This window comes from Benincasa hispida, chromosome 10, assembly GCF_027475165.1.
Source record: "Benincasa hispida cultivar pf3 chromosome 10, pf3_genome.v1.1, whole genome shotgun sequence".
NCBI classification, from domain to species: domain Eukaryota; kingdom Viridiplantae; phylum Streptophyta; class Magnoliopsida; order Cucurbitales; family Cucurbitaceae; genus Benincasa; species Benincasa hispida.
Window position 1 is genome coordinate 1209637 of NC_143487.1, and position 144179 is coordinate 1353815.

Here is a 144179-nt window from a genome sequence, read left to right on the forward strand (position 1 = left end):
TCTACTCTGTCCAGAAGAATATCCTTGCTTTCGCAAGTGTCGGCCCTCTTTCCGTTTATAGCGCCTCCCGGCAGTCTTTTGAGCTAACCAGGAGTGATCTCTCGGCGTCTGCTTCTCTTTGTTCGCCTCCGCCTTCTAAGTATATGAATAACTACAGAGTAACGGCTATGTAATTGTATATGATCTATCTTCTATATGTGGCGAACTGTGTCAAACTCCTTTAACGATGGTGGCCTTCGATATTTACAGAGCTTCAAGGTGAAGAAGCTTTTCTCTCTAATGATTGCAATGATGGGAGGTCATTAAATCTTCTGTCTGATGCGCCGATTAATAGTCACCAAAAAGTTGAATGTACTTGCTACAATGTGTCGTTAATGACTTGTCAACTAAATTCGGATTCAACCATCATTAGCTTTCTATCCCATCATGATTTATTAAGCTTTCACCTTGATGCATCATCTTTATGCGGCCACCTGCTTGAGCAAATCCTTGCGAGCGCATACGATCGCATGGCTATGCGGCCACAATCTTTAAATGTGTGCGGTCGCCGAATTCTTTGTATCGCAATTTGCTTTGCGCCAATGCATTTTTCCTGCACAAAATAATTAAACTAACTGCTTTTATGCGATTGGCACATGCGATCGCAATATTCTTAGTTTAACACTCTTAGACATGATTTTATATATTTTTACTATCGCATTCCCTCATTGTTTTACTTATTTGCATTGTAATAACGTACATTTCTGCCCGTTATCAATCATCAACAGTTCAGTAGTTTTTCTAGTATTATATATAGATGATATCTTATTCATAGGGAATGATGTAGGTTTACTGACCAAGGTTAAGAACTGGCTAGTGACCCAATTCCAAATGAAAGATTAGGGAGAGACTTAGTTTTTTCTGGGTATTCAAATCTTTAGAGATCGAAAGAACAAAATGCTAGCTCTATCTTAAGCATCGTCTATTGACAAGATGCTTGTAAAATCTTCTATGCAAAACTTCAAGCGGGGTTTATTGCCTTTCAAGCATGGAGTTACATTGTCTAAGGAACAGTGTCTTAAGACACCTCAAGAGGTTGAGGAAATGAGACAGATCGCCTATGCATCGACTGTAGGCAGCCTGTTGTATGCGATGTTATGTCTAGACTTGACATCTGCTATGCATGAGGATAGTTAGTAGATATCAATTATTGCGTTGAAAATGGAGAATAAATATGTGTGCATCTTATGATATGCGTTTATCTCCATGTGTCGATGGTCATGCGTTGGACTAAGAAATATGCAAGATGCGTTTAAGAATATATGCGATGACCATGTGCTCCTGCCACAAGTTTTCTTGCTCTCTCGCCAAGTATAACGAGAACGCAAGCTTCTCGAGATGATCTGAGGTCGAACTCAGGGACTTGTGACTAAATATTGTTTGTGAAGTAATGCGTTTGAGGCGATGGATAAAAGTAAAAAGATAAAAGTTAAAGAATTATGCACTACTTCTATCTATCTCCGGCGAAAGCTCCAGTCATCACTCAGAATGGTTTGTGGAGGTGAAAAATTCTCAAAGAAAATCTCGCTCATGCTCTCATCTGTGATCGTAAGCATCTGCTTTAAGGCAGAAGCTTGGATGCTTTGAAGTGAAGATCCAAGGTGCTATTTAAAGAGTTTAAATGCCGACAGCATTCATGATTGCATTCTGCTCACTACTGCCTTTGTCGCAATATGGGCAATGTCACATCATCTTATCTTGTTGATGCTCCCAAGGTATGCATTCGAGCTTATTTCTCCTGAATTGCCAATGCATTCCATCTACCTTGCGAGCAGTCTTTTATCACGATTATCACTCTGTAGACCCAACATTCCATGCAGGGAACTAATCTTTGTGATAATCATCTCATGTGATCATCCTTGCGGTGGTCTGTGAGGATTTTTGGTGCTAATTGACGCAAGCTCACTTTTTCACATGAATTCTTAGTATTATCAACGTATATTTTGCTTATTAGCCCTCATAATTCTAAGAAAAAAGCTACAATAGCTTTTATTTCTACGAGCTATCATCAATCCAACCCAGGATTAAATCACTGGACTGCCGTTAAAAACATCCTCAAGTATCTATGGAGAACGAGGGACTACATGCTCATGTATGGTTCTAAGGATTTGATCCTTATGGTATACATGGACTCTGATTTTTAAACTAATAAGGATTCTAGGGAATCCACATCAGGATAAATGTTCACTCTTAACAGAGGGGTAGTAATCTGGCGAAGCACCAAGCAAGGGTGCATCGCTAACTCTACCATAGAGGCTGAGTATGTAGTGGATTGTGAAGCTGCTGAGAAAGTTGTTTGGCTACGGAAATTCAGATATGAAAGTCGTTCCAAACATGATAAAGCCCATCATATCTTATTGTGATAATAGTGGTCCAATGCCTAATTCCCGAGAGCCTAGGAGTCACAAGCGCGGGAAGCATATAGAGCGAAAGTATCATATCATCCAATAGATTGTGCATCGAGGGGACGTGATCATCACGTAGATAACTTCGAAGCACAACATTCTTGATTCGTTTACAAAGGCCCTCATGTCTAAGGTGTTTTAAGGTCACCTACAGAGTATGGGTCTATAGGATAGGTCATGTCTATACTAGGGCAAGTGGGAGATTTGTATTGAGTGTGTGTTATGCCCTAGTTTATTATTTATGTACTTTATATTTTAACTATATTGTACATCCCACTAGGTTTAGGTCAAGTGGGAGATTGTTGGGGTTGATGTCCTAAATCTTGTAAGGTCTTATAGTTTGTAAATGTTTTGAACAAACTCATTGTTTATTTAATACAATATATGATATTCTATTCATATTTTAGGTGCATTAACCACAAACCAATAAACTAACATCCAAGGTTATCTTGTAGCTTAAACATATATGTAGAGACATACGGGTGGATCATGTTTAAGTAATAATCTAAATGGTCTATAATAGATGGATAAGGTTGGGTACCTTTTCCTAGTGACACTACGAGTATGGCCCGCTTTGTAGGTATTACAATTGTTGTAAAGTGCTACAAATGATCTGTCCTGATCATTCAAGTATAAACATGTGAGCGGGGATATTCTATACAAAAGAGTTTGTATAAGACCGAACCACAAAATGTTTAGTCTCATTATATAAAGCCGTTCATAACAGAGACTTACAGTTTACCAGAATGACCACAAGTAACATGACCTAAATCATGAGTGAGTTATGAACTTCGCCCTATGAATGCGGTCCTTTGATTTGTATGGGTAAGAGTGTCCAGATTGCCGACTCAATAAGCCTACCATTTTGGCGATTCGTCTAATTGGGGAGCTGGGAACATAGCTATACAAGAAGGAATTCACTCATTCCCTGATTTGTATGGGTAAGAGTGTCCAGATTGGCGACTCAATAAGCCTACCATTTTGGCGATTCGTCTAATTGGGGAGCTGGGAACACAGCTATACAAGAAGGAATTCACTCATTCCCTGAGGTTGAGGTAAGTAGATAAATTGCTTCCTTAAGGGTTGATTTCTGTAGGAGTATATCAGCATGCAGCGGAAGCAACAAGGATCAATAAGTGTTCTAATACATTAATTTTAGTTGTAAATAAAGCATGTTCATACAATAATAAGAGGGTTTCAAGTAATACCTTTGTAGAATCTTTTGAAACTCGAATTCAGTTGCAAACCTTCTCCAAATCTCATTATGAACCACCTCAAGAACTTCCATACTATTCTCTTGGACCTTTAGATTGAGTTGTGGGACTCAAAATAAACTTGAATAAAGGGAATTTAGAGAAGAAACACGCTACTACACCCACTTGAAGAACACCTTCTTCAACTCAAAATTTTCAGTAAAAACTCAACTGATGCATGCCTGATTTCCACTTCAATCTTCTCTATTTATTGTAGGACTATCATGTAATGGAGAAGGGTGCATAAGGTGCAACTCATGCTTGGAGAATTGAAGCAAGAATCAAGTGAGATTAGTGTGAGCTACTTGGGTTGAAGATAATGGAGAAATCCAACTTTCCATTTTTGTGTTTTATAAATTGATTTCTAAAATCAATTTAGTTTTCAATTTTTCTATTCAAAATGGTTTCTAAAATCAATTTTATTTTCAAAACTAAAAACTTTATTCATTTTACAAAACTAATTTCATAAATTAATTTTCTAATAAAACTAATAATAATTAATTAATTAAACAATTTAACTAATTCTAATTAATTTAATATCAAATATTAAATTAATTTTACACAAATTCAACCTTCATGAATTTAATATTTAAATCATATTTAAACATTAATTAATTCTCCAATTCCGTTTAATTCCAAAATTAAACGCGTAATTATATCTCATATAATTACTAATTCCCTTAATTCTAATTTGAACGTTTCAAATTAACTTATCACGCTACTCAAAGGCTAATCCATTTACGAGCTAGTAGGGAGACCTCGTAGACCTACAGATCATGAGCTACAATGATCCGAGATTAATTGGATAAACTCTTTACATCGAATTAACCCCCATTCATTAACTAGTAGGTTACTCCACTAAAGCCCATAGTTGCACTCCTCCTACTGTAGATATATTATGTCCACTCGATATAACCATGATTAGTAAGTTAACCTTTCACAGGTTGTTCGTAATAACGGTTGGGTCAAATGTCTGTTTTACCCCCGAAATTACCTCTTGTTCTTTAAGTTCCACTGATCCTTTAATGAAGAATTGGTTTGTGATCCGATCAACAAACCGAGTCCTTCTCGGGCCAATGAGAGTGTGGGGCCCCTTGTTCAAGACCCGGAGTTAGCACTTAAGGGAACAACCTCTTTACTATTCCTAAAAGCGGGTAGGAGTGGATTCCATCTTGCATCCTATATTCCCAGCTATCTACCCGGTCTTACCCCTAAAATGGAGGTTTATCGAGCTGGCGTTGTTAAGCCAACCCTCGCCTATGAAAATCTAAGGATAATCCCGAATAAACAGGAGTTCATAGTTAGCTCAGGATTAAGGTCAAGTTACCTTGGTCATCACTTTGAAATAGTCGGTCTTAAACAGTTTACAGTGTTATAAAGTAAAAGTGACTGATTTCATGGTCCGATCTTGTATAAACTCATTGCACAGGACGCTCTCACTCCTCATGTCATAACATGTATGAATTAGGATCACATCGTCTACAGCATTTTACAACTCTTGTAATAACTACAGAGTGGGCTGCATCCAATAGTGTTACCAGAATAAGGCACCCAACCTCATTCATATACTATAGATTATTTTGACTATTTACTTGAACCTGATCCACTTTTATGTCTCCACATAAAGTTCAAGTACTCATGTAATAGTAATGGATCTTTTAATTTATTGTATTTATTTCTAAAACGAAATAAGCAATACATATTTTCAATAACAACTTATTGAATTTTCAGAATAAGTTTTATTGTTTACAAACCACGAGCTTTTGGACATAAAACCCAACAATTCTGAGGCTTGAACAATGTGGCGCCACACCATCTTCTGGCCTAAGAGGGGTTTAGTCATAGTTGGACTATGATCTATTGTTCATTAGAGGGATCAGTGGTACTTAAAGAGTTAGATGTAACTACAAGGGCAAAATGGTAATTTTGGCTCAGTTGTACTTACGAGCAATTTGTGAAAGGTCATTGTGTTGTTGATTGGTTATATACAATGGACACAAAAAAATATTTATAGTGCGAAGAGTGCAATTGTCGGTCTTTAGTGGAGTGCCCGACAGTTAACGGATAGTGAATAATTTAATTAAAGAGTTTGATTAATTATACATATACCGTTGGAGCTTCAAGCTACAGGTCTATGAGGTTTCCTTGATAGCTCAATAGGATTATATGAGAATCAGTTTTTTTTTTTTTTTTTTTTTTTTAAAATAGATGATATTGTTATACAACAACAAAGGGGATCCCACAGCTCGGGATCAAGGCATCAAAGCGACAAAGCACAAGCAAAGACAGGACAACAAAACTAAACAAAGTCAATAGGATAAGACCAGAACAAAACCAACACATTAATGCACACTCACAAACCACCAGTGAGAAAGGCAGAGAAAAGAACCCAAAACCCCACAAACTAAGGGCTACAGCAAAATAGAGAACAACGTGAAGTTCAAAAGAAAAAGAAAAAGAAAAAACATATTAACACACAGTAGATAAGACCAAGAAGGTCAACCTGCCAGGAAGTAGCACGAGCACGGACCGTAGAGACCATAAGGTGAACCAGAGCAGACACCGACCTCGTTCGACCTCCATGCAGCCACCGATTACACTCCTGCTAGATGTAGTATGTGGAAGCACACCAGAAAACACAGAACAACTTACTACGCACCCCCTTACCCGACCCCACTCGACACAACCAACTCAACTCTAAATCCCAACCTGCCACCCAATGCATCAAACCCAACTGATGCAATACACTAGACCACACCTCTCTCTCAAACCCACACTCAAAAAATAAATGATCTCGCGACTCCACACCTCCCCCACACAGAAGACTCCCCCACGAACGCAGTCATAAACTAGAGCTTCGAATCCCATACAGACCTCAGTCGTAACCAATTGTGAAACCCAGATGACCGGCGGCACATTGACCCCGACGGCAGGCTATCAGTCATGAAGACGTACCTCAACTCACTTGTAGAAGATGATCGTATCAATCACGAAGACGGCAGCCACTAGACAAAGACGGCAGTCACTAGACGAAGACAGTAGCCCCCCCCAGCGAAGACGAAGCGGCGAACCCTAAATTCTTTTGGGTTTCATGAGAATCAGTTTTTTGATTAATTTGAATTGTTCAAATTAATAGAGGGATTTAATTGTGTATATTATATAATTAAGTTATTTTAATTATATATGATATAATCGTTAGTGATACATTATAGCATTTGAAAGAGAAAATAAATATTTGAATAAGATTCAAATATTAATTATGTGAATTAGATTCATAATTGTTAAATTTAATATAAATGTGATATATATTAAATGTCATATAAGAGAGAAAAGAAACTATAGGTTATATTGTATATAATACAATATTTAAATTATAGCTTATAAATTATATTTGATATAACATTTAGTTCAATATACATATTATGATAAGTTAGTTATCATGTTTATATATATTAAATGTTTGTTTTATATAAATTAATTTTATTATTTATATATTAAAATTAATTTATTATGGGTATCTGATGCCCTAGTTTATTGTATTTATACTTTTTATTCTCTCATTGTACTCAACTGTCACACCCCGCCCCAGACCACCCTCTGAGCCTGGGAAAGGGCGTGACTGCAGCAGGTATCAACCCTTTTGTTGACACTTACTGCCTAATAACTCTTGCGGAAATAACTTTGATACCAATGAATAAATTCAACAATCAACTGATTAAGTAGGCCCATCTTATATTACAACAATGTAACGTTTATACAACTCAAAGACTTAACAACAAAGTTTACAACAACAATCGTAAAACCCTCGGGGAGTGTAACTGTGGCACGTGGCAGACCTTGACCTTAGCAGCACCCTGGAACTCCTCACCTCCCACTACCTGAGGGGAGGGGGTGTATAAAAAAACATTTGGAAGAGTGTGAGCTACTAAGCCCAGTGAGTGGTTCTTTTAGAATAATAATCACTTTGCAAATCATATTTTTGGGGAATCAATCACATAATTACAATTCTAGTATTACTTATGCATGATCATATGTACATTCATTCAATTATCATCCTCCAGTTCCATGCTATATGTGGCATGCTCATATCATGGACACATTATCAACCATAACAACTTTTTATGGAAACTTTCCTATAACCCACTTCTCCCGCCAATGTGCACACCGACAATTCTTTATCTCGCATAGGTACTTGACTATATTCCCCGCCAATCGTCACCGACTATTATTTCTCATCGATCGAGGCCGACTATATTTTCCTGCCAAGCACCTTTTGTTAAGCATGCTAACTATGTAATCTAGGTATAATCTCAGTTTCCATAGCAATTTCACAAACAATATCATGGCAATCATCATAACATCATAAGCATGTATTTTGCACTTACATATGCATTTATTCACATATCAAAGCATAAAGCTAAGTAAACACTCACCTTGATTGCTTATGAGCTTTTCTAGTAGCTCCCTTTTCTACTTCGGGCTCCCTTTTTACCCCTAGAATCTAGATTCAATTTATAGCTTAGATTACTCATACTTATAAACCTTATTTTAAGATATTTTCTTCTAAAAACATGTTCTAAAATGTCTCAGGAAGCTTAGCATAAAATCTTAGCTCATAACTTCCCGTAGTTTGTCCGAAATCATGAAAAAATTAAGACTGACCTAGCTTATCCGACAGCTCGACCCTTCTGTCTTTTCCTCATTCTCCAGCCCGATTCCTTGGAGCTTCTTCTTCAACAGCCCCACCATGAAAACTAGACTCTTTTATCTTTCAGATGGATTTAGAATCACATCAAATGCACAAGTATTCTGGGAGAACTCCTCGTTCCAAGTTGATGCTGCTTTCCAGACTTCACTGTTCAATGCGTCCTCTTTGAACTTCTATGTCCAACGCATGGATTTTGCTCTAAACGCAAGGTTTTCTCAAATTTCCCACTCTTCTTAAATATATTTTGAGATATGATCTGAAGAATGAAGTCTTTGGTTCTATTTATAGGCGTCCAAGATTACTCCATGGCCGATATCTCCTACTTGGCCGCATGACCAAATGTCTCTTCCTTACACCATCAATGCAATCTTGCATCAGCATAACTTAATGTGTCTTCTTCTCCTTTCACCAACGCATGGCCCTTAACTTTGTATGTCTTCTTATGCTGCCACCTCTTTTACTTAAGGCTTAAGAATTCTTCCTAACAAGCCACATGTTCGGATGACATCCTTCATGAGTTCATCCTTCATATGCATCCACAAACTCTTGGATGTTCAACGCATCACTTCCATTTTCCTTCCTTCAGCAGCATGCCATCACCAACAACCCTTCCAACGCATCAACACAACTTCTTTCAATGCATTGGTCCCTTCCAACGCATCAACACAACTTCTTCCAATGCATTGGTCCCTTCCAATGCCTCAACACAACATTCTATACTTAGCCAAATTTCCAAATTTTTCCTTTGCCCAAGTACTCTTTCCAAGATCTTGTGGCCAATGCATAGTAATGCCTAGTCCAACACTTAGTCAATTTTCAGGGATTTAAGCTTAACTCAAAGCTACTTACATAACAATGCCTAGTCCAACACTTAGTCAATTTTCAGGGATTTAAGCTTAACTCAAAGCTACTCAAGGAAAATCTATTCAACACTTAGAAATTTCCTTTTTCTTCAACATAGGATTTAACTTTCTCCTATTTAATCCCTTAATCACCTGCTTAAGTAGGAAAAATGGAAATCCGGGTTTCACATCAACATTATATATTTGTACATATTTATCCACTGGAGTTTTAGTCCAAGTGGAAGTGTTGTTGGGTTATATGTCCTAAAACTCGCAGTTTGTAAAGTTAAATATATTCTATTATCAATAAAGATGTTATTCGACATTACTTCAATAAAGTTGTTATTGAATCTATAAGTCGCACTTGTAAAGTATAAATCCAATAAACTAAGATCCATGGCTATTATATGAATACTTGAACTTTATGTAGAGACATAAAAATGGATCAGGTTCGAGTAAATAGTCAAAATGATCTATACTATACGAATAAGGTTGGGTGCTTTATTTTCGTAACACTATTGGATGCGGCCCACTCTGTAGTTGTTATAAGTTGTTGTAAAGGTGCTACAAACGAAGTGATCCTGATTCGTTCATGTATTGTCATGAGAAGTGAGGGCGTCTTATGTAATGAGTTTACATAAGATCGGACCAAGAAATAAGTTACTCTTACTTTATAACGTTGTTTACTGTTTAAGACTAACTATTTCGCTTAGATGACCTAGGTAACTCGATCTTAATCCTGAGCTAACTATGAACTTCTATTTATTCGAGATTATCCTTAGATTTGCATAGGTGAGGGTTGGCTCAACAGTGCCGATTCAATAAGCCTCCCATTTTAGAGGTAAGACCGGGTAGATAGCTGGGGACATAGGGTGCAATAAGGAATTCATGCCTACCCAATTTAAGGATAGGAGAAAGATTGTTCTCTTAAGTACTGAATCCAGGTCTTGAACAAGAGGCCCCATCCTCTCATTAGCCCAAGAGGGATCCAGTTTAGTGATTGGATAACAAACCAATTGTTCATTAGAGGATCAATGGAACTTAAGGAGCAAGATGCAATATCAGGGGTAAAACAACATATTGACCAAGCCAGTATTACGAACAATTTATAAAGGGTGGACTTAATGATTATGGTTAAATCAAGTGGACAAATATATATCTACAGTGAGAAGAGTGTAACTATCGAGCTATAGTGGTATGACTTGAAAGTTAACGAATGTTGATTAATTTGGTCTAAAGAGTTTTAGTTAATTAATCTTAAATCTTTAGAGCTCATGATATGTAGGTCCATAAGGTCCTCTACTAGCTCTTAAAACATGAACATCTTGAATTAATAAATTGAGTGAATTTGGAATGATATCAATTTGAAGTGTTCAAATTCAAATTAGGGTTTGTATAATTATATTTGATATAATTAATTAATGTTTAATTCATCGAAATTAAACGAAATTGGAGAGTTAATAATATTTAAATATTGATTTAAATATTAATTACATGAATAAGATTCATATTTTTCAAATTAGTTGTGTGATTAATTTAGTATTTGATATCAAATTATTATTTATTTAGTCAAACTTGTTTAATTAATTAAAATCCAATTTTTTTCATTTTAATTTCAAATTCAGAATTTGAAATGATTATTTAATTCTAGTTAATTGAGAATTAATTAAAATTAAGTAATGAATAAAATGGAAAATAGGTGAGAGTGGGAATTTCCCACTTCGTGATGAAGTATGAGGTGTTCCTCCATGAAACACACACATTTCCCACTTTATTCAACAATTGAAGTGTCAAGGTTGTTGAAGTTGAGGACCTGCATGTGGATAATGTATAAAACACTCCATTTTTGCTGATGAAGGAAAGGCTTGCTGCTAGAAACAAAAAATTCTACAGAAAACTTGTTCATCATCCAAAAAAACCCATTTTTTCCTTCACAAATTCACTCCAATCTGAGTTCCACCACTAATATTCTAGGCTAAGAATAGTAAAGAAGATATCTTGGTGGTTCACTATTGAATTGGAGCTGGAATCACATGAAGAACAGCTTGGAATTGGGAGATTCATCAAAGGTATGTAGTTTAGAAACCCTCTTCTGAAGTTTTTGTTTAAGCATGCTTTTAGAACTTAAATTAAATGTAATTAGAGTGTCTATTGATTCTATTTGCTTCCGTTGCATGTAACTCCCTCCTCTTTTTTCTCTCCACCACGTAAGTGGGTGGTTGAAGTTTAATGGACATTTGATAGGAGAGAGTCTCCTTCATCATTGGAAAAGAAAGGAAGCCAGAGATATATACGTTATTGAACAGAGAAAATAGTTCTCTCTGTAAGTTTATGAAAAATTCCTTTCCCTCCTCTCTTCTCTCAAACCATTCTCTCATTATTCCAAAATATTCAAAGCCCACCACTCTTGGGTTCTTTACCTAAAAATACCAAGGTCGCCATTGTGGTAGTGCCCGTTGTCAGATTGAAGGAATCTTGAAGTTTTGTCTTCAAAGGTAAGGGTTTAAAACCCTAAGTATTTTTTTTAACGAGTATGCTATAATTAATGTAAATGCATAAGTTTTTCTTTCTTTTCTATAAAAATTTTTATTCTTTAAAAAATGGACATTGGGATAATCCCGCTTCCGCTCAAAGTTCTCTTCAATGAGATCTTTCAATCTATAATTTAAATTAAGTTGGAAAGAAACATTTGAATGAGATTCAAATAATTAATTCAAGTTAATTAGATTCACGAAAAAATAATTAATTAATAGAGAGGTATTGCACATAAATACATGTTTATGGTTATTAAATAAATACGTTAATTGGATTTAATATACAAAGGGTTATTTAATTAATGTGATAATTAATTAAATAAATGTTATTTAATTAATTGTGCACAAGGGTAAATTGGGAAAATTTTGGAGAATGTGCTAACCTTCTCCATATAAAGTCTTCCTTATGGCCCTTTTAGGACAAGATTTAGTTTAGTAAATTTTACCCTAACCACCAAAGAAATTCTCTCTACTCTCTCCAAAGAATTCTCTCCTCTTCACCCTCTTCTAAGATACCTTCTATCCTTTTATTGAAATCCTAGAGAATAACAAGGTTTTTCTTGTGCTCGTGTTCAATATTGTTCAAGAAGACTTTCATGTTCAAGACCGTGTTCATTGGAAAAGCGAGAGGATCGTTCTAGGAGCTCGGGAATCTTCAAAGATAAGAATGGTACTTTCTTCTTATTTCCCTTTTTCTCAAGCATGCTTTTAACATGTTCATCTTTCTATATTCTATTTAGAATAATGTTTTCTGTTTCTTTAAAAATAGAATTTCCAGATGTAAGGCATTCACACACTTTCACTTGGGATTTAATCCCGACATGGTGTAGTTTTGCTAATAGATTGAGTGGAAAAAAAAAAGAGAAAATCAAAAGAAAATAGTTTTTAAAGAATATTACTTCTCCTTCCTTTTTATGCTTAGGAAGTGAGTAAGCTTAGGCACTTTGATGGAGACTCTGCTCGTAGTTGGATGTCATTCATGAAACTCATTCGGGCAAGCCAAAACAAAGGTAATGTGTCATGAGAAGTTCTTCTTTCGTCTCAGGAAAAAAATGAAAGAATAAATGGCAATCTAATGATCTTTATGCTACATGAATGATAAAGAAAAATTTAATAAGTTTCCTAAAGTAGAGTGGGAGAAAACTAGAAAAGTTCATTTAAAATCATGACAAATTATTAGGACTAAAATAAAAAGGCTGGCATACACACGTGAAAGATGATGAGATTTGACCTTAAAATTTCGTTAACAAGGTGCTTGAACTATTTCTCCTAATGGATTTAATATATTTATTTTGAATGACAAGGTTTTAGGTTATTTGCATGGTTGTTTGAATTTCCCTATAGTATTGTTCTTTCTTTGCTCGAGACTAAAAGGTTTTAAGTTTGGGGTGGTGAAACACATGCCAAAAGTGCATTTTTGGGCTTAGAATTTAGCTAGTTTTATGTTTAATTCGAGATCATTGATGCTTTTATGTTTAACTGCAGGAAATTGAGAAATTGGATCAGAACAAGAAATTTTGAGGATAAAATGTCCAAAATACCCTCAAGGAAGGTCAAACTTTGACCTAGGGTAAGTAGAAAAGAGGAAGAAATCGTTAAGTGTGAAAAACAGAGCAGCGCAAAGCATAGCATCACTACGTTGCCTCTTATGCTAAAGACTCGAGAGGAAAACATAGGGTAACATTGTAACACTACCTCAGAGCGTTGTGATGCTCTAGAGAATAGCACGTGCATCCGTCAAATTATTTAGACAACGTCACGATGCAACGATAGATTTACAAATAGGAAGCTTTCTGCCAATCAAAAGGGGGCTAATTTTAGGGTTTTATCCATACTTCGCCAAGGCCTCCACTGGGAGCAGATATCTAGGCAGATACGACATTTTGCAGCTTTAAAGGAGTAGAGATTTGAAGAGATCGTTGGAGTGTGATTCCGAATTTGAGGACGATAGTCAAGAATTGGGCTTGCATTTTCTTTCCTTTTTAATTTTCTGTTCTTTGTATTTAGATGTATCATGAATGGTCTAAATTTATGTTATACCCATGAGTGACTGATTTGTAATCCTAGGGTTTATGGTTTTTGTTGTTGGATTTTTTTAAACTAATTGGTTGTTTCTTGGAATTGAGTTATTGCATAATTATTTTAGCATGTCTATTCTTTATGTTTTTTAACATGTGGCCAATGTTTGAATGATGTGCACTTTATGTCTTGATTGAGAGGGGGTATTGGGTTAGATCGAGCATGTTAAATTGTTAAACGAATATGCACAAAAGTGATAAGAGATTGATAAATATAAAAAATAAAAAATTTTAATGTTGCACTTAATGAATCAATTGCATGAAATTGAGTTGATGATTAAGTGTTAGAAAGAGTAGAGCTTGAAAGAGGATACTTGGATTAAAGACTCTTAGGTCTATAATTTGCATAAAATCAATCTAAGGCATAAATAATCAATCTAAGGCATAAACAATCAATCTAATTGTTCCAACAATGAGACCATAATCCTAGGGTGTGCCTTTGCTTGTTCTCACCTCAATGATATTTTTATTTGCTCTCTAGGATTAGATTAGATTAAAATTCATCACAGTTTAGTCCCTTAAATAAAATTAAAAGGATCTTTAAATAGCTAAAAGAATTGAAAACCAATTTCAAATAATTGAAAATCAATTTCTTAAAGAACGATACTCGGTATCCTATACCGTTTTTTACTATATTATAACTCGACGCGTGCGCTTTCATGTTATCACTCAGCCTCGAACATTTAGTGTTCTCATAGCCTCCTAAACATTAGGATGAGTCTGGCAAAGATCTCTAAACCTAATGTGCTTAGGGGTCGGTCTCGACCTCAACTACTTTCTATAGTGCGCATCGTGTTCTTGGATGTATATGGATGGTGAAAATATTTTACCTTGATGCACTTAAGGTCATATTTGACCCTGACTCTTTGCTTCACTTGGTCTCCTTGGCCTCGACCTCTATTTTTCACTCTAACATGGTCTCATTGGCCTACATTGGTTATTTCGACCTTTGCTTTTTGTTTTAACTTGGTTTTCTTGACCATGGCCTCGGTAGATTTGGCCTCTAATTTTCATTTCAACTTGGTCTTTTTGGCCTCAGTTTGACATCTTCGACCTCGGCATGGGTAGTCTCGACCTTGACCTAACATATGCCTCTACCTTGGGTCTTTGCTTCAACTCGACATTAGTAGTCTTGTCCTCGGCCTTGACCTTGGCATTGGTAGCCTTGGCCTCGCCTCAGGTTTGGTTGGTGCCTTGGATTTTCGCTTCAACTTGGTCTCCTTGGCATTGGTCGTCTCGTCCCTAGCCTCAGCTTTAACTCAGCATAAGCCTTGGCATTGGTAGCCTTAACCTTGAATCTTTGCTTTAACTAGGCCTCCTTGGTATTGGTCGCTTTGTCTTCGGCCTCGGCCTCAGCCCTGGCTTCAACTCAATGTCAGCCTTGGCATTGGTAGCCTTGGACTTGAATCTTCATTTCAACTTTTTCTCTTCTCCTAGGCCTCTACTTCTATCTTGGATCTCCGCTTCAACTCGGTCTTCTTGGCATCGGTCACCTCATCCTCGATGTCAGCCTCGGCCTTGTCTTCAACTCGGCGTCAACCTTAGCATTGGTATCCTCGACCTCTATCTTGAATCTTTGCTTCAACTCAGTCTCCTCGACCTAGGCATTGGTAATCCATGCCTTAGCCTTGACATTGGTCTCCTCGGCTTTGACCTTGGTAATCTCTGCCTAAGACATCTTGAACTCAACTTCGACTCATTGGCTTCCTTCCTTTGATTTTGGTTATGGGGATCTAATTCATCAACGACTTCTTGTAAGAGTTAAATAACATGCAACAGAAGTATCAAGGATCCATAAGCATTCTAATTCACTAATTTTGGAAAAACTAAAGCATTCTCTTCATAAAAATGGGTTTTCAAAACATACCTTTGATGAACTCTCCAAGAAAACGTATGTTCAGCTATTGTCTTCACTTGATATCAATGTGAACCACCTCAAAGCCTTCCCTAATATGATCTTGGAGCTTTAGGCAGAGTTGTGGGACTTCAGAATAGCTTGAAGATGTGAAGAAACAAGAAAAGCCCACAAAGCAAATTGAAGAAGACAGTTTCTTCTTCACCATAATTTTTCTCTCAAATTCTGTATTCTTTTTCTTCCTCTCCAACAACTCCAATCTTCTTCATGTATTTAGATGAACATGTAAAGTGATGGAGTGCATGGCTTGCAGCTCATGCTTAGAGAATCAAAATAGAGAAGATAATGATTTTGTGTGAGCATAAAGATAATGATAATGGAGAAAACCCATTTTCCATTTTGTGCAACATGCAAATGAATTTCCATTTTCTTTTTTTAAAAAAATTACTTTTAAATCATTTTAATTAAAAAATTGATTTTCTTAAATTAATTTTAAAATTAATTAATTTAATATCAAATATTAAATTAATTTTTGCACAATTATCATCTTTGTATATTTAAATCATATTTAAATATTTATTCTCTTGTTCCGTTTAATTTGAACGTTTCAAATTAATTTCTCAAGTTATCCTAAAGCTTACCCATTTACAAGCTAGTAGGGGGACCTCGCGGACCTACAGATCATGGGCTCCAACGATCCGAGATGAATCGGCTAAACTCATTAGATCGATCTAACCCCCATTCGTTAACTAATGGGTGATTCCACTAAAGCCCATAGCTGAACTCCCCTCACTGTAGATATATTATGTCCACTCGATATAACCATGATTAGTAAGTTAACCCTTCACAGGTTGCTCGTAATAACGGTTGAGTTGAATATATGTTTTACCCCCGTAATTACCTCTTGTTTCTTAAGTTCCACTGATCCCCTAATGAACAATTGATTTGTGATCCAATCAACAAATTGAATCCCTCTCAGGCCAATGAGAGGGTGAGACCTCTTGTTCAAGACCCAGAATCAACACTTGAAGGGAACAACCTCTCTACTAATCCTAATCGGGTAGGAATGAATTCTTTTTGCACCCTATGTTCCCAACTATTCATCCTGTCTTATCCCTAAAATGGTAAGCTTATTGAGCAGAGGCAATTGGTCTACTTTCACCATTTGTAGATCAAAGGATAATCCCGAACAAACAGAAGTTCATAGTTAGCTCAGGATTAAGGTTAAGTTACCTAGGTCATCGCTTTGAAATAGTCAATCTTAAACAGTAAACAACATTATAAAGTAAGAGTGACAGGTTTCGTGGTCCGATCTTGCACAAAACTCATTTGCACAGAACACCCTCAATTCTCATGTCTCAACATGCACGAATTAGTGATGCGTGAAAAATGGAGTAAATAAGTAGGCGTTCATCATTCGTTCTCCATGCGTCCCTGGTCATGCGTTGGACTAAAGGATATGCAATATGTGTCTAAGACTCTATACGATGACCATGTGTTCCTGCAACAAGTTTTCTTGCTCTCTCGCCAAGTATAATGAGATCGCAAGTTTCTCGGGTGATCTGAGGTTGAACTCAGGGACTTGTAGCTAAATGTTATGAAGTAAAGTGTTTACGGTGAAGAATAAACGAATTTGAAGGTTATGGGCTATGCGCTACTCCTACTCCTAACTAACAGATTAAGCAATGGAAGTATGACTATAAGAGTTAGAGACACGACAACTATTAATACGTAATAAGATGCATGGGAAAATAGATAAAATGGCGGGGATGACTTCACCGCATCAATAAGCTTGATCGCAAGGGTAACCCCAGCAGCGCAAGCTATGCGATTATGCTATACACACTTGACGAAGACACCTGCGATGCATATGCGATAGTGTCAATAGAACTTATGTCTAAGTCTCTATTCTTGCCCACATGCTCCCACACATAAACAAGGTGACTGCATACCATCGTATCCTCCTTCTGGACGCATGTGATGTGATCGCATACTTTCATATCCTAACTATAGGGTGCATACGCTGTGTAATAGCAAACATAACTTATTTCTAAGCTTCTGTTCTTGCTTATGTGTTCCAACCTGACTCTCTCAAGCTTAGATTTGGTTTTTAGACTACTCTCTCAAGTATGCCTAAATGATGAATGATGCGCTCATAAGACAAGGTAATCACATAAAACATGGTTGACATAAGATTATTCTTATCTCTAGAAGCACTGCTTACTTTGCTTAATGCGTTCCACTACTTACCCTCCCGGGCAGTTAGTTACCGTTGATCAACTCATAGTCAAGTGTTACTTCAGCCTCACACTAAATAAATAGGATTTTCTCACAACACTCGCGCAACGCATACCTCTCGATGGTTTGCTACATGCTTCATATGTCTGTGTTGCATGATTAAGTATGCAATATTCTAACAATCTTACTTAGTCGAGCAATGAAAGTAATGGATGATAAGAAGAGGTAATTGAAGATGGAATCGAAGGAAGTAGAGAAATGCATTGATCACAAAACGTATTAATCTCTTAAGCCACAATGTAATACAATATAGAGATAGAAGAGATATAGAGGGCAGATGGGCAATGTCTTGCTTCCATCAGATGTGTGTCAAGGCTGTCGGTGGTGCCATGGATGGCCGACGGAGTAGTCTCTCTCGAGATCTATCTCCGATGGAGCTTCGGTCATCATTCGGAATGGTTGAAGGAATGAAGAACTCTCAAGAATATCTTCTCACGCTTTCGTATGGATTACAAGGATATACCTTAAAGCAGAAGTTCGGATCATTTGAAGTTGTGCTCTAAGGCTTCTATTAATAGAGCTCGATCGCCGACAGCATTAATGGTCTTTCTCTGAATTTCTACTGCTAACGGCGTGATGGACCTGCTCTGAATCTCTGTTGTTAACGGCATGGTAGATGAAATGTTAACATCACCTTTTGATACTCCCGAGGTATGCGTTCATGCTTGGTTCCGGGAGTATCATCGCATTCTACCACCCTTGCGGTCATCCCTCTATTATGGTTATACTCTGTAGCCGCAACCTCTATGCGATGGGTGCATGCGGTTAATGGTCGCAATATCCATGCATCGAACGTATGCGATCGCCTTTGCGATGGAGAGATTCCACGCATGCAATCGATTCCTACGTTAGCTAAAAAAAATAGACATTTGGATGCAAAATAACGCATAATAGTGGGTTAGCCAAGATTTTCATTGCTGACTGACGCAAGCTCACTTTCTCATGAATTCTTAGTATAATCGCCGCATATTCTACTTAATAGCCCTCATAATTATAAATAAAAGACTTATAATAACGTACATTTCTACTCGTCATCAATTAGGATCACTTCGTATGTAGCACTTTACAACACTTTGTAACAACTATAGGGTAGGCCGCATCCAATAGTATTACTAGAATAAGGTACCCAACCTTATTCATATACTATAGATCATTTTGACTATTTACTTAAATCTGATCCACTTATATATCTCCACATAAAGTTCAAGTACTCTTATAATAGTCAAGGGACTTAGGTTTATTGGATTTCTAAAAAACAATATATTCAACAACTTTATTGAATTCTCAGAATAAGTTCTAATGTTTACAAAACTACGAGTTTTACGACATAAAACTCAACACTTCTACCTTTAAAATTTCTTATTTAACATGATTGTGGGAACTAAGCCATCGTGGCCTTTATTTCCTTAATTTTGAAAAGATTCTCAATTTTGTATTGGTAGATCACTCTCGTTCCCTACATACAGCACCAACTATTGATGCATAATTTTGGACATGGAAAAATGCACCCGACCTTCACGTGACATCAACGGTAAATTTGTAATTTAGAGAAGACGGGACCTACAAAACAAAGAAAAAAGGACTTCGATGCCTAAGTCAGTAAGAGAATTATAGAATAGAGAAGAAGTCAAAAGCTCTTAGTTACCTCATATGGAGTCATAAGGGTAGATAGAGTTTACCTTTTCCCTTTATGATAAAGATCATATGGATCTTTTCTAATCCTAATGAGTTGGGATTAATTATGATTAGATAAATCCATTTTATCTATTATTTCTCTTTCCTTATCTTATTAGAGATCCACATCGGGTAGAACACATGCAGGCCTTACTAACATTGAGGTCGACCGAGCCAACATTCTACCTAGGCACGATAAGGTTCTATCCTTTAAGGCCTAACCATGTTGGGCCTTGGGCAATTAAGCCAATCTTGGAGGCTCAGTCAAGGCCGACCGAGCGCAATTCCCTCTTGCCTATTTCCTTGATCTTCCCTTGCTCTCCTTTGACTCTGTTACCCTTGATTTTAGAATCTGTCCATAAAAATCATTAATCCTTAATTCAAACATATCTGCGGTCCAAGTAAAAGAAAGAGTTATATGGTGAGTATTGTTGTGGGTGCCCAACCTACTTGTTGCACAAGCAAGACTTTATTTTAAACTTGTGTTCTGTAAGCCCAATTGGGGCTAATTTTTTAGATTCACCCAAATTGAAAGCCCTAGGTTTTCTTTTATGTGATATGGGGATGACCTAAAGAAAAAGTGAGTGAAAAAAGAGGTAAAAAAATCAGAGAGAAAGGCGACATTCAATTTTTCAACGACAATTTTCACACAATTATCAATTTTTAGAGTTTAAACTGTTGGATCGTGCTGAAATTTGGCCAGTATGTTTGCGACACGTAGGGTCTCATTTTGAACGGTTGGATTGGTGTTTTGAGCTCTGATTTATCTGTAATTGCTGTCGAATAGAATCTGTAAAACTGGGTGATTTTCATTCTTTTTATCTCTCATGTGTTCATATTTTATGTATGAAAGTATTGGTAGGTTTAAACCTTTCTATGACTGATTTGGGTTCTTTTTCCCTCAATTGTATCATAATAAGAGAAGTTGACAATGGTGGTCTCCTTATAAGTCTTGTGGTTTTTACTCTTCACATTGAAGGGGTTTTCTACATGTAATTTGTGTGCTCTTTGCTTTTAATCTTCCATAATGTTTTGGTTTATTGTTGTCCATTGTTGGTTGATTACTTGGTGATTATGTGATGATTTATTTGTGGTATTTTGGAGAAAAATTATTTGGTTGATTGTTTTGGAGGAGATCCTAGTGGGTTGTTGTTATATTGTTTGGATTCTATCAGTTGGTATCAAAGAGGGTTTTAATTTAATCATTGTTATGGAGTCTACTAGTAATGATGGAGGTAGTTCAATGATAAAATTGTCATCGACCAATGATTCCATCTAGAGACCAATGATGGAGGATTTTTTATATCGCAAAGATTTGTTTGATCCAATTGAAACAACCATAAAAGCAGATGGCACAATTTCTATACCTGCAAAACCAGAGAAAATAGAAGAAAAAGATTGAACAAAGCTAAAGAGAAAAACTTTGGCGACTATTAAGCAGTGGGTTGATATTAGCATTTTCAACCATGTGTTTAAGGAGTCTGACCCTATGAGTTGTGGAAGAAATTGAAAATTCTTATGAAAGGAAGACCGCACATAACAAAGCTTATTTAATCAAGCAACTTGTTAATTTGAAATTTAAAGGTGGAAAGTCTGTTTCTGAGCATTTGAATGACTTTTTAGGATATTATTAATAAGCTGACTACTATGAAGATTAATCTTGATGATGAATTGCTGGCTTTAATCTTGTTGAGTTCTTTTCCGAACAGTTGGGAAACCTTGGTTGTGACTATTAATAACTCTACTCCAGAAGGTGTTTTGTCTTCAGATGTTATCAAACAAAGCATGTTCAATGAAGAGATAAGAAGAAAGGAGATGGGAGTTGATAATTCAAATGCTCTTGTTGCTGAGAATCGTGGAAAAAACAAAAGTAGGGGATCTAAAGACGTGGTAACTCAAAAGAAAGGTCCAAGTCTAGAGAAAAAGAGATTAGGACATGTCATTACTGTAACAAGCCTGGCAATATAAAAAAGTTTTTCTATCGTTAGAAGAAAGAACAAAGTAAAAAGCAAAAGAGACCAGCAACTTCTGTTAAGAATCAAATTGTCAAAAACATTTGTAAATATTCAGATATTTAAAGATTGTTGAGACAGATCAGATGCATCTTACTCAAAGAGTTGAGAATACCTCAATGTAGTGGGAGGAAAGTGTGCTTCCTGGCCATTATTGAGATTAAAATGCAATCCTCATATAAGTTATTCAAAAGCCTATTGTATACTAACATGTTTACAATGATTCTCTCGGCTAAAGTGTTTGAGAATTACCTAGTAGGACTAGGAATACCAAATAACTTAGGACAAGTGGGAGAAATATCGAGTATGGGATACCGAATGGTAAAAGATGGGTATGAGATGCTCTAGTTTATTGTATTTCTTTATAAAAACTCAGAAACTCAGTCTTATATATCGGATGTATAAGTTACCACTGGATTTTTAGTCCAAGTGGTAGTTTGTTGGGTTTTATGTCCTAAAACTCGTGGTTTGTAAACAATGGAGCTTATTCTGAAAATTCAGTAAAGGTGTTATTGAATAAATGTTTTGCTTGATAGAAATCCAATAAACCTGAAAGTCCCTTGACTATTGGATGAGTACTTGAACTTTATGTGGAGACATAAAGGTGGATTAGGTTCGAGTAAATAGTCAAAATGATCTATAGTATATAAATAAGGTTGGGTACCTTATTCTGGTAATATTATTGGATGTGGCATGCTCTGTAGTTGTTACAAGAAGTTGTAAAGTGCTACAAACGAAGTGATCCTAATTCATTCATGTTGGATATGAGGAGTGGGGATGTCCTTGTGAAAAAGGGTTTATACAAGATCGGATCAAGAAATCAGTCACTCTTACTTTATAATGTTTTTTACTGTTTAAGGCTGACTATTTCAAAGCGATGACCTAGATAACTTGACCTTAATCCTAAGCTAACTATGAACTCCTATTTATTCGGGATTACCCTTAGATTTGCATAGATGAGGGTTGGCTCAACAGCGCCAGCTCAATAAGACTTCCATTTTAGGGGTAAAATCAGATAGATAGTTGGGGACATAGGGTGCAAGAGGGAATTCACTCTTACTCACTTTTAGGGATAGTAGAGAGGTTGTTCCCTTAATTGTTGATTCTGGGTCTTGAACAAGGGATCCCGCCCTCTCATTGGTTGAGAGGACTCGGTTTTGTTGATTGGATCACAAAATAATTGTTCATTAAGGGATCAGTGAGGACTTAAGAAACAAGAGGTAATTTCGAGGGTAAAACAAAGATTCGACCCAGCCGTTATTACGAATAACCTGTGAAGGGTTGACTTACTAATCATGGTTATATCGAGTGGACATAATATATCTACAGTGAGGGGAGTTCAATTATGAACTTTAGTGGAGTAACCCATTAGCTAACGAATGGGGGTTAGATCGGTCTAATGAGTTTAGCCGATTAATCTTGGATCGTTGGAGTAGCTTAAAAATGGATTAACTCTAGAGTAGCATGATAAATTAATTTGAAATGTTGGAATTAGAATCAAACAGAATTGGAGAACATATATATTTAAATATGATTTAAATATATGAAGATGAATTTGTGTAAAAATTAATTAATATTGGATATTAAATTAATTAGAATTATTTAAATTTTTTAAATAATTATTTATTAATTTTATTAGAAAATTGATTTGTGAAATTAATAAATTTTGATTTTAGAAATAAAATATTTTTTAAAAATCAATTTTAGTTTTTGGAAATATAAAATTACAAAAATAGGAAAAATGGTTTTTCATCTTCATCTTCAACTTGCTCACAATGAAACCCACTTCTTCAACCTTCAATTACTCTAAACATGAGCTGCATCCCATGCAGCAAATCTCTTTACATGATAGTCTGTAATTTATTGAAGAGATTGGAGTAAAGTTGAAATGAGGCAACCGAAAGAATTTTAGTTTAAAATTCTTGAAGAAGAAAGTGTTCTTCATTGGGTTGATTCAGTGAGCATTCTCCAAATTCCCTTTGATTCCAGCTTATTTTGAGTCCACAACTCAATCTAGAGCACCAAGAGAATAGTAGAGAAGATCTTGTGGAGGTTTGCACAAAGATTTGGAGGATTTTGCAGCTGAAAATAGAGATTTCAACAGTTCTTCAAAGGTATGTTCTTGAAACCCATTAAACTTTGTTTAAGCATGTTTCTTTTCTGGAAAAATCAATCAATTAGAGTGCTTATGGATCCTAATCTCTTCCGCTGCGTGCTGGTGCTTCTCTAACATTACGAAGATTTTTTTTTTTTTTTTGTCTCCAAAGGTAAAGGTTTTCTAAAACCCAATTTATTTCTTCTGCCTTTTATGTTTAAATATGTTGTAATAGTTGAATTAAATGCATGATCTTTTTTGTTTCTCTATAAAATTTTTCAATTCTATAAAAATGGGATTTGGGTAGATCCGTTTCCACTCAAGGACCCTTCATTAGGATTCTTTAATGAGAAGCAGAGATGTAGTATTCTTTGAGCACGATAAGGGCGCAGATCTTCTTAGTACACTTCTACTTCAGAGTTGTGTTTTGATACTACTAATGATTCTACTTCTACTCCTTCTGTTGTTAAGTCGACAAATGAGAATGTTAATAATGTATAGGATGACGTTGGTGAGATACAACCTGATGGTAGTGTACCAGATCATGTTAATGATGATGATCTTGATGAGTCTTCATCTAATGAAGAACTTCATGAGGAAGATGCATATGAGGAAATGATTCATGGAGAAGTTCATAAGCAGGGGGACCAACCTATTTCTTAAGTGGAGGATACTCAGGCCCGAAAGTCCACCAGAGTGCGTAAATCTTCAACGAGGTATCCAAGCTCAGAGTTCCTTCTAGTTAGTGAAGATAGAGAGCCAGAGAACTATCAAGAAGTCTTGTCTCATGATGAAAAAGTCCAGTAACTCGATGTATTGAAGGAAGAGATAAATTTTCTGGAAAAGAATGGAACCTATGAGCTAATGAAGCCTCTAAAGGGAAAGAAAGTTAGTGAAAAATATATGAGTCTTCAAGTACAAGAAGGATGGTGAGAAGATAGTGAGGTACAAAGCCAGATTAATGGTTAAGGATACAACCAAAAAAAGGGCATTGCCTTTGATGAGATCTTCTCTTCAGTGGTCAAAATGATATCTATGAAACAGTGTTAGGATTAGCATCAAGTCTTGATCTTGAGCAACTTGATGTAAAAACTTCTTTTTTACATGGTGACTTGCATGAAAGATCTATATGTAGCAACTTGGAGGATTTGAAAAAAAAAAAAAGGAAAGATAAACTTGTTTGCAAGTTGAAGAAGAGTCTTTATGGGCTTAGACAGGCACCAAAGCAATGGTACAAGAAATTTGGTTCGTTTATGATAAGCAATGATTATAAACGAACTACAACTGATTCTTGTGTATATTTTAGAAAGCTCCCTGTAAGCAACTTCATCATTCTTCTTTTATATGTAGATGATATGTCAATAGTTGGACAAGATATAGATATGATTCAAAGTTTGAAGAAAGATTTGTCTAAGTCATTTGACATGAAATATTTGGGTCCTACAAAGCAAATCTTAGGTATGGAGATTGCTCGTGGTAGGAAAACTGGGAAATTGTGGTTATCTCTGGAGAAGTATATTGAGCGGGTGTTGGAAAGGTTCAATATGAAGCATGCTAAGCCTGTTAATACACCGCTAGTAACTCACTTTAAGCTAAGTAAGAGAGCTTGCCCTACAATAGAGAAAGAGAAAGAAGTTATGTCATCTATTCCTTATTCTTCTATTGTTGGTTCTTTGATGTATACTATAGTGTGAACTAGACCTGATATTACACATGCAGTCAGTCTAATGAGTCATTTTTCTATCCAATCCAAGTAAGACTCACTGGGAAGCAGTGAAGTGGACCTTCAGATACTTGCAGGACACCTTCAAATTGAGTTTGTGTTATGAAGGTGGCAAACCTATGCTTGAAGACTATACTGATGCAGACATGGCAGGTGATCTTGACAACGAAAAGTCTACCTCAGGTTATGTGTTTACATTTTTAGGGGGAGTCATCTCATGGCAATTCAAGCTATAAAAATGCATAGCATTATCCACAATTGAGACAGTAGAAGCAAGCAAGGATATGTTATGGCTTAAAAGGTTCCTTCAAGAGTTGGGTTTAAAGCAAGGTAAGTATATAATATTTTGTGATTGCTATGGATTTGAGCAAGAATCCATTGTATCATGCTCGTACTAAACATATTGAAATTAAATATCATTGGCTATGAGATATAATTGAAGAGAATAGATTGAATCTAAAGAAAGTCTACACTGACAAGAACAGTGTTGGGAATGTCCTAAACTCGCGGTTCGTAAATGTTGTTAACATATTCTATTTATCAATAAAAATATTGTTGAGTTTTTTATTCAATAAATTATTATTGATATTGCATCCTTTTATGAAAATAATTTAACTTTATGTGGTGATATAAAAATGGATCAAGTTTTAGGGTGTAGCCAATGGTCTATAAGTATACGAATGAGATTGGGTACCTCATCCTGGTGACACTATTGGATGTGGCCCATTTTGTATACTGATACAAATGATGTGATCCAAAAATCATTCATGTAGAGACATGTGAGTGGGGGCATCCTGTGCAATGAGTTTGCATAAGGCCGGACCTCGAAATAGTCACTTTTCTTTATAACAACTGTTTACTGTTAAAACTGACTATCTCAAACTCAATGACCTAGGGTAAGTCGATCTTAATCATGAGCTAACTAAGAACTCCTGTTTATTCGAGATTATCCTTTAATCTGCATAGGTGAGAGTAGTCCAACAGCACTGCTCAATAAGCCTTCAATTTTAGGGATAAGATTTGATAGATAGCTGGGGATATAGCTTTACAATATGGAACTCACTCCTGCCCAATTTAAGGTTAGCAAATGGGTTGTTCTCTTAAGCGTTGATGTCTTGTCTTGAACAACGGGGCTCCGCCCTCTCATGAAAGAGAGGGTTATGGTTTATAAGTTGGACTATAAATCAATTGTTCAATGGAGGATCAGTGGGAACTTAAGGAGCAAGATGTAATTACAAGGGTAAAACGGTACTCTTTGACCCAGCTGTAAATACGAACAACCTTTGAAGGATTGACTTACTGATTATGGTTAAAATGGACAGAAATATATCTACAGTGAGGAGAGTGCAACTATCGAGCTATAGTGTAATGTTTTCATAGTTAACGAATAGTGATTAATTCGGTTTAAAGAGTTTAACCAATTAATCACAAATCGTTGGAGCTCATGATATGTAGGTCCATAAGGTCCCTCTACTAGCTCGTAATTAGGATTATTAAATTGAGTAATCTTGATGAGATTTGAAATTAGGATTTAGAATTTGAATTGTTCAAATTCAATTAGGGTTTCTATTTATTGTATTCGCTACAATTGAAATGTTTAATTTTATCGAAACTAAACGAAGCTGGAGAATCAATTAATGTTTAAAATATGATCTAAATATTAATTGTATAAAATTAATTTCATTATAATGGAATTGGTCTTTTATTAATTTAATATTAGATATTAAATTAACAAAATTAATTAAGTTTTATTTAAAATTAATTAATTGAATTAATTTTATAAAACTAAATAAATTAGTTTATTTAAAAAATGGTTTTAGAAATCAATTTTTTGGAAAACTAATTTGAAAACAAAAATATTTTGAAAAACTCAAAATGGAGATCCACTATGGTGCAAGGTACTTTATTCACTAAATTCTATTTTCTCCATGAAGTAGGAGTTGGCCTTCATGCAAGCTATGAATTTACATGATGAAAGCTTTATAAATTAAAGTGTTGGGTTGAATAATGTGATTAAGCTCTCAAGAACTCTTTCAAGAACTCTGCAGAAATCGAAACCCTCCATATCCTCTTCATATCTTCATTATATCCAGCTCAATTTAGCGTTTCCACCACACAATCCTTGCAAGAGAATAGTAGAGAAGATCTTCGTGGTGGTCTACTTGTAGATTGAAGCACTTTTATGTGGAACTCAGCTGGTGTTGAAGAGGATTCTTCAAAGGTATTGTGTTCAGTAAACCCTCTTCTGTAATAGTTATTTTGAAGCATGTTTTTAAACTTAAATTAAATATAATTATAGTGCCTATTGATTCTGATTTTCTCGGCTGCATGTTAATATACTCTATCAAACAGTACAGGTATATTAACTAAGGTAGTTCTCGGAAGCAAGATTGAGCTTTGTGGTAAGTTACCAAGACGAGGTCCAAGTGATCATGGATGAAATTGAGTCTTCCCTATGTTGGGCTAGAGGGGGAGATTGTTGTGGGTGTCCAGCCTACTTGTTATACAAGCAAGACTTTATTTTAAACTTGTGTTTGTGAGTCTAATTGGGACTAATTTTTTAATTGACCCATCTTGAAAGTCCTAGATTTTCTTTTATGTGATAATGGGGATGACCTAAGTAAAAAAAAAAGTGAAAAAAGAGGCATATAATCGAAGAAAAAAGCAGCAGTTCAGTTTTTCAACGATAGCTTCTACAAAATTGTTAATTTCAAAAGTTTGAATCGTTGGATCATGCTGAAATTTGGTCGTTATGTTTGAGACACATAGAGTCCCATTTTGAATGGTTGGATCGTTGTTTGGAGATCTAGTTTTTCCATGATCACTGTCAAACAAAATCTGTAAAACTGGGTGATTTTCATTCTTTTTATCTTTCAAGTGTTCATCTTTTATGTATAGAAGTATTGGTGGATAGTGAACCTTTGTATGACTAATTTCGGTTCTTTTTCCCTCAATTTTATCATAATAAAAGAAGTTGATAAGAGTGGACTCCTCGCCCCATAGTTTTTACTCTTCACACCGATGGAGTTTTCCACGTATAATTCGTGTGTGCTCTTTGCTTTTAATCTTCCAAAATTTTGTGGTTTATTGTTGTCTATTGTTGGTTGATTGCTTGGTGATTTATTTGTGGTGTTTTGGAGAACAATTATTTGGTTGATTGTTTTGGAGGAAATTTTAATGGGTTATTGTTATATTGGGTCCTATAAGTGAATATAGGTGTATTCGAGGCAAGGAGGAAGAAACTTCTCATTCGAAGTTTTCAAACTCCCCATCTAGGTTGGAGAACATACAGAATTTTATGTGTTTAGTGTTTACTATATAATTTTGTCTTAAGCTAATGTTTGGGACTTATTTTGGTACAGATATTGTAATTTTTAGCTCAAATTTGTCACATTTGGTGATAACATAAAATTTCTTTCGACACTTAAAAGTGTTTGGTGAGAACTATAAGTGATTTTTGGCTAAGTATTCAATGTGAAAGCACCTTTTTTTACAAAAATTAGAACGAAACATAAAAGTGATTTCTTATTAAGACATTTGACTTGAAGTGCTTGTAATTAAAAGTATTGCCTAACATTGAAATATCCTTTGGCAACTTATTTAAGGTATAGGAATATATATATATATATATAATTAAATAATTTAATTCTCAAGCTGTAAAATAAGAATTCGTCGTCGTCTTGCGTATTTCAATTAAAATAATTTCAAATTCTTGAATATTTAAATCACAAGGAGAGTTTCGTCATCATATTCTAATTAAAATAACAAAGAAGCCTCCTTTCATTTGAATCATTCATATTATTAAATAATAAATATTACATACTATGTAAATATTTAAAAAACGAGAATTAAAAAGTAAAAAAGAAATTGTTTAGTATCTAAACTTTAGTTTGTAGCAACTAATGTAAGTATTTAATCTTTATATCTTAATTTATAATAATTTAGCTTGGGTAACCATTTTGTTTTTTATTTTATTTTTTTAAATTAAATCTATACCATCTACATTTTTTATCATGATTTGCACAAGTCAAATTCAAAAAACAAAAACAACTTTCTAAAAGCTACTTTTTTTAGTTCTCAAAATATGACATAATTTTTTAAACTATTGGTAAAAAGTAGATAACAAAGGTAGAAATTTGGAGATGAAAATAGTGTCTATAGGTTTAATTTCAAAAACAAAAACAAAAAACAAAATAATTATTAAATGAGACCTTAATCTCTTCCACTAAAAGATCAATCAAATTAAGTATTAATCTATATTATGTAACAATTTACAATTGTAATTTATAAATATATTTGGTTTTTAATCATTTTATCATTTATATTTGTACAAAACCTAATTCAATATTTTTTTTATTACAAAAAGATGCATAGACTAAGTTGTTAAACTTGTTAAACTGAAGCCCTCTTTGATAACTACAACTTCCATTTCTTAAAAATGTAAAAAAAAATAAAATAAAATAAAATAAAAAAACATAATTAAATGTTTAAAAGGAAAAAATATATATTTAAATAAATAAAAAATTAAAAACGTTAGTTAGGGGTGTTTGGCTCACCAACATGAGTTGAATTGAGTTGGTATAATATATCAACTCATTGTTTAGCCTATCAACTTTAAATGTTGGTAGAATTGAGCTAGTATATTTTACCAACTCACCCTTCTTCTCATGTTTTCAATGGCTCCACCCATCGGCCACTGTGACATTCTGAAAACTAACTCTGGGCTCCAACAACAACCTATGATGACAACTCTAATCACCAACTTCGGACTCCGACAACCACCTCTGATGGCAACTCTGACGACCAACTCCAGCATCCGAACATTACCTTCGATGATAATTCCGGCGATGAAATCTAGACTCTAACAACCACCTCCGATGACATTTTCGACGACCAACTCTAAGCTCCGACAAACTTCCCGTGACTTACTCCAACAACCACCTCCGGTGACCTAACTCCAATGACCACCTTCACGCTACCAACTCCGACGACTAATTGGCTCCAACAACAAAATTTGATGATCAACTCCAACAAACACCTTCGTAGGCTCCAACAACCACCTCCGACTACAAACTCCAATGAAAATCACCTTTGATGATCACCTTTGAGCAAACAACTCCGACGACCAACTCGAGGCTTCAATAACTACCTTCGATGACAAACTTCGACAAACAACTCTAATACCACCTTCATGCAACTATTTTGGGCTTCGACAGTCACCTCTAACTACAATCTCCAGGGAAAATCATATTCGATGATCAATTCGACGACTACTTTCGTCCAACCAATTCTGAGATTCGAAAACCACCTTCAATGACAAACTTTGACAACTAACTTCAATACACCTTCATGTGACTAACTTCAGGCTCCGACAACCACCTCTGACTACAAACTCCAGCAAAAATCGTATTCGATAATCAACTTTGACAACCATTTCCGATTACTATAAGACTGGTGACTGTTAAAGTATATTGTAAGGTTGTTGATTATATAAAAGATATTATTTTGTCTACATTAAGAGCAATATTTATACATAATGGATTCACATATCAAATTAGTATTAAGAATATTTAGACGAAAAGTATGTATGTAGTTGAAAAGTATGTAACATATAATAAAAAAAAAAACTATAAAATGGAAAGAAAAAAAAATCCTGTAACGTTTTCCAGCAAGAATCAGTGAAAAATAGATATATGTTCTCTGATGATCAAACCGTTGAAGAAATGTGGTGACATGTCATTGGCAATTACGATGGGGAGATCTAATTAAAAAATACATGATATAGTAAAAATATAGAGCAACAATAGCAAGAAGAGGAAAAAAAAAAGATGATAATGAAATTCATGGAGAAAAATTGGCTAGAAAGTTTTGATTTCGCTTTAGTTTCTCATTTTATTTAACCATATTTCTACAAAAAAAAAAAAAATGTAATGGGTCAATTGTTGTTCATTTCCTAAAAAAGAAAGAAAAGTTCTAAAAATTTTTTTTAAAAAATTGCAATCTATATTTTATTCAAACAAAGATGAGTAGAATTATTGAATAAAAAAGTTTCAAAACAAAAAGAGTAATCATAAAGGGAAAATATTTCAAATGGTAAAACTGCTGAAAATATTTACATGATATAGCAAAATTTTAGAACTATCAATAATCGATGCTGATAGTCTAAAATTTTACTATATTTTGTAAATATTTTGATTTATTTTTCTATATTTAAAAACAACCCAATCATAAAAGCATATTATTTAAAATTGCATCATATACCCAAACATATGAAATCAACTCTACATCCCAAACACAGACATATGAACTTAGACTAAATAACTCTGCACTTCAAACACAGATATATAAAGTCGACAGATATATGAACTCCATAGACATATAAACTTCGAACATTCTATCTCAACTCAGCACTTCAAACAACTTTTTATAGTTGAAATTCATTCGACCAAATATTTATTTCCCATTTTTAATTCCAAATACAAACAAACAAAAAGAAATCCATATTCAAAAAAAAAAAAAAAAACAACCAAAACAAAACAAAACAAAAAAAGAAAAAAGAAAAAAAAAATCCAAATAATAAACACATGCGACATGCCGGATTGCCATTTTCTTAATTTGTTTATTTTTAGGAAAAAATGCCGAAGGTGAAGAAAATTCAACACAAACTCTTCCCAAGTTCAGCTTCAATTCTGGTTTTTGTTTCTTTCTCAGGAAAACATTCAACGTTTTCATTTTCTTCATTTTTAAATATCCAACAGCGTTGCTTGGTCATTATTCGCCGAAGAGAAGGTAATATCAAGGTCTAATTTCTGTCTCTTATGATTCTTCTTCTTCTTCTTTTATTCAATTGATTGCTCTCTCAAACTGTCTTTCTTTATAGTCCCATCCAATTACTTTATTTCTATTACCATTTTGATCTGTCACATATCAATGTTGAATTCAACCAATTCATAGACATATATATATATATATATATATATATCAATCCATATTACATCATTCTCCATTGATTTGGTTTATATGTGGAATAGTTTCCGAAGCCTCCATTTGCAATGGTAGTTTTTCCATGGATTACATTGATTTGGTCTTACACATCTTTCTCCAATATACTTGAATAATTCGAATGCTATTACTTTTCCAATGTATTTCGCTTTCTATAAGAACAGACGTTTGTACAATGACTTCTTTAATGACAAAATTTAGGGCTCCCCCACTTATTATATTTCTATCTGGTAACTATCTGTTTATGTTGTGTCATCATATACTCAAGTTCAGTTTTTTCAAAAAAAAATTATAAAATAATGGGAAATTTTTTGTAATATAAGGCTTTCTAAGCATGAAACATTTTCACAGCAATCACTTAAGCATGAGGTTTCCTATGTTTTCTTCCCCATTGATTCCTTTTTTACTTTTTGTTCTTTCAACCTCTGCCACTGCTTTGCAATATAGATTCCCAAGGCTTAATCCTGTTGGTGAAAAGTTTCTACATCATTCTCAAGTTCTGAATCCACTTCCTCTGGATGATTTCAAGACTTATTATTACAATCAAACACTTGATCATTTCAATTATAGGCCTGAAAGCTACACAACATTCCCTCAAAGATATATAATCAATTTTAAGTATTGGGGTGGTGCGAATTCGAGCGCGCCAATTTTTGCTTACTTGGGTGCTGAAGCACCAATAGATGATGATTTAGATTTTATTGGGTTTATGACAGATAATGCCATTCAGTTTAATGCTCTTCTAATTTATATTGAGGTAAAATCTAACTCAAACCAGTCTAGTAGTTTATATTTTATAGTTGCTGAAGACCATTTGTCGTCTTAACAGCATCGGTACTATGGAAAATCAATACCATTTAGATCGAGGGATGAAGCATTGAGAAATGCGAGCACTCTTGGATACTTTAATTCAGCGCAAGCAGTAGCAGATTATGCAGACATTCTTATACATGTAAAAAAGGAGCTTCATGCTAATTATTCTCCTGTGATTGTTATTGGTGGATCATATGGAGGAAGTAAGTGGTTTTACACCAAAAAACCACAAATTCTATTACAATTTAAATCCAATATTTAACAGGTCATTTATCTATTTTCTATTTTCAGTGTTGGCTTCATGGTTCCGTCTTAAATACCCTCATGTAGCACTAGGAGCTCTTGCATCTTCAGCTCCAATCCTTTATTTCGACGATATCACACCGCATGATGGGTACTATACTGTTGTCAACAAGGATTTTAGAGTAAGACTTCGAAATTTTACATCCCTTTCTTTTTATGTCAGTTTCTGTGTTAAAACAAAAATATGTGAATTGTAGGGTGTCAGTGAAACTTGCTACGAAACTATTAAGAAATCCTGGTCTGAGATTGAAATAGTTGCTTCTCAGCCAAACGGTCTGTCCATTCTCGACCAAGAGTTCAAAACATGCCGGTAACACATTGTGCCTCTAGTCCAAAATTCAATGAAGTTACACATCATTGTATTTAACATCTGTTTATCTTGTTATGTCCGTTTTCTTTTTCGTCTTCTCCTCTCCTCCTTTTCTAGTCCTTTAAGAGGATACTCTGAGTTGGAAGACTACTTGTGGTCCATGTATGCTACTGCAGCCCAATATAACCATCCGCCTGGATATCCAGTCACCAGGATCTGTGATGCCATTGATGGAACTTTTTCTGTGAATGGAACACTTAGCAAAATAGCTGCAGGTGTATTTGCTTTCAGAGGGAATATATCCTGTTATGTTAATGAGCCCAGAAATGAGACGGAAACTGATGTAGGATGGAGATGGCAGGTAATTTTTCTTGTGGAGACATCAATATATAAAAATTAACCAAATTAGAACTTGGGCAGTTTGATAACGTTTCCATTTCCTGTTTACTGTTTCTATTTGTTTTTTTTCTTATTTCTAATTTGAGAAATATTCTTAAAAATGAGGCTAAAATTGAGGAAGGTCGTATCTGTTTTATTTAAAATTGTTCCTATTGTCTTAGCATGGAAGCATGTCCATTTCACTCATCAACTCTTTTGTCTTTGGATCAAATCTCACATTGGGACTTTTTTTATTTTATTTTTCGTTCTTTTATATTTCTTTTTTCTCTATATTTTTTTATATTACTTTTATCTATATTTACTTTCTTATTTCTTTTTTTTTATTTCCTTTTTCTCTATATTTTTTTATATTTCTTTTATAATTATTTATTTTCTTTTTTATTTCTTTTATATTTTCTTTTTCTCTATATTTTTTTATATCTAGTTTCTTTTTTTATATTTTTTTCTCTATTTTTTATATTTCTTTTATAATTATTTATTTCTTTTATTTATATTTATTTTCTTTATTATTTTTTAATCTAATTTTGAATTTTGAATTTTCAAATATTTAGGTTTATATATTATTTTGATTTTCAAATTTCAAAATTTCACGGGTTATTTTTAATTATAGGAAAATGTACCAAAATATGTACAAATATAGCCAATTTAATTTTGAATTTTTGAATTTTCAAATGCTTAGATTTATATATTATTTTTATTTTCAAATTTCAAATTTTCAATAAGGTTGTTTTCAAATATAGGAAAATGACCAAGATATTTACAAATATAGCAAATTTAATTTTGAATTTTGAATTTTCAAATATTTTGATTTTCAAATTTCAAATTTTCAATAGGATTGTTTACAAATATAGGAAAATAAACTAGCAAAATTTCACTATCTATCATAATCTATCGCAAATAAACTATGATATTTTACTATTATTTGTACATATTTTCAACAGTTTTGTCATTTAAAATAATTTTTCTTTTCAATATGTATATATTAATATTTTTTGAATTTTGAATTTTAGATTTTGCAAAATGCATTTTATATATTTTTAAATTCATATATTTTTAATTTTTCTGAGATAGAAACCCTTATAATTTTATAATAATATAAATTTTATTTACTAAGATATTTATTTAGGTTCATTTTAATATTTTTACAACCACGACATTTACATAATAATATGATTAAGTTAGATTTGAGACTACGTCATTTAAAATTTAAAAAAAATTATTTGAGTGAGAAATAATATTGTAAATCAAATTTTAGCATCATATGAATGATAGAAACAATTGTATTATCGATATTAATTTTACATTGGGACTTATGTGTATTCGATAGTTTAAATATTTGATAACTATTTTTATACTTTAATGCATGCTATATATCTTTTTATTTTATATAATTAGATTATATTTAAACTATAAAATATGGAGAGAAAAATATAAGGGAAAAAAATACAATAAATGAGAAACAATAAATAGTTATCAAACAAGTTTCTGTTTTTTGTTTCTTTTTTTCCAAGAAATAAGAAACAAGAATATAACCGGAATAGTTATCAAACATATTCATGTTTCTTGTTCTCAAAAAAGAGGAAACTAGAAACAAGGAACGAGAAATAGGAAATAGGAAACAGAAACATTATCAAACGGGCCCTAATTTTACATATATGTTTTCTGATAGTAAATTGATCACCAGAAAAGAAAGGAAACTTTGTCCATTAGACTCAACAGGTGAAAAATTAGCAAAGTTTTTTTGTACCTCCTTGAATTTTCCTAGTTTGGGAAAAAAAAAAAGATAGAAAGAAGTTTGAAGAAAATATCCACTTTCTAAAAGCCAAGCAAGTAAACATGTCAATCAAAACAAAAGAAAGTAAACAATATTGCAAGGTCATGAATTAAGAAGTATGGATACGGATACGATACGACACCGACACAATGGCACATCATATTTCAAAAAATTTAGGACACAGACATGTTTATTAAAACACACATTTCTTAAACTATATATCATTTTTAAACAATAAGAGAATTTTAAAAAAAATAATGAGTTTATTCATTTTTATGCTTAAAAAATTAGTTGATGTATTTCGCTCTCAAATTTTTTTAGTTTTTTCATATATGTGTTGACTTAGTATATGTAAGAAGTGTTTGATGCATGTATACCAAATGTTGGTCCTATTTTGACTTTGTACACCTAGTGTCTAACACATCTATTGCACTAATAAGTGTCTGATACTTGTCCAACGAGTGTTGGAGTGTCCAAGTGTCTGACACATGTTGCTAACCAAACTAAAGGGTCGATGCTTCTTAGGTCATGAATGTTTACATACCCTAAAAAGATAATTGGAGGAATTTTTTTGAAAACTTATTTGGGGATTTGTTCATTCTCCCCTTTCCCCATTGATAGGCGTTTTTTTTGTAGGATTAGGATTCTCTTTTGCAATATTTTAGAGGATCAATAAAATATTCTTTTTCCTATAAAAAAGACTGTTTGTACACTGAAGAGCTTTATCTTGTACTTAGTCATGCAGTGAGATGGTGATGCCAATAAGTTCAGATGATGATATGTTTCCACCATATCCTTTTGATCTTCAAAGCGTCATCAGTTATTGCAATCGACTGTATGGTGTCCCTCCCAGGCCCCATTGGGCTACCACCTACTATGGAGGCCATGTATGCATTTCAGTTGCTCCCCTCTCTTTCTTAATAGGAAATCCTACTAGTTTGTTGTAAACAAAAGCAATTCCTTATCTGCATAGAATGAAGTTTGCTGTCCTTCTAAATTTAAACTGTAGGATATACGACTCGTCCTTCAGAGATTCGGTAGCAATATAATTTTTTCCAATGGACTCAAAGATCCTTATAGTATTGCCGGGTAAACAAAACAGCAACCCACATTTATAAACAGATGAAGATGATAAGTTTTGCTTGGTCTTAATTTTTTGTCTCTCTCTGACTCCAGGGTATTACTCAACATATCAGACAGTCTCCTAGCGGTGTATACGACTAATGGTAATGCTTTCATTTCTCTGCTCCGTAAGCTTTTGTGTCTTGGAGGATTCTAGTTGATTGGTTTTACCATCTGCTTTAGGGTTTTTCTTTCCCATTGTTCACAATTAAAATTTCACTGCCATATCATTACAGAATAACATTAGCAATAATTGTTAATAGTTGTATTACAATGGCATTACTTTTTAGTTTGTTTGGCACCAAAAAACGATTCTAGAAGGAAATTAATGGACGAGTTTTATTATTCTCACTGATACATTTTGATTTCTGTAGGATCTCATTGCTTGGACATCTTAAAGGCGAAGGAAACTGATCCTGAATGGGTAGTGACACAGAGGAAGACTGAGGTTGGTATTATTAAAGGATGGATCAGCGAGTATTATGCAGATTTGGAAAAGTACAAACAAATGAAACAATAGAAAACATACTCAGAAGGTGATGGAAGACATTCTAGTTAGTAAAGAATACCTTTTCTGCTCTTTTTCTGCATCATCCGTGCGTTTGACAATTTGAACTTGTAAAGACCCATCAAAGAATGAGAAATAAAAGATTCTTGCTGTATTTTCTATCCTTCCTGTAAGCTTCTTGCTTCTGATTAATAAAGTTGACGCTTTCATTCTATTAATTTTATGTTTCTTCATTTTCTTTATACGTTTAAAGGCACTATTCTAGAGGTTCTTAAATCAAACATGAGGAAATTGTGGTTTTAGAACAAAGGCAACGTTTGATGAGCTTTGATATATTCAAAAGAAGAAAGAAAATTGATTATCAAAAAAACAAAAGAAACAAAAGAGACAGTTATCTACATTTGATGACCTCCTCCAACATGTGCATTTTCTTTTTCATTGTGTCCAAATTCCAAATACAAACGTATGTCGAAGGCAACTTTTTCCGAAGGTCAGCTTCACTTCTGGTTTCTAGTTTGTTTAACGGGGAAATACAAGTTTTTCATTTTCAGTATTATTCATTAAAACATGCTCAATGTTTCCTTTTTTTTTTTTTTGGTTAAACAATTGTGAGAGTGGTGATCGAACCATCAATCTTTAGGATGGTAACTGGTGCCTATGCCTTTATCCATTGAGTTATACTCAGATTGACAAACAGACATGGTGTTGCTTCATGATATCCAATCGTCTCTGGATAGCAACATATTCATGGAGGAGAAATCAAGGTTAAATTTCTCTCTTATAATTCTTTTTCTTACATTGAGTTCATTACGAGTTCATACAAACTATCTTTATGATGCCATCCAATTCCTGTTGAAAAAAAATAATAATAATAATAACAATAACTGTAGCATTTTGATTAGTCATAATGTTGAACGAGTTTATAGAAGACTATTTAATCCATATTACATCATTCTCTATTTGTTTATATGTATAATAGTTTGTGAAGTTTCCAATTGCAATGGTAAGTTTTATATTGGTTCACAAGGATTTAGTCATACATATTTCTCTAATTTCATAAACTAATACGAGAAAATTAAGCTCTATAAGTAGGCTAATATTATATCCTCGCATTTCACTTTCATCTGGGCTGCCACTGGCCAATGTTGAATAAGAACAGAAATACATAAATTTTTACAAGAACTTTTTCTATGGCTCAAACTTGGTCTCACCTACTAACTATATTAATATCTGATCGTTGCTAAACCTTTTGTTTTATAAAGCTTTCTTTACAACAAGTGATAAAGCTTGAAAAGTTATCATCACAAGCATTCTGGCATGAGGTTTCCAATGCGTTCTTCCCCATGGATTCCCTTTTTACTTTTCTTTCTTTCAAGCTCTGTCACTGCTTTCCAGTTTAGAATGCCAAGGCTTAGTCCTATTGGTGAAAAGTTTCTATATCATTCTAAAGCTCTGGAATTACCTCCTTCTGATGATTTCAAGACATTTTATTACAATCAAACAATTGATCATTTCAACTACAGGCCTGAAAGCTACACAACATTTCCCCAGAGATATATAATCAACTTCAAGCACTGGGGTGGTGCAAATTCGAGCGCTCCAATTCTTGCTTACTTGGGTGCCGAAGCACCAATAGATGCTGCTATGAATGGGATTGGGTTTATGACAGATAATGCCGTCAAATTCAATGCTCTTCTTGTTTATATTGAGGTAAAGTTGAATTCACACCAGTCGTTAGTCCATTTTTGTTGTTTTAGAGTCTTAGTAATGTAGTTATGGTCTAAAATCTAATGCCATCTTACCAGCATCGGTACTATGGAAAATCAATACCATTCGGATCAAGGAAAGAAGCACTAAGAAATGCCAGCACTCTTGGATTTTTTAACTCAGCGCAAGCAATAGCGGATTATGCAGCCATTCTTATTCATGTAAAAAAGGAGTTTAATGCCAAGTATTCACCTGTGATTGTTATTGGTGGATCATATGGAGGAAGTGAGTATTTTCTCATTCAAAGTCCTCCAATTTTTTAATATCGAGTACCTAACAGGACATGTACATGTTTTTTTTTATTAGTGTTGGCTACATGGTTTCGTCTTAAATATCCTCATGTGGCACTAGGAGCTCTTGCATCTTCCGCTCCAATTCTTTACTTCGATGATATCACACCGCAAAATGGATACTATGCCGTTGTCACCAAGGATTTTAGAGTAAGATGCTGAAATCCTTCATCCCTTCATTTTTTTCCTTGGTTAGCTTTTATGTTTTGAAACAAATTATGTAAATTGGCAGGAAGTTAGTCAGACTTGCTATGAAACTATTAGGGAGTCATGGTCTGAAATAGAAGCAGTTGCCTCTCAACCCAATGGCCTTTCCATTCTTGACAAAGAGTTCAAAACATGCAGGTAGTAAAATCGCATCTTGTTTCCAAATTCAATGAAGTACGTCGACTTAACATATTTTCTTTTGTTTTTATTTTCCGTTTTTCCTCTCTTCATTTTCTAGTCCTTTAAGAAGTTCCACACAGCTAGAAAACTACTTGTGGTCCATGTATGCAAGTGCATCCCAATACAACCACCCACCAAGATATCCAGTCACCAGGATATGTGGTGCCATTGATCGAACTTATTCTGGAAATGGAACAGTTAGCAAAATAGCTGCAGGTGTCTTTGCTTATAGAGGAAAACTCTCCTGTTATATTAATGAGCCTAGAAATGCAACTGAAACTGATGTAGGATGGCAATGGCAGGTAAGATTTCTTAATCACATCAGCCAAATGAGAGCCCTCTGATTCAAATAGCTATTTTTCTTATACTGACTTGATCGCTAGAAAAATTTGATAGGTGGAAAACCAGCATATATTGTCACATCCCACCCTAGATTACCCTCTAAACCTGGATAGAATGGTGACTGCAGCAGTTACCAACCCTTTTGCTGGCACTTATCGCCTAACTATCCTGTTAACCTTTACCCAAACCCTGAATACATACATATCATCAATATACCAACATATTAACTCGGAACTTAACACATTTATATTACAGGGTTTCGCAACATTATTCATACATGAATATTACAACTTAGTGAGCCCCATCTAGTATACTAGTCACTAGACAGACACATGTGTACTAACTAACATAGGTCTTTAATTACGCTTCCTTCAACCTGTTTCTTTGAGTGGCAGAGCAGCAAAATAGTCTTTTGGAAACTGACTGCTACATGAAAGAAAACATTTGAAAACTTGAACTAGAAGCCCAGTGAGTGACTTAATAAAAATATAAATCTCATGCTCAAAACCGGAAGCTTGAAACCATAATATTGAAACTAAAGTATACCAAGAAAACTTTAAACTACCATTAAACATCATTATTCCTTAGTTGAGAACGAGCATACATCGCTCTAGCTCCCAACGTCTGTTACGGGCCAAGAGACCCATACTTTAACCTCCTTTTGCTGGTATATAGCCTAGGAGACCCATACTTCGGCCTCTCATTCGGAACTACCTACGGCACCTGGAGTTTTCTATGTACCGTCAATACCTTAGGTACATTTATTCAAATACCTTCCTTACCTTCAGTATCCGGCTTACTTAAGCTATCAAGTTCTCGAATATAGCATAGAAAACTCTTTAGGATATCTTCCCTACCTTCAGTTTCCCTTTTCATTATGTTTAGGAATACCATCGCATGTTCTTTAACAATTTTAGGTATTTAAAACATAGTACATCAAGCTTCATTCAACCTTAGCTTTAACCTTAACGCATGCTTCATACTTTGTAAAATAATTTGACTTAAATCACGTTGAACTAGCTTGTAAAAACTATTAGCATGCGTTAGATATGGAAAACATACTTGGAAAACTCATACATTAGTAACATCATGCGTTGATAAACATTCATAAGCATTAGCAATTCCAAACTATCCTTCTAGCCTAGGAGAAAATATGACTGCCCTTATCCTTAGTTGAGAGTGAACTATTAGATCTAACCCTCAATGTCAACCTTGGTCGGGGAGAACTCTTTTGCTCAATACTTCGACGTTGTATTACCTACGTGCACGTGGTTATAATTGAGTACCGTCATACCTTAGGTACTTGACTAGGATACCTTCTCATTGTTCTTCAGTATCCTTTGGATACCTTCTCATTGTCTTTCAGTATCCGTCATATAACTAGTCATAAACATTTAGTTAAAAGGAAACCTTTTCATTGTCCTTCAGTATCCGTCATATAACTAGTCATAGACATTTAGTTGAACACTAAAGCTTAGTGCTTAAATCATCATACTAGTTCATCCATCATAGGTTCATCATAAAAATGGAGTTACTTAAACATACTGAAAGTATTTGGACAAGATAACATATCTAAATCATGTCAATTCCATGGAAAACATGCTTTACTTAGCATGAGAAACAGTTTCACAAATATGTTGCTTGGAAATTCATTTAAACACTTAGCATGGGAAATATCTTCAAGAAATCTTAGTTTCTAGATCATTAAAACAGTAAATCATCACATGGTCACTCACAGCTCATTGGCCTCTTAATGGGTTATACGCCTCTCCTAGCTCTTCTTGGCCTGAAAGGACATAATTCCCGATTAAACTACTTAGAATTCTTGGCAAAATACCTCAAATAGTTCATTTACTAATGCAACTTTCATCATCAAAGACAGGTTTACTAGCGAGATTCTCCTCATGAGCAAGATCCTCATGAGCAAGATCAGTGAGATCCTCATGAAAAAATTAGCGAGATTCCTTCATTAGCGAGATCCTCTTTCTCCATATGAGCCGTTTGCTTGTTCTTCCCAAGCAGCTGTCTGCTTATGCACAGCTTCTCTGTTACAACTTCAAAAATTCATAACTCAAAATCCAGCCCTTTTTTGAAAAAACTTCCTTCTACAAACATGTTTAGAATTGAGTTAGCCTTAAAATTTCAGCTCAAAATTCCTCGTCGTTTAATCTGGAGATTCAAAACTTCATCATTGGCCTCAATTCAAGCAGTTGCCTGCTTGTTCAACAATTTCCAGTTCAAACTTCAAAATTATATAACTCGATTTCCAGGCCTCATCTTAAAAAGTTTCATTCTATAAGGTTGTTTATAACTGAGTTAACAATATTTCCTCAATTTTTTAGCTCAAAACTCTTTGTAATTCGTCCTGGAGCTTTAATTCTTCACTGATGGCCTAGATTCACCCGAGAAACGAACCCTTCGTATTTATTTTGCCCCTCCAGCCTTATTCCGGCGAGTTTTCCTTCCAGCAGACTAGCCACAGAAAATAGACACACAGAGCTTTCGAATGCCACTGGAATTACACAAATAGCCTATAGTTTGTCCAAACCGACCCAATGAACTCGACCTTCTTGCTTATATTACCGCCCAAAATCCAGTATGAACCCTCCTTGTGCCACCTGGCCCACTATTGGTGATGAAGGGCTAAGATTTAACAAATTTCCTTTTGCTAACTTCACTCACAATATTACTTCAGCACCATACCTCATTAGATGGCATGGTCTCATTCATATGCTTATTATGCATTCCATCATCAAGCATGACCTTCCTTAGCCTAGCCGAGTTTTGTCCTACTTTTACACTTCACTACCCAAGAGCCTATTTCTTCTTGCTTACATCTTCTACCCTTCCTAAGACATGGCTTCATTTAGCTCATTAGAAGACATCACATTACTTACTCTTACTTGAAGTAATTAGGGTTCGGGTTTTACATATATGGAGAGTTGTAATGGACCTCCTTCACCTTTTACATTGACTTGTCTTAATAGAGATGATGCAAAATGTGAAATAGGTTTCCCTGCTGTCCCCATCAAGTTTTTTTATCTCTAATTTTGGAAATTAGTTTTGAAGATGAAAAAAAAAATTATCAAATAGAATCTCTTATTCTTAATCTAGAAATGATAACACAAGATTGGCTTTTTTTTTTTTGACAAAGCCAATCAAATAACATATGTATCAAAATATACAATACTGAAGATTACGATTTGTTTATATACTAAAAAAGCTTCATCTTATACTCAGAGATGCAGTGAGATGGTGATGCCAATAAGCACAGACAATGATACTATGTTTCCACCACACACGTTTGATCTCGAAAGCTTCATCATTTACTGCAATCGATTATATGGTGTTCCTCCTAGGCCTCATTGGGTTACCACCTATTATGGAGGCCATGTATGCATTTCAATCATTTCCCTTTTAACACGACGACCTACTTTTTTTGGTTGAAAACAAAACAATTTCCTTATCTGCAAGAATTACTTCATTCTTTTTTTATTTCTTTCTGAATTCAAATTGTAGGATATACATCTCATCCTTCAGAGATTTGCTAGTAACATTATCTTTTCCAATGGACTCAAAGATCCGTATAGCATTGGCGGGTAAACACAATAGGAACCCCAATTTATAAACAAATTATATGATTACTTTTACTTGGCTTTGATATCTCTTTCTTTGACTTTAGGGTATTACACAATATTTCAGACAGTCTCCCAGCAGTGTATACAACTAATGGTAATGCCTTGACCTATGTGTTATGCAAGTTTGTCATTGTAATGCCTTGACCTCTATGATTTTATTCCATTGGCTTTATTTATGACTTTTGTTTGTTTGCGACAAAAAAGTATACTGAAAAAATCTAGCAGGAAATTTACAGGTGCATCAAATTTTGTTCGAACTAATACATTTTGAATATGCAGGGTCTCATTGCTTAGACATCCTAAGTGCAAATAAAATGGATCCGGAATGGTTGGTTACACAAAGGAAGATGGAGGTTGGTATCATTAAAGAATGGATCAATAAGTATTATGCAGATTTGGCGAACTACAAAAAATAGAAAGCATCATGGCTATTGGAAGGAATTCTAGTTTGTAAACCATAATTTTCTTGTTCTTTTTCATTTTACAGTACCTACACAAAAGAGAATGAAAAGCATGATATGTTTCTATTCCAGCTACCATTACATAATTTGAACTTATAGTGATTCCATCAAAGAATAAGAAATAAAATATTCTTACTGTCCGTTGTGTTGCATTTTCTGTCTTTTCTTTAAGCTTCTAGCACGTGGTTTTTGAATCGACGCTATCAAGATCTTAAGATCTTCTTTAAGGATCTTAAGGTTACAATTTTTCTTTTAGGTTATTTGTCTGAAGACACTATTCTAAAACTAATTGGAACAAACACTGAGAATCTTGAACATGATATGCAAAAGTTTGACAAGGGACCACAGTTTTATTGCATATTTGGAAATGATGCTGTTGATAGTGTCTTTATCTGGCACTTGAAGCTTGTTATGTTATGCAGATGAAAGCTCTACAACTTTCTTGCCTGCAATCAAATCAAGTAAACCATTTCACTGGCTTCAACGTGGTGCTTATGGTCAGTGGATGATTCGTGAATCCAAATTTTAGTGGACGCCAAAGAAAGATGAAATAATTATCTGGTTTCAAACCTTTTTAACTTCCTGCTACCTTAAAATAAGAGCTAATATTTTTAGAGAAATTTAATGGCAAAACTTCATTGTACTCACCAGTTACTATTAGTGACAAGTTGTGAGTTGTAAGCCAAATTGTTTGGATTCTTCAGACTATTTGCTCAAAAGTCAGTTTGAAAATCAGAACAAACTTGGGAAACTTTTTGTTATATAAAGCTCTTTGTTTGAGAAAACCATGTCCAAGCATTACCAAAGCAAACACCCTACCATGAGTTTTCCTATGTTTTCATCCCCATGGCTCCCTTTTATACTTTTCATCCTTTCAACCTGTGTTACTGCCACACAGGATAGACTCCCAAGGCTGAGTCCAATTGGCAGAACTTTTCTGCATAATGCTGAAGCTATATCTTCACCTATTTCAGATGATTTCAAGACATTTTATTATAATCAAACCTTGGATCACTTCAACTATAGGCCTGAAAGCTACACATGCTTCCCTCATAGATACATAATCAATTTTAAGTATTGGGGTGGTGCAAATTCTAGTGCTCTGATTCTTGCCTACTTGGGCGCTGAAGGTCCACTAGAAGGCGATTTAAACGCTATAGGGTTCATGACTGATTATGCTGCTCAATTTGATGCCCTTCTTGTTTATATCGAGGTAAGGACTGATAGACGGTATGCTTTAGAATTTATACATAATTTTCCTATGATCTAAGACATATTGTTTTCTCGTTAGCACCGATATTATGGGAAATCAATACCTTTTGGATCAAGGCAAGAGGCACTTAAGAATGCAAGCACTCTAGGCTATTTCAACTCAGCTCAAGCAATAGCAGATTATGCAACTGTTCTTATACATATAAAAAAGAAGTTTCATGCTAAATATTCTCCTGTAGTTGTCCTTGGTGGATCATATGGAGGAAGTAAGTAACTTCTCATTCAAAATCTTCAAACTCTATTGCACCCTTTATGTATATAACAGAACATATATTATTACGTATACAGTGTTGGCTGCATGGTTCCGCCTAAAATATCCTCATGTGGCACTCGGAGCTCTTGCATCTTCAGCTCCAATTCTTTACTTTGAAAATATCACGCCACATAATGGATACTATTCCACTGCCACCAAGGATTTTAGAGTAAGATCCTAGAATCTTGCATCATCTATTTCATCTTTTAATATTTTGAAAAACAAAAATGTGAATGAGTTCGCAGGAAGTTAGTGAGACTTGCTATGAAACTATTCGGGATTCGTGGTCCAAAATTGAAACAATTGCTTCTAAGCCTAATGGCCTTTCCATTCTTAGCAAAGAGTTCAAAACATGCAGGTATTAGAATGGTTTCCCATATCCAAATCTAATGAAGTTAAAGAAAGTTCTACTTTTCATATAATTTCTTTTGTTCTTTCTTTCCTTGTTATAGTCCTCTGAATAGTTCCTCTCAGCTGGAAGACTATTTGTGGTCTATGTATGCTGGTGCAGCCCAATACAACCACCCACCAAGATATCCAGTCACTAGAATTTGTGGTGGCATTGATGGATCTCCTTCTGGAAGTGGAACTATAAGCAAAATAGCTGCAGGTGTATTTGCTTATAAAGGAAATCTATCCTGCTACAATCTTGAGCCGAGAAACGATACTGAAACCGACGTAGGATGGAGATGGCAGGTAAATCTGTTAATCACTAATTGACCCAAAAGCTTAAACAGATAGGTGAAGGCAAATTTAATATTATATTATCTCACTCCTCCTCACTTGTGCGCTTGAAATGTGTAGAGGACCCAATAAGTGAAATCAATTTTAATTCGAGAGAAAATAACATTGTAAGGATTTGAACAGAACACCCCCTGGACCATCTGGTCTGATACCATCTTAAAAGACTAATTGACTCAAAAGCTTAAACGGATGGGTGAAAGCAAATTCAATATTATATCATCTAACAAAATCTTTTCTTCAAGACATTGATACATGAGTAACAAACCGAGAAATGCTATCCAATTCACATATTTTTTATATACTGCAGTAAATTGATCACTTCAATTGAGAAAGCTGTTATTAGTGCATGAAAGGAAAATAAAGGAAGCTCTGTAGTGCAGATTTAGCATAGTGGAAAACATGTAAAATTTTGTATCGGACCTCCTTTGCAACAGACAACAGAGATTGACTTGTCTTATCAGGGGAGATGTAAAATAGGCTTCATTAACCATCATATCTTCTCTTTTTTATTCCAAAATAATAATAACAAAGTCTTATTCTAATAGTATTTTTCACTTTTGATTTCTACATCTATCAATGCTGGTGAAATTATTAGAAATATAATCCTTAAAATTTGTTGAATCAAAACATGTCGGTCGAGTTTCGAACTTAATACTGAAGATTATGATTGTTTCTACACTGAAAGAAGCTTCTGTGTACTCCAGAGATGCAGTGAGATGGTGATGCCAATAAGCACAGGCAATGATACTATGTTTCCTCCATACACTTTTGACCTTGGAAGCTTCGTAGATGACTGTTATCAATTATACGGCATTTCTCCGAGGCCTCACTGGGTCACCACCTATTATGGAGGCAATGTATGCACTTCGACCATCTCTCTCTAGTTTTTTTACTGATAATTTAGGCCCTATTGAATAACCAATTTATCTTTTGTTTTCTGTTTTTGAACATTATACTTGTTTCTCAAAAGTTTTTGGTGAGTTTGTCACACGTTTGAATTTTAAGCCATATTTCAAAAACAAATCAAGTTACTACGACCCCGTTTGGTAACTTTCATTTTTTGTTTTTGGTTTTTGAAAATTAAGCTTATTTTCTCTCCATTTCTTACAATGATTTGCATCTTCCTTAGCGCAATTGTTGAGTTCTTAACCAAATTCCAAAAACAAATACAAGTTTTCAAAGGCTACTTTTTTTAGTTTTAAAATTTTACTTGGTATTTTAAACCATTGGTAAAAAGTAGATAACAAGGGAAGATATTTGGAGGTGGAAGTAGTGTCTATAGGCTTAATTTTTAAAAACAAAAACAAAAAACCAAATGGTTACCAAAGAGGGCCTACATTTTTTTAGTTTTCAAACTTTGACTTGGTTATAGAAAGCATTTTTAAAATGTAGGTAATAAAGAAAGGAAACTATAAGTAGAAGTGTTTATAAGTTCCATTTTATAAAACAGAAAACAAGAAACAAAATGACTATAAAATGCATTAAAGAAAAAATTATTACAAAAGTGGCTTTCATTTCTCCACTCTTTCTTATTTCCATTCAAATTGCAGGACATAAAACTCATCCTTCAGAGATTTGGCAGCAACATCATTTTCTCCAATGGACTCAAAGATCCTTATAGCAGTGGCGGGTAAACAAAATCGAAATCCCCTGTAAGAGTATGTTTGAGAGTGATTTTAAAATAGTTAAAATCACTTTTTCTTCATCTTGGAAATCACTCTCAAACATGCCTCTAATAATTAAAAACCAATTTAGTACTAGATTTTACACTTTTAAGCGTAATTTTCATATGATCAATATTAATTTTGAATGATTAAAGATATGTTTGGGAATGATCTTAAAAAAACATGACAAAAGTGAGAACGCATAAAAAGGAATCAACTTTACTTGGGCTTAATCTCACATCTCCCTCCCTTTCTGTGACTACAGAGTATTGCAAAACTTATCTGACAGTCTTCTTGCAGTTCATACACCCAATGGTAACACACTTCTTCTGTTTTGTTTTCAGCTTCATTTTTTCTTTCCCCTTTGATTCATATTCATTGATTCTCTCTTCTCTTCTAAGATGATTTGTTTTTAATATTTCAGGGTCCCATTGTTTGGACATTTTACGAGCAAACGAAACCGATCCACAATGGCTAGTGAAACAAAGAGAGACAGAGGTTAGCATCATTAAAGGATGGATCAATAAGTACTATGCTGATCTTGAAGAGTCCAAAAAATAGATAAAAAGAACACAAAAGGGTGATGAAGGGGTAGGCTGCTTTTGAAAGATTGTTATTTTTTCTTATCTTCATCATCAAACAAATCCCATAAAAATAAGATGAAAATCCTGAAATGTATGCCATTGAAGATAAATTTATGAGCTTGTATTGTCTTGGCTTCATCAAAGAATGTGAAAAGCCCCTTTCATAGTTGTGAAATATTTTTAATAATTGATCCAGCCTTATTTTCTTCCCTACTTAAAACAACATAAGAAAATGATGGAGTTAAAAGCATCCTTCTACTAACACTTGAAAAAATGAACCACAAGGAAGTCAACGATTCCACTTGTTTAATGGGTGCCTCTACTAAGTGGATGACTCATGAATCCAAACTGGTTAAGTTATCAGTTCAGTATTTGTTAAATTACCGAATGACCCAAAAGTTTAAGCTAATGGATTGTAGTAATTATGTCTAACACTTTGACAATATTTAAATCTCCAGGTTTGTGTCTAATATGTTTAATAACATTACAGAGGTTTGAACATATGTCCTACTCTAATACCATGTTAAATCACCAATTGATCCAAAAGCTTAAGCCGATGAATTATGATAAATTTAATTATATCAACACTTTACAATACTTAAACTTTCAGATTTGTATCTAATATGTCTCGTCGAATAGGTTCTAAACTTTCAAGTTTTTATCTCATAAGTTCTTTAGCTTTGAAAGTATCAAATAAGTCCTTGAACTTGCAATTCTATATCTAATAGCTCTCTTGGGATATTCAATATCTTTTTCGAATTAACTAATCAATTAGACCTAAAATTGAATTTTTTGTTACATGGAATCTTAAGCTTTCCATCATGTGTCCTATAGATCTGCAAATTTGAAAAACTATCAAATAGATGAAGGTTCTATTAAACAATAAGCACAACATTGAAAGGTCAAAAATCTATTAGAGAAAATTCAAAAGACTTTTTTTAAGGTCAATGACGTATAAGACACAAACATGAGAGTTCAAGGACTAAAAGTGTAATTTAACCATCCAAATTTTAATGGATTGGACATCAAAGAGAGATGTAAGTTCCTTATTTGGTTTTTTTTAAAAAAAAAAAAAAAAAGATTATTTGGAATGAAAAATTTAGTAAGTAATATTAGTTGAGGAAATTAGTTGAACTACTCCCACAACAAAAATCTCAATGGATTAACAGTTAACACTCTTTGCCTGATGCTTCTTTTGTTGCTTTCACTTTCAGTAGCAAGTGTTGAGAAGCTGCTTTCTCTTATTTATAGATTATCCTTTTTTTTATTAAGTGTAGTTTGTTTTCCTTCAAACAACTTTGTATTTCTAATAGTATTGGAAATGTTAGAAAAAGAAAAGGTTTTTGAAGATGATCACATCCTCACAAAGTGCTTTCAACAGCATGCAAGAGATCATTATTGCAGTGCTCCACTCAAGAGCAGAAGCTAAAGTTTTTTATTGTGTTTCTTATCTTGTTGTAATTCAACCCACTTCATTCTGTCCTAGAATTGGCTTACACAACAGGCATCTTCTAAGAACCCATAAACCATCATCTCAAAGAATATTGTCAGTCCAAATGTAGCCTATTCTTTATCACTTCAAATCATCAAGATGCCTCTAGCAATGAAAAATGGTTATAATAACTTTTGAAAAAAAGGGGTTTTGGGTTTGAAATTAAACAACTGTATTGGCAGTTCCTATTTCATTCACTTAGTTTATAGGATAATATTGAGCAAAAATATGAAATATATTTTACAACTTTGTCATTCATTAAAAAAAAATACTCCTCTCTTTCAAAAGTACAAATTACCCTTTAATTTTCATAAAATGTTTCAAAACTGTCCTTGGAATAGAAATTTATTAGAATATTAGATGGAAATTAGAATTTGAAACGAATGTGACTGTAACATAGAATGGTACGGCGATGTTGAGTCCCAAATTTTGTTCTAGGTCACCATCAGTCCACCAATTTCCATGTTCTAATTTTGGTTCAACATTTGTACTTGATTTGTTCTCTCAATGTCATTTTGAAACATTTCTGAAAGGACAAGGATAATATTATGAATGACCTTGGAAGAGTAAGAGTAATTTTAAATTGATGGCAAAGTTTAGTTTTCTTTTCTTTTTTTTCTTTTTTTTCTTTTTTTTTTTTCTTTTTTTTTTTTTTTTTTGTAGTTTGGTCTTTATATTATACACATGCTTGTTTGAAAATGAGTATATTTTTTCAAATCATTTTATCTCATTAGTACATGACAACGCAATCAAGTTCCATAGAATGATTTGAATACACTTCATCAAATAATACATTAAAAAATCTTTTATATTCTTCCATAACAACAACGACGACAACTTGATTGTGGAAACAATTCAATAAAATGACCAAATATTAAAAAGTGCATATAGTACAATAACGGTGATGATAGAGAATTGAACCTCCAACTTAGGTCATACCAATTACCGTTAAGTTAAACTCACTTTGACTTTGTTATCATGAAACCAAATGTGTCAAACCAATACGTTTTTCTCACACAACTTTTAAAGTGGTCGGATGTGGATTATTAATTCAAATACGTTTTTGAGCACTTAAAAAGTCATTCAAAGAGGCACTAATTCTTTCCCTGATGTGAAATTAGCACCAAAATGGAAGAATGAAATAGATGAAAAACCCCTTTTGACAAACAAAAGTTTGTGAAGAAAGTGACAGTGGGCACATAATTTCTTAGGAAAATGAAAGGATCAGAGAATTTTGTTACTGATTCTACTAAGTTGAGAACTTGGAAGCCAGAAATATAGCCACAAACTCCCGATTTTTTGGGACCAAAATTTTCTTGTATTCTTTAGGCAATGATAGCTGCATACACCACGCTTCCATGAGGTCAATTTTTTGGCCCAATCTTTTTGCTGCCCCCACAAAATATGGTTCATGATGTTTCACCAAAATCTGTCCATTTACTTTTATTTATCTTCTTTTTCTTTTCCTAAATGCATTTATTTTTTTGTTATTGAGTCATGTTCGCGTTAGTTTATCTATATAAAATTGTGACATATTAGTAATGGTTTTATGGGTAAATACTTATTAGTTAATGGATTTCATCCATTTAAACTGGAGTTAGATGGAGGACAGAGTCAGGGACGTGGAAGCCATTCTCGCCCATGTCCCTTGAGCATCTCTATTGGCAAATACAATTGCATTTTTGGCTATATTTTTTCCTTTTAGTTTCATTTAAAAGTGTAACAAAAATCGAAAAAACGAAAAACCAAACCAATTCAAATTGATTCAACGTTTTGGTTTGGTTTTTTAAGTATAAAATTGAACAGGTTTGTGTTTGGAGAAAAAAAAAAGTATTGATTTAAATCGATTTTTTATTTAAAAAACCAACCAAAATCGAACCAAACGAGGATATATATACCCTATTGGTATCTTTTAATATTTTAATTATTATGGTGCATATATATTTGTTATCTAGAAAAAAAATAATTATGGTGTTTATATTTTTTATTTACAAAATTCCAAAAAATAAAAATATCAAATTTCAATCTATAAAAAAATAAATAATTTAAAATTAACTAAAGAACGAATTTAAAACAAAAGTAGAAATAAAAATAAAAATTTGAAAGAAAAAAATACCAAAAATTGATAACCAAACCGATAATAAATCGAATCAAATAAAAATCAATTTATTGGTTTTGTTTTTTTTTTTATTAGATATTGGTTTAGATCCCTTCTTTGTAAAACCATTATTTTGGTTTGTTCTTAGCTGCCTAAAGCTGACAAAACCACTATCAGCCCTGGTTTCATTTTAGAGTTACCCACCAAGTTTGTAGGAAAATTTCACAAAATGACCCAAAATCCAAAAATTTTTCTACCAATGATCTCTTTCTAAAAACTTTTCTACCACTAACCTTTTCCCTATGCGAAATATCAAAATTACCCTTAATTTTTAAAAAGCTTTCATACCGTCATATTTCTTCTTCCTTCTACGATTTTCTCAGCCCTTCATTCAATGTGTATTCAATATACCACCAACATTCCATCAAAACATTTATTCCCAACTAATATTCTGAAGAAAATGAAACATCTCTCTCATTATTCACTTTCTGTCGTCGAACTCCCCACGAAATTCTATCATTGTTCTCTCGTAGCTTTCATTGTTGGATTGTGTCCACATTTCTTCTTCCTTCAACGGTTTCTTCAGCCCTTCATACAATGTAAGATTTCTTCTCTCAAAGCACTTTCATAATAAGTGTCGTTTAGTAAATTATAAACAATCGTGTAGTAATTTATATACGATCGTTTGGTAAATTATAAATGATCATTTAGTAATATATGCAATGAGTGGTAATTATACATGATCATTTGGTAAATTAGAATGATCGTTTAGTAAATTATGAACGATCGTTTAGTAATTTACTATGTGATCGTTTAGTAAATTATAAACAATCATGTAGTAATTTATACATGATCGCTTAGTAATTTATACACGGTCGCTTAGTATTTTATACACAATCGTTCACTTATCAATGATTTGTTTATCCAATTGTAGATCAATGGCGCTACTTCACATCTTTGTACGATTTTGTGGGGATTGGGATGAGTCCGAAAGAAATTGTGTTAGTGGTCATATGAAAGGTCTGAAAGTCAGAAATGATATAACAGTCAGTGAATTAGTGAGTATGATGCACCAACGACTGAATATCTATTCGGATATGTTTGATATACAAGTGATTTATAGTTGAGTGTGTGCTTGCTGCTTACGTCAAACCAATCTTCCCAGTCAGACAGAGTCAAGAATGGGTTGGAGATTTTGAACCAATTCTACCACCGCAAAAGGTAGTAAGTGTAGGTCAACGTCAAACCGTTAGGATACCTTCAATTAGAGAGGAATCACGACAAATACACAAGTGTATACGATGTGGTCAGACAAGATTTAACAAGAAAACGTGTAGACAAATGTTGATAACACCTGGCACTGGCCCATCTAGACTAAACAATATGTAATTTTCGCTTTCGCTTCAATTTTTCTGTACAACACCAATTATATTATGTACAATACCAATTTTTCTATACAAATTCACACTATACAATATATAATTTTAGCACCAATTATATTCTGTACAACACCAATTGTATTCTAAAAATTTAGCACAAATTTATCTAAACGAAAACTAAATGATCACTTAGTATTATCTAAATGATTGCTTAGTATTATCTAAATGATCGCATAATAAAACATAAGTGATCGCTTAGTATTAGCCAAACGATCACTTTATAAATTACTACACAATCGAGTAATGGATATCTAAACGATAGCGTAAAAATTAGTTAAACGATCGCTTAGTATTAACTAAATGATCGCTTAGTATTATCTAAACGATCGCTTAGTATTAATTAAACGATCGCATAATGGATATCTAAACGATCGCGAAACAGTTAGCTAAACGATCGTTTAATAAAAACTATAGTGGATAGCTAAACGATCACTTAGTATTCTCTGCCCGATCACATAACAAAACCTAAACGATCGTATAACAAAAACTAAACGATCCCGTAACAAAAGTCCAACGATTGCATAATGGATATATAAATGATAGTTAGCTAAACGATCGTTTAATAAAAACTATAGTGGATAGCTAAACGATCGTTTAGTATTCTCTAAACGATCGCTTAATAAAAACTATAGTGGATAGCTAAACGATCACTTAGTAATATCTATCCAATTGCTTAGTATATCTATCTGATCGCTTAGTAATATCTAAATACTCGTTTAAAGTATTCGTAGAGACGCATTCACCATGCGGTCTGAAGACTTTTTAAAAACTGGGGTAATTTTGAAATTTCGCATGGAGAAAAGGTCAGTGATAAAAATGTTTTTAGGAAGAGGTCATTGGTAGAAAAGTTTTTGGGTTTCCGGTCATTTCGTGAAATTTTCCAAGTTTGTACTAGTAGACCAACTTAGAAACTGAAGTTTGATATTTTATTTTTTAAAAAATAAAGATATTAGATAATAGAAAATGGGAGGGGAATAATATAAATTAAAAAGAAGAAAAGAAAAAAAAAACAAAACAAAACAAATTATGCATTTTTTATTTAGGATGATTTGGCTGTAGTTACTTATTTCTGAAAAAAAAAAAATTGTTGCAAAACACTCTATTTATGGTGTATTTATCATTTTATCATAGTCCTTTTTTTTAGCCTTCGATCTCAAAGAGAGTACATATCTGATGTGATGTCAGTTGAGTTATGTTCATTTCGACTATTTTATTATAGTCATATATCACAAATTCACAGAATCATAATTTTTCAATAGTTAAAAACAATAAAAAGAAAAAGAATAAGAGTGATCTAAGGAATAGCAAAATTTAAAGTTTCATTTGTAGAAATAACAAAAGATGTAAATTAGAAAAATGGCAAAATCGTTTTTTAATTACTAATTAGTAATTATAGAAAGATAGAAATACCTCAATTCTAAAAAACATGTTTCCTCCCTAAACCCAAACATTGAAAAATAATAAATAATTACGCTATATTTAAAAATCGTTACCATAAAATCTAAAACTGCAAACCTAAATACACTTATATTGGCTCATCTATACATATTGATCCTAGCTAAGACAACATTCAATGACCTTAATTAGATTAGATGTAAAACACACTACCAACCAAAACCCTCAAAAATCAACTCACCCAAAAAAACCCAAAAAATCAATCTACAACCAAAAAAGGAAAAAGTTTGAGACTTTCATTCTTTCATTCCTAATCCAAAACACATAAGCCTTTTTCGACGTAATATAACCTAGATCAATAATTACTAGTTTAGCCCTCTAACTCCTACCAACATTAAAACTCAACTTCCATGTGAACCCTTTATAAAAACAAGCCAAAATAATATAAAGAAACACAAAAGTACCAATAAGAAATAGGTCACACTTATTCTTTCCATCCAATGTTACTAGTATTATCAATGAAATTGAGATCAGAGACAAATAAGAACAAGTAGAAAATCCAAGACCCCAATCAATAAAATTTCGCTAATTCATATGAAAAACCCCAAATAAAAAGAGACTGAAACAAGCAATAATAATAATAACCTCATTATCTTGAGTAACAAGAGGATAATTCGAAGCACTAAGGTTAATAAATCGATCCCAATCACCACCTTATCGGAGCAAAATCGCCACCGTATACAATGTATTAGTCAATTGCCACTGTAATTGGGCCTTGGTGAGTAACAAGATTAGTGTTAGTGATGATCGTCACATTCCCAAATTTCTTAAAAATGGGATGAATCTGAACATAATTTTATAGATCCAACTGCTCCTCCAACGACGATTCGAGATCTATATGCAAAACATACCCACTAATCATATGGTAAAAAGCTTCAAATGTCCGTTTCACATAGACCTATTATTAAATTAATTTTAAAAGGTATATAATATATCCCTTTTCATAAGTAAAAACAATATTAATATAATATTTTAATAACCATATAAGTATGATTTATATCAAAATGATATATCATTAGATTATTAAATAAAATTTTAAAAAGTATAAATTGTATAAACAATGATATTATAAACAAACAAATGTATGAAGAGTAAAAAAGGTAAGGGAAGAAAACGTGATAACAATATAAATGAAAAGGTTTCGAAAAATAATAGAATAAAACAGAATATGATGATAAAATATAGATTGAAAAAACTGAATACGAAAACAAAAGATTGATGCAAAGAGATACTTGGGAAGAACATAAGGGAGAATCTTTCCTTTAAACGCGAAAAAAATCGAAACATATGAGGTACCATATTTGTTGTAAATCGGATTTGTTAAAATCTAATAATCGAGTATTATAATTACACAGTAAAAATTTATTCCAAAACTCAATGAATACAAATTCGAAATATGAAAAAAGTATGTGTACGTAAATACTAACCGTATTGCTAACTCATAATGTCACATTACAATTACATCATATGTGTAAACGTAGATTAGTTAAGTCTCATAAGTTCATATTACTATTATAGTGTATGTAAAATGTATATTAGTTAATTATCAAAACTTGCCAAAGACAAACTAGGAATATGGATAAAACGAAGCATGTGCGGGGCACATGTTTTTGTCAAAATTCTACTGAATTCAGATTTTACCAAATCTCCAAAACATTAAATCTTGCTATATAGTTAATTTCCCAAAGAATCATTATTGGGCTAGCTAAAGTGTCAGAACTTCTGTACTTGACCCAATATGAATCCATAAATGGGCCAACAGGCCTTGGGTTAGGCCCAGTTAACAGTCCAGGATTACGCATCGTATCAACATCCAGCCGCCGATGGTAACTCAGAAGCAGCACATTCCGGCGGAGTTCAGAGATGACCGTACAGCACTCCGATTAGGGTTCATCAGAGGCTCAACAGAAACCGTAAGGAGAAAACTGATAGAGAAGCCGAATCGATCCGAGATATGTTTGGATTGAAGCGATTAGTACCTCGTGCTTGCTCGATTCGAGCTTCTTTAACAATGCAACTCTCTAGTTGCGAGGAAAAATTCCTTGTTTTTCCTTCGCAGCATTTAGCTCAACTGACTTGCAATCGCTTCCTCGACATTTATCAGGTACCTCGATTGATTTTCTTAGCCTCCATTAGGTTTTGAGAAAATGAAACAAAATTTATTTAACGAACACGTTGGTTCTTGTGGTTGTTCTTGCGACGGAAATTTTTAATTTTATTGGTTGGAAGATGCTCAATTCATAGCCCAGAAATCTGATATGAATTTATTAAAATTATTGATTTAGAACTGATGGAAAACGTACGTCCATGCCAGTCATATGTAGTAGATTCTTCTTAATGAAGTTGTATTCCGGTACAAAGGGGCAATGTCTCAGATTAAGATCCATTTTTTCTGATGTCTGCAGTTTGGAAACAAGGCAGCCATTGAGAAGGAACGCGCTCGGCTGTAAGTTTCAGTTCAATGTTACCGGCAGAATTTTTTGAGACTGATAATTATCAACAAACTTTGTTGATTTAAATTGTGACAGTGCAGATGAAATGAATAGAGGATACTTTGCTGATATTTCAGAGCTAAAGCAACATGGTGGAAAGGTAACATCTTAGTTTTGATGATAAGTCGAGATAATGTTCAACGACAGCGTAATCTATTTTCTTGGATTTTTAATTATAAACGTTGATCTTGAAGATTGCAGCAGCTAACAAGATTCTAATTCCGGCTATGGCTGCTGTAAAATTTCCGGAGTTTGAAGTGAGTTATTCTGATGGTAAAACGTTGAAGCTACCCATTAAAATTGATACTGATGTGGTTGAAGACAATAGTTCGGCATCGGCCTTGCCAATGGCCACATTACTGTGTCTTTCTTTCAGAGCTAACTCCCAGGTATGTTTTGGTTTTATTATATTTGATTGTGTTCGTTAACATGCATACAACATGGAATGATGGAATAGTCTATAATAATCTCTAATATGCTTGTAGACATTGACATTATTATATCATTTATTGGGATTTAAGGTTAATGTCATTTGTCATTCCCAGTTCTTATTCTTATCAGAGAAATTTGAATATTCAGTAAGCTTGAAAATGGACAAAATACAATTGTACGCACTCTGAGTAATCTTTTGGGACAACGTACTTTACTCTAGACTAGTGGCTGCACATTTGAGTGGGTGACTTTAAAGTTATTTGATTTGAGTTAAAGTTTTCTTCATTGCATCGATCGGTGTCAATCTTAGTGGTTGGATGCTAGGTATTCGCTTAATTAATGAAGAACAGGAGAGTTCATTGCCTTCCTACACTTCATTTTTTGAGGAAAAATATTATCTCGCTGTTAAAAAATGATCTTGTTGCTTTTTCTTTGTCTAGTAACATTAGAGTTTCAGAATTTCAAATAAAATGATTATGAGGTAGACTACATGCACTAAAATATGCAAATTTTGATGCTTTCGGGGAATGGTATTAAAGGGCCCGTTTGATAACGATCCCGTTTCCTCTTTCATGTTTTTGTTTCTCATTTTTTAAGGAACGGACTTGTTTATAACCATTTCTGTTTCTTTTCTAAAAATGGAGCCAAATTTGAGAAACTACATAAAAAGTAGTTCCTCCGGAACTCGTTTCTATATTTATTTAACCGTTCTCACAATGTAATTATCTCATACATTTGCTCTAGTGGTTATAGGCACCCAGACGATCTATCTTCTCTCTCCAGTTTTGGGTTTGAATCCCTCCTAATGCAATTTTTTTTTCTTTACCTTTTTGTTTTTTATATTATGTTTTTTTTTTTTTTTTTGGTTTTTTTAAAATATTTCTTTTGTTTCTATTTATTATTTTTCTTAACATTTTTTTTGACTTTTTGGTTTTTATATTGTGTTGCTTTTGGTTTTATTTATCATATTTCTTAAGTTTGCTATATTTGTTTATTAGTTTAATTTTGAATTATAATTTTTCAATATATAGATTTATATATTATTTTAATTTTCAATATATAGATTAATTTTTTGTTTGAATTTTTTAATTTTAAATTTCATAAAATAGTATAATTGTGTTAGATGTGAATCGAAATCATTTAAAACAATCACTCGAGTGAGGGTTTGGCATTGTCGATCAAGTTTGTGCAACATTTAAAGGATAAATACATTGTTTTTATATTTAGTTGTTTATCGAGACTTATTTCAATTAGATTATATGAACTTTTGATAATTTCTTTTTATGTTTAATGTATGACATCTCTTTATATATATATATATTTTACTACCAAAAAAAATGAGAGAGAGAGAATAAAGAAAATAAAGAAAAAACAAAAAAAGAGAAATAAGAAATAGTTATCAAACAAGAAATAGCTTGTAGCAAGTGCACCCCTAGCCCATCCAAGGCCTTCACGATCCTTAGTTCGATTCCTAGTTAAGAAACTTTCATTTTCTTTTATATATCTTTCTTTTCTATATTAATTTTTTTCTTTTATATTTCTTCATTTCTTAATTAATTTTTTAATATTCATATGTGAACTTAATTTTAATTTTTAAACTTTCCAATATCTCGATTTATATATTATTTGATTTTCAAATTTCAAATTTTTATATTTAAATATTGCAATATGCATGTTTATATATTACTTTAAATTTGAATTTGAATTTTTAGTACATATGAAATAGCTAGAATTTTACCATATATAAATTTTATTTACTAAGATATTCATTTAGGTTCACTTTAATATTTTTACAACCACAATATTTACATAATAATATAGTTGAGTTAGATTTGGATCAACATCACTTAAAACAAATGACTTGAATGAGAAATAATATTGCAAACCAAATTTTAGCAACATATGAATGAAAGAAACAATTGTATTATCGTTATTAATTTTACATCGGAACTTATGTGTATTTGATGATGCAAATGTTTTATAATTATTTTTTTTATATTTTAATGCATGTTATATATATATTTCATGATTAAATTACATTTAAACTAAAAAATAAGAGGAAATGTAAGGAAAAAATACAAGAAACGAGAAACAAGAAATGATTATCAAACATGTTTCTATTTCTATTTCTTTTTTTAAACAAGAAACAGAAATAGGTATCAAACATATTCCTGTTTCTAATTCTTAAAAAATAAGAAATAGGAAACAATAAACAAGAAACGAGAAACGGGCACGTTATCAAACGGGCCCAAAAAGTTCCCAATCTTTTTAAAACTACAGTTTGTTCTTTAATATTGAGAACTTATTTAGACAGTGAAATTTTAAACGTTCTCTTACCTGAGCAATTCTCAAAATAGTATTGATTTAAGAAGAATCTTCGAGTATTCTTTAGAAATGTATATATAAATTGTAGGCTATGCAGCAGAACAATCTTTAACAGTGAAAGATTCTTCTTTTAGCCCATTATAAACTGTTCCCTAGGGAGTACGTCAAAACAACACCTTTATTTCCATATTTTACTTCCTTTGAATGAGAAATTAGAACTGGAGGCTTAGACAGGCGGGCTTGCATATGATTGGTTTGATCAAAGAAAAGATGAACTCTGGTGGTGTCATCATCATATCTTCCTTTTACCTTTACAGGCCATGATTGATTCTTGGAGTGCCCCTTTTCTCAATGCCTTCTCTAGTTCAAAGAATGTCCAGTTATATGAGGTAACGTAACTCCGTAATCAATTATATTTGCTCCAATGGTTGCTAATTTTCTTCATTGATTTCCTGAACAATATGAAATGACTATTCTCTGTGGAATTTAGAACTTAAGCCTCCTAATTAGGTTGCAGATACTGTTTTATGTATATAATATACAGATAATAATACGTATATGTGGCTTTACTGATCGTATGTAATATTGGAACTATGTTCCTGTGGCCTTGAGCTGATTAGCCTTTTTAGAAACTGAGTCCATAATGTGATGATTTTGTTGGCCAGCTGAATGCTAATGTTATTGATGCATACATGAATTCCAATCCAACTCTAACTAGAACTTTCATTTGTAAGGTTTCATTTATAGATTCGTGGTTCTTATGCCGAAATCCAATTAAGAAACTGCTTCTTCGGCTAATGAGGAAACCCAGTGGCAATGCACAGAATGATTCGCTTCAAAGGCAGATTGTATACTCATTTGGCGACCATTATTACTTCAGAAAGGAGCTTAAAATACTAAATCTTCTTACTGGGTATGTGTTATTTTCATCTTTTTGTGTTCCCTCGTTTGCCGTCTCAATGAACCAATAAACTAAAAGGCCGTACGATTATTCTTCATAAAAATCTTTACTTAGGTATATATTCCTGCTAGACAAATATGGTAGAATAAGATGGCAAGGCTTTGGATTGGCAACTCAAGAGGAGGTGTCATCTCTTCTTTCATGTGCATCACTTCTTTTGGAAGAGAAATGAGGTATCTGACTATGTATCTTTTCTCAACCCATTTTGCTTTTACCAAACATGGAAAGTTCTCTCAATTTCTTAGAATTCACATTGGCATGGTTGAATAAAATTTTCATCTTTTCAATGTTTTTCAGAAATTATCCTTCTCCATAAAATGATTCGCCTCCAGAAGTTCTGTTCCTTGCCGACGATGCAAGAAAAATTAGCAAATGATAGTATCTATGAATAAAGATATGATTTTCAAATGGTGTGAATCATTAACACCAAGGAAAATTTTTGTGCGAGCTTAATTTCTTGAAAGCAACCATTACGCATCTTAATGTCAAGTTGACAAGTGATTTTTTATTTTGTTTTTGTTTGTAGTTTTTCCCCTCAACCAATGCGGAGTCAGAGGTCGAATCATCGATTTTCGGAATAGTAATCGATGTCTTTTTGGTACAACATTATGTATGCTCATTTTATTTTCGAGGTTTTGTTTGTAATTTCACATCTGGTCTGTGGTTATTATCGAGAACACAAATGTTAATGCTATGGGAAATTATTTAATGCGATGGCCACACTGTTGTTTAATTTCTCCAAATTTCTCTCCTGATCTAGTCGTATAAAAGCACAAAGTTATGTTTGAATGTGATTTCTGAGAGGTCTTGGTATAAAATTAACCAATACTTAGTTGAATTTTGTGTGTACATATATAGGCAGATGAATTAGAAAACAATTACAGACATTAGAGAAAATTTGAAAGTCCAAACTTCTAGATTAAAGTATTTTTTAAACTCACTTCTTAGTAGTTTCTACGACTAAATAACCTTTATTAAATAATGAATCAAATAGAAAGGTGAAAGAAAGAGAAAAAAATATTTTAAAAAGAAGTAATACATTAACATGCAAAAAAAATTATTTAATTATTTTCATAGAATTAAGATTAAAAACTCAATTTTAATTTATATTTTATATTTTATATTATGAAAAAATTATTTCTAAATCGCTAATAAATTTATTTTTAGTAGTAGAAGAATAAATTCTCCCAAAAAAATCCTGAAATAAAAGTAAAATGAAAAAATCTATTTATAATGTGAGTAAAATATATATTTTTTTTATAAAATTAATAATAAGTTTGAGTTGATTCAAATAATTTTGAGTAAATCCATAAAATTTCTATGGTTTGAACTCAACCAACTCATACAAAGTTGAATCGAATTGATCATATTTTCCAGATCGACCAAGTTTTTTTTTTTGGTTTGAAATTCAAATTTGCAAACAAAACAAGAGAGCCAAATACATTGGGTATGAAACAGTGTTAAACACAAAAGGAGATTCAGATCGATAAGTATGAGCTCTTATAAATTAAACTTCTATAGAACCGACTAGTTCACATGAAGAAATTTACAGCGCAGCTAAGTCAAATTCTAGTGGGAGAATACAATATTAATGCAAGAAACCAAAAGGAAAGAGGGGGGGAAATTGAAAAAGAAAAGACAGCGCGACAATACATATAGCAGCCGCACAAACGGAACTTCGTCGGCTCAATGGCTATAACTATACAGTAAAAGAATGACAAATTTAATCTCCTAAACTAGACGCTATGAGTGGAAGAAGCTGGTGAAGATGGATAATTGAACAAACAATACAAGAATGCTTAAATTTAGAATAAATCTGTCAGGTTGATTCTGCACAGAGCCATTATCACTGAACTGCCCAGCGTTCACAAATTCACTTTTTCCGGTCTTGGTAGCTGTAGAAACATTTACTGACATTGAACCTAATATGGAGAAAAACATATGGTGTTATAGTTGAAAGTTGAAACTTAAAACAAGGTAGAAGAATTAAAGGTATTGTTACGAAAGAAAACAATGATTTATTTGAATTGACTTTCTAAGTGCTTAAGAAAAGAGTTTTTAGAAGAAAAAGTGTTTTCAAACACAAAGAAAGTTAATCCGAACAAACTCAAAGACTAATGGTTTCAACATGATCAAATATATTTATGTATCAAGTGAATGAAACACTTGTATAATATGGTAGCAAATAGAATTTTGAGTGGTTGAATTATATTTCACAGTACAAAAACCTTGTAAAACATCAAAGTATAATTAACCAGCCTATGTTTGTGTGGTTGGGTACTTGTAGTTGAAAAACTTGGTAAAAGAATTGTGTCCACAATCTATATTCTATATCTTTATTTCTTAGAAAGATGATTTACAGAGGGTTATGGAAACTCACAGTCATAGTTTGTCCATCCAATTCGTTGATTAGCTAAATCGTAAATGAAGATTTTGTCTTTCAGAACAAGATCTGCCACCAAAAACAAACAACAAAGTAAGATGCCGTGTTAGTACTTCAGGTTAAAAAATGGTAAGAAGATGATATATATATATATATATATAAGATTTCTGAACTCACCTCCTAAAATTGTAATCCCTTGACCTGGAATTTTCTGGAAACCAACGCACCAAACAGTAGTACCACCCTGTAATGAAATTTTTGTCAAACTCAACTTCAAACCAGTATAGAGGATATAGCAATAAAAGTATATTTGTCTAGAAGTGTTCTATTGAATGCTCCTTAACTCTGAGCGAGAAAAGGGGTCTGAGTCAGTGATTTTAGGAAAAATATGTCTATAACGGTTCGATTGCTATGAAAATCTAAATGTCCAGACAGTGAAGTGAAGGCTATAAACTTACAACGGAGTTTTGTTGTATAAGGTAGTCTTGGGGTCTTAATACCAATGATGCACCACCAGCAAAGTTTAAGCTTACTTGAGGAAATATATCAGCAACACTGAGATTATACCCGGAGACGTAAATAACGAGTCCAATACCTCCTCATGGTAAACATAAACCTCAAACAGAAATGTAGATTGTAAATTAAATCAACCTGGAGGAGGTAACATAACACTGATTTCCCTTGAGGACAACCGACTGTGTCGATTGTGAAACTATGTTTGTGACCTGCATATAGAAGAGAATGAGAGAGAAATAAAGCTATAATTAACCGACATCCATTGTTACAAACCCTATTCCCAGATTAAGTCAACTTCAGCTTTCCTAAAATGGAACATAACATATATAACAGTGTGAACAATGATGATAAATAATGAAACATCATAATGGGCCTTGGTCATTTGAAAAATAAGAAACGTCTGAAAGTAAGACTCACGGCAACAACAAAAGAGTTATAAGCTTCCTCAGCAAGGTATGCCAAAGTAGTGCCAGAGTCAATTATGGTTCCTTGGCTATTTGATGTTGCAAAGACAGCCGGACTGATAGGTAATACTTGACCATTGACGGAGATGCTTTGCAGATTCAAGTTATAATGGGGCCTGAAGCCAACAACAATTAGAAACCACATGCTTTCAGACTATTCGATCCAAGCCTCCAAATACTCATAAGTTTACAATGCTTGAAGTTATAACATTTTAATTATAGGTTAACTAAGTTACTCACAGACACTCTAGACAAAGATAATGAAAATCGATCAGATACTGACGGGAAAGATGAGTGGCAAAGAACTTACTGTGACGGGACTAGAGGAGTATAAACAACATTTGGCTCCACAATCTCACCGAGGACCAATATTCCCCCACCACTATCATCTCCTTTCAAACAATGAGAGAACACTTTTGGTGCTATTCCTCGAGAAGACAGTTGCGAAATTACAGACAAATCCTGTTGCCCAAACCCAAAGATTCCATCAACTGCCCTGTCTGACTTAGTCAAGTCTCCAGTCTGTGATGTGCTACACCTGTTTAATAAACAATGATCCACCAATCGAAAGAGTTGGTTACAAGACTCACAACCCCTAAGTACTGAAACATATAATTAGGAGAGTCAGTGTTGGAATGAAGCATAAACTCACCCAAACATAACTGAAGCTGAAGAATTTGAAGTCGCAGTACTATCAACTACTATATCAAGATGAATCATGTCCATAACATAATAGCCCGATGTTCCACTGCCATCTCCGTATTGGAAGACATAAGCACACTGATTGCTCTGGCCGAAACAGGCAGAATCAGAGGACTGAACGCCAAGAGCACATATTTGGTCTGAACAAGATACCAGAGAAGCTGTTGTTGAGCTACCAGGATCAAAGAAATTGAGCTGAATCTGTGAGGCAAAAACAACTGTATTTAAAACATATCGCAGCGAGAGGGTTAGGGTTTGGGTAACAATGCCACCAGTTTAAAACGGAATTAAAACTTATGGTAACAGAAAATAACCTGGAGCCCACTAGTTGCTGGACAGCCATTGCAAGAGTTGCAGCTAACCCACAGAACATCACTTCCAGTATCGATCTGCACATAGAAATCCTTTGGAGGATTACCTAGTTGCACTTTAGTATAATAAAGCCTGTATAAGAACCACAAATTTTGGCCAAACCAAAATAATGAGATCAACAAAGGTAATTAGTGCAATAAGAAAGAGAATAACCCAATACATTCAATTGAAAGATTAAATCATGGGCAATGACCATGATGATACATAAACATATCCGGAAATATAAAATCAAAATTATCAAGTTCTTCTAAACTAAAACTGGTAAAAAAGAGAAGACACGGAATAACAGTCTAGAGGTTCATTCATTTGAAAAATCAACAACAAAGCATCCATTCAAACTCATTCATCAAAAGGAAAACCCCAATTACGGTTCTAAAATTAATACATCTTGTCAACATAAGAAAGGGAAACTAAAAGCACAAATTAAAAAATGGGGGGGGGGGGGGAAGATTCGTTCCTTTCCTTACCCAACGAGAAATGGGTCATACGTTCCTGCCACAGGAAAATCAATAACACCACCAGAAGACTGCAACATTCTACCATGTCGAGCTTGGTCCCGACCACGGAGATGAGCAATTTCGACGCCGTGGTTGGTCGGAAAAGCCCTCTCAAGTGTCAGTTTCGCCGGAAATCCACACAAAACCGTCACAGCCTGAGCTATCACCACCAGAACAGCCACCGACACTCCGGCACGAACAATCCCAGCCATTGCTCAATCCCCCGTCTTCAAATTTCAGTACAACCCACCAAAGAAAGCGATTAAATACAGAGCAAAGAAGAAAACAAAAACAAAAATCAGAAGACGAGGACGAAGAGAACAAGGGAGAAAGAACCGAGGAGCACAATCCCGCCGATGTTCATCCTAGAGAGAGAAGGAATGTCGTATAGTGTAGAGGAGAGAGAAAGGAAAGGTTCGAAAGAAGGAGCTAAAACAGAAGTTTCGATGAACAAATTGGGATTACGCTACACAATGCTCTGTCACAAAGTGATCAATTTTTCATTCTATTTTCTACCCTATCAGTTGATATGTTTATTTCTCTCTCTATAAAAATAATAACAATAACAACAATATATTTTCTATAAATAAATAAATAAATTTGTTTTTATTGTTACTATTATGGTTGCTTTATGCAGTAGTCGCCCTTTTCTTCTCCCTGATTTTCTGTTGGGTAAACGCAAAACCAACACAATTTTCTATTTTGATTTTTCGATCTCATCGCTAAACGCTGTCGTTTCTATGGAGCTTTGTTTTTATCACGTGATTCTGATATTCCCTTCGTTTTAAATTTTGCTTTTGATCCAAATAAAGGCCATTTTTTGGGTTATTTAGATTAGGGTTGTTTTGAAATTTAATTGAGAAAATAGTAGGTTTTGAACTTATTTAGGAGAAAAGGGGAGTTTTTTTGGTTTCCATCCGAATGCGTCTCCATTCGGAATATTTTATTATTTTTTTCCATACGTTGCATTTAAAAAAAAAATTAAACCGGTCACAACACGCGCGTCAAATTTTTTTTTTTTAATGCGGCGTACAGGAAAAAAATAATAAAATATTCCCTAGACGCATTCGGATGGTGACAAAAAAAACTACCTTTTTCCCCTAAATAAGTTGGAAACCCCTATAACCCCATTTTTTTCCCTCAAATTAGCCGGTTCTTATTTTTTACTTGAAAACATGTTGAGTTGAATGATCAAACATTTGACAAATTTTATGTCAGTTAAATTAGGGTAGTTGCAATTAATAGTACTTTTAGGATTAATAATTTAGTGTATAGCAATATTTTTAAAATTGTAAATATAGTAAAATTTATTAAGGGTGTTTGGGATAAATAGTTGTTATTATAGTCTTAGGAAATTGAGTTATAATAGTTTGTGTTTTGATGGTAGATTATTTTAGTTTGGGCTATAATAATATGTGTTTGAGGTGTAAACTATTTTAGTTTGAGAAAACAATAGCAAACATGGTAACAAATAATAAATATATATATGTGTGTGTGTGTGTGTGTGATTTTGAAATAGTAAAAATTGTAGTAAATAATAAATACGGTAGCAAATTGAAATTTTGATATAGTGTTGAATGTAGTTAATTAGTGATTAAAATAATATGTACTATAAAAAAAGGTGGTTACCATAGTCTTAGCATAGTCCTTGCCCAAACGCCCTCTAAATGTTTTAGTAATATAGTCATTGATAGATTCCAAATGCTGGAGATAACTTTTTTCTATATCAGCAAATTTTTTTACATTGTATTATATCTGCTAATATTTTGGGTATGATTGCTTTATTTGTAACTGTCCCATTAACTTCTTTTTGGCAAATTAATCGGTCAACTAAAATTTTTAAACTCTTCTATTGATCTTACCTCTGAATTTATTTGTTCTGTTACTTAATTTTTAATAACATTTTCAGAATCCAAGTCAAGTTTTTCAAATAAAAAAATTGTTTTTAAACACTAGTTTTTTTTTTTTTTATTTGACCGTAAATTTAAATGTTTCTTTAATAATAACAAATTTATAGTAGATAAATCAAGAGAAGACAACGTATACAATTAAAAATAAAATGATCACTAAATGAGAGTTGCTTAATTTATCTTTGAAATACTTTACTAAAATGTTCTTAGTATGTCCTCGGGGAGGGTGGCCATTTTAAAATGTATTTTTGAATTTGTTTGGTTTGTTTTTCGTCACTACCAACCTTTGTTGTAAAGTGACAACGAGAAATTAGAAATACTAATAATTGTTTTATATAAAATTGAAGAAATTTCTCTGTAGAGATGAAATTTGTGATTTTAAAGTTTGCCTATCCATTTTTTTATTATTGATAAATAAATTATCGGAAGATGTAAGTTGCCCATAATTAGTGAAAATTAATTACAATATCAAGAAAGGAAAAAGGGGGGGCGGAAGTATTGTTTCATAAACTACATTATTTTGAAAATCGCAAAGTTTTTTTTTAATTACATAACCATGAAAATAAAAATTAAATCTCGAATATCATAAAAGGTAATATATGTTAACTACGTATTTTACCAAATTAAGACTATGGAAATTGAAAAATAATTATACAATATAACTAATCTAAACTTCCAAAATGATATCTGCCTCGTTTTTTGAGTCTTCAGAATTTTATCCTCATGCACATTATCATTAGCCAAAACTAACAAACTTACTATTAATTTTCTTTTCCCCTACTCCTCTTATTCTTCTCGGTTTTTCTTCCTTCATTCGCACCGACCATTCTCCATTTTCCCTTTCTCCACTCAAAGTTAAGCATCAAAACGCTACAGAGGTGTCCTTGTTGGTCATAGTAGCAAAATATGTCTTTAATCAGTCCCTAATCTATTCTATCAGTACTACTAGCGAGCTAACATGCTATCAGTAGTGAAAATGTCAAATGCAATAGAAAGAGATGAGATAAGATTGCATGAGGGAAAAGAGACCAATAGAGCAAAGAAATAGGATGTCGATAGAGGGAGAAGAACGAGACAATAATAAAGGCTAATCCACATTCGCAAAGTTTCATTTTGATAATTTCGCGAGAATATGATGTAAACAAATTGTTTAAGAAAAGTTAAATAATAATACTAAAAGTATGTCATGTTTTATTTTAATTTCTACCTAAATTTAAGTCATCCATTTGACTAGGTTCAAATTCTCATTAGTTATTTTTAGGTGTATTTAGAGATGTCCTAGGACGGGGACGGGGACCTGTCCCCTTATTTCATTCTCCGTCCTCACAAATTCCTTAGGGGGAATTTGCAACTCGCGGGGAAAAAAAAATCCATTCATTTTTTTAATATATTCATTTTTAGCAATGCTTAACTTTATTCTCAACCAAATAAATTATGTCAATACATTTGTTATTCAAAGAAAATACTATAAAATTTGTAATACTGCTATATGTGAAAAAAAATATAATTTAATCCTATAATTTTTAAATGTTAAAATTTAAATATTATAATATCATAGTCTAGCCTTTCATTTCAAATACTACAACATTTATGGTCTCAAGGGAAAAAATCTTAAATGTTAAAACAACACAAAAATATATTGAAGTACGAAAATGTTAAAATAAAAATTAGAAGATGATTAATTTTTTATACCATGATTTTTTAAAAATTGTATATAAATAAAATAATTATAATTATTATTATTATAAACTCATATTCTATTTATGTAAACAAAATATTAGGTAGTAATAATAATAATAACAATAACAATAATACTTATTATTATTATATAAATATAAATATATATTATATTCATCCGGGCGGGACGCAGATGAAGAATATAATTTCCGTCTCCATCTCTGTCTCCATTTAGTCAATAAGAAAAAAAATTATTTCTGGTTCCCTTTTATCTTCCGTCCAATCAAAAATTTCTCACATGGAACGGATTTTTACGAGCCCTCGATTCTGCGGGATAAATAGCTATGTTTAATTATTGGTGTATCTTTTATGTACGGATGGTGGCTTTGAGATTAACTACCATCATCGGCATCAAATTCCATGGTCCCTCGTGGGCGTGGGAATGTGAATGTGAATCGCTCTAAGGCATAGGGTTTCACTTCTTTGAATATTTTCTTCATCTTTTTATTATTTTAAGTTAAAATAACATTTCTTTTTTTTTTTTAAAGAAAATACTTTCAAATATTTAAATTTAGGTTTCTCTTACTCTCAATAAATCTCAAAACTACTATCTACTACTAATTTATTATTTATTGAAACGAGGCAAATTAAATTTAGATTCACTTTGTTTATTTATTTTTTTCCTAATTGATTTGACTTGGTATAGGCGTGGTTTTCAATGTTAGTCTTGTCTCGTGTTCTCTTCTCTTTTTTCTTATTTCAATTACTCTAGCTGGATAGAAAATTTAACAATTCACATTTGAATGTTGACTGATCTTTATCCATTAAAATAGGATTGATTTTGACTAGTTTTCAATTTTTTTGAGTTTGCTATAAATATAACATTCTTATTTTCCTTTTCCACAGTTGACATGACACTTTACATTTAAAATTATAAATAATTATTTGATATCTAGAAACTTTGTCTAAAATACAATATATTCAGTTTTTCCAAAAATGTAGAGGGGGGAGAGCAAGAAGACCAATTCTCCCCGGGAAAAGTATATAAAAAAAATAATAATAATAATAAATCCACAAAGACTCATTCAAACATAAATATTGACATTCCAACAGTATATTCAAGACCTTACTACTAAAAACAAAAACAAAAATACAAAAAATCCGCAATTCATATGTCAAATTGCAGTGTTTTAGCAACAAAATTCGATAATTGTAAAGTTCGGGAGGAACTAATGAAAATTGTTGTTTTTCCTTTCTTATGGAGCTCGAAATTGTATAATTCGTGGCAGTAAATAAATGAGAAGTTAAATTCTAAATTTTGATTACTTTTTTTTAAGTTTGTATCTAATAAATTTATGAGCTTTTAAATTTATATCTAATAAATTAAAAAGTATTATTGTGTCTTTTAAAACTTTGACATTACAATTTTACATTAAGTTTGTGAATTATTGATATATATATATATATATATATATATATTGAAATGACAAAAATCTATTAGGTCCAAAATTAAAGCTCAATGATCCATCTGCTAGACTTCCTTGAATTTTAAAGATTTATGAAATATAAAATAAAAATATTTAGACCTCATTTAGTAAATATTTTGATTCGATTTGGAAATCATTTCATTTTTGAAAATTAAGTTTATTTTCTCTAAATTTTTTATATGCTCTTTCAAAAAGCGTGCCAATTCCTATTTTGTGCAGAGTTGAACATCTTCTATCAGCTAGGATCAAGCTTTTTCTCTACAAGGGCCTTGTGGAGTACAATATCAAACTAGAGACTATTCTTATACTTTTGATGTTCTATGTAAATAGTCTAGACAATAGATAATAAATCAAAATTTTCTTTGAGTATAAGAGTTGAATTATTAACTAAATTCTAAAAATAAAAAACTACTTTTTAGTTTTCAAAATTTACTTTGATTTTTACAATGTTTATATATATATCAAATAAGAAATTTAGAAGTAGAGGGAGTGATTATAAACGTAATTTTCATTCATACAAAATAAATAAATAACAAATGAGACCTTCACTTTTTGGTTTTTAAAATTAAACTTATAAACATTACTTCTACCCATAAATTTCTTTATTATGCTATCTACTTTTCACCAATATTTAAAAAAATAAAACCAAAATTTTCAAACTAAAAAATAAAAAATAAAAACTTGTTTTTATTTTAAAATTCGATTAAAAATTCAAGTATTTTATTTAATAAATATGAAAATCATTAGAAAAATACATCAATTTAATCAATTGAAAACTACCAACAAAATCATTGCTAAAGATGGCATTAAAAATTAAGAAATTGTGCATAATGGCCAAACGAGACCCTCATTTGGATAAATGACCAATTTTTAAAATTTCAGATTTATGACCCTTGTGTAGATGGTCCTATCCTATACTTAATTGTTCTATTTTACCCTTCAATCTCACACTAGCTTGAAATAAAGAGGGTGAATATCTCCCCACAAATTTAGGTAAATTTTCTTTTTAAATTTGTTAAGTAGATTATGTTGGGATTTAGTTACTTAATTTTTTATTTTTAAATATTAGGGTTGATTTAAACACAAATCAAAACTTCTGGGTTATTTTTGTTTTTTTTTTGGAGCTTTTATTTTTATAAAGTGACATTGACATATTCTATTCTCCAAATTATCTGTATCGTTTTTTTATCCTTCTAAAAATAACTTTTTAAGATTGGTTATATGGAAGTAGCATTGATTGATCATTTGGTCACTGGATTGACATTCTCAAAATGTATTCAAAATTAAGGTATGTATTGTATTTTTTATTAGGCCTACAAATTGGTTCAGACTATTTTTGCATACTAATTTGAGAAATTTTTAAATCTATGACGATTGGAATGAAAGATGAATTGGAGATTTGAAAAGAATTGATATTTCTAAGGAAGAGTTGTAGTAGGGTAGACAAGAGAGGTTGTAGGGGTGGATTTGGTTGAGGTGGATCTAATATGTAGCACCGTGAGATTTAGTTGATGGTCTTTTAATACATAGTATATATTATGAATACTTTAGTTATTACAAGGTATGTGTGTGAGGTTTAAGTTACCTTTAGTACCAGGAGTGTGACAAAATATGAAAAGGTTATAGATGGTACTGATCAATAAAGATTTGAGTTGCTTTTAGTACGTGTGGCAACATATGACAAAATTTAAATTGTTTGTGAGTAGAAGGTATTTGTGGGGCTCATTAGACTTCATTTATTTTGAATACCATGTATTTGATTTCATGTCTAAATTTTGAATTATTACTTGATCAAAAGCAACAAATCAATATTATGTTTTACAGATCCTTGTAGTTCTAAGTAATTTTTATGCTATTATTTTTTATAACTAAAGTTAGTTTTGATGTGCTATTTGATTGAAATAGTTTTTTTTAAAAAAAATTATTTATTCAAATATCAAATTTATGAGATTTTGGGTGGTTGAGTTTATTGGATCTTATTTTAAGTTGTTAGACTTTTTCTTTGAAATACACCATAATTTCAGGGATTTGATAGTAAGAATACTTTTTACCATTATTAAATTTTAAATAGTATTAGAATCAGTCATCTATCTATTTTCACCCAGAAAAATTTGTTTAACTATTTTTCTAAAACTTCATTTTGTTTTGACCATTTATCAAAAATTTTTAAAATACAAATTATATTTAACTATCGTTAAAAAAAAAAAAAAAAAAAAAAAAAAAAAAGAAACTATAATTGTAATATATCCGAGAGAAGAGAAGACAATCAAGACATTCTCGAGTTGCCTTCACCCACCAAACGAGGAACAAGAATGATAATTTATTTTTTATTTTCTATTTTTTCTTAAAGGGAAAAAAAGTAGAATGCTTGGGTGAGGTGCGTTCTTTAAGGAGTAGGTCCAAGTCGTTGTTTCTTAATTGCTAAGTCTTGATTAAGAATTGTTTTTTTTTTTAATCTTTATTTATTCATCCTCTTTCTAAGAAACTAGAGAAATAGAGGTCAGTTAAACTCTAGTAGAGTGGGTGAAAAAGAAATTGATTGACAAATCAACAACCTTACATCGACATTTTTATTTTTATACTTTTTACTTTCGTCCAGTAATTTTTAAAGGTTAATTTTAATTTTTATACTTACAATTTTGGTTAATTTTGGTCTAATACATTTAATTTTTAGCTCTTTTTTTTTTTGTTACTGAGCTTTTGAAAAAGTGATCGTTTTGATTTTTTTAAAATGAAAATAGGAGATAAAAATTACTTTTAAAAAATACGAAGATCAAAATGAACAAAAGTTGGAAGTGTAAAAACCATAATAAATATTTGAAGATAGGATTACGAAAATGAGCCAAAACACAGGAATTAAAGTAGTATTTAAACATTTGTTTTTATTGGAGTTAATATCGTTGAGGAAATATTTTAATATTAGAGACAATCATCAAATTATTGTAACAATAGTATTCACTTGAGACACGTCCTATAGTCATATTTGTGAATCATTTTGAAATTTTTAAAGTCACTTTTCTCAATTACTTCAATCATATTTTAATCACTTAAAATTAATTTAATTTTAAATTTTACACTTTTAAATAAAAAATTCATGATATGAGAATAATAATTTTAATAATAATAAAAGTTATTTTTATTCGAGAATCATGCTCAAATATGGCTACGTTATCCACTTTCACTTGCATAGTTTATGGGTTTTCTCAAAAATTAGTTAAAGTGGCACTTCGGTCACACTAGTTGCTGGTGATTTAATGTTTTTTTAAATGAAAGTGTAGTATTATTTACAGAATATCTTTTTATCGATAACATATATCCTAATTAATTAAACTGTTTTAAGTAATTTAGCTTTTTATTAGTTGTTAGAAAAAAAAAAAAAACACAAAACTATACATTTGTTTCTATTTATCCGTACATTTTAAAAAATTAGAACATATATTTTTATATCTTTTCCTTATATAAAAGAACAAATTTAAAGCCAAATAAAACATAACATTACCATTTGGATCAAACCAACGTGAATATAGTTTGATTGACATAAATCATGTATCCTTAATTAAAAGGTTAGTAGTTCAAATCTTACGTCTTTTAATAAATTAAAGTGGGTTGAAGATAGTTTATTGAATGATTTTAGATTATTAGCTTTCTTATATATGTTACAAAATAGATGCTTAATGCTTGGTGTCATAAAAAGATAATTTGTCATTCTTCAATCACCCTATGTGTCATTTTATATGTTGTTCATGCGTCTTTTAATCATACATTCTTAGCGTTCAAATAATTTCACTTCTTACTTGTCAAATTGTCTATAAATAGTGGCATTTGGTGGATCTTGAAAATGTACGCATATTGGTGAGAATTAAAGAAAATAATTTCATATTTTTGGTTATTTTGCTTTATTTATTATTTTAATATTATAAATGACTGATATCTTGTATTTCTATTGTATCTTGTTTTGCTCTTAATTTTACAACATATTAATAAATTAAGAACAAATTTAAACCTACTTCTAAGAGCTTATAAATTCATTCAAGTTTTTTAAAGTGATTTTTTTTCAAATTAAAAAAACAAAAAAAAAGAACGTATAAAAGCATTCATTCAGTAAACAAATAATTTTTTTAAAAAAATATATATACCAAATACATTTTAAATAATTAATTGTTTTGAAATCCTTGTAGAAAAGTTGCTTCTGTTTAAAAAGCATTTTCAAAGATATAGTGAGATTGATTATTAAATCGACACAGAGAAATATTATTTAAAAAAAGAAAAATCGACAATTATGTGTATGTAGTTATTCTCCTTATTTGTCTTGTCTAAAAAAACAATTAAAAAAAAGATCGAGATTCAGAACTTTCTACCATACCATCATTTGTCTTACTTTTGTTAAATTATGATTTGTATTTGAATATGTAAATAAATATTAAAGTTTTTTTTTTAAAAAAAAATGTAAAAAAAAAATAGATATAGATATGAGGTTGGATGAGATAGAATACTCGAGATATTTTTCTTATTGTCAATAAATTTTGAATCTAATCATACATTTTCTATATCATTGTAACTATAATTTTAATAAATTTTAAAATTAGTTCAGTTAAAAAAAAAAAAAAAAACTTAGAATTAGTCTTTGCAAGTCTTTTGTTTTTTTAATAATAACTAATTTTGATTAGAAAAATAGCTCATATATTTAAAATTTAGAGAAAATTACCTTTATTATCCCTAGAATTTGGGTTTTAAAATGCTTAAATTTCAAATTGGTGCAATTTTACTCTGAAAGTTTGAATTTGATTAACATTGATTTTTCACTAAATACCCTATTTTTAATCTTCAATGTTAATATCTATCAATTGATTTTAAAGAATTAATTAATAGATAATTAAACGAGTTTCACTATTTTTCCATCAATATTAAAATTAATTTTTACTTCATAATTACTTTAAAATTATCAATAAACATTAACTTTAAAAACGAAAATTAGTATTTAATGAAAAATCAAGGTTAAAAGTATGAATCTTGAAATTAAAATACAAAATTGAAACAAATTGAAACAACTCAAGGATCAAAAAGTGTAGAAATTTGAAATATGATAACTAAATTGAAATCAAACTCAAAACTTAAAAGACTAAACAAGTTTGGTAACAATTTAATTTTTAAGTTTTTGTTTTTTAAAATTAAGTTTATAGACATTACTTCCACCTCAAAATTGATTCATTTCTTAATACTTTTACCAGTGATTTAAAAAACTAAACCAAGATTTGAAAATTAAAAAAAAAAAACTTTTAAAATTTTATTTTATTTCTAAAATTTGACTAAGAAATTAATTATTGTATTTATGAAATCATGAGGAAATAGATTTAATTTTCAAGAAAAAAAAATGTTATAAAACGAGACCTAAAAATGTACCATTTCAACCATATATTTTCTTGATCTACAAAACAATATATTTTGTTCTCAAAATTAAAAAAAAAAAAAAAACATAGTTAAAACTAAAAGTATATTAACTAAAATCGTTTTTTTTATTACTATTATTATTTAATTTTAGGACTTCGACACCATTTGTTTTCTTTATTATTTTTTTTAAGAGAACACTAATATTCTCTTGTTCTAAAATTATAAAAAATACATAGTTAAAACTAAAAGTATATTAACTAAAATATAGTTTTTGTTGTTCTTCTTCTTTTTTAATTTTTAGAATTTTATTATGTCGAAGAAGAAATTAATCTTAAGTCTGTATCACACCAAATTTCACTTTTTAAAACTTAGAATACTATTATTCATAGAACTTTAAAACCCATTTGATATGAATTTTTTAATACCCTCCATATTTATGAGATTTTTATATTTGGGAGATGCATAAAGTCTAATTAATTAATAAATTAATATCGTTTTGACTCGAAAGAGCCATGACAGAATCGATAGATGAAACATCTTTAAATTGTTTCTGTCGCGAATGACAGTTGTCATAAACATGGGACCTTCAAAACTTACGCGAAGCATGTTGGTTTTGTTGAAGGATTTTAAACAAAATAATCACATGCGTGCCTCGCCTGAACGACGGCGTGCGTATGGGATATCCACCGTACCCATACATCTAAAATATAGGTATCCCTTGGGGCCCAAATCCAAAGGGAGTATAAGAAGGACTCTTAGAAAACTAATCAACGTGAGATTCTCAACCAAAAGTTTTTTTTCCTTAAACTTGAATTTTCACCCAACATATTTTTATACTTGGGAGATGAATAAAGTCTAATTAATTAATAAAATACATCAACTAATTATTACTATTGAATTTAATTAATTAATAAATATAAATATATTATTTAGAGTTAATAAATTTCAATTAATACTATTATCATTGATATTTTATGTTATCTTAACTATTTAATATAAAATTTTATTATTAATTACTAATATTCTTATTAATTAATATCTATTTAATTATTTTTATTAAATAAATAGAATAATTTAAATAATGTTTAATATAAAAATATTTATGATATTTTAAGTGATTAAATAATTAAATTTAATCATGACTACATTACATTACTTGTTCTCTTACATTTGATTTGATTAGATGATTATTTAGTATAAAATTAGTAAATCAAATACATTTATTTAACTCTTTGATATTAATTATTGTGTAAATTTAAATATAAACATTAATTATCTTAAGATACATAAAATTCAATTCATATTCCATAAAATAATATAAACCATCCAAATGGTCTAAAAAGTTTGTTTCTGCTGCCGAATATGTTACGCAGTCTACTTTGGCAAAACCCAACGCTCAATCATTTCAAATTTTACTTTCGATGGTCGGTCATAAAAATAAAAAAAAGCATATGCTTCAATTCCCATTTCCCACACATTCTCCAATCTTTACAGTCGCCTTATTAAAGTGTTAACATGTGGGCCTTTCATGCTTGTTTTTATTAGATGTGCCATTCAAATTTATATCGAATATTCATTCATTTAAAGAAAATCTGGTTAAATTCTACTTGACTAAATGGTATCGACATGCACCTTATCTCTAAAAATAAGAAGTTCAATCTCCTATCTCACACTCATTGTATTAAAAAAAATTAAAAATTAAAAATTATTCAATGACTTATTCCTATTCAATGCAAGATTGACATTTTAGAAATCTATTTTAGACAAAGTTAGACGTCTAAGAATATATTAGACACTTGAAAGTTCAAATACCGAATAAATCCTAACAAACAATTCGATGATTTAATTGGCAAAGCATTGCTCAAGTATTTTTGCAGACATCCTAGATTCCCATGGAATGGACATATAGATAGATTATCATGTTTGTTTTGCGGTATCATGAGATATCCGATATCTGAAGATTCTCGGGTACTCTAGGATGTCAGGACAGAGGGCATATGAATTGAAACACGAGTTTTCCAGATTCCCGAGTTGAGAGCATCCACATTTTACTTTTTTGTCATTCCATTTTATTTTACATATATATATATATATTAGTCTTCATTTGCATTATATAATTAAAATAAATATTGTCAACCATGTATATCCTATATTTTTAGTTATATCATAATTCTATTATGTTTTAGCAATATATTCGAATTTAAATCTAAATTAATATTTATTTTATAAAAATCTTAAATTTTGTTGAGAAAAATAACATATAAAAATAATATAAATTGTATTAGTTTTAAAAGAAGTTCAAATTGATAAAAACAAATATGTTATATAAGTTCAAACTATATCAAATTGATTATAAAGTAATAAAATAGTTGTAAATACATTATTGAAACATTATGTAAATCTAAAATATATTCGAATTTATATCATAATTCTATTATGTTTTAGCAATATATTCGAATTTAAATCTAAATTAATATTTATTTTATAAAAATCTTAAATTTTGTTTAAAAAAATAACATATAAAAATAATGTAAATTGTGTTAGTTTTAAAAGAAATTCAAATGGATAAAAACAAATATGTTATATAAGTTCAAATTATATCAAATCGATTGTAAAGTAATAAATAGAGTAAATACATTCTTGAAGCATTATGTAAATCTAAGACATTTTTGAGTAGAAATCATATGAAACAAATACAGTTATCAAAATATTCTCAGATATCTGCAAAAATATTCATATAAAATAAACATAGTAATCTAAAGATGACGGACGTCTATAATTTATAATATATATAATTGCGAATATTTAAGATTTCAGTTATCTACCTTTCCAAAAAACAAAAAACAAACGGTCCTCATGTGTTGTACTAAAAACAAACGGCCATAACAAAAATTGTGTAAAATTGTGTAAAAATGTAATTAGTTACATCCTGTGAGACAAACATTAATAAATATATTCGAGAAACAAAATCAGGGCTAGCCAAGGAGATGACCATTTTGATAATCTATCTTAATTTTTATTTCTTATTTTTAAAAACTGTGCTTGTTTCATCATATTTCTCTACATTAATTTTTTTAGTATTTGGATTTTTACACAATCTAAAAATATTTTTTTTTAAAAAAAAATTATAAAATACTTTTTTTCTTTACATTTTTTTGTAATATTTAAAGAGCACCGTGTTAAAGAAAAAAGGTTATCAGGACCCAAAGACTTGTTTGTCAAATAAACTTAAAAGAAAAAGAATTAAATGAAAACAAAGTTTTATTTTATGTTTTGAGACGTGTGTTAGTGTTTGGTAGCAGTTCTTGAAATTGGATTGTAATTTTAATAATTGTTTAAAATGTGTTTGATACCATATTTGTAAATTGTAAAACTAGTTGAAGTTATCAAACTAAATATTAATTAACAATAAACTAGTGTTGATTTATTTATGAATGTGTCTCATGTTAAAAAAAATTGTATAGTTATATTATAATATTGTATAATTTATAATATATTACATGATACATATTTGATTTAAATTATTATTTTTTGTTTATAAATTAACATAGTGCATTTCTAACTATTTGTTATTTATTAAATATAATTATGCATTCTAAATTAGAATTAAATGAAAATACAAAAACATTGTTCAAAATATACAATCACATATCAAAAACAATTTTCATAAATGGAATACAAATTGTCTGTCAAATAATTATTTACATGAATAAAAAAACATAAAACACAATTTGAATGGCCAACCAACCAGGCCTTCTGTTGGGTGTATCAAGAAATGTTATCGACAATCATGTGTTCGGATTAAGATACATATAAAAGAAAAAAGAAAAAAAAATAACAATAAATATTGACTTTTTTTAGAAGGGTTTATGGGCCGCCTCCCTTTTTCCCTCCGCCCCTTGCGCACTAGTGCATAAAAATCATGTTTAAACACATCTGAATGTTGCTGATATGTGTCGAAACTATTTATAAAAATTTTGAAACTCGGTAAATTTGATATTTAAGCTTATGAGCTATTGGTCGAAGAAAAAATGGCCAGAAAACATCGTCAATCCTGCTATTATTAAAATGAATAGTCTTTCTTAAGGATGGTTTTAGAATGATAGTATAATTGAAATTTGAATATGATAAAGTCAAGAAAAGCGTGACACGAATTGAAAGTGTCAACTACATATCAAAATAAAGGGTTGGTTTTGTGTCTGGCCCAAGCCAACGGCCTTGACCTTGCTGAATGCCTAACGGGCGTGTTTCATGCATACCCCAATCCAAAGTACCATTTTAGGTCTAAGATATAGCTTAAGGAAAACGCTCGGCCTTGGCCAAGGATGAGGTCGACCTTAGCCAAACACGAAACTGGACACATCCCTTGACCCAATATCCTAAGGCGACTTAGAAACCCTAGAGAATAACACTAGGTCAACTTTCGCTATGAATGAATTATTATAACTTCATATGAGGTAACATGAGTCCTATTCTCAAACTCTCTCTCGTTCTCTCTCTGACTTCTAAGTGTGTTGGATTTAGTATCCTAAATCTTGTAAATCTTATAGTTTGTAATTTGTAAATATAATTTATTCATTTAATCAAATAAGCAGTATTTTATTTGAAATTTAATTGCATTAATTAAATTCAATAAACTAAGATCCAATTGTTTAATGTAACTTGAATAGTATATGGTAGATATACAAGTGAATCATGTTCGAGTAGTGACCTAAAAGGTTTGCACTATCTGGATAAAGTTTGGTGTCTTATCTTTGTGACACTATGGATATGGTCTACTCTATAAATGTTACATGAGCTGTAAGTATTACAAACAATATGATCTATATTGTTCATGTCGAGACATGTGAATGAGAGTATCATGTATAAAGAGTTTATACAGACCAGATCACGAAATGATTGGTTTCTCTTTATAATACCATTACTTGAAGAAACTAACATTTCACTAGGATGATCATAGATGACCTGACCTTAATCGTGAGTGAATTGTGAACTTCTGTTTGTGAGGACAATTCCTTGATCTGTATGGGCAAAAATGACCAGTTTAGCCGACTCAATAAGCCTACCATTTTGAGATTTGTCCGACTAGTGAGCTGGAAGCACGGTTACACAAGATGAAATTTACTCATTCTTGTCGCTAGGGAAAGTAGATAAATTGCTCCTTTAATAGTTGGTTCCGGGTCTTGAACAATGAGACCTCACCTATTCATTGGCCCGAGAGATGAATTGCTTGTTCAAGTTCTTTACTGTTCGTGAAAAAAAAAAGAAAAAGAAAAGAAAGAAAAGAAGAGTCCCTGTATTCGTGAAACTCCAAAAGAAATTTCGTGAAGAAAGAATCCGTTAAAGGGTAAGTTTCTCTTCTTCAATTTATCAGTAGAAAGCATGCTTAAGTTTCTTATGTTTATCCAACATGTATGCTTCTCTAAATTTCATTGTTCTTCAAAATGAATTTCAAATCGCACGACATTCATGTGCTTTTGCGAGGAATTTGATTCCTTCACGGCAAACACCAAATCAATATGTAGGTTTTCTATTTTGCCGATCACGTTTTCTCTTCTTCAAACCAAATTTACTGTTGGTATCATGTGAATGTTAGATGCGTTTTCTCTATGTCTTAATTGATCAAAATCGTTGTATAATTTTACAGAATTAAAATTTTCAAAGTACCATTAGTACTTAGTAGGGAGAAACAAGGTATAGAAATTTCAAAATTACAAAATTCTCCCGCTACTGTTTAATGCGATTTTAAATGCATTAAAAGTAGCCCGAGGTCGTAACTTCGAAGTCAACCATAAATGACGTGGAGTTAAGAAAAAAACATTCAAACACGCTATTCTGAAGACAAATACAATTTAAGGTAAAACGATCCATATTGTTGGAATATTATTATTATTATCATTTTAAGAGAATATTTGTTGAAATTAATATTTAAAGTTTTAAACATAAACTAATAAGAGGGGCCAAATTCAAACTGGGTGGGCGTAAAGTAAGCTAGTTTCGAGGTGAAGCAACGGCGACGTTTGGTGGAAAATAATGGAAGATATTTGGTTGGTGATCAAACCTTCCAATGCCACGATCAAATTGGAAAACAAACCCATTATTGACTACTATTATTATACGATATTCCGATACGAGATCGAATCTCATGCCTCAGATTGATAGTATAAATTAATACAAATGTTGAACTTTACTTACGTTGATTTTAACAATTATTATTAACTTTTAGGTTCGAAATTTGATTTATGATCTTTGAAATATATTTTCGTTTGAAAAAAAAAACTACAAATTAATTTTGTTTTCCATGTTTTCATGTCTTTAATTACAAACATTTTTTTAAAGTGAATAGTTAGTTACTCAATAATTCAACTTGAACATGATCAGATTGTCTAGAAATATCGATATGGGATAGATATGAAATAAAGTATGTATAGAGATATTAGCATCACGAGAAATGTGACTGAAAGAAATGTTTTCGAACTTCTAATAGAACTACCAAATGTCATAAAATCGATATAAGATATTGTTCATAAAAATACTTGACATCCTAATTCACTATTTGAACCAAATGGAGGCAATTAAATGAACCTCAATTCAATAGTAGTTCATCATATTCGCAAGACGAACGCCTTCAAATAAAGTAAAAGTTTCAATAAAAAGATAGGATGAAAATGTCCCCCTAAACCAAGCACCACAATAAGTAACTCGGGATGACAACTAATAGTTTAGAGCATACAACTTACGATCTTTCACGACAAGATACACCACCTTTAAATATGAACAAAAAACTAAAAAAGATGAATTGAAAAATCTACTCGATGACATGAGATTGCACCATTGGACTCAATCAACCTAAACACATTTTAATTATTTGAAGCATAGTACATTTATTACAAGTGTCAAATTTAAATATTGCATAACTAATGTAAAACATTAATTGAAGTTCTTTGGTTTATTTATTTATTATTATTATTTAATTACAAACTTTATTCAGTCTGTCGTACTTCAATTCATTCACGCATTAGCAATACTATGATAAATTAAAGTCCGATTATATATTTTGAAGGTTTTATATACCCAATATTTGTTGCGGTAGAGGAAAAAGTGAGGGAGAATTGGTTAGGTTTGCAAAATTATTTTGGTGGGCCTGTGACCATGAATTGGCCCAGTCTCATAAAATAAGTTACCAGCCCATCCAAAGGATTGTGTAAACAAAGATCCTAAAATATAGAAAAACCATGGGAAAAATATTTTTTTAAACCCTACATCTTGGATGTAGTTTTTATTTGGTCTCTAAGTTTTCAAATGTTATATATTTAATCTTTAAGTTTTTAATTTTGTTTCAACTTAATCCCTAAATTTTAAATTGTTATGATTTTACTCTTGAGATTTGAGTTTTGTTTTGTTTGGTTCCTAGATTTCAAGATTTTACATTTTTAACCTTAATTATTCATTAAATACTCACTTACCTCAATTTCTATTAATTAACTGAAATTAGTTATGAGTTGAAAGTTCTAATTTAATTTAAAAAATGATAAAAAAAAAAAACAAAACTTAATTAATTACAATTCTTTAATGATCTTTAATTTATTAGCATAAATTAATATTAAAGACGGAAAACGAATATTTAGTGAATAATTGAGGTTAAAAGTCTAAATAAAACATATGGACCAAATTGAAGTAAAACTCAAATATCAATGGTAAAATCGTAACATTTTGAAACTTAGGGGCTAAATTGAAACAAAATTCAAAACTTAATGACTAAATGTGTAACATTTTGAAACATAGAGACTAAATATAAACTAGACCCAAAACCTAGGAACCAAAAATGTATTTTTCCCAAAAACAGTTATGGGTGAGAGGATATGAAACATTTATATATTTTGTAAGCATATAAAATTTTGGTTGTAACTTGTAAATATATGGTTTAAATCTTCTTCTCGTCCTTGGACTTTGAATGATGTTCCACTTTGGTTCCTAAACTTTTAAAAATGTTCGCTTTAGTCTTTAAAGTCTAAACTTTGAATATTATTTTATTTTGGTTCATATACTTTATAAAATGTTCGTTCTAATGCTCAAACTTTTAAAAAATGCTTATTTTGGTCTATGATATATTACGATTTCGTTAACTCTTAACAAAATAGCAAGGTGACTTGTATTTTGGATGACTAAGCTACCAAATAAGTTATGCTAAAAATTATAGAGTTTCAATTTTGAATAAGGTGGCAAAACGGGAGAATTTAAAATACATTTTTACTTTCTTTTGGTCGTTCAGTATTCTGGCATGTTTGTTGTTAGTATTATACTTCATCTTCATCTTGTTCAATACATCTAAAACCTAGTCATTGAAAAGTACAAGCTCCTTCACATTTCCGTTGAAGAGTTAACATAATTTTAAAAGCATGGATTAAATAAATTTTTTTTAAAAGTTTACGGATTATAACGAATGTTTTTAAAAGTTTAAGGACCAAAATAGAATAAGATTCAATTCATGGACTAAAATGGGATTTAAACCTAAATACATATATAAATACATATATAGAATACAAAACATGTATGTATGTATGGATGGATGGATGGATGGATGTATGTACTAGAATTTTTATCATGTACTAAAGGTAAAAATGATATGATAATTAAGGGTGTGATTGAAATGAATTTTCAAGTGTTTTATTTAAAAAATAAATTATTTCGAAAAAAATTAAAATGTTTGACAACCACTCAAAATAGATTTTGGAGTCTAGTTTCAATAATTTTTGTCAAAAGTATTTAAATAAAAATAAATATTTTGAAAAACATTTTTTTTAAGTCAATCCAAATTTATTCTGATTTTCTCAAAAAATAAAATAAAATAAAAAATCGTTTTAGTTTGAGATGGTAGAACACAAAACATAAATTTATTTAATAATTTAAATATTTGTGCCAGGTAAACATAAATTTATTTATAATTTTTTCTATGAGCCACTCGCCAAGATTTTATTACAAATAGATAGTGGGTCGAACATATAATATTTGGTATTTTTTCAAAATTTTAGCGGTCGGTTTACCGCATTCGGCCCAATTAATATATATCTATTTATTTAATAAATAACGCCTGGTTAATAATCATCAGAGAACCTTCTTAACAAAAAAACAAAATCATTAGAGATCCTTTTAAAAAAATAAATAATAATAAAAACGTAAAAATAACAACAATAATTAATTATAAGTGATCTTTTTTTTTTTCCTGAATAAAAAAATAAAAGAGCAACAACAATAATTATCAGTGATCATACTTTCTTTTTGGTTATTTGATACGAATACTAACTGTGTATATATATTTTCACATAGGAACTATCTAATAATTAATTAATTAAGATAAGAGACAAAATTAGAATAACTCAATCGTCAATCGTTTGCTTACCACAACTTGTCCTAACAATTACATATCATACTTTATTTTATTTATTTGATGCAAACTATTGAATATTTTTTTAAGAAAAATAAAACATCTAATGATTTATTAGATAGGAGTCAAAATACAAATAACTTAATGGTAATTAAAATGTAATCTTTCATTTTTTATGAAATCGAAGATTAGGTACATCATCAATAGAAAGGGAAACAACCCATTTTGAGAAGGGTAATTGCATTTGGTAGCATTTTTATTGAAACAATCCATTTTGGGGAGGGTAATTGCATTTGGTAGCATTTTTAGGAATAATAACCAAGTGTATAACATCATTTAAAAAAATTGCAAATATAGACAACTCTATCTGCGATAGACTTCTATCGTTGATAGACTATTGCCAGTGATATGGTGACATTGTTTTAAGGTTTGGTTCGATATGAGCTAGTAGGGGAACCTCATGGACCTACAGATCACGGACTCCACGATCCGCGATTAACCGGCTAAACTCTTTAACCTAATTAACTACAATTTGTTAACTACCAGGCCACTCCACTAAAACTCAGTAGTTGCACACCTCTCACTGTAGATATATTATGTCCACTCGATATAACCATGACTAGTAAGTTAATTCTTTACAGGTTGTTCGTAATAACAGTTGAGGCAAAAGCCGTTTTACCCCCGATATTACATCTTGCTCCTTAAGTCCAATTGATCCTTTAATGAACAATTGACTTGTGATCCAATCACTAAACCGAGTCCCTCTCGGGCCAATGAGAGAGTGGGGCCCCTTGTTCAAGACCCGGAGTCAGCACTTAAGGGAACAATCTCTTTACTATCCCTAAAAGCGGGTAAGAGTGAATTTCGTCTTGCACCCTATGTCCCCAATGTTGGGATTGGTGTCCTAATTCTCCCGAAGTCTCGTTGTTTGTAATTATACATATTGTTTTATGAATAAAATAATTGTTATTTCATTCTAGCATTCGCTCATATCCAATAAACAAAACACCATGATTATCTTATGTAAACTTAAGCATGTATATGTGACATACAAGTGGATCATGCCTTAAGTGATAACCTAAATAGGTATGTAGTATAAAGATTAAGGTGGGATACCTGATCCTAGTGACACTACGGATACGGCCCGCTTTGTAGAGTTTGCAAGTGTTATAAACTACTACAGATGGTAGATCCTGACCATTCATGTGGAGACATGCGAGCGGGGGTGTCCTATACAAAAAGTTTGTATAAGATCGGACCACGAGATGACTAGACTCTATATATAAAGCCGTTGATACTGGAGACTTACATCTCACCTAAATGACCATAGGTAACACGACCTCAATCTTGAGTGTTTTGGAAACTCTTGCTTTTGAGGGCGGTCATTTGATTAGTATGGGTGAGAGTGGCCAGATTGCCAACTCAACATGCCTACTTTTTCGGAGACTTTTCTGATTTGGGAACTGGGAACTCAATACACAAGATGGAATCCATTCCTTCCTTGAAGCAGGGATAAGTAGAGAGATTGCTCCTTTAAGGGTTGATTCCGGGGCTTGAACATAATGGTCGCAACTTCTCTTTGGAAGAGAGGACTAAATCATAGTAGGACTATGACTTATGTTCGTTAGAGGATTCATTGGTACTTAAGAAGTTAGATGTAACTACAGGGGCATAACGGTTATTGGTCGAGCTGTACTTACGAGCGATCTGTGAAGGTTTGTCGCACCGTTGATTGGTTAAGATGGACATATAATATATCTGTGGTAAGGAGAGTTTAGCTGTCGGTCTTTAGTGGAGTGCCTGGCAGTTAACGGATGGTGGATCCCGTGACTAAAGAGTTTAGTAAGTTATTCATGTACCGTTGGAGCTTCGAACTACGGGTCCATAAGGTCCCTTTGATAGCTCAATGGATTCAAGTTGAGGATCAGTTCTTGGTGTTGATTTGAAATGTTCAAATTGATAAGAGGTAATTCGATTATATATGATATAATCGGTATGGTGTATGAGATACATCAAGTGGAGGATTAATGTAAATGAGATTTACATTAAGTGCCATAGAATATAAAAAGAGCTATGGTTTATATGTTTCATGAGATGAAATATTAAAACTATAGGTTATAAATATATTATGGTAAGTTAGTTATCATTTATATTTATAATAATATTAATTATTGGATAATTATTTCTTTTTCTCTAATAACCAATTGAGTGGGAGGTTATTGGTGGTTTCATGGTAACTGTGAGATAAAAGAAAAAATGTTTTCCTAATTTTAGTAAGAAAAAGAGAAAATATATGTAAAGTTGTTAATTTACTCATGGAGAAATTGTCAAGTAAATAAGATTTACTAAGTGACAACTTGGAGTTTGCTAAACGATCGTGAAGTGTTAGTACACGATAGACACTCAGCTAAGCGATGAGCTAAACGATCACATATCTTTCGCTAGACAATTAGGCATCGACCTATACGATAGGTTGTTCCATCTCTCACTTGCTCAATCGTTTACACGATTGTGGTTCCTCCCGTTTTCTATTTCAAACCAAGTCCACACAGAGCCCACCCTCTGGATTCTCACATCGAGAATACCAAGGTAACCTTCTTGGTGGTATCATACTCAACTCAAGATTGTCGAGGTTCTGTGGAGGCTGTTCACAGTGTTTATGACCTTGGCGATTGCTTAGTTCGAGTGCGCGGTGTTCGTGCAGTGTAGCGGTCTTGTTGGACGAGCGTTCGTGTGTTGCCGTGTTGCTGTGATCGAGTGTTCGTGATCAAGAAACTTGAAGACGAGTCTACAAAGGTGTGTTGATTCTTGTCCTTGATCTATTGTATAACATGCTATAATTTCTGTATTTCGCATAACCGTATGTGATTGTAATTGTAAAGTTCATATACGATTGTAATTTGGAATGATCATTCCGCTGCTCATGGAAACCCTTGATGATGAAAATTAGGGTGAACGCAATTTGCACGATGCATGTCTTAGGTTATGCGTTTATACTCATGCGTCGATGGTCATGCGTTAGAAAGGAAAATATGCGTTGATCTCAAATGCAATGACCATGCGTTCCTGTCATAAGTTTTCTTGCGCTCGCGCCAAGTATAATGCGAACGCATGTTTCTCGAGTGATCTGAGGTTGAACTCAGGGACTTATAGCTAAATGTATGCGGTGATGTGTTTGCGGCGGATGAATAAAAGAATGATGGGGGTTGTAAGCTATAAACTACTCATACTTTTAACTAACAGACAAAGTAGTGGGAATATGAATGAAAGGTAGAGACATGACAACACTGCAACACTGAGCTTGACCGCTAGGGTAACCCCAAGCAGCGCAAGCTATGTGATCATGCTACACACACTTGTGCCTAATTCTAGGACGCATGCGATGTATATGCGATAGTGTCAAGAAGCCTATTTCTAAGCCTCCATAACCCGCTCACGTGCTCTCACACATAAGCGTGATGACAACATACCACCGATTCTACTTCTAGACGCATGCAATATCCTATCCATAGGGGGCATACACTGTGTAATAGCAAACAGAGCTTATCTCTAAGTTCCTCATCTTGATTATGCGATCCGATCTGCTCTCTCGAGTCTTAGATATGGTTTTTAGACTACTCTTCGAAGTATGCCTAAATGATGAATGATGCACTCATAAGACAAGGTAATCGCATAAACTTGGCTGAAGTAAGATTATTCCTATCTCTAGTGAACACTTGCTTACATTGTTTAATGCGACCAACCACTTACCCTCCCAGGCAGTTAGTTGTTGCTGATTTTACTCATAGACAAGCATTGTGTCCGCTTATAGACAAGCATTGCTACAGCTTCACACTAAGTAAATAAGGTTTTCTCACAACACTTCACACAACGCGCACCTCTCGGTGGTTTGCTACATGCTTCATATTCCTATGGTGCAGGATTAAGTATGCGATACTCTAACAATCTCACTAAGTGATGCAATGAAAGTTAAAGATGCTAAGTAAATGAAGATGGAGATGAAATCGAAGGAAATATAGAAATGCATTGATCACAAAATGTATTAATTCCTTAAGCCACAATGTAATACAATACAATAATGAAAGAAGAGAAATGGAAAGGCTAGCTGTAAGCAATGTCTTGCTTCCAGCAGATGTGTGTCAAGACTGCCGATGGTGCCATGGAAGGGTGGTGGAGCATACTCTCTCGAGCTCTAACTCTGCGAAGGCTCCGATCGTCACTCGGAATGGATGAAGGAGATGAAGAACTCTCAAGCTTTCTTCTCACGCTTTCGTCTGGATCATATGGATCCACACGAAGGTAGAAACTTTGACGATTTGAAATTTTTCTCAGCGACTTCAATTTATAGAGTTTGATCACCGACAGCATTAATGGACCTGCTCTGAATCTGAAACTTGCGGCGCAATGGTCCTTTTCTGAATCTCTGCTGCTAACGGTGTGGTAGGTGAAATGTCAACATCATCTTTTGATTCTTCCGAGATATGTGTTCATGTTGCATTCTACCAACCTTGCGTTCATCCCTCTATTATGGTTATCATCATGTAGCCGTAATGTCCTTGCGATGATCACATTCGTTTGATGGCCGCAACTTCTATGCGATGATCGCATTTGCTTAACGCTCGCAACTTCTATGCGATGGACGCATGCGGCTGATGGCTGCAACATCCATGCATCGAACGTATGCATTCGCCTTTGCGATAGAGAGATTCCCCATATGCGGTTGTCTTTGCGATAGCCCGGCTTCTGCGTATGCGCCCGCTTCTTGCGTTAGCTACAAAGATAGACAATTGAACGCATAATAACGCATAATAGTGGGTTAGCTGAGATTCTTGATGCCGATCGATGCAAACTCGTTTTCTCATGAATTCCTAACATATTCGCCGTATATTTTACTTACCCTCATAATTCTAAATAAAAGGTCTAAGATGATGTGCATTTTTGCCCGTCATCAAACCCTCAAACTTAGAATCATGCTTGTCCTCAAGCATGCGTTATACTCAAGAAATTCTTAACTCACCTTCTGGCCTTCCTTTGCGATGACTAGCCTCTTAGAATATAATTTACTCATACCTCTAACCATGGCCGCAATGCTCTCCTCCACTTCGATCGCTTCTTCAAAAAGATCTTTTCTAAGTTTAAATCCGACAAGCCTTTGCTCAAAAACTTTTTATTCATTCCCCGCAAATTTGCGTTCAGCTTTTGAGAATGCGTTCATTCAAAACAATTCAAAGCTTTACGATTTCTTATTCGTATACGGCGTTGAATCTGGTTACGCTCTTCGTTTTGGCTTGCCCCCACGTGTGTCATGCGGCCAGCCAACTTCAGTTGCGTGCCATATTCAACTCAACTCTTGTCTTGCTTGATTTGGCTTGTGCCCGACAGAGGAGTTGTGCCTATGCATTGATCCTGGTGACTTACTTTCGTTTTGGCTTACCCCCACGTGTGTCATGCAGACATCCAACTACGGGTGAGTGCCTTTCACAACTTAACTTTTATCAACATGGGTTTCCCCATTGAGTTGACAGTGGAGTTGTTATTCTCAAAATTCTTCTTCTTCTTCTTCTTCTTTTTATAGAAATGATCGCAATGTAGTGAATGCAATTCTCTCGGATCGTTGCACTCCCAAACTTAGGGGTTGGCAGCGCTCTCGCCGGAAAGCTAAAAACAAACTCAACAGGAATGCGGTAACAAATGTTTGAGCAAAGGTTTGAACATAATAAAACTTAGACTGTCAAATTTTGAAGAAGCTATTAAAAGTAAGGAGAGCCTTGCGACGCTTAGTTAGCGGATGTAGTGAATTATACATACCATCATAGATGCATCGCAAAGGAACATAATCAGACAAGGAGAATTTCAAAAGGATAATGCATAAAAGATAACAAGAAAAGAACCTTAAGTAAAATAATGCTTACGACCATGCCTTGGAATTCATGCGATCGAAGCCATACGTTTTAATGATGAGGAGGATTCTTCCATTGTAACTGCGCACCAAGGAGAATTATTGTCGCACCTACAAGGAGCAAACACACCACAACCAAGGAAGTAGCCGCATATCCAAAATAACAAGAAAAATAAACTAACCTAGAAAAAGCAAGGTAAAGATAGAGTAAAAGACGTCCCTAGAGAAATTGGAGTGTTGTCACCGCAAGGAGTCTCCTATGCAAGAGATTTCTCACAACTGCTTAGGTCAAGGGAGTTCGCCCTGACCATTAGAACTTCTGGCAATTGGTGGGCGCATGCGGTCGTCATGCGCTTAGAACTACCTTCGGCTCATGCGACTGATTGCCAGTCTACCTTGGGGTCAATACTGGCTTTCGATGCATCGCCTACACTTCAATATTGTTTGTAGCTTGGTCGCACAAGCTGCAATACTCCCAAGGTAAAAAGGTTGCTTGAAAAAACACAAAAATCAATAAACTATTAGCTGCCAAGTCCTCGGCAACGGCGCCAAAAACTTGATGACAAAAATTAGGGTGAATGCAATTTGCGCGATGCATGTTGTAGGTTATGCATTTATACTCATGCGTCGGTGGTCATGCATTAGAAAGGAAAATATGCGTTGATCTCAAATGCAATGACCATATATTCCTGTCACAAGTTTTCTTGCGCTCGCGCCAAGTATAACGCGAACGCAAGTTTCTTGGGTGATCCAAGGTCGAACTCAGGGACTTGTAGCTAAATGTATGCGGTGATGTGTTTGTGGCGGATGAATAAAAGAATGATAGGGGTTGTAAGCTATAAACTACTCCTACTCCTAACTAACAGACAAAGCAGTGGGAGTATGAATGAAAGGTAGAGACACGACAACTATTGACGCGTAGTAAATGCATGGAAAAATAGATGAAAAGGCGAGGATGTCTTCACTGCAACACTGAGCTTGACCGCAAGGGCAACACCAGCCAGCGCAAGCTATGTGATCATGCTACACACACTTGTGCCTAATTCTAGGACGCATGCGATGTATATGCGATAGTGTCGAGAAGCCTATTTCTAAGCCTTCATAACCCGCTCACGTGCTCTTACACATAAGCGTGATGATCACATACCACCATATCCTACTTCTGGACACATACAATATCCTATCCATAGGGAGCATACGCTGTGTAATAGCAAACAAAGCTTATCTCTAAGTTCCCCATTCTTGCTTATGCGATCCGATCCACTCTCTCGAGTCTTAGATCTGGTTTTTAGATTACTCTCCGAAGTATGCCTAAATGATGAATGATGCACTTATAAGACAAGGTAATCGCATAAACCTGGCTGACGTAAGATTATTCCTATCTCTAGTGAACACTTGCTTACATTGCTTAATGCAACCAACCATTTACCCTTCCAGGTAGTTAGTTGTTGTTGATTTTACTCATAGACAAGCATTGCGTCCGCTTATAGACAAGCGTTGCTACAACTTCACACTAAGCAAATAAGGTTTTCTCACAAAACTTCGCGCAATGAGCACCTCCCGATGGTTTGCTACATGCTTCATATTCCTATGGTGTAGGATTAAGTATGCGATACTCTAACAATCTCACTAAGTGATGCAATAAAAGTTAAAGATGCTATGTAAATGAAGATGGAGATGGAATCGAAGGAAATATAGAAATTCATTGATCACAAAATGTATTAATTCCTTAAGCCACAATGTAATACAATACAATAAAGAAAGAGGAGAAATGGAAAGGCTAGCTGGAAGCAATGTCTTGCTTCCAGCAGATGTGTGTCAAAGTTGCCGGTGGTGCCATGAAAGGGCGGTGGAGCATACTCTCTAGAGCTCTAACTTCGACGAAGGCTCCTGTCGTCACTCGGAATGGATGAAGGATATGAAGAACTCTCAAGTTTTCTTCTCACGCTTTCGTCTGGATCACAAGGATCCACCCGAAGGTAAAAACTTGGATGATTTGAAATTCTGCTCAACGGCTTCAATTTATAGAGCTTGATCGCCGATGACATTAATGGACCTGCTTTGAATCTGACACTCGCGGCGCGATGGTCCTTTTCTGAATCGCTGCTGCTAAAGGTGTGGTAGGTGAAATGTCAACATCATCTTTTGATTCTCCCGAGGTATGCGTTCATGTTGCATTCCACCAACCTTGCGTTCATCCCTATATTATGGTTATCATCATGTAGCCGTAATGTCCTTGCGATGACTGCATTCTTTTGATGGTCGCAACTTCTATGCGATGACCGCATTCGCTTGATGCCCGCAACTTCTATGCGATGGACTTATGCGGCTGATGGCCACAACATCCATGCATCGAACGTATGCGTTCGCCTTTGCAATGGAGAGATTTCCCGTATGCGGTCGTCTTTGCAATAGCCCGGCTTCCGCGTATGCGCTCGCTTCCTGCATTAGCTACAAAGATAGACAATTGAATGCATAATAACGCATAATAGTAGGTTAGCTGATATTCTTGATGCCGATCGACGCAAACTCGTTTTCTCATGAATTCCTAACATATTCGTTGCATATTTTATTTAACAACCCTCATAATTCTAAATAAAAGGCCTAAGATGACGTGCATTTTTGCTCGTCATCAACCTTCGTATTCGATTTCGTTCACCCAGCTATCTACCCGATCTTACCCCTGAAATGAGAGGCTTATCGAGCCAACCCTCACCCATGAAAATCTAAGGATAATCCCAAATAAACAGAAGTTCATAGGTAGCTCAGGATTAAGGTTAAGTTACCTAGGTCATCGCTTTGAAATAGACAGCCTTAAACAGTAAACAACGTTATAGAGTAAGAGTGACTTAATTCTTGGTCCGATCTTATGCAAACTCATCGCATAGGACGCCCCCGTTTCTCATGTCAATACATAATCGAATCAGGATCACTTCGTTTGTAGCACTTTATAACAAATTGTAACAACTACAGAGTGGGCCACATCGAATAGTGTTACCAGAATAAGGCACCCAACCTTATTCATATACTATAGAACATTTTGACTATTTACCCGAACCTGATCCACTCTTATGTTTCCACATAAAGTTCAAGTACTCATGTAATAGTTATGGATTTATTTCTAAAACGAAATAAGCAATTCATATATTCAATAACAACTTTATATATTTACAGAATAAGTTTATTATTTACAAACCACGAGTTTGAGGACATAAAACCCAAAAAACTCCCACTTGGACTAAAACTCCACTGGTAACATACATATGAATACATTGAGTTTTACAGAGAAATACAATAAACTAGGGCATCACATACTCATGGTTTGCCTTTAGGTAACACATACCCATCCTTAGATACTACATACCCATGGGTTTTTCTCCCACTTGCCCTAGGTTATACAACCCCTAGTCCTAGTTTTACTAGGTGATCCTCAAACACTTTAGCCGATAGGATCGTTGTAAACATATTAGTATACAACGGACTTCTATTCAAAATAATATAGGGAATGCATTTTATTTCCACAACTTCGTGTTTCTCGATATTTTCACCAAGACCTAATGACTTGAGTTTCCACTAAACCCAAATTATGGCTAGGCTATTATACATTCCTCCTATTATATCAAGGTACCCTTAACTCTTTGAGTAAGATGCATCTGACCTGTCGATAGTGTCATTTTTAATTAATAACTCTTATTGATATACTTTTGCTCTTATGAAAACTAAATATAATACATGGTGGCTTCTTGTACATATACTTTTCCAGAAATTTTAGCATTTGTCATCACAAATACTTGATTTTCTTTTACTTGAAAAGTATACTACTATTGGGTTACCTATAGATAAACATGCTATTTGAATGGTATTCGAATACTTAAGGTTTCGACACTAACACATGTGTCGATCTATTCTAGATTTATGAACTATGTAAACATCTTTTACATATCATAAACAACTTTTATGAGCTCCCCATATCTCATATGGAGTTTTAGAGACACCTTAAAATGGTATGATGTTCAAAACGATTAAGGCAACTAGATGTAGAGAATTGTTACTAGATTTCATGTTCTATCAAAATAGCCCTGGAAATCTCTGATTCTCTATATACTCTCTACTTCGATCTAATTGAAGTGTTTCGCTTATTTTACCTAAACAGTTTTATACATCTTGAACCTTTCAAGTGTTCTAAACTTAGAATTTAGGTAAATATAACCGCACTTTAGAAAAACTATGCTTTAATATTCACCAGACCATAAAGATCTGAATGTACAAGCTTTTAAGGGTTCTTTGGTTCTTAAAATTTTGATCATCTTATCTTTAAGATAAGACACACATAAAATTAAAAGATTTGTCTTCTAACTTATTTAGATGACCACTTTAAACCTTTTTAATCTCATTAAGACATGATGTGACAATAATTTTAATTACCAAAAATAAATACCAAAATACATCTTTTGTCTTATTGTTTTTTAGCCGTTTTAAATATCTAAACATTTGAAATGGCCTTAATCTTGATTGGTTTTAACATAGCAGTGAAGGAAATCGATCACGAGGATTTCCATGAGCAGCGGAGTAGATTATTCCAAATTACAATCATGTATGAACATTACAAATTACAGTTATAAAACAAAACAAGCGGTTATGCAATAAATACAGAAATTACAGCATGACAATACAAATGAACAAGGATAAATGCTACGTTAGGTTTTAAGCAAATACCCGTTGTAAAACAAAAAAAAAACACCCGTTGTAAAACACAACAACATCCAATAAGGTTTTAGCAAAATTAATATGAACCCCGTGTGACATCTAGTTTCGCAATGACGCTTCAAAAGTTTAGGACAAAATGTGAACCCCGAATCCTAATTTCTCTACTTGAGTATGTTTCCTACTAAGACTAGTGTGATGAGTAGGTTGATGTGGAAACTAGTGTGGAATGGTAGAGGAAAAAATGGAGATTTGAAGGAAAGAGGAAATTTGGAAGTTTAACTCTTGGGGAAAATTTGGAAAATTTGGCTAAGTATAGAATTTTGTGTGGAATGTGTTGGAAGGGACCAATGCGTTGGAAGGGTGTGTTAGATGATGGATGCGTTGGATGTGTTGGATGATGGATGCGTTGGATGCGTTGGATGTGTTGGATGATGGATGCGTTGGATGCACTGGATGCATTGGATGATGGATGCGTTGGAAGAGTGGTTGGGGATGGCATGCGGCTAAAGGAAGAAAAATGGAGATGATGCATTGGAAGGCACATGAGTAGGCGAGGCATGCATGGAAAGGCAACCCATGCGTCGAGTAGCCTCGACCAGCGCCCACGCCATGCCTCGAGCAGTCTCGGCTAGACGCCCTGCCAATGTGTCGAGCGGCCACACCTGTGCATTGAGCGCACTGCCGAGCGGCCACGCTCATGTGCTGAGAGACATGCCGAGCAGCCATGTCGTGCGTCAAGGTGCCCTGCCATGCAGTTAAGCGCGCAGCCCATGCCATGCGCCCATGCGAGCAAGCGAGCGATGGCCAGCACATGTTGCACGCCCATGCGTCGAAGTAGCACGCCCATGCACCTAAGCACCTGGCCAAGCATCAAGGCGCCACGCGCAGCCTATGCGGCCAAGCACGCCCATGCGTCGAGCGGCCAGCACGCCCATATGTCGAGCGGCCAGCCCATGCAGCACTCCTATGCATTGGTAGCCAGCACCATGCGCCCATGCCAAGCAAGCTGAACGAGTGAGCCATGCGTCAAGAATGGACGGTCACCCTATGCGTTGGTGATGGTTAGCTTTTGTGATGGCTAAGTTGAATTGTCATGATAGTGAATTGGCTTGCTATGCGTTGCTTATGGACTAGGCGTTGAGCAACTAAGAGTTGAACGCATACAAGGATGAAATCATCAGGATAACATCATCAAAACCATGTGTCTTCTTGGGAGGAAAGCCTTAAGCCTTAAGAATTTGAGGAGGTGGCATCAGATTGGAGGCCCATGCATTGGCAAGGTGGGAAGAAGACACTTAGCTTGTGATGATCACAGCATTGCATTGATGGGGTGAGAAGGAGACACTTGGCCATGCAACCAAGTATGTGGTGTCAACTCCGGAGAAGGTTTGGACGCCTATAAATAGAGCCAAGAGACTTCATTTTTAGTTCACAATTCAGAAATACCGTAAAAAGAGTGGGAAAGTTGAGCAAACCTTGCGTTGGAGCCAAATCCATGCGTTAGACATAGAGGACGCATTAGACAGTGAGGTCTGAGGAGGACGCATCAAATTGGGATGAGAAATTCTCCCAATTTACTCGTGCTTTGAAATGATTTCAAAGCCACCTGAAAGCTCTGAAAGTCTAGTTTTCAGGGTAGGGCTGTCGGAAGAAAATCTCGAAGGGATCGGGCTAGAAATTGAAAAGAAGGCAGAAGGGTCAGGCTGTCGAATCAGTCTAGGCCAGTCTTGAAGATTCTGTGATTCCGGCCAAACCACGAGGCATTATAAGCTCAAATTTTAGGATAAGATTCCTGATACATTTTAGAATATGTTTTTAGAAGGAAGTATCTCAAAATAAGGTCTATAACTGTGAGTAATCAAAACTAAAAATTGAATATGGATTCTAGGGGTGAAAAGGTAGATCGAGGTAGAAAAGGGGAGCTACTAGAGTGAAAAGCTCCTAAGAAATCAAGGTGAGTGGCTAAAACATTTTGACTAAAACATTTTCTTAAAATGTTTGATTACGACATGTTATAGAAAGCATGTTTTAAAGAAGATTATTCTCATGCCTGCTAGTTTTACAAGTGATTTCCAAGCAAACCATGAGTTATGTTTTAAACGCATGCATGTGTGAGAAATTGTTGAAAAGCAATTTATATGTGTTAAATATACCCAGCATGTGTTAGTACCTTTAAAGCCATGTTTTTATATGTATTATACTTTACATGCTTTAAAGAGAGAAAGTCATTTATGACTAGTTTTACTTAAAACGCGATACCGAAGGACATTTTGAGAAGGTATCCGCCCAACTAGATACTGAAGGACATTTGAGAAGGTATCTATTGGTACTGAAGGACGTTTGAGAAGGTACCAAACCAACCAAATACTGAAAGACGTTTGAGAAGGTATCTGAACAGAAGTACCTAAGGTATGACGGTACTTAATATGGCCACGTGCACATAGGTAGTTAGAGTCAGAGATTGAGCAAAAGGGTTCTCTCTTGACTAGCAGTTAGTGTTGGGATTGTTTTATCCACAGTAAGGGTTATTATCAACTGAGAAATAGTTTTACTGTTTTATGATTAAAACAACTTTATATGTTTTATGCTTGGAAAATGTTTATACTGCAGTACAAGTACTGTAGAAGCTTATATTTCAGTTAAAATTTTTATTGAGATTTTGCATGAGAATCATTTACCTTTATTAAGTCACTCACTGGGCGCAAACTCACCCCGTTTTCAAATGTTTTCTTCCCCCCCCACAGGTAGCGGTCAAATCCTTTGAAGATAGCTCTATATCTGCTCTGCCACTAAAGGATCAAAAGATTTGTAACCCGTCTGTTTAGGTGGTTACTGTTAATATAGTACACATGTTACTGTTGTTCATATAGAGACTAGGGTTTGTGGGTTTTGGGACTTGTGCATCTAATGTTGTAATGACTCTAAATATGCTATGTTTCTAAATTAATAAATTTTTGGCCTAAAGGCATTTCGCTGTACTTAAGTTATATTTTGGTATCAGAGTTAATCCGCAAGAGTTATTAAGCAGTAAGTGTCAGCCACAGGGTTGATAACTGCTGCAATCACACCCTTCTCTAGGCGAAGAGGGTGGTCTAGGGCGGGGTGTGACACAAAAGCCACCAAAAGGAGGTCAGTTATCCCTTCTCTGAATTGAGAAGTTCTCAACCAGTCATTAATATCAGAACAATTCTTGCTTCTATAACGACTAGCCATCATTAATTTGGCCAAGAGATCATTAACTTACTTAACAATCTCCCGTAAGTGTGACCCGCCATTTTAGGCCCTAGAGGTCTGCCCCAAAAGGTCAATCCAAAGGGAAAAAATCCGATTAGGGCAAAACCTAAAGCGACCCTATCCATTTCTGGAGTTCACTTTGATCTTGACCAACTACACAAAACCCATCCGAAGAGGGACGCTCCCAGGGTGCCACGAGGGAGTACAGAATGATCCACGGTGTGAACCAATGACAGAGGCCATATGACGTGTTGACACACACCCTTCACCCACTTACTATAAACACTCTCTCCATTCACCTTGATATTGACTCATGCAAACACCATCCGAAGGGGGATGCTCCTAGGGCACCACGAGGCCAAGAATGAATCTCACGGTGTGAACATGCAAGGAGAAACGTGAGTGGAATCATAGACATATTAGATATATCTCTTCCTCCCACTGAGTATTTTATAACCTAGGGTTTAGCTTACTTAGAAAAAACACGGCTAAGGATTTTAATTAAGTGACTTTTAGGTTTGCCCAAGAGTAACTTTTACCTTGAAAAGTTAAAAAACTTTTAATCATCATCTATTAAACTCTTTAATGGAGTCTTTGACCAAATCATCGCATGTTTGTTGAAAATCTATCTAATTCACCTTTCCAGGTAGGGGTGTTACATTTCTGTCAACTTAAGAACCCCAACCTAGCCAGAACCCGCCTTAGACAAAAGATCCCTTATAGATAGACTTACAATGTATTTAGTATTTTATACCAAAAAATTTAATCCTATTAAACCGATTTTAAAAGATTAATCTAGGTTACTAAACTCTTTAGAACCACTTGAACTTAGGTCTATCTAAATCCAATTTTAAAACTCTTTTAGAAAACTTGAGTTCACCCTAAGTCCGCATGCAACTCTTTCTTATATATTTTAGGTCTAATTTTCTTTATAACTCTTATAAATGGAAACAACCACAATGCTAAGCTAATACATGCAAGGCATTCATTACGATTATAAACAACCTAAATGTCATGCTCAATGCATTGTCCATTTATTGCGACTTCTTTTACAAAACAACAATGAAACAAGCAAAACATGCTTCCATTCACCCTTAGACTATAACACTTATAGTAAAACGATGATGCATGATAATGCTCACTGTATGCAAAATATAACTCTTATATTTCATGATGCATGCGCATGTTTTCAAGTAATTTCTTCATGCTCGATTATAACATTTATAATACATGATGCATGAATAATTACACAATCTAAGGTAGGTTTTAAACCATATGTCAAACACTTTGGCATATAAGCACCATACATCACATGTATAAAATTAAATCAATGTTGATGAACCAGGTAAAATTGCCTTAAAATCACAAAAATAAAGCTAACTATTACAAAGACAAGGAGTCTCTGGTTCAAACAGGCGAACCGGGTCTTGAACCGCTCGTACAAAGCATCACGTCTCCAACCATCGTGTACTAAACTCCTTGCAATCGTCTACATGATAAAACAAACGCTTTACTCTATTACTTACCAACGTTCCCAGAGCTAAACGATCGTTTAGCAATTACTACATGATCGTGTACCTTTTACTAAGTGATGAAGCCTGAGGTACACGATCGCTTAGCGCGCTCCGCACAGCGCCCGCCTTCCGCAATTGTCTAAACGACTATGATGTCGCGAAGCTCCATCGATTAACTGATCGCTTAGCTAGCGCCTCCGTTTCGTATATGCGCGATCGTGTAGGTAGTAACTAAGCGATGAGATTTGCTAACTACACAATCATCTAGCGCGTACCTTTCACTAAACGATGAGCATCACATGCTCCCACTACGATCGTCTATCTCCAGCGACTATGTGATTGGGCAACCAACACTACACGATTGAGTAAACGATTTACCCTATCACTTAGCATTAGTTAAATGATCGTTTAGTAAATACTACATGATTGTTTAGAAAAATCTAAACGATCACTTAGTTAAATCCCAATGATCGTTTACCTTAGACTACACGATACAACCAACGTTGGTCTTCTTCTTTGTTGAGAACCACATCTCCATGCTTCGAAACTTCATCACGAATGACTCGACTAACTCAAACTCTTTTGATTACAGACTCGATTGCAAAGTTATTTTTGCCCCAAAACACAGGGGCCCTTAAAGATTAAGACTTTGTAAATATAGAAAGATTTAACTAAAGACAATTAAACCCGAAACATTCATCAACTCCAACCAAAAATGCAATTAACAATTAACCACAAATGCAGAAACCCACCGCGACTGTAAAATGAAGTTCAAAATAGACTTGTAATTCGGAATATTAGAACAACCTGCCTTGATACCAATTGAAGGAAATCGATCCCGAGGATTTCCATGAGCAGCGGAATAGATCATTTCAAATTACAATTATGTATGAACATTACAAATTACAGTCATAAAACGAAACAAATTTCCTTGTACCCAAGAAAAGTGTGAGTGTTTTTTTAGGCTTTAAAGGTGCTAAAGAAATTTTGAGCAAGTTTAAGGAGACTTGAGAAGTTTTTCCAGCTGAGTCAAAAGGTTTTGATGCTCAAATTCTTAGGTAAGAGAGCTAAAAAAATGTTGAGCAAGTTTTATTAAAAGGATATTTAGTTGAAAAATGGCTGGAAATAGAATTATGAAGTTTTAAAAGTTGAAATTTGAATTAATCTTATGGATGAATAAGCAAGTAGCTGCATAAAAAAAGTAAGCAAGCAGCTGACCTGTCAAGGTGTGCGACGACGCATATAGGTGTGAAGTATGGCATGCGAGAGTTGTTTGAGGCATAGGTACAGAAGGATGTGTCTTTGCGACCATAGAGCACCCATAGAGAGGATAGACAGTCTTTAATCAGAAAAGAGGTAAGATGGCAAAGTATAAAGGATGCGATGAACTCAGTAATGATGTGATGAAGATAGGCATAATGTCAAGTTAAGTACTATGTTAACTTAAAAGGGAGCTAATGTTACTAACCAAGGGACCTCTTCTTGTTCAGGGTAGACGCAAGTAGGAAAGACTTACAGACCCCTTGGATAAGTAGCTTAAGACAGTGAGTGACAAGTTTTGCATGTTTTTTCAATGATAGTTTTTATGAATGTTTTATCGCATGGGCAGTTTACATGAGGTTTTCATAATATCTTTTAATGTATGCATGCTTTAAATGAATATTGATCGCATGATCCCTGTGTCAAATGAGAAAGTTCTTTATAAATTTAGCATGCGATTTTCTATAATCCTATGCCATGTTTTATATCATGATACAGTTTTTTCAAGAAATTTTATAACATGCATAATGTTCTACAAGGCACCATTGTTGATATGAAACCATAAGGAATGTTTTAAATAAATGTACATTCTGTCATGTGCATAAATGTTTTGTGCCCTGTATGAACCCTACTCCAATGTTGGTACTGAATGTATGGTAAAGTACCTAGATTTCAATTATGCTAGGGATTGTTGACACCGAAGGGATGGTAAGGTATTTAGGACCTAGTTCAGCTCTACGTGCACATATGATTATGTTATCGACATTGATGAGATCGAGTAAAAGAGCTCTCTCTTAACTAAGGTTGTTAGGGATTGAGCAAAAAGGCTCTTCCACGTGTTTAGGTAGTGGAGTAATGATATCTTCTTATTTCAGGGTTTTTATGTGATGTATTTTATGATTCCAGCTTTAATTTCAAAACCCTAATTAGGATTTGACAAATGTTTCAATGATAAGCATGTTGATGTTAATTATGTTTTTAAACAAGTTTTATACAAGATAGTCACTCACTGAGAATTTTAAGCTCACTCTTTCATATATTTTCTTTCCCTCGGTAGCGATCGATGTCCGAAGCCGAGTAGATTTGTCAGTCAATCACTGTTCAGGATTCCTTTAGAGAGTATTATCTAGGTGGTTCACCATGTCTGTTTTGTTATGGTTTTGTCTATACATATCTTGAGAATCTGGGTAGAAACTCTGAGACGAGGTTTGTAGTTATAGTAATGTTTGTTTCTCTTTTAACTATAACGTAAAATTTTAGATCAATGGCACTTATGTTAACAAGTTGTTATGGATGATGTTTGAAACAATCATAGTATTGAAATGTTTATTAGGTTACCATGTGCTAAGGATACAGGTTATGGAGTAGTGTAGGATGGTGGTTGTCATAAAAAGGTTGGTAATTTCGGTCCTTACATTCATTCTTAGATCAAGAGGGTAATCTGAGGAGGGGTGTGACAAGTTGGTATTGGAGCATAAGATTTTAGGAAAGGAAAAGTCATGCATTAAACTAGGGACATTTGAATAGTGTTATGAGTCTAATAATGTATATGTTATAGTTATAGGAATGGAGCCAGAAGAAGGTGATAGGCCGACTTAGTAGATGGTTGAACGGAATCGTGACTATACCAGAGATCTCGTCGTTCAAAGGGATACAGATCTAGTTAGGGAACCAGTAATACAGGAAGCTACATCAGAGGGAGAGTCCAGTACCCCTCAGGTTAGAGTAGATCCTCAGATGGAGGATAAAGTTTTTGATAGGATTGCTCAGAGACTGGTGGCCAGTGTAAGATCTGTACAGGCAGATCTTGAGAAGAAGTATGGAATAGAGATCATGAAAGCACTAGGTGCCACGACATTCGAGGGTACTACTGACCTAGCAGATGCTAAAGCCTGGATAATCCAAATGAAGAAATGTGTTCAAGTTACAGATTGCCCTGAGAACCACAAGGTCAAGTTAGTCGTATTGATGCTGCAGAAACGAGTAGAATAGTGATGGAGAGTTGTAGACTTCTAAAGAGACGGGTAAAAAATGATGACATGGGATGGGTTCTAGAGAATATTTGAAGATAAGTATTATCCCCCTTCTTATCATGAGGCAAAGAGGAATGAGTTCCTGAAGCTCGTTCAAGGTAATATGATAGTTGCAGAATATGTACAGAAATATATAGAGTTATCCAGATATGTTTCTACGATTATAGCTGAGGAGAATGACAGGTGTAGATGGTTTGAGAGTGGATTGAGGAGGGAGATACAGACTCTAGCAGCCACAACTAATTGGACGGATTTTTCCTAGTTAGTAGAGACTATGATGAGAGTGGAGGAGAGCTTGGCAGAGGACAAACAGAACAAGGAAGGTTTTAGCGGAGAGAAGAGAAAAATTACTATACGAGTATATGGTAAGAGAGATTTTAAGCCCCGATTCAATGGGCCAGTAACCTCTCAGGGTAGTTTAGCGGGAGGTCTGCAAAGGAGAAGTAGACAGAAACCCAACCAGACAGTTGAGGGATCTAGATCAGGGCACATAGGAGAGTCTGGCACCAGTTTAGGCAGGAAAACGTAGTGTGCTAACTGTGGTAAGCCCCATTTCGGGCAATGTTATGAGGGACAAAACGTCTGCTATCAGTGTAGACAGACATGAAACTACAAGAGAAAGTGCCCTCAGTTAGTTTCAGGAACACAGGTTGAATAGAAAGCAACATCACAAATAGTGAGCCAGCCTAGGGTAGTTGTAGGGCGATGAGGGCACCAATAGTTCCAAGCATAAAGGTATAGCGAAACGACCATGTTAGGGTCGAGTGTACATCGTGACCCAACATGAGGCTGAAGATGCACCAGATGTTGTAACTGGTACATTATTTGTTCATGATAGACCTGCTCATGTATTATTTGACCCAAGGGCCACTCATTCATTTATTTCTAGCATGTTTGCAATAAATATTGATAGAATGCTAGAAACTATGCCAGAGAAGTTAGTTATTTCAACCCTGTAGGTGAAATACTGATAGTTAATGATTATTATAAAAATTGTATGATCGTGATTGAGGGATAGAGTATGATGGCTGATTTAATTCCCCTAAAACTATTAGAGTTTGTTACTATTCTGAGGATGGATTTTTTGTTTAAATACCATACTACTGTTGATTGTCATAGAAAAAGGTAATATTTAGACTGTCAGATAAAATAGAGACAGTACTTGCAGGAGAAAATAAAATATTTCCCACATGTCTAATATCAACAGTTAAGGTCAGAAAGTTGCTGAATAAAGGGTGTACAACTTATCTGGCACATGTGACAGTTTCACAGGTGAAAAAGATAGGACCAGAGGATGTTCCTATGGTGTTGAAGTTCATTAATGTATTCCTTGAGGAGTTAACAGGATTACCACTTGATAGAGAGGTGGAGTTTACTATTGATTTAATCCCAGGGACAACGCCTATTTCTCAGGCACCTTATAGGATGGCACCAACTGAGTTGAAAAAGTTGAAGACTCAATTGCAGGAATTAGTAGACAAGGGCTATATCAGGCCTAGTATGTCACCTTGAGGTGCACCAATCCTAATTGTAAAGAAGAAAGATGGCACACTCAGGTTGTGTATTGATTATAGGCAACTGAATAAGGTGACTATACGGAAGAAATACCCATTACCTTGTATCGATGATTTGTTTGATCAGTTAAAGGGAACATCAATGTTCTCTAAGATTGATTTGAGGTCGGGTTATCATTAGTTGAAGGTTAGGGAGTCAAATGTCCCTAAGACGACTTTCAGACCAGGTATGAGCATTATGATTTCTTAGTTATGCCATTTGGCTTAATTAATGCCCCGGTAATATTTATGGATATGATGAACATGATATTTCATCCATACTTAAACCTATTTGTGATAGTCATTATAGATGGTATCTTGATTTATTCGGATAATAAGGAGAATCATGCAGAACATCTGAAGATAGTATTACAGACATTATGTGAGAAACTATTATATGCTAAGTTTAGTAAGTGTGAGTTTTGGCTAAACCAAGTAGTGTTCTTGGGTCATGTAGTGTCAGCAGTAGGTGTTAGTGTTGATCCTCAAAACAGAAACTATAGTTAAATAGGAACGACCTACTTCAGTAACAAAGGTACATAGTTTCCTTGGTTTGGCAGGGTATTATGGGAGATTTCTAGAGGGCTTCTCGAAGATAACTCTCCCACTAACCCGTCTAACCAGGAAAGATGGGAAGTTTGAATGGACAGATAATTGTGAACAGAGCTTCCAGGAATTAAAGCAAAGGTTGGAGTCTGCAGCAATCCTAACTCTTCTAGTTTTAGGGGAGGAGTTTAAGATATATCGTGATGCATCTCAACAGGGATTGAGCTTGATGCAAGAAGGAAAACCGATAGCTTATGCATCCAAACAGTTAAAGAAGCATGAAAACAATTACCCGACACATGATTTAGAGCTAACGGTTGTAGTGTTAGCCCTGAAGATTTGGGGACATTATCTATATGGCGAGAAATGCCATATTTCTACAGATCACAAAAGTTTGAATCATATCTCTGAATAGAAAGAGTTGAACTTGAGACAGAGAAGATGGTTGGAGTTGATTAAAGATTATGATTGCACCATTGACTACCACCCAAGTAAAGCTAACGTGGTAGCTAATGCATTGAGCAGGAAGTCGAGTTACCCTAGAGACGTGCTAAGTTCTCTTAGGGGAAGGTTATTGCAGGAATTCAAGAGTGCTAACACAACACTAATAGTAGGCCAACGCGGTGAGCTGTTGGCGCATTTCCAGGTAAGGCCTACTTTGATAAATGAGATTATTAAAGCACAGTCAGTAGACTCTAGTCTCAAGAAAATAGTTGAAGAAGTGAAAGGACAACAAAGATCAGATTATTAGCTAAGATAAGATAGAGCCTTAATAAAGGAGCACCAGCTATGTATTCTTGATAATGAGACCATAAAGGATGCAATTTTAGAAGAGACTCACAGTTCAACATAAGTTATGCATCTAGGTAGTACCAACATGTACAGGATTCTGAAGAGCTCTTATTGATGGCCTGGAATAAAGAAAGATATAGCTAGCTATGTAGATAGATGCTTAATATGTCAGCATGTTAAGCCAGAACGATAGCAGTCTACAGGTTTACTTAACCCACTTCCAGTACCAGAATAGAAATGGGAACATGTTACTGTGGATTTTCTTTTTTGGCTTACCTAGGAAACCTAGTGGATATAATGATATTTGGGTGATTGTTGACAGGATGACTAAAACAACAAAGTTTGATCAGTTGGCTAAATTATATGTTGATAGAATTGTGAGTAAGTACGGAGCTCCTGTTTAGATTGTATCAGATAGAGATCTGAGGTACACCTCAAAGTTCTAGCCTAATTTGTAGAAAGCACTTGGTCTTAAATTGCATTTTAGTACAACATTTCATCCATAAACTGATGGACAACTAGAGCGAACAATAAAGACATTAGAGGATAGGTTGAGAGGTTTTTGTTAGCTTGTTCTTACAGTTACGAGGTAGTTAGGATTCACACTTGTCACTAGTAGAGTTTGCTTATAGTAATACTTATCATTCCAACATAGTTATGGCTTCATATGAAGTCTTATATGGAAAATGATGCAGAACTCCAGTTTATTGGAATAAGGTGGGTGAAAGACAGTTAGTAGGGTCGGAGTTAGTATAAGTGACTTCAGATAATGATAAATTGATAAAAGAAATTTTGAAAACAGCTTGAGACAGACAGAAAAGTTACGTGGATAAGTGAAGGAGAGAGTTTGAGTTTGAAGTTGGAGATCAAGTATTCCTTAGGTTATCCCCATGGATAGGAATACTTAGATTTTGCAAGAAGGGTAAATTGAGCTCGAGATATATAGAACCCTAAGAGATAGTTGAACGGGTCTGGCCAACGACTTACAGATTAACCTTACCTACAGAGTTATTAAAGATACATGATGTTTTTCATGTATCCATGTTAAGGAAATATATTCTAGATCCTGCCCATGTGTTATAAGATCATCCAGTGCACTTGAAAGAGAATTTATTCTATGAGGAAGAACCAGTGCAGATACTCGATAGGAAAGAACAAATATTGAGAAACAATACTACTCCATTGGTCAAAGTGTTATGGAAGAACCATGGAATAGAAGAAGCTACATGAGACGTTGAGGAACAACAACATCTTTTTAGATAGCTGAGTTTGGGTAAATTTCGAGAATGAAATTTCTCTAAGGGGAAGGTAAATTGTAAACCTCTAAACTTGTTTTTACTAGTTAATAACGTTTAAACTCTCCTAATTGTGTGTTTAAGCTTTTGTAAGCATGTATCTAAGGTGTTTGTATTAGTCATAATGTAGAAAGGCTAAGCATGTATGTATGTGAGGTTTAAACGTGGAAATATTCTAAGTGCTCATGGTGATAACACTACTTATAATGTTGTGAAAATATGATGAACATGTAGATGCTGTTAAGGGGGAAGAAAATTTCTAATTGTTAAAAGTATGACTCTCAAGTACTTTATAAGATAATAAAACATTCTAAGTATGGAAGGACTAAACTCTCGAGTGAGTAAGGAAGTATTAACACTTAGAGGAAAAACAGAGATGCCATATGATTAAATCATGCCAATTCATGCGACCAACTCTTCCAAATGACATGCGATCAAGTGTTTAAGGAAGAAAATGAATTATGTCTAAGAGTGGCCGTGGGGTTTTGAGAAGGTCATAAAGGAAGTTAAGTTAAGGGTCGGGTAAGACGTTGGTTGAAGTGAGAGAAAGTGGTATGCGATCAGTTTCTTATTACCATACGGCCAAAATAATAGTCAAGTACGAAGTAGGTTATGGAAATGGATAAGGGTCGGTTATTCACACAAGGCTTAAGGATGTCCAAGGTGAAACAGTACAACAATGGCTTGGTTACGAGGTAAAGCAATGAAGAAGCCTAAGTGATCGCAAGCCTCATGTAGTGAATATAAGTTGAGGATTTCAGCCTTAATAAGTTGTTACTAGGCTAGGTGCCAACCTTAGAGAGGGTTAGCTAAGGATTAATGGTCAGGTGACACTTAATTAAGCAAACTTACTATGCAAGCCCAAGTATAAATATGGTTATCAAGTAAGAAGACTGTTTTGCTAAATTTCCTTACACCCAAGAGAAGTACGAGTGTTTGTTGAGGTATTGAAGGTGCTGAAGAAATTCTAAGCAAGTTTAAGGAGACTTAAGAAGTTTTTCCAGTTGAATAAAAAAGGTTTTGATGCTTAAGTTCTAAGGTGAGAAGGCTGAAATTTTTTTAGCAAGTTTTATTAAAAGGAGATTTAGTTAATAAATGGCTAGAAATAGAATCATGAAGTTTTAAAAGTTGAAATCTGAATTAATGTTATGGATGAATAAGCAGGAAGCTGCATAAGAATAGTAAGCAAGTAGCTGGCTTGTCAAGGTGTGCAACAATGCACATAGGCATGAAGTAAGGCATGCAAGGGTTGTTTGACGCATAGGTACAGAAGGTGTGTCTTTGCGACCATAGAGCACCCATAGAGAGGGTAGATAGTCTCTAGTAAGGAAAGAGGTAAGATGGCTAAGTATAAAGGATACAATGAACTCGGTAATGATGAGATGAAGATATGCGAGAATGTTAAGTTAATACTATGTTAAGCTCAAAAGGGAGCTAATATAACTAACAAAGGGATCTTTTCTTATTACAAGGCAGACACAAGTAGGAAAGACTTACAGACCCCTTGGATAAGTAGCTTAAGACAGTAAGTGACAGGTTTTGATAAATGTTTTTTCAAGGATAGTTTTTATGAATTTTTTATCGCATAGGTAGTTTACATGGGGTTTTCATAATATGTTTTAACAAACACATGCTTTAAATGGATGTTGATCGCATGATCCCTGTGTCAAATGAGAAAGTTATTTATAAATTTAGCATGCAATTTTCAGTAAGCCGATGCCATGTTTTATAGCATGATACAGTTTTATCAAGAAAATTTATAACATGCACAATGTTTTACAAGGCACCATGCGTTGATATGAAACCATAAGGAATGTTTTAAATGAATGTACATTCTGTCTTGTGCATAACTTTTTTTTTTTTTGCCTTGTTTGAACCCTACTCCAATGTTGGTACTGAAGGTATGGTAAGGTACCCGGATTTCAATTATGCTAGGGATCCTTGACACTGAAGGTATAGTAAGGTGGTCAGGACCTAGTTCAGCTTTATGTGCACATATGACTATGTTATCGACGTTAATGAGATCAATTAAAAGGGCTCTTTCTCAACTAAGGTTATTAGGGATTGAGCAAAAGGGCTCTCTCACATGTTCAAGCAGTAGATTAGTGGTGTTTTCCAGCAAGATGTTGATGATGTTTATTTCAGGGTTTTTATGTGATGTATTTTATGATCCTAGCTTTAACTTCAAAATATTGATTATGATTTGATAAATGTTTCAATGATAAACATGTTTACATTTTTTAAACAAGTTTTATACAAGATAGTCACTCACTGAGCATTTTAAGCTCACTCTTTCATATGTTTTCTTTCCCCCGATAGCGGTCGTAGATTTGTCAGTGAGTCAGCATTCAAGATTCCTTCAGAGAGTAGTATCTAGGTGGTTCACCATTTCTGTTTTGTTATGATTTTGTCTGTATATATCTTAGGAATCTGGGTAGAAACTCTAAGACGAGGTTTGTAATTATAGTAACATATGTTTCTTTTTTAACTGTAATGTAAAATTTTGGATCAATGGCACCCGTGTTAATAAGTTGTTACAGATGATGTTTGAAACAATCATAGTATTGAAATGTTTATCAGGTTGCCAAGTGTTAAAGATATAGGTTACAGAGTAGTGTAGGATGGTGGTTCTCACAAAAAGGTTAGCAATTGTTGTCCTCACATCCCTTCTTGGATGAAGAGGGTAATCTGGGGAGGAGTGTGACACGGCGAATTGGCCACTCTCGCCCAGATTACCTTCTTGGATTAAGAGGGTAATATGGGGAAGGATGTGACACAGCGAATTGGCCACTCTCACCTATACAAATCAAAGGACAATCCCTCATGAACAGAAGAGTATAATATACTCAAAGTTGCCCAAGTCATCTTATAGACATACAAACCTAACTAGTCAATGGAATTACATCTAATGGTTACTATTTCGTGGTCCAGTCTTATGCAAACTCATTGCATAAGATAACCTCACTCGTATGTCACCTACACGAATCGTGTTGGATCATTACGTTGGCATCAAATACAAAGTGGGTCTTATCCATAGTGTCACCAGGATAAGGTATCCAACCTTATCACTATAATATAGATCCTTTAGGCTGTAACTTGAACATTGATCCCTGTATGTCTCCACGTATTGTTCAAGACTAATAACACAGCTTATGACGTTAGTTTATCAGATTTAGGGTTATTAAGACAAAACTAATACAACACAATCAATAACTCTTATTGAAATAACATCGATAACTCTTTATTGATGACAGTCAATTATTTATATTTACTATCTACGAGTTTTAGGGTATAAAACCCTTCAATCAAAACCACGGTGAAAGGAGATTACATCTTCTATTTCTCTATTTTCCTTGTTCTCCATGATGATTTTCTATTTTAGATCTTTTGTGTTTAGAAACATGAATAGTTAAATCCCTCAATTCTAAGATGTTGTGTTATTGTTATGAATTTACTTGATTGGACTATTAGCGTTTGAATTGATTGTATGGTGATTGAATTTTAATTTCTCCATATGAATCAATTTCTTTTTTAGCCATTAAGCGAATGTATGTTGGGTTGAGTTTTCTGCTTGTCAAAGAGATGTTTGGCTGGAACTGAGTGATTAGTCTATTATTCAATAATGCATGAGAATGATTAGAGAATAATAGAGGCTGAAAATGAAGGAACATACTGCGACATGATTATAAAAATTAAGAAGAGATTCAATTTGGTATAATTATGCTAGAACGGGCTGAGCTTGAAAAAATATATCCTGATTATAGACTTTTAAGCTCATTCGATCTAAACAATTGATTCATTCGTTAATAGTTGATTGGAATTTCATAGCACCCTAGATCCATTATCTCATTGAACTATTGGTTTTGCTTGCTGATTTAATTATATTGCAACAATGAACCTTTCTTGTCAATTATCCAAATAAAATAAGCTCATAAATAACAATAGCTAGCAAAAAGTTCTTTAGATTTAATCCCTGAGGATGATACCTCATTCGCGATTTATTACTATGATGCATATGCTTGCATCTCTATCACCTTCTTCGACTAATTAGTCAGCGACGCCCACAACCCCTACTACTTTTGCAGGGATTGCATTTTGATATGCCATAAATAAAATTTGCTCCTCTCGGTGAATTTGTCGATTTTTACATTCATGCCAGACATCTTTAATAGTCGAAATAATGCAGTATTTTGAGAAATCCTTACGAGGCTCTGATACTAGTTTGTTATGAAATCAGTAATTAAAGAATATAAAAGAACATAAAAGAATAGAAAATCGACACACAAATTTACATGGTTCACTAACATTGTGTTAGCTACGTCCACAGGGTAGAGAGAGAACAATATTATTAGAGAGAATGTTTTCTGAATACAAAACGGTACCACTAGGATTAAAGAGTTTGTATAGTGCACTTCTTTAAACCCTAGTGTAAACCCTTTTTACTAGTTAATAATGTTTAAGCTCTCCTAATTGTGTGTTAAGCTTTTGTAAGCATATATCTAAGGTGTTTGTATTAGTCATAATGTAAAAAGTCCTAACATGTATGTATGTAAGGTTTAAACAAGGAAATATTCTAAGTGCTCATGATGATAGCACTATTTATAATATTGTGAAAATATGATGAACATATAGGTGCTGTTAAGGGGGAAGAAAATTTCTAAGTGTTAAAAGTATGACTCTCAAGTACTTTAGAAGGCAGTAAAATGTTCTAAGTATGGAAGGATTTAACTCTAAGGTGAGTAAGAAAGAGTTAACACTTAGATAGAAAATAGAGATGTTGTGCGATGAAATCATGCCAGTTCATGTAACCAACTCTTCCAAATGACGTGTGGCCAAGTGTTTAAGGAAGAAAATGAATTATGTCTAAGAGTGGTTGTGGGATTTTGAGAAGGTCATGTAGGAAGTTAAGTTAAGAGCCAAGTAAGACATTAATTGAAGCGAGACAAAGTGGTATGTGATCAGTTTCTTATTACCATGCGGCCAAAATAATAGTCAAGTATGAAGTAGGTTATGGAAATGGATAAGTGCCAGTTATTCATGCAAGGCTTACTAAGGATGTTCAAGGTGAGATAGTACGACAATGGCCCGGTACGCGATAAAGCAATGATGGAGCCTAAGTGATTGCAAGCCTCATGCGATGAAGATAAGTTGAGGATTTCAACCTTAACAACTTGGTGGGCTAAATGGTAGCCTTAAAGCGGGTTAGCTAAAGATTAATGGCCATGTGGCACTTAATTAAACAAACTCTAAGTATAAATAGGCTTAGCGAAAAAGGAGACTGCTTTGCTAAATTTTCTTACGCCCAAAAGAATTGTGAGTGCTTGTTGAGGCATTAAAGGTGCTGAAGAAATTTTGAGCAAGTTTAAGGAGACTTGAGAAGTTTTTCCAGCTGAATCAAAAGGTTTTGATATTCAAATTCTAAGGTGAGAGAGCTAAGAATTTTTTAGCAAGTTTTATTAAAAGGAGATTTAGTTAATAAATGGCTGGAAATAGAAGGTTTTAAAAGTTGAAATATGAATTAATGTTATGGACGAATAAGTAGGTAGCTGCATATGAAGAGTATGCAAGCAGCTGGCTTGTCAAGGTTTGCAACGACGCACATAGGCATGAAGTAAGGCACACAACGATTGTTTGACGCATAGGTATAGAAGGGTGTGTTTTTGTGACCATATTGCACCCATAGAGAGGGTAGACAGTTTCTAGTTAGGAAAGAGGTAAAATGGCTCAGTATAAGGGATGTGATGAACTCGGTAATGATGCGATGAAGATATGCGATAATGTTAAGTTAAGTACTATGTTAAGCTCAAAAGGGAGCTGATGTAACTAACCAAGGGACCTCTTCTTAATACAGGGCAGACGCAAGTAGGAGAGGCTTACAGACCCCTTGGATAAGTAGCTTAAGACGGTGAGTGACAAGTTTTAATAAATGTTTGTCTAAGGATAGTTTTTATGAATGCTTTATCGTATAGGCAGTTTACATGAGGTTTTCATAATATTTTTTAGTGGATGCATGCTTCAAATAAATGTTGATTGCTTGATCCCTGTGTCAAATGAGAAAGTTATCTATAAATTTAACAAGAGATTTTCAGTATGCCTATGCCATGTTTTATAGCATGATACAGTTTTATCAAGAAATTTTATAACATGCATAATGTTTTACAAAACCCATGAATTGATATGAAACCATAAGGAATGATTTGAATGAATGTACATTTTGTCATGTGCATAAATGTTTTGTGCATTGTATGAACCCTACTCCAATGTTAGTACCGAAGGTATAGTAAAGTACCCATATTTTAATTATGCTAGGGACCGTTGACACCAAAGGTATGTAAGGTGGTCAGAACCTAGTTCAACTGAGGTTATTAGAGATCGAGCAAAATAGCTCTTCCACATGTTCAGACACTAGAGTAATGGTGTTTTCCATAAAGATGCTGATGATGTTTATTTCAGGGTTGTTACTGTTGGGATTGATGTCTTAATTTCCCAGAGTCTCGTTGTTTTGTAAAGATACACATTATTTAATGAATAAAATAAGTGTTATTTAATTCTGATATTTACTCATATCTAATTGGTTATCTTATATGAACTTAAGCATGTATATGTGATATACAAGTGGATCATGCCTTAAGTGATAATCTAAATAGGTATGTAGTATAGGGATTAAGGTGGGATACCTAATCTTGATGACACTACGGATGCGGCCTACTTTGTAGAGGTTTGCAAGTGTTGTAAACTACTCCAAATGGTAGATCCTAACCATTCATGTGGAGACGTGCGAGCGGGGGTGTCCTATACAAAGAGTTTGTATAAGACCTGGACCACGAGATGGCTAGACTCTGTATATAACGTCGTTGATACTAGAGACTTGCATCTCACCTAAACGACCATAGGTGACACGACCTCAATCCTGAGTGTTTTGGGAACTCCTGCCTTTGAGGGCGGTCCTTTGATTAGTATGGGTGAAAGTGGCCAGATTACCAACTCAACATGCCTACCTTTTTGGGGATTTGTCTGATCTGGGAGCTGGGAACTAAATCCACAAGATAGAATTCACTCCTTTCCCAAAGCTAGGATAAGTAGAGAGATTGCTCCCTTAAGGGCTGATTTCGGGGCTTGAACATAGTGGCCACAGCTTCTCTTTGGAAGAGAAGACTCAGTCATAGTAGGACTATGATTTATGTTCATTAGAGGGATCAGTAGTACTTAAGGAGAAAGATGTAACTACAGGGGCATAACGGTTATTGGCCCAACTGTACTTATGAGTGATCTGTGAACGGTTGTCGCACTTCTGAATGGTTAAGATGCACATATAATATATTTGTGGTAAGAAGAGTTCAACTGTCGATCTTTAGTGAAGTGCCTGATAGTTAACGGATGGTGGATCCCATGACTAAAGAGTTTAGTCAGTTATTCACGTACCGTTGGAGTTTCGAGGTACAGGTCCATAAGGTCCCCTTAGTAGCTCAATGGATTCAGTTGAGGATCAGTTCTTGGTATTGATTTGAAATGTTCAAATTGATGAAAGGTATTTTGATTATATATGATATAATCGATATGATGTATAAGATACATCTAGTGGAGGATTGATGTAAATGAGATTTACATTAAGTACCATGGAATAGAAAAAGAACTATGATTTATATGTTTCATGAGATGAAATATTAAAACTATAGGTTATAAATATAGTATGATAAGTTGGTTCTCATTTATATTTATAATAATATTAATTATTGGATAATTAATTCTTTTTCTTTAATAACCAATTGAGTGGGTGGTTATTGGTGATTCATGGTAACAGTGAGTTAAAAGAAATATTGTTATCCTAATTTTAGTAAGTTTTACAAATTTTAGAAAAAGCTATTTTTGAGTTTTTTTCTCTCGGCAAAAAGAAAACTCACGACGCTAGTCAAGTAAATACGGATTTACTAAGCAACAGTGTGTTTTAGTAAATGATCGTATAGTGTTTTGTAGGCGATAGACATTGAGCTATACGATGAACTAAACGATCACTTAGCTTTTGGTAGACGATCGCTTAGCTTTAGCTAAACGATTGGGCATCGACTATAGATAGGTCTCCGCCATCTCCCACTTGCCTATTCGTGTAGACGATCGGCGTTTCCTCCTTCGTTTGCCTCATACCAAGTCTGAACAGATCCCACCCTCTGGATTCTCACACCGAAAATACCAAGGTAGCCTTCTTGGTGGTGTTATATTCAACTCGGCACCGTCGAGGTTTTGTGAAGGCCGTTTGTGTTGCTGAGGAGTTCGTGACCGAGGCAATCGCTGAGGACGAGCGTGAAGTGTTTGTGCAGTGTTGCGGTCGTGCTGTTCGAGCGTTCGAGGTTGCTGTGTTCGAGCATTCGTGAGCAAGAAGCGTGGAGACGAGTCAACAAATGTTCGTAGAGTTTTCTCCTTGTTCATTTGTTGTTCATGCTGTAATTTCTGTATTAATTGTATAACCGCATGTTTTGTGTACGACTGTAATTTGTAATGTTCATTCATGATTGTAATTTGGAATGATCTTTATTCCGTTACTCATGATCTTGAGTTCGATTTCCTTCAATACTACCAGAACAACTCTTGCTCCTATAACGACTAGCCATCATTGATTTGGCCAAGAGATCATTAACTTGCTTAACAATCTCCCGTAAGTGTGATCCACCATTTTAAGCTCTAGTGGTCCCTCTCGAAAGGCCAATCCGAAGGGAAAAAGTCCTACTGGGGCAAAACCTAAAGCCACCTTATCTATTTCTGGAGTTCATTTTGATCTTGACCAATTGCACAAAACCCATCCGAAGGGGGACGCTCCCAAGGCGCCACGAGGGAGTACAGAATAATTTCACGACGTGAACTAATAACAGAGACCATAGGACTTGTTGACACACACCCTTCACCTACTTACTATAAACACTCTCTCCGTCCATCTTGATATTGACTCATGCAAACACCATCCGAAGGGGGATGCTCCCAGGGCACCACGAAGCCAAGCATGAATCTCACGGTGTGAACATACAGGGAGAAATGTGAGTGGAATCATGGACATATCAGATACACCTCTTCCTCCCACTGAGTATTTTATAACCTAGGGTTTAGCTTACTTAGAAAAAAACACGGCTAAAAATTTTAACTAAGTGACTTTTAGGTTTGCCCAAGAGTAACATTTACCTTGGATTGTGAAATAACTTTTGATCACTATCCATTAAACTCTTTAACATAATCTTTGACCAAAATGTCGCATGCTTGTTGAAAATCTATCTAATTCACCTTTCCAGGTAGATTCCCAGGTAGGGGTGTTACGTTTTCGTCAACTTAAGAACCCCAACCTAGCCAGAACCTGCCTTAGACAAAAGGTCCCTTATAGATAAGTTTACGACAAATTTAATCTTTTATGCCAACTAATTTAATCCTATTAAACCTATTTTAAAAGATTAATCTAGGTTTCTAAACTCTTTAGAACCACTTGAACTTAGGTCTATCTTAATCCAATTTTAAAATCCTTTTAAAAACTTGAGTTCACCCTAAGTCCGCATGCAACTCTGAATTATCGATTTTAGGTTTAATTTCCTTTATAACACTTATAAATGGAAGCAACCATCACAATGCGAAGCTAACACATGCAAGGCATTCATAACGATTATAAACAGCCTAAGTGCCATGCTCAATGCATTGTCCATTCATTGCTACTTCATTTTATGTAACACTTATACAAAACAGCAATGAAACAATCAAAACATGCTTCCAATCACCATTAGACTATAACACTTATAAGAAAAAGATGATGCATGATAATACTCACTGCATGCAAAATATAACTCTTATATTTCATGATACATGCTCATGCTTTCAAGTAATTTCTTCATGCTCGATTATAACATTTATAATACATGATGCATGAATAATTGCACAACCTAAGGTGGGTTTTGAACTATATGTCAAACACTTTGGCATATAAGCACCATACATCACATGTATAATAAATCAATGTTGATGAACCGGGTGAAATTGTCTTAAAATCACAAAGGGAAAGCTAACTATTACAAAGACAAGGAGTCTTCGATTCAAACAGGCGAATCGAGTCTTGAACCGCTCGGGCAAAGCATCGCATCTTCAACCATCGTGTACAAAACTCCCCGCGATCGTCTACACGATAAAACAAACGTTTTGCTCTATCGCTTACCAGCGCTTCTAAAGCTAAACGATCGTTTAGCATTTACTACACGATCGTTTAGAAAAATCCAAACGATCGTTTAGCTATTACTACACGATCACGTACCTTTACTAAGCGATGAAGCTTGAAGTACATGATTGCTTAGCATGCTCTGCAAAACGCCCGCCTTCCGCGATAGTCTAAACGACTACGATGCCACAAAGCACCATCGCCTAAGCGATCGTTTAGCTAGCGCCTTTGTATCGCATACGTGCAATTGCATAGGTAGTAACTAAGCGATAAAGCTTGCTAACTACACGATCATCTAGCGCGCGCCTTTTACTAAACGATGAGCATCGCATGCTCCCATTATGATCGTCTACCTCTAACGCCTACGGGATCACGCAACCAACGCTACGCGATAGAGTAAACGATTTACCCTATCGCTTAGCATTAGCTAAACGATTGTTTAGAAAATACTACATGATGGTATAGAAAAATCTATACAATCGCTTAGTTAAATCCCAACAATCGTTTACCTGTAGCTACACGATACGACCAATGCTTGGTCTTCTTCTTCGTTGAGAACTGCATCTCCATGCTTCGAAGCTTCATCACGAGCGACTTAACTAACTCAAACTTTTTAATTACAGACTCGATTGCAAATTTACTTACGCCAAAAAACACAGACCTATTTAGGCTATCACTTAAGGCATGATCCACTTGGATATCACATATACATGCTTAAGTTCATATAAGATTACTAAGGAGCTTTGTTTATTGGATATGAGTAAATGCCAAAATTAAATAACAATTATTTTATTCATCAAACAATGTGTATCTTTACAAACAACGAGACTCCGGGAGAATTAGGACACTAATTCTAACAATCTCCCACTTGTCCTAATGACTCGGTAGACTAATGTACAATATACAATAAACTAGGGAATACCCCAGTATCATCTCCCACTTGCCTGAGACAAGATGTTGCATGTCCCGCAAACCCAGGCTCTCTAGGTGACCCTCGAACACTTTAATTGTGAGAGCCTTTGTAAAGGGATCAACAACGTTGTGCTCCGATGCGATCTTCGTGACTATCACATCACCGCGATGCACAATCTCCCTGATCAGGTGATATTTTCGTTCGATGTGCTTACCCGACGATGACTTCGAAGCTCCTTTGAATTTGCCACAACTCTGCTGTTATCACAATAAAGTATGATAGGCAAATCTATATTTGGAACAACTTCCAAATCTGAAAGGAATTTCCTTAACCAAACAGCCTCCTTAGCAGCTTCACAAGCGGCTACGTATTCGACTTCCATAGTGGAGTCCATGATGCATCCTTGCTTGATGCTTCGCCAAACTACAACCCCTCCATTTAGAGTGAACACTGACCCCAATGTCGATTTGCGAGAATCTCTATCGGTCTGAAAGTCAAAGTCCGTGTATCCTGTAAGGATTAGATCCTTATCTCCATACATGAACATGTAGTCTCTCGTTCTCCAAAGAAACTTGAGGATCGTCTTGACCGCCGTCTAGTGATCAAATCCTGGATTAGACTAATACCGATTGACAATCCCTACTGCATAGCAAATGTCGATTCTGGTACACAACATTGCATACATCAAGCTTCCTACAGCGGAAGCATAGGGAATCTGTCTCATCTCCTCAACCTCTTGAAGTGTCTTAGGACATTGTTCCTTAGACAGAATGATTCCATGCTTGAAGGGTAACAAACCCCTCTTGGAATCCTGCATCCTATACCTGATCAACATTTGATTAATGTACGATGCCTGAGACATGGCTAACTGTTTGTTCTTACGATCCCGAATAATCTGGATCCCTAGAACGTACTGTGCCTCACCCAAATCTTTCATTTGGAACTGGGCAGCTAGCCAATTCTTAATGTCAGTTAGATACCCTACATCATTCCGAATGAGTAGGATATCATCCACATACAGTGCCAGGAAAGTTACTGAGTTGTTGATGATTTTCTTGTAAACACACGACTCATCAACGTTCTGGTCAAAGCCAAACGACTTGACAACAATGTCAAATCTGATGTTCCAAGATCTAGATGCTTATTTCAGCCCATAAATGAATTAATCTTGCAAACTCTTTGCTCTTGATCTGGAACTACGAACCCCCCTGGTTGAGTCATATAAATGGTCTTCTTGAGATTACCATTAAGAAAGGCAGTTTTGACGTCCATTTTCCATATTTCATAATCATAAAATGTGGCTATGGACAGGAGAATTCAAATAGACTTAAGCATGACAATAGGTGAGAAAGTTTCCATATAGTCAACTCCCTTGACCTGGGTATAACCCTTTGCCACGAGTTTAGCCTTAAAGGTTTGCACCTTTCCATCTACACCGCTCTTTTGCTTATAGATCTACTTCACCCAATAGGTCTTACCCCATCAGGCGGCTCAACAAGCTCTCTGATGTTATTGATGTACATAGACTCCATTTCCTGGTTCATGGCCTTAACCCATTCATTTTTGTCAACATCCTCCATTGCTTTCTTAAAAGATAACGGATCCTTGACCCCATCATTCCTAATGACGTTTTGGGCTTCAGTCAAATCCATGACATGTAATCTGCACTGCATAACCCCAAAACGAGTCTGGAAGATGAGCATAACTCATCATAGACCAAACTATGTCCAACAAGGTTCTGTTTCTCCTTTCAGATACACCATTTTGCTGAGGTGTACTAGGGGCTAAGAGTTGGAACGCAATCCCATGTTCTATCATATAGTTCTGGAATTGGAGGTCCATATACTCTCCACCACGATCAGATCCTAATGTTTTTATCTTCTTACCTAACAAATTTTCAACTTCAGCCTTATACTCCTTGAACTTGTCAAGTGCTTCAGACTTATATTGCATTAGGAAGAGATACCCAAACCTTGAATAATCATCTATGAAAGAGATGAAATATTCATACCCACCTCGAGCTTTAACATTCATTGGACCACAGAGGTCTGAATGTACAAGCTCCAGGCTTCCTTGGCTCTATAACCTTTTCCAATAAAAGGTCGTTTGGTCATCTTGCCTTTGAGACATGATTCACATACCGACACAGAGTTTTCTTCTAAACTCTTTAGAAGTCCACTTTTCACCAACTTCTCATTCCTATTGAGGTTGATGTGACCTAACCTTAGATGCCAAAGATGTGTGTTTTCCTTAGGAGAAACCTTCGGTCTTTTAGCTGTTGTTACTGAACATTTCAGTGTTAAACAAGGCTTTTATGACTAACGACCTTATTACATATAAGTTATTTTCCATTGAACCATAACCAATCTCTATTCCATTCTTGAAAATAAACAATTTATTATCAGAAAAGGAGACGATATAGCCTTGTTCAATGAGACAAGAAACCGAGATTAAGTTCCTTTTAATATGAGGAACTACAAAAATATTATCCAGTAACAGATAACGTTTCTTGTCAACAAGTAACTTCAGCCTGCCTACAGCAACAACCGAAACAACCTCACCAGTACCGACTCGAAGAGTCATCTCTCCCTGTAGCAACATTTTCTAGGAACTGAATCCTTGGTAAGAGGATCTGACATGATTGGTAGCACCTAAATCAAGGATCCAGGCAGAATCATCATTCTCTACCAAACACGTCTCCAAGACCAATAAATCATATTTATTGTCTTGTGTACTCTTTTGGAGAGTAGTGGGATCGAGGTCGTTTTCCACGAAATTCGTTTCACACGAGCCTTTCCACTGTAAATAATCGGTCATTTTAAAAGCATTAAACGGAAATTTGCTGAAAAGAAAAACACATTGACCTACGTTAGGTTTTAAGCAAATACCCGTTGTTAAAGAAAACAACATCCAATAAAGTTTTAGCAAAACTAATAGCTACGTGATGTATTTTATGATTCTAGCTTTAATTTCAAAACCCTGATTATGATTTGATAAATGTTTCAATGATTACGTTAATTATGTTTTTTTAACATGTTTTATACAAGATAGTCTCTCACTGAGTATTTTAAGTTCACTCTTTCATATGTTTCCTTTCATATCCTTGGACATTCCAACATAAGATTCTCATGATTAAAGGCATGATTGATTGTCCGTTTTGTTAAGCTAATTTGGAGGAAATGTTTAAAATCGAGATTTAATATTTCCAAAATCTACGTTTTGCTAACACAAAAACACAATAACACATTTAATCTGCTTCTTCTGTTTGTTAGGCAACAAACTTGGGTTTAAGTTTCGCAATTAAAAAAAAAAAACCCACATAATGAAATTTGTAATTAAAGACCCTAGTTTCATAAATTTCCATTCCAATAAGCTTGCCGATATCCAGGGTCCAAATCACAATTTAGTTTTTTTTCCTTCAATGAAATGAGACAGGGAAAAAGATATTTAAATTCAAGATTTCAATAGAGATGCCAAAATTTTCGTTTCAACAGTTGGATATCACATTCTATAACATATTCAGAGTAAGCTTTCCTCTTAAAATGATAAATGCCAACCAAACTATTGGGCATGCACACTTGAATTTCTTTGAATAAAAGCCCAAATGATGAAGCTGGCCTTCAGCTGATCCAAACCGTGATCAAGCCTGGTTAATTTGCCCCAAATATTTTTGGTAGGTAGATAATTTGGCCCTGGTTGCTCCACGATCTTCCAACTGATGTGCAACACATGGATAGATCCACTTACTTCTGCCTGATGGAAGTGATACCACTTTGATCTGATGGGAAAAAGAAATTTACAAACAATTATTTTCTTTCTCTCTCTCGTTCTCTCCTCTGTTTGCAGAAACTCTCTCTAACCCTTTTTCTTTCTAATTATTTGTGTGAGTTTTTCTGTGTGAATGAAGAAGAAGATGAACATGCACTATGATAAAGAGAAAGAAGAGAAGAAGATCTACACGAAGACATGATTCGGCAATACAGTGCCTACATCCACAGGAAGGAGAAGAACTTTTATTTCAAGAGCTAAGTCACACTTTTCTTTACAGATCTTGTAGCTTTCTTGTAAGCTTATGAAAGATTATACTACAAATTATAAATGATGCATATTTATACTTTTTAGCTGATACAAGTAGTTACATAACAAACTGTAAAGAAAAATGTAAAAAACTGTTGAAGATTTGTTTTGTATGCTTGAGCTTATTTTATACTTCAAATCTCCACCTTAAGCTCAACATGCAAGCTTTTCTCCTTCCAGATCTAACTTTTCTTCACCCTTTTTCAGGAAGATGGAAGCCAATCTGACCAAGATAGTTGGAGAGCTTGAGCTTTGAAACTGGTTTGGTAAGCATATCAGCGGCATTCTTGTTTGTATGAACTTTGTGAACTTTGACTTCACCTTTTTCTATACTTTCCCTTACGAAGTGATATTTAATATCTATGTGTTTGGTCCTTGAGTGGTATTGAGGGTTTTTGGAAAGATGAATGACACTTTGGTTATCACAGTAGATCTTAACTACTGTTTGATTGATACCAAAGTCCTTCATCAACCCCTTTAACCACAATGCTTCTTTTATTGCTTCTGATAATGCCATGTATTCTACTTCAGTAGTCGATAGGGATGTGCTGAAGATTTTCTTTCCAACATAGTAAATTTGGACCATATAAGAATAGATAACTTGTTAATGATCTCCTTTTATCTTGGTCACCTGCAAAATCTGAATCGACATATCCATATAGCTCTAATTCTATTTGTTTTGTACTTTGATATGTTAATTTAGATTGTTTAGACCATATTAAGTATCTTAATATCCATTTTGTTGCTTTCCAGTGCCTTTTTCCAGGGTTAAACATGTATTTATTGACAAGACTAGTACAATAGGATAAGTCTGGTCTAGTTGATATCATTAGATACATTAGACTACCTACTGCTTGGTTGTAAGGAATTAATTACATTTGAGTCAAATGTTCTATATCTGTTTCCTTAGGTGAATTATTTGAAGAAAGTTTAAAATGACTAGTAATAGGTATAGTGACAGGTTTAGCATTAAACATATGGGATCTTTTAATAACCTTTTCACAGTAGTTTAATTGACTAATGGTGAGATAAAGGAAGCCCTGTCTCTATTTATTTCAATCCCAAGAATTTTTTTAGACTGACCCAAGTCCTTCATGTCAAACTCTCTCTTTAGGAGATCTTTGACATGTTTTAAATCCTCCTTAGATTTCCCAACTAGCAACATATCATCCACATAGAGTAGTAAATAGAATTTGTCCTTATAGGTAGTTGAATTAACATAAGAACAAATATCATAGGTAGTTCTTTGAAACCTAATACTCTCTATGTAGTCATTGAATCTTATGTACCAGCATCTAGAGATTGTTTAAGACCATATATAGATTTGTTTAGGAGACAGTAAAGGTCTTCCTTTCCTCTTTCTTCAAACCCTTTAGGTTGAACCATATAGATAACCTCTTCTAGATTTCCATGAAATAAAGTTATTTTAACATCTAGTTGATCTAATTCAAGGTTATAATGAGCAACTAGAGATAGTAGAAGTCTAATAGAGGTTTGCTTTACTACTGGTGAAAAAATTTCAGAATAGTCTATGCCTTCCCTTTGGGTAAACCCCTTAGCCAGTAACCTAGCTTTATACCTACGTTTTTCTTCTTTAGTAGAACCCTCCTTTAATTTATATATCCACTTGGAAGCTATAGGTTTGCATCCTTTAGGAAGAGGGGCTAGAGTCCAGGTATTATTGACAGTGAATGATTCAATTTCTTCACACATAGCTTCAATCCAAAACCTAGCATTAGGGCAGTTCATTGCCTCTTCAAAAGTAGCAGGTTCTTGGTCATTAGGAGCTATTGTAGCATTTAGAACTAGGTTCGTGTAATTAGTTTCAGTATACCTAGCTGGAGGAACTATCACTCTTCTTTGTCTATCCCTAGCTAATGAGTACTGACTCAAATCAGGTTAAGTTTCAGTATGCTCAATAGGCTCACTTGAGTTTTCCTCTTCTCCTACTTTAGTTTCATTGGGAGGGTTATGACTAGTGGATGAATCTTTAGGTGCCTCCACCTCAATCCTAGCAGTACTAGGGCTTTTAGGAACTTCACAGGTTGTCTTTTCCTTTTGCATAAACATCTCTCTCTCTAAAATTGACATCCCTGCTTACAACAAATCTTTTCTCAATATGATTCCACATCTTAAAACCTTTAACTCCTTCTGAGAACCCAACAAACATACACTTCACTACCCTAGACTTTAGTTTCCCTTGACTTTGGTGAATATAGCCAACACATCCAAATACCCTTAGATTTTATAGGTTAGGAGGATGTTTTGTCTATTTTTCTTCAGGAGTTAGGAAATTTAGGGAGGAATGAGGACACCTATTTAAGGTGAAAACAGTGTAGCTTGCTGCCTCAGCCCAATATTTTCCACTAAGAATAGCATCTGAAAGAAGACATTTAACCCTTTCCATGATTGTTCTATTAAGTCTTTCAGCAACTTCATTTTGTCGAGGAGTAAATCTAATAGTCTTATGCCTAGTTATGCATGTTTCTTTACAGAACTTATTAAACTCTTCACTACAGAATTTCAGTCCATTATCAGTTTTTAGGTATTTTATTTCTTTAGAAGTTTGCTTCTCCATCATAAGTTTCCATTCCTTAAACTTATCAAACACTTGGTCTTTAGTTTTAAGGAAGTAAACCCAGCTTTTTCTAGAGAAGTCATCAGTGAAAGAGAGTAAATACCTTGAGCCACTTAGGCTAGGTGTGGGAGCTGAACCCCATAGGTCTGAGTGAATATAATCTAGGATAGCCTTTGTGGTATGTTGTGCTTTAGTGAAACTTTGTCTTATAGCCTTTCCTAAAACACAATGTTCACAGAAAGTTAGATTTTCTGAGAGACCTTTAGGTAGAATCCCTTGCTTAGATAAGACTTCTAGGCCTTTAACACTAATGTGAGACAATCTCTTGTGCCAAACATCAGCCTCAGTGATCTCATTTGTGGTGGCAACATATGCCCTTGTCATCGTTTCAACTCCTTTAACCACAAATAAGTCATTTACTTTTTCCCCAACTAGTATTACCTTAGAATCTTTTAGCACCTCAAGGGTTCCTTCTTTACCCCTGTATTCACACTCAATTGCATCCAGCATTCCTAGGGAAATTAGGTTTCTCTTAAAAAGTGGAACATATCTCACATTTCTAAGAAGTTTAATAATTCCATCCTTAAGTTTCATAGAAAGAGAGCCAATGCCTTCTATCTTACAGCCTTGGTTGTTTCCCATGTAAACCATTTCTCCTTCAATTTCTTTAAAGGTGTTGAACCATGGTCTCATAGAGGTCATGTGATAGGTGCATCCAGAATCTAGGACCCAATCATGTTTTCCTAGGGGATTTACATGGTTGGGTTTATCTAAAGTTGAGGCCAGAGCATTTGAGTAGATATAAGATCCTTCTACCACAGAAGCTTCGGGCTGTTTACCTTTAGAGTTTTTTTCTTTATCTTGGTTCTTCCTTTTAAGAATAAAACAATCTTTGATTAAATGTCCTTTCTTTTTGCAGTATTTACATTTTAATTTCTGTTTAGGCTTATTTTCTTTTGAATTATGTGGTTTTCTGTCCTTTGAGTGATTTGGCTTAAAATTTCCTTTGACAAATAACCCTTCACCACTAGGATGATCCTTTTTGTCAGTTTGTAACTCTAGCTCTCTAGTTCTTAAGGCTGATATTATTGTATCAGTACTTATATTATCCCTTCCGTATTTTAGAGCATTTTTAATTTTCCTATAGGGTTTAGGCAGAGAATTAAGAAGCACATAGGCCTCATTTTCATCCCCAAGTTTCTCTCCTAAGGTTTTAAATTCAGCAACAATTTTCTTGAATTCATCTAGATTATCATTTAAAGACTTTGATGAATCCATTTTGAATGTAAAGAATTTCTTCCTAAGGTACATTTTACTAGGAAGATCTTTTGTAGCATATAAATCTTCCAATTTAGTCAATATTCTATAGGCTATTTCTTGATCTAAAACTTGCCTTAAAACATTATCACTAAGGTTTAGGACTAACGTACCATAAGCTGCTAGCTCACAATCTTCTTTTTCTTGAGTTGTCACTGAGGCTGGGAGTGTAGATGGGTCAAGGAGAGCTCTGTGAGCCTTCTGTTGGCCGAGAATTACTTTGATTTTGGCCTTCCATAGGCCAAAATCTCCTTTAACATCGAACTTCTCTACTTTGGATCTTGCTACTAACATCTTAGAGTGAAAACTTGAATCTTGAATCTTCAAGAACTGCAATCTTGTAAGTCTTTTGCTCTGATACCACTTTTTTGGGCCTACACACTTGAATTTCTTTGAATAAAAGCCCAAATGATGAAGTTGGCCTTCAGCTGATCCAAACCATGATCAAGCCTGGTTAATTTGCTCCAAATATTTTTGGTAGGTAGATAACTTGGCCCTGGTTGCTCCATGATCTTCCAACTGATGTGCAACACGTGGATAGATCCACTTACTTCTGCCTGATGGGAGTGATACCACTTTGATCTGATGGGAAAAAGAAATTTACAAACAATTATTTTCTTTCTCTCTCTCGTCCTCTCCTCTGTTTGCAGAAACTCTCTCTAACTCTTTTTCTTTCTTATTATTTGCGTGAGTTTTACTGTGTGAATGAAGAAGAAGATGAACATGCACTATGATAAAGAGAAAGAAGAGAAGAAGATCTACACGAAGATATACGTGGTTTGACAATACAGTGTCTACATCCACGGGAAGGAGAATAACTTTTATTTCAAGATTTAAGTCACACTTTTCTTTACAAATCTTGTAGCTTTCTTGTAAGCTTATGAAAGATTGTACTACAAATTGTAAATTATGCATATTTATACTTTTTAGCTGATACAAGTAGTTACATAACAAACTATAAAGAAAAATATAAAAAGCTGTTGAAGATTTGTTTTGTATGCTTGAACTTATTTTATACTTCACAAATAGAGATTAAAAAGATGAGTTTATCTTTTGAGTGTCATCCCATCAATCTTCCAATCTGTATCTTCTTTTCCACAACAATCTTCAGCTACCCTAGATGACCAGTAACGCATTGAATCCAAAGGACATCACACCAACAAACGAACAAAAGCATGATCGTAGTAGCTATCTGATACAGCCTTACCAAAGGAGAATCTTAGAGGAATCTTGAAAATCAAGATCCCACATGGGCCAAACAAGAAACATCTTTTACTGTCATTTACCCATTGAGGAAAATCTTCTACCCACACTTTAGAAAGACAAAATCTTACCCTTCCTAGCTAAAGCATCAACCTGAAAGTTACATTTTTTGGGAACAAAATTGAAGGAAATATCCAAAGAAGAAGAAACGTCCATATCTCTTCCAGCTAACACAAACTTTCACCTCTTGAGCATACTTTTCGATTAATCAAATTCAAAGTTTTTAAACAGTCTGATTCAGTAATAATCGAGGAACAAGACACTTCATAGCCAACGAAGAGCTTCCACCCTAAAGAAGGCGGAGAGGGATATAAACAATGTTCAAGTAATCAATAGCAATAGCTTTTATCTCTCCAAGATGATTTATAAGGATACAATTCCACCCTAAAGAAGGCGGAGAGAAGATCCAAGAACCATAAACATTTAATAGATATAAGAAAAAAATAGTTCAATTTTGAATAAGGTGTCAAAACGGGAGAATTTAAAAGACATTTTTAGTTCAAAATTTTGGTCGTTCAGTGTTCTGCCGTATTGGTTGTTGGTATTCTACTTCACTTTAATCTTACTCAATATATCTATGACCTAGTCATCCAAAAATACAAGTTCCCTCTTGTTTTTATCAAAGAGTTAATATAATTTTAATGGTATGGACTTAAATAAACATATTTTTAAAAAAATTTATAGACTACAATGAATGTTTTTTAAAAAAAATAAAAATCAAAATAGAACCAGATTCAAAATTCACAGACTAAAATAAGATTTAAACCTTACACACGTTATAAATTTTTCATGTATAGAGGTATTAAATGATAATGAACTCTCTGTTCTAATTTTCTCCCACATGTATATCGTGATAGTGTGACAGGAGAACACAAAACCTATATTTATTTAATAATTTAAATGTGCGCCAGGTAAACATAAATTTATTTATTAATTTTCTAATGACCCAATCACCAGGATTTTGTTACAGATAAATAGTGTGTCGAATATATAATATCTGGTAATTTTTCAAAATTTTAACGGTCTGTTTACCGCAATTCGGCTCAATTAATATTTATTTATTTATTTAATGAAGAATGCTTGATTAATAATCATTAGAGAACCTTCCTAACAGAAAACAAAATCATTAGAGATCCTTTTAAAAATATATAATAATAAAAAGATAAAAAAAATAAAATAAAAAATAACAACAACAATTATTAGTGATCATACTTTATTTTAGTTATTTGATGTGAATACTGACTATATATTTTTTTCAAAATAGGCCATATCTAATAATTAATTAATCTGATAAGAGATAAAACTAGCCCAACTCAATAAACAACAGTTTGTTTATTACAATGTCCTAACAATTACATAACCTACTTTATGTTTATTTATTTGACGCAAACTATTAATATTTTTTTTAAGAAAAATAAAATATCCAATAATTTATTAGATAGAAGTCATAGTAAAAATAATTCAACAGTAATTAAAACGTACTCTTTCATCTTTTATGAAATTAGAGATTCAAATCTTTCTCTTCTACTTGTTTTATTATTATTATTATTTTTTAAGATAAACGAGCAACGTATATCAAGCCACATGGGCTAAACAAGAAACATCTTTTCCAGCCAAGTCATTTATCCATTAAGGAAAATCTTCTACCCACGCTTTAGAGAGAGAAAAAATCATAACCTTCTTAGCTAAAGCATCAACCAAGAGTTATATTTTATGGGAACAAAATTGAAGGAGATATCCTTAAAAGAAGAAGAAAGGTCTCGTATCTCTTCCAACCAACACAAACTTTCACCTGTTGACTATACTTTTCGATTAATCAAATTCAAAACTTCTAAACAGTCCGATTCAACAATAATTAAGGAACAGGGTATTTCACAACCAGACAAATAGCTTCTACAATTGTCAATAGTTCAGACTTGAATTGGATATAAATGATGTTCAAGTGATCAATAGTAATAGTTTTTAACTCTTCAAGATGATTTCTAAGAACACAACTCTAGCCAAAATAAAACGTAGAGAAGATCCAAGAAACATCAACCTTTAATTGATAAGAAAAAAAATGAGGTATAGATACAATATCCAAAATAACTATTCTACATTTTTAATAAATGATTAAATTACTATATCGACCTATTTTATTCAAATAAAAAATCATGGCGATTTTTTTCCTAAAGAAAAAAGCGATAGCAATAATTGATAATATAATATATTATCATTATTAGAGTTGGAAGTATTTGATAATCCTGGATAAAGAAATTAAAGGAATGTTGACACTTGACAGGGAAAAAAATTTAAAAACAAAAGAAATAAATAAGATTGATTAAATTTGAAGCTACAAATTTTGTGCAAAGATTTATATTATTATTTTTTAAAAAAAAAAGGGAAAGAAAAAGAAAGAAAAATCCTAATAGTACTTGAATTCACGACAGTCCAATCCATCCAATCACAGACCTATATTAATTTTTTCGGAGAAAAAAACTCTCTTCTTATTCATTTCTCCGTTTTCCACTTTCCCGGCAATACGAACGCACCGAATAAAACCCTAATCGCGGTTGTTGCGATAGCAAGACCAAAGCCCTAGCGCAGCGTCTCTCTCAGATTTACATCAGAATTATCCATTTTTACAAACGATATCAGCGTTCATTTGCTCTCCTACAACTTCTTTCTTTAAAAACTTAATTTTTCTCGTCAATGGCGGAGGCTCGGAACGGCGATCGGAGCGAGGAAACTGATTACACCTCGGAGGACGAAGGGACTGAGGATTACAGGCAGGATTACAGGCGAGGAGGGTATCACGCGGTCCGTGTTGGGGATACTTTTAAGAATGGATGCTATGTTGTTCAAAGCAAGCTCGGTTGGGGTCATTTTTCCACTGTGTGGTTAGCTTGGGACACTCATAAATCGGTATGGTTTTTGTTGGAATTTGGAGTTTTGGTTTCTTTTTTCGTTAGAAGTGAGAAATAGGAAGGAAAGTGACCTCATTGAGAGATTGTTGAATGCTCATTGGGGAATTAGTTGGTGGGATCTGTGGGTTTGATTACTAGAAACAAGAAAAGTTTAAAACGAGAATTCTGTTGTGTTATTTTCAAGAAAGTAACGTACGAGAAAAGGATTATATCTCCTGCCCTCATTCTAATAGAAAAGGAGCAGGATCGGTCCTCACCGCTTGGAGGTTGTTTTCAAGATTCAGAGTTGTATTTGAAGTCTTGAAATTAACTTTTTGCTCCCGATGTTCATTTTTGTTGGTCTTTATGTGTCCAGATCTTACTGATTTTATATCCTTTTCTTTCTTTATTTCACTGTTTCTTGAGGTGCTCAGTTTCAGCTATTTAGTAATCTCTACACGGTTTGGTGATTATGGGCTGAAATCCAAACCAAGCACTTGATATTTGCATTCAATGTTTAGTTCTTTAACAGACACGAGAATTTTATTGCTTGTAGCGTTATGTAGCTTTGAAAGTTCAAAAGAGCGCTCAGCATTATACTGAAGCTGCGTTGGATGAGATTAAGATTCTTAAGCAGATAGCAGAGGGAGATATAGAAGACAAGAAGTGTGTGGTGAAGCTTTTGGATCATTTTAAGCATTCTGGCCCAAACGGGCAGCATGTTTGTATGGTTTTTGAGTACCTTGGGGACAACTTATTGACTCTTATTAAGTATGCTGATTACAGAGGGATTCCTCTACACATGGTGAAGGAAATTTGTTTTCATATTTTAGTGGGCTTAGATTACTTGCACAGCAAACTTTCAATTATACATACAGATTTAAAGCCAGAGAATGTATTGCTTCCTTCTATGATTGATCCATCTAAAGATCCTAGAAAATCAGGAAATCCTCTCATCCTTCCAAACAGTAAGAATAAAACTTCAACTAGTTCTGATGCTTCAAATGATGTTAAGAGCTACAATGGGGATCTTACCAAGAACCAGAAAAAGAAGATAAGGAAACGAGCTAAGAAGGCAGCCCAGGGGCGTTTGGAGAAGGAAACTGTTGAAGAAGATATAGATGAAGAAGACTCTACAAGAGCTGGCACAGAAGATTTTGATAATGTGGCTAAATTAAATGGGGGTACAACCAAAACACGTAAAGATAGTCCTGTGAATGATGCTGATGATTTAAAGGATGCTAGCCAAGGGAAGAAAAGCCAGAGGAGAATGTGCCGAGAAACAAGGCGGAGACTGCTGGCAGCTGCTGATCTTAGGTGCAAGCTGGTTGATTTTGGGAATGCATGTTGGACATACAAGCAATTCACTAATGATATTCAGACACGGCAATATAGGTGTCCTGAGGTTATTCTTGGATCCAAATATTCGACTCCAGCAGATATGTGGTCATTTGCGTGCATTTGTTTTGAGTTGGCCACTGGTGATGTTCTTTTTGATCCACACAGTGGTGACAACTATGAAAGGGATGAGGTATGTTAAGAACCGTTCTTGTTCTTTTTGTTTTATTATTATGATGATTATTTATTTTTCCTGAACTCATTAATTCTTAACTGGAACTACTTAATTGAATCTCACCTCTTATTTGGAAGCACTCTTCCTACTCACAGTAAATCCCACATTTTCAGTTATCTGAAAAGCACCCTGAAAGATTATTTGCTAATGTTGCTTGTTTGAGTTTCAATGAGTTATGATTTGTTTCATTGAAGCGTTGCTCCTGCTGTACCTGCTAGAACAGCATAATGTAGAGGTTCATCTGATAACGATTTATTTATTTTTTATTGGTTGAGGCTCAATTTAGTTTCAACTATGTCATAAACTGAATAGGCCTGGTGAATAATTTTCTAAGGCCGCCTCTTTGGAAAATTTAAAGAAGTTTGGTTTTAACTCAGTGTGTTTCTTTCTGATTTTTTTAACCATAATGTGGCTAGCTATCATGTCAGCTAATGGTATTTCCATGAGCTCGTAGGGTGTATGTGACCCCCTTTCCTTTTGTATTTTTTGGATTAATAATAGTAGAAAACATTATGGTATTTGTTTCATATTTTTTAAAAATAACGATATGCATATCTTGTCAACATCATTGGTATATTTGTGTTCAGAGAACAGCAAAACAAAACTGTGTTGTAACCGTCAACTTATTACTTGGGATGCTCTCTTCCGGAAGTTCTAATTCTGGTCTTTATTTTATTTTACAGGACCATTTAGCATTGATGATGGAGCTTCTTGGAGTGATGCCTCGCAAGGTAAGGGTTAACATACTTATAAATGCCATGTTGCCTTCATTATATATATTACTCATTGACCTATTTCAACTACTCTGATATTTTTATGTTTCTTAAATACTAGTATTGTTATCATCTCATTTATTGTGGAAAATATTCCGCACAGATTGCATTAGGTGGTCGCTATTCAAGGGACTACTTCAACAGATATGGAGAGTTGAGGCATATTCGTCAGTTGCGGTTTTGGCCTCTTAACAAGGTGTTGATTGAGAAGTATGATTTCAGCGAGCAAGATGCTAATGACATGGCTGACTTTCTTACTCCTTTATTGGATTTTGCACCTGAAAAGAGACCAACAGCTGTACAATGTCTTGGCCATCCGTGGTTGAGCTCTGTCCCAAGAATTCTTGAATCTTCTGTATCAAGCCATCAAAATCAGCCCATAGATCAAAACACTTCTACAAAAATAAGCGAGAAGAATGAGAGAGAAGCCATGGAGATCGGAATTGGAAACATAGTTATTGATGGAACTTCAAAATCAACGTCATCGAAACAGACATGACTAGAGATGTAATGTATGACGTTTCAGGTTATTTGTCTCGTGCAATGTAATTCTGGTTTGCAGGTCAGGTTTCTGTTGGAGTTGGAAGCATTCATGATCCACATTGATTCAGCATTGTCCTACATGCTAAAGAAATGGTATTTTTGCTTTGAGAGAGTAGACCAGCTTTCGTAGGCCCTTCTCGAGTGATTTCGAACAACTGAATGTTTTGAGCATTTGTTGGTTTGACAGAGGGTGCCTTCGAGTATGCCTTTGCTTATCTTTTGCAACTCCCATCTCAGTGTTTCTAGGTCTCTCTGGGTCAGAACTACTTCCTGAAACCTTGAACAGATTTAAAATGTAAATCTTTTTGGTGCTAGATTCTTGCCATTTTTGGTTTGTAGTAAAAGTTGGCCATTACCTCTTTTTCCATTTTTCTGAAATGAATTTTATAAAAATTTGTTTGAAAACAATATAGTTAGGAAACTTTTGATTTTATACTAATCCTGATGAGAATTGATTTTTTAAATAGCTGGTTTCGTATTCCATTTGAAAAATAGGCCTTGTATTCACTTTTGTTGGAGTTCCTCGTTTATTCATTATGAATTTTGTTTTTACAGGCCAAGATCGCGTTGGCAGTTCAAAAGTTTCCCTAGCAATGGGGGGATTATTTGGAGCTTATATATATATATATATATATATATAACTTGTGAGTAGGGGTTTGCATAAAAGACGCCGAAAATCGATTTGACCGACTGAATTAAGGTTGGTCGGATGTTAGTTTTTCTACAAGAAAAATTTGAAAAACCGGTCGATTGTTATATCAATTGTTTTTTGTTTTATTTTTTTTTAAAATTTAAATTATTATTATTATAATAATTTTATTCTAAAAAATAAGTCTAAAGTAAGCTAAGCTCACTATCACCAATTCAAATCTAAGCCTATTGTCTTAGTATTTTTTTGTTTTTTTATGTTGCCTAATTTCTAAATCTACTATATGATTGATTTAAATTTTTTAATAGAAAAATGATTGATTTAAATTAAAAGAAGTTGCAAACTATGATAACCTAACAAAATATTTTATCAATTCATTTTTTTTTTCATTCATCTTAGATTTGCTTGTATTTTTTTAGGAGGAAAAAAGGACCATCTGGAAAATCGACACTGATTGATCAATGTAGACCCGTACTTCTGACGATTTAAATTTCACTGAAAACATGCTTGTTTGATTAATGGTACATAGCTTATTGTCTAATTCCAATATACCCTTTTATCTTTAAATAAATAAAAAAAAAAAAAAGATCTAGATGTTCTTTTGGAGGTTGATGGTTTAAAATATTCAATCATAAACTATTGTTATAATATTCCAACTGGTGAATCATCATATCATGCGAATGTATAAAAATATTGCAATTTTTGTATTTCTTATTAACAGCAATCATTTCAAAGCAAAATATAAAATTCGCCACTTATAAATTGTATTAATTTAGTTATGTACAGTTCAATTCGTCTTAAAATTTTAAAATTGTTTATTTAATTGCTAGAACAATGTAATAAATTTGCTGTGAAGTCACTTCTAAACCTTAATAAATTTGCTGTTAAGCCACTTCTAATTCCTTAAGGTTTTCATATATGCATGCTACATATGATTTCTTTAGGTAAAAAAAAAAAATAATAATAATTGCTGATAATTTACTAATAAAACTTCAGCTGCTACGGAACATGCATATTTAAGATTTATTTTGTAATTTATAAAACCAAATTAGGTATATTTTCTAAATTTGGCGGGAACTATTAGATGCTTTTAAAACTCAAGACTAAATTAAACACAATTTTTAACCAAAATTGCTAAAAGCATTACCAAACTAAAATATATAATCATTATTCTAGGAAGATATATGAGATTTCTATTTAAGATTGTTGTTACCTTTTAAAATAGAGATTTTTACATAAAACATCCTCTTCTAAGTTATATATTTTTAAATTTTCATTAAATTTAATTTTTTTTAAAGAAAGACTTCTAGTATTATTTTTGGACAAATTTTACATTTTTTTATTACTTTTATTCCGATTTCTATATATATTTTCCTATTTTCAAAACTTTTTTGATGGAGAGAGAAACTGCATTTATTATGAAGAGAGAAGATGTATTTAATATGATTTTTCAATATTTTCAAATGTAGAGAGAATATGTATTTATTTGTTGAGATTTTTCTATTTATTTAATTAAATTGGAGAGAGAAAATGCATTTAATGAAATTTTATTTTATTTTATTTTCGTTGGTTTCAAGTATTATTATTATTTTTTTTTAGATTCATGACTATTTAAAATATACCTCATAACATTTTATTGAGTATTTGAAATATACTGCAGTATATAAATTAAAAATTGATTGTTAGGATTGATGTCCTAAATCTCTCTTGTATTCTCGTAGTTTGTAAACTCTATATAAACAAATTGTTAAAAAATAATTGTTATTTTATGAGCATACAATTAATCCAATAAACAAAGATCCTAGATCATTTTATGTAATTTAAACATGTATGTAGAGACATACATGTGGATGATGTTTAAATGATAACTTAAATGGTCTGTAATAGATGGATAAGGCTGGGTACCTTATCCTAGTGACACTATGAATACAACCTGTTTTGTAAATGTTCCAAGTATTGTAAAGTACTACAAATGATCTGATCTTGATCATTCATGTGGAGATATGTGAGCGAAGGTATCATATACAAAGAGTTTGTATAAGAACGAACCACGAAATGACTAGTCTCATTATATAACGTCGTTAATAGTAGAGACTCACATTTCATCAGGATGATTATAAGTCACATAACCTGAATCCCGAATGAGTTGTGAACTCCTACCTATGAAGTTAGTCATTTGATTTGCATAGGTGAGAGTGGTTAGATTGTCCACTTAATATGTCTACCATTTTAGGGATTCGTCTGATTAGGGAGATAGGAACACAGCTACACAAGACCGAATTCACTCATTCTCTAGTGTCGGGATAAGTAGATAAGTTGTTCCCTTAAGGGCTGATTTCGGGACTTAAACAATATGATGCCACACCCTCTCTTGGTCTGAGAAGGGTTTGATCATAGTTGGACTATGACTTATTGTTCATTAGAGGGATCAATGGTACATAAGGAGTTAGATGTAACTACAGGGGCAAGACGATAATTTTGACCCAACCGTACTTATGAGCAATTTGTGAAGAGTCATTGCACTGTTGACTAGTTATATCCAATGGACATAGAAATGAGTTTAATTAATTGTTCAAGTATCATTGGAGCTTCAATCTACAGGTCTATAAGGTCCCATCTGTAGCTCAACAGGGATTATTGATAATTCATTTTGGATTAATTTGAATTTTTCAAATTAATTGAAGAAATTAATTATATATGATATAATTAGTTTGAATTAATTATATGTGATATAATTAATATAATGTACTTGATACATTATAATATAAAGTTTATTTTGAGAGGAATTAAGTATTTGAATGTGTTCAAATACTAATTATATGAATGAGATTTATATAATTAAATTTAGTATAAATGTGATTTATATTAAATATCATGCATTATTGAGAGAAATAAAACTAAGGTTGGCAAAAATTCTCGCAAGGTCGGGTCCCCACCCTGATCGGGGTGGGGAATCCCCGATGACTGGGGATAGGGGTCAAATCAAGGATAAAAAACAGGTCCCCAACTAGGAACAGGGCGAGGACGAGGACGATATCCCCGCCCCATCCCCATCCTGACCCGCCACAAATATTTTTTTAATTTTTAATAATAATAACAATAATATATATATATAACAGTAGCTAGCTATTATTTTATTTTTTCAAATTTTTTTTACTTTTTAAATTTTTTTCATAATATAATTATCTTAGACTTTTTATTAAATCTAAAATATTTTTAATTATTAATTTAAATAAATAATAATAATAATACTTTATTATATTAAATATTTAAAATTTGAATATAAATACCAAAATTTAATTTATTTTAAATAAATAATTAATTAAAAATATAAATATAAATGGGAAATTTTCCCACGGGACCCAACCCCGACCTCGACTCCCCAAAACGGGGAATGGGGAAGGGACGAAGGCGGAGGCGGAGACGGAGAGTGCATCCCCAGCCCCGCCCCGCCCATTACCAATCTTAAATAAAATTATAGGTTATATTATATTTGATGCAATATGAAAACTATAGGTTATGTGCTATATTTGATATAACATATAGTTATATATACATATAATAAGTTAGTTATTATACATATGTATGTATGTATGTATGTATGTATGTATAATTATTAATTAAATCAAATTTATTTTAATTTTAAAATTAAAGGGAGGGAGTTATAACTCTCTTCCCTTAATTTTCTCTCAATCAGACGTGTGTAGAGAATGGGCAATTCAGTTTTTGATGTCTTCTTCGTCTTCTTCATAGAAATGAAAGGCTCTCCCAAAAACACACAGAGAAGAAAAAGGTTTTCTTCTTCCTCTCTCAAAATTCTCTCCCTCTTCCCAAAATTTTAGTAGAGCTCACCACTCCTGCTTATTCTCATTCGCTAAGGAGAATACATGAGGTTCACTTATGGTAGTGGCCAAAACTTGGGTTGCTACATTTTTTTAGATCGATTTCCAGGCGAAGAGTTCGTGATCGGATCGAGGAGGGATTTTGCAAAGATATGGTTCTTCAAGAGTAAGTAAATTTCTTTCCTAATTCCTTATGTGATAAACATGCTGTAAAAGCATAATTTTTCTATTCTGTAATTTAATTCTGTGAAAAACTGAAAATTGGGACCGATCCCGCTTCTATTGCGGACATCAAAATTCCCTTCAATTGGTGTCAGAGCTAGGTTCTTGGTCTCAAATTTTATTGTTTCAGAATTTCTTTTATAGAATTATAGTGGGTATGCATTCTATATTATTCATGTGATTAATGGATGTTGAATGTTTTTGCAATTTTAGATGTTTCGGGATTGGTCTGTTAGATTTACAGCTTTATTTTTACACATTTGATTTGTAAGGGCCAATAGTTTTGGGCCTATTTCTTATTATAGAGTCTGTAAATTCTTAGTCTTGAGTTGTTCGTACAGTGGCTTTCGCATATCGGAGAAGAATCAAAGGTTTTCGCATCTGTACAGTGGCTACTGTACAGTAACATTGCAACGTTGTGCCTTAACATTGCAATGTTGCAAAAGGCGGATCGAAAATTTTTCTGTAGCGTTGCAACACTTTGAGACCAAAAAAATTATGGTTCAGTTCGTGGCTTAGTTGGTTTGCGTCTAGTTCGCTTTGTCCGAGTGGCTCACGAGCGGTTCAGGTTTAGGCGGTCTAATTCGTATGGTTCAAGATCCGATTCGTCTGTTTGAACCGTTTAAACTATTATTTATGTAATAGTTATTTTTTTATTAATTCAATTAATATAAATGTTATATTAATTTAATTAATGGTTTAGGAATTCAATCCCGATCCATAAATTGTTGTTTAGATTATACATTTAATGTATGGTTTATTTTTAATTATATATGTCATAATGTATGCCATATAGTTAAATCTCACCATAGGTTATGCATTATTCATGCATCATCTATATTATAAATGTTATAATATATAGTTGCATGATTTATTTTATAGCATACTCATGCATCATATAATATAAGTGTTAAAATATATGTTTGCATGCATAATAACATTATCATGCATCATTTATATTATAAGAGTTATAATATATGGTTGGATGTATGTATGAATGTTATTTTATTTCATTACTTTAGTATATATAAATGTTATGTATGTTAAGTAATGAAATGGAGATTGCATGAAGCATGTCATTACTTTCGGTAATTTGTTAAATGTTATAGTTTTACAAAGTATGATATCAAATATAATGAATGGTTTTAATTTGTTTCATTTATTTTATAATTTTTATAATTAAATGAAATTAGAAATTAAAATCAATAATTCATAATTGCATGCAAACTTAGATTCAAATCATTTTTTTAAATAGTTTTAAAATATGATTCACATAGATTAAGATCACAAGATTTCTAATAAGATTAGAAATTAGTTTAATCTTTTTAACCAGTTTAATAAGATTAAATTGTTGGGAATTGTGCCCTAATTCTCCTTGTAATCTTGTAGTTTGTAAACTTTATATAAACATATTGTTGTTAATAAAATAAGTGTTATTTTATAAGCATATACTCAATCCAATAAACTAAGATCCGAGGTCATTTCATATAATTTAAACAAGTATGTAGAGACATACAAGTGGATATTGTTTAAATAATAACCTAAATGGTCTGTAGTAGATGGATAAGGTTGGGTACCTTATCCTGGTGACACTACGGATACGCCCCTTTGTAGGTGTCACAAGTGTTGTAAAGTGCTACAAATGATCTGATCCAGATCATTCATGTGGAGACATGCGAGCGGGGGTATCCTATACAAAGAGTTTATATAAGACCGGACCACGAAATGATTAGTCTCTTTTTCGAACCGGTGGACTCCATTTGTAATAGTTAGCCTTTTAATTTCCGTTTTAGAGATGTTCTATCCCGGTCCATCAACTTTAATATTAATATACATATGATGTATGTTTATATTATATGTCATAATGTATGTCATATAGTTTTAAAACCCACCTAGTTTATGCATTTATTTTCATGTATCATTTTATATTACAAGTGTTATAATATATTAGTATGCATGATTTAAATTACATAAAGCATGCTCATGCATCATATAATATAAAAGTTATAGTATATGTATGCATGCATTATAGCATATCCATGCATCACTTATATTATAAATGTTATAATATAAGGTTGAATGGTTATATGGAATGTATGCTATAGCATGGTTCATTACTTAGTTATATAATTGTTATATATTAGTAATGAATGAACATTGCATGATGCATGACATTACTTTAGGTAATCTTATAAACGTTATAATTTTATAAAGTATGTCAATGCTTGCAATATTGGTTTTAATTTCTTCCATTTATTTTATAAGAGTTATAAATAAATGAAATTAGAAATTAAAATCAATAACCAAGAGTTGCATGAAAATTTAAGTAAAATCATTTTTTAAAATAGTTTTAAAATATGATTGAGATAGACCTAAGTTCACAAATTTCTAATGAGATTAGAAATGTTTAATAGGATTAAATTGATTTTAATAAAAGATTAATTTTGTAGCAATATATCTATAAGGGACCTTTTGTCTAGGGCAGGTTCTGGCTAGGTTGGGTATTTAAACTGATGGAAACGGAACACTGCTACCTGGAAACCTACCTGGAAAGGTGACTTAGATAGATTTGTTACAAGTATGCAATTGTTGATTAATATTTGTTAAAATGTTTAATGAATATTAATAAAAAATTGTTTAACTTTTCAAAGTAAGTGTAACTTTTGGGCAAACTTAAACAACCACTTAGTAAGAATAATTAGTCGTATTTTTTTTAAGTAAATTAAACCCTAGGTTGTTAAAATACTCAATGGAAAGAAAAGATATATATGATATGTCATTTTTCCACTCACGTTCCTCCCGTAATATTCACACTATGAGATTCATGCTTGGCCTTAAGGCGCCCTGGGAGCGTCTCCCTTCAGATGGTGTTTGCATGGGTCAATATCAAGGTGAATGGAGAGAGTATTAATAGTAAGTGGGAGAAGGATGTGTGTCAATATGTCCTACGATCCCTTTCATTGGTCTGCACCATGAGACCTTCTTCACGGCCTCGAGGCGCCCTGAGAGCATCCCCTTTCGGATTGTTTATGTGTTGGTTAATATCAAGGCAAACTCCATAAATGGATAGGGTCGCTTTAGTTTTTGCCCTAATCGGGTTTTTCCTTCGGTTGACTCATTGGGGCGGAACTCTAAGATCTAAAATGAAGGGTCACACTTACAGGAAATTATTAAGCAAGTTAATGATTTCTTGAGCAAATAAATGATCACTGATCATTATAGGAATAAGATGTTGGGATTGGTTTCCTAATTCTCCCGGAGTCTCGTAGTTTGTAAATAGTTTGTACAAATTGTTAATAATAAAATAAGTGTTATTTTATTTGCATTTACTCATATCCATTAAATTAAGATTCGTGGTTATTTTATGTAAACTTAAGCATGTATGTGAGACATACAAGTGGATCATGCCTTAAGTAATAACCTAAATGGTCTGTAGTATAAGGATAAAGGAGGGATACCTTATCCTGGTAACACTACGGATACGATCCGCTTTTTAGATATTTACACGTGTTTTAAATGCTACAAATGGTCTGATCCTAACTATTCATGTGAAGACATGCAAGCGGGGGTGTCCTATACAAAAAGTTTGTATAAGACCAGACCACGAAATGATTAGTCTCTTTATATAACACTGTTGAGAATTAAGACTTACATTTCACTAAAGCGACCATAGGTGACATGACCTTAATCCTGAGTGTTTTAGGAACTCCTGCCTATGAGGGCGGTCCTTTGATTAGTATGGGTGAGAGTGGCCAGATTGCTAACTCAACAAGCCCACCTTTTTAGGGATTCATCTGATTGGGGAGGTGGGAACTCAGTTACACAAGACGGAATTCACTCCTTCCCTGAAGCAGGTAGATAAATTGCTCCCTTAAGGGTTGATTCTGGGTCTTGAACATAGTAGCCA

The 144179-nt window shown here is 33.6% G+C and overlaps 6 protein-coding genes across 16 annotated transcripts; 5 read left to right on the forward strand and 1 right to left on the reverse strand.

Annotated features, from left to right (window-relative positions):
• The first annotated feature begins 32127 nt into the window (after positions 1 to 32127).
• Positions 32128 to 37965, forward strand: LOC120088609 (uncharacterized). Its single transcript, XM_039046021.2, has 10 exons — positions 32128 to 32305; positions 32966 to 33275; positions 33348 to 33534; positions 33623 to 33756; positions 33832 to 33944; positions 34062 to 34305; positions 36855 to 37004; positions 37127 to 37206; positions 37294 to 37343; positions 37614 to 37965. Exons 2-10 carry the CDS (start codon positions 33228 to 33230, stop codon positions 37757 to 37759), a joined length of 1152 nt encoding a protein of 383 aa, XP_038901949.2. The 5' UTR covers positions 32128 to 32305; positions 32966 to 33227; the 3' UTR covers positions 37760 to 37965.
• Positions 37966 to 38318: 353 nt separating this feature from the next.
• Positions 38319 to 44784, forward strand: LOC120088611 (uncharacterized). Of its 2 annotated transcripts, XM_090305915.1 has the most exons (10): positions 38319 to 38511; positions 39271 to 39457; positions 39553 to 39739; positions 39821 to 39954; positions 40037 to 40149; positions 40250 to 40493; positions 43774 to 43926; positions 44053 to 44132; positions 44216 to 44265; positions 44451 to 44784. In XM_090305915.1, the coding sequence occupies exons 1-10, from the start codon at positions 38447 to 38449 to the stop codon at positions 44585 to 44587; spliced, it is 1350 nt and encodes a 449-aa protein (XP_090162041.1). In that variant the 5' UTR covers positions 38319 to 38446; the 3' UTR covers positions 44588 to 44784. The 2 variants fall into 2 exon arrangements, with proteins under 2 accessions (XP_090162041.1, XP_038901953.2); XM_039046025.2 differs by lacking the exon at positions 38319 to 38511 and having other exon boundaries at positions 39007 to 39457.
• Positions 44785 to 45016: 232 nt separating this feature from the next.
• Positions 45017 to 49336, forward strand: LOC120088610 (uncharacterized). 2 transcript variants are annotated; one of them, XM_039046024.2, is made up of 9 exons: positions 45017 to 45845; positions 45924 to 46110; positions 46193 to 46326; positions 46403 to 46515; positions 46610 to 46853; positions 47606 to 47758; positions 48452 to 48531; positions 48831 to 48880; positions 48990 to 49336. In XM_039046024.2, exons 1-9 carry the CDS (start codon positions 45420 to 45422, stop codon positions 49124 to 49126), a joined length of 1524 nt encoding a protein of 507 aa, XP_038901952.1. In that variant the 5' UTR covers positions 45017 to 45419; the 3' UTR covers positions 49127 to 49336. The 2 variants fall into 2 exon arrangements, 1 of the variants encoding a protein (XP_038901952.1); XR_005484985.2 differs by having other exon boundaries at positions 45023 to 45845; positions 48452 to 48553; positions 48990 to 49061.
• Positions 49337 to 57331: 7995 nt separating this feature from the next.
• On the forward strand, positions 57332 to 62576 carry LOC120087664 (ATPase complex subunit). Of its 9 annotated transcripts, XR_005484639.2 has the most exons (9): positions 57451 to 57737; positions 58039 to 58079; positions 58162 to 58225; positions 58320 to 58514; positions 61200 to 61271; positions 61617 to 61795; positions 61898 to 62016; positions 62141 to 62253; positions 62370 to 62576. XR_005484639.2 is itself a non-coding variant. In XM_039044512.2 (8 exons), exons 1-7 carry the CDS (start codon positions 57588 to 57590, stop codon positions 62013 to 62015), a joined length of 819 nt encoding a protein of 272 aa, XP_038900440.1. In that variant the 5' UTR covers positions 57332 to 57587; the 3' UTR covers position 62016; positions 62370 to 62576. The 9 variants fall into 9 exon arrangements, 6 of the variants coding, with proteins under 6 accessions (XP_038900440.1, XP_038900439.1, XP_090162128.1 ...); XM_039044512.2 differs by lacking the exon at positions 62141 to 62253 and having other exon boundaries at positions 57332 to 57737; XR_005484641.2 differs by lacking the exon at positions 62141 to 62253 and having other exon boundaries at positions 57412 to 57737; positions 61915 to 62016.
• Positions 62577 to 63320: 744 nt separating this feature from the next.
• Positions 63321 to 67451, reverse strand: LOC120089228 (Eukaryotic aspartyl protease family protein). The gene is made up of 10 exons (XM_039046647.2): positions 66748 to 67451; positions 66223 to 66352; positions 65859 to 66109; positions 65517 to 65744; positions 65160 to 65322; positions 64878 to 64951; positions 64685 to 64781; positions 64404 to 64470; positions 64224 to 64295; positions 63321 to 63765 (listed from the first exon to the last, which is right to left on the reverse strand). The coding sequence occupies exons 1-10, from the start codon at positions 66987 to 66989 to the stop codon at positions 63587 to 63589; spliced, it is 1503 nt and encodes a 500-aa protein (XP_038902575.1). The 5' UTR covers positions 66990 to 67451; the 3' UTR covers positions 63321 to 63586.
• A 64750-nt stretch (positions 67452 to 132201) lies between these two features.
• LOC120088616 (uncharacterized) lies at positions 132202 to 135873 on the forward strand. The gene is made up of 4 exons (XM_039046030.2): positions 132202 to 132689; positions 133227 to 134201; positions 134927 to 134974; positions 135120 to 135873. The coding sequence occupies exons 1-4, from the start codon at positions 132477 to 132479 to the stop codon at positions 135513 to 135515; spliced, it is 1632 nt and encodes a 543-aa protein (XP_038901958.2). The 5' UTR covers positions 132202 to 132476; the 3' UTR covers positions 135516 to 135873.
• The last annotated feature ends 8306 nt before the right edge of the window (positions 135874 to 144179 follow it).

Coding starts and splice junctions, on each gene's coding strand:
- LOC120088609 (XM_039046021.2), top strand. CDS start 33,228: ATGACAGATAATGCCATTCAGTTTAATGCTCTTCTAATTTATATTGAG. Junction 33,276..33,347: donor CTCTTCTAATTTATATTGAG/GTAAAATCTAAC, acceptor TCGTCTTAACAG/CATCGGTACTATGGAAAATC. Junction 33,757..33,831: donor TTGTCAACAAGGATTTTAGA/GTAAGACTTCGA, acceptor TGTGAATTGTAG/GGTGTCAGTGAAACTTGCTA.
- LOC120088611 (XM_039046025.2), top strand. CDS start 39,065: ATGAGGTTTCCAATGCGTTCTTCCCCATGGATTCCCTTTTTACTTTTC. Junction 40,494..43,773: donor ATGTAGGATGGCAATGGCAG/GTAAGATTTCTT, acceptor TCTTATACTCAG/AGATGCAGTGAGATGGTGAT. Junction 43,927..44,052: donor CCACCTATTATGGAGGCCAT/GTATGCATTTCA, acceptor TTCAAATTGTAG/GATATACATCTCATCCTTCA.
- LOC120088610 (XM_039046024.2), top strand. CDS start 45,420: ATGTCCAAGCATTACCAAAGCAAACACCCTACCATGAGTTTTCCTATG. Junction 46,111..46,192: donor TGGTGGATCATATGGAGGAA/GTAAGTAACTTC, acceptor TTACGTATACAG/TGTTGGCTGCATGGTTCCGC. Junction 46,327..46,402: donor CTGCCACCAAGGATTTTAGA/GTAAGATCCTAG, acceptor ATGAGTTCGCAG/GAAGTTAGTGAGACTTGCTA.
- LOC120087664 (XM_039044512.2), top strand. CDS start 57,588: ATGTTTGGATTGAAGCGATTAGTACCTCGTGCTTGCTCGATTCGAGCT. Junction 58,080..58,161: donor GAGAAGGAACGCGCTCGGCT/GTAAGTTTCAGT, acceptor AAATTGTGACAG/TGCAGATGAAATGAATAGAG. Junction 58,515..61,199: donor CTTTCAGAGCTAACTCCCAG/GTATGTTTTGGT, acceptor TTACCTTTACAG/GCCATGATTGATTCTTGGAG.
- LOC120089228 (XM_039046647.2), bottom strand. CDS start 66,989: ATGGCTGGGATTGTTCGTGCCGGAGTGTCGGTGGCTGTTCTGGTGGTG. Junction 66,353..66,747: donor TATGACCCATTTCTCGTTGG/GTAAGGAAAGGA, acceptor GTTCTTATACAG/GCTTTATTATACTAAAGTGC. Junction 64,471..64,684: donor TTATACAACAAAACTCCGTT/GTAAGTTTATAG, acceptor ATTTCATTACAG/GGTGGTACTACTGTTTGGTG.
- LOC120088616 (XM_039046030.2), top strand. CDS start 132,477: ATGGCGGAGGCTCGGAACGGCGATCGGAGCGAGGAAACTGATTACACC. Junction 134,202..134,926: donor ACAACTATGAAAGGGATGAG/GTATGTTAAGAA, acceptor TTTATTTTACAG/GACCATTTAGCATTGATGAT. Junction 134,975..135,119: donor TTGGAGTGATGCCTCGCAAG/GTAAGGGTTAAC, acceptor TATTCCGCACAG/ATTGCATTAGGTGGTCGCTA.